The 144,179-nt window shown below is 34.6% G+C and overlaps 1 pseudogene; it reads left to right on the top strand.

Moving 5' to 3' along the window:
• The first annotated feature begins 39,376 nt into the window (after nt 1-39,376).
• Nucleotides 39,377-105,427, top strand: LOC106827596 (cellular retinoic acid-binding protein 1-like; annotated as a pseudogene).
• Nucleotides 105,428-144,179: the final 38,752 nt, after the last annotated feature.

Here is a 144,179-nt window from a genome sequence, read left to right as displayed (position 1 = left end):
TGTGAAGGAAAAATACTAAGGTCAAATATATTTTCTTCTCTTTATTCCCCCTATTAACGAAGGCTAAAGTTAACAGTTTAGTGTCATCATCATTGCAATCTAGTTATTAGTTTCTTACCCTATAGAGTTACTAAAAAGTGTGTCACATGGAAACAAAAATCGACAAAGGGAACCACTTACAATGTTCAAAATCTAAAAGGTGTCATCCTGAGATGTCGCTATTGCAAAAAAATAAGATATTTACAGCATATGGTTCTCGGTCAATTACAAAACCACAAGATTTGTTAAAGGCCTGTCAGTGTGCTGGGCTGGCAGAATAGCTTAGCCTTTTGGGATCATCTGATGCTCTCTCTTCATTAAAATGCTGACCAAGACAGCATTAATGTTTCTTGAAGCTTGACTAAACTTTAGACAGGCTTCTTTCCATCTCTAGGCCCAGGATCTCCCTTTTCTTAGATTGTTTACTTTAGAATACTTGCAGCTATAAATTCTTTCTCTACCCCTTTGAGATGTAAGTCTTCTCCCAGCTTCTCACCAGTTTTACTCAAGAACATCGTTCTGAAGAACACAGAAGCCATCGTCTTGAAATGCGTTAGTGCCCCTATCTCCCAGTTCTGTGGGAGGGCTGCATTGAGTCTATTGTGAAACTACCTCCTGTCATGAAGATATGAGGAAGTTTACTTTTCCCTTGGGTAAGGCCATTTAGCAAACACAGATGGTGGCCTCTGATTGCCCCTCCCCAGCTCTCAAAATTTCTCCTTATACTGAATTCTGGCCTCACTCCCCTATTGCAACAACTTTGAATAAATTCTCCCTTGCTTGTTTAACTTTGTCCTTTGAAATATTTGCTTTGACATTGTTCATTTGGTATAGAAATTAAGGCTCAAAATGTGACTTTTTAATAACTAGAAATACGCTTCTTTTTATAACTGTTATGTGCCTGTTTTTATTGGAACTTAATGATTTAGTTTCATCAATACGTTCTAAAACAGTGTATTCTTTTCCTATCCTTTTGCAACCTCTCTTGACAGAAAACTTAAAGCAGTCTAGAATAACTAGACTTTCAGAGTCATGTTATTAGAACCCATTCTTCTGAACTGTACAGTAAATTCTGAGTCAGTCCTTCTCTGCACAGCAATATCACCAAGTAGTCAAAATTCTAGCAAACACTTACAACCGTTCTTTCTTTTTCTTAAGAGCTTAATTGAGAGATCTTTGACTTACAAAAATTGTATACATTTAAGATATAAAACTTGATGTTTAGATAAATGTATACATTGTGTAAAGATCACCATAATCAAGCTAAAATAGCTTAGCCATCACCTCTACACAGTTGCTATTTTGTGTTTGTCTGTATGTGTATATGTGTGTGTGTCACAGTCATTCTCTTAATATGATATTTAGTTTTAGTTCTGAGTTTTCAAATGTATAAATATGCAAATTGGTTAGACTTTGAAATAAGAAATGAGGGCAATATACAGCAAATATGAAACATTGAAATCACGGAACTCATGTGCAATAAATATGGCTTTCCTTATTCTCCCTTATAAAACTTGGTTTCTGTGTCTAGCCTGAATTTTTTTAAGTGACAAGAATTTACTCTATGTTCTTGTAAATTCTCTTTGTCATATCAGATTTTTTCTCAGCAATTTCAAATTTAACCTCTGACAACTCAGGTTTTTCATCTTTCTCCTTATTTTGTGGCTGATTCTACATGGGGGCAGAATGTGGTGAGAAGTTTGGCGTTCGCAGTGCTATGGCAACATTGACATTATTCTCTTTCCTATGCTGTTCACTTCTCCGTATTGATCCACCTAGTCTTTATGGTCAACAACAGTCAAGTCATATAATCATTCACTTGTTCAATAAATTTTTTTTTCGTATCCATTCAACAAATGTTTATTGAACATTATCTCTTGTTTGGGATCATACAGTGTACAAATAACATATCTCTGACCTCATAGGGCTTACATTCTCACATTGAAAGAAAGGCAATCAACATCATAAAAGCATGTTAGATGTATGTGTAGTGGAGGAAAAGAAAGCAAGAAAAGAGAATTAATGGTGTGAATGACTGCAATTTTAAATAGAGTGGTAAGGGAAGGCCTTGATGAAAAGATACTATTGACTATGGTGAAAGAATGAGTCACGTTCACATTGTGAAGAAGAGCGTTGCAGAAAGGAAAAGCAGTACCTTGAAAGATCCTGAGGAAGGAATAGACTAGTAGGTTCAAGGAAGAGCAAGATCCCTGAGTATGTGAATGGCAGGAGATAAAGTTGGATAAATATAAATAGATAAGGGTGCATCTCATAGCATTGTGATGATTTTGAATTTCACTTTGAGTGAGTTGGGAAGTTTCAGAGGGTGTTGAACAGAGTAGCAACATGACACAACATAATTTGAAAGACACTTTGGAAGCTGAATGGAGAATAGACTCTGGGAGTCAAGTGTGGTAAAAGGAAATCAGTTAGGATTTCACAATAATCAAGGAAAGACACAAAACTGACTCTACTATGGTGGAAAAAGTAGAGCTGGAGAGAAGTGGTCAGATTCTGGATATTCTGTGAGTAAAGAGCCAGCAACTTTTTTGATGAATTGAAATGCAATGTGCAAAACAGTAACACATCATGAGAAAAAGTACACACACCAAGATTTGGGCCTGAGCAATAGGAATGATGGGATTATCACTAAGTGAATTGAGAAAGATCCCTAACAGACACAGATTTCAGCTGTGAGCAGGAGACCAAATTAGCGTTTTGGTCTAGTAGGCATCTGACAGGTGATGTTGAGCAGGCAGTTTGTCCAGGAGTCTGGAGTTCAAAGGAGATATCAAATCTAAAGTCATAACTTTGAGAGTTCTAAGTGTATCGAACAGATTCAAAATAAAAACAAAAAGTAGATAAAATCAGCAAAGTGAGTGCAAATGTGGAAAAGGGAAAAGTCAGAGATTCGAGACTCAGGGGAGGAGGACAATGAGAAGGGACAGACAATGAAGGTAAAAGGGAAATTGAGAGGCAGAAATATGAAAATTGGTGATGGTGACAAGAGCAGTTTTTGTGGAGTAGTGGCAGCAAAGGATGGATGGGAGTGGATTCCATGAGTAGTCAGATGAGAAAAATTAGAGGTACAGTGGAAATCACTTTCTAGATAAGTTTTGCTGTAAAGCAAAACAGAGAAAGAGATTGTGAATATTTTGTTTCTGTAGTAGCTACATAAGCCTATTCTGGGAGAGAGAGCATTAGACAAGACAGGCAAGGAATATATGTGCTTTTTGGAGTGTGTATTATCAGGAAATAAGTCACAAAATAAACAAAGGAATAAACAATAAATAATTAATAAATGAGAACAGATTAATAAATAATTTGATTCAAATTAACCAAGTAATGAATGTCATGAATATTTTTGCGTTTTCTGATGTGCAAATATCCCAAATTTTTGGGATATTTACAGATTATAGATTAATACATATTAATTGATAATATAAGGACAAGAATGTGTGTGTGTAAATTGTAACAAAAATCGACAGAAATACAAAAATTAACAAAGTGGTTACCTGTAGAAGAGAGGCAGGGACGTTTGATCTAGGATGAGCATAAAAAATCTTCAATAATATCAGTAATATTCTGTTTATTAACTTTATGTTGGTGATACTGTTTGCATTATTAATTATTATTTATTGCCTATATGTTGCACTATTTGTATTTATAAAATGTTTTAAAATTAAGAAGTGAAAGGATATTTTAAAAATAAATTAAATGGTGAGACACTTGTCAGAATGTTAGGCACATTTAGCCGTCTTCGTTCCGGCTGCTGTAACAAAGTAACACAGACTAGGTAGGTACGCTATAAACAACAGAAATCTACTTCTCTCAGTTCTGGAGGCTGGAAGTCTGAGATCAGGATCCAGCATGGTTGGAATCTAGTGAAGTCCTCTTCTGCGTTGCAAACTGTCAACTTTTGCTTTTATCCTCACATGTTGGAAAGCTAGCGAGCTAGCTCTCTGGTTTCATGTTCTACCCTCATGATCTAATTACCTCCCAAAGGCTCCACCTCCAAATACCACCACACGGAGATTAGGGTTTCAAGGTATGTATTTTGTGGGGCACATAAAGTTTTAATCCATTGCAATTGTGTAGAAACACTGTCAGAGATATTACCACACAACAATTAGACTGAGAGTAGGGCTGATTCCAGAGGACGCTCATCCATTGCTAACTCTTGTTTACTTCCGCAACTTTACTATCCCTCCCAAACCATAATCTTTTATTCAAATTTAAAAAAGAAAAAGTAGTTCCTCCATCATCATGCGTTCTTTCAAATATAATTTTTCAAGGCATAAGTATTGGTTTCATCAGAATATTTCATTTAATAAAATTTAATATAAATCCTTTATTAAGGAAAATATATATTTTAAAATACTTTCTTTGAACAGTATACAATACACTTAGAGTTGAATTTTGAGAGCCATCTTATTGAATTTCAGGGAAACATAAGGATGTCATTTTCCTTCTAGTATATGCCAAGAAGAAATAAAAGGTTTAACAAATATAAAAGGAGTAAAACACAAAAAAATCCCACATTAGATAGAACAGAAAAAAACAATTACAAATAGAGTTCATGAGGGTGAGTGGTTACAAATAAATATATAGAGCATCAATAAGCTCTCTGTAAATAATCAATAACTAGTTATAAAATATAATTTAAAAATCACAATAATAGCCAGAAGAAGGAATATAGCAAGTATATGTTAGATTTCATGCATGTGAATTCTAAAATATTTCTACAGGAAGAGACGAAGCATTTATATCAATAATAGTATACAATACTACTTAACATGAGATCTTACTATACTAAAATGTAAATTATTTCTAAATGAACTAATGCATAAAACAACTAAAATGGACTTTTCTAAAATCAATGGTATTGGTGAAAAGTTTTCTAGATTTAATATACCAGAGTGCTAATATTAGAAGATAGTATTTTGCAAAAGAGGATGATGAAAATTATTTGAACTTTGTTGAAGGATTTCAAAAGCATAAAGACACTGAAATAGTCAAAACCGTAAGGAATTTTGAAATCTGTGGTCAACTATGACATTAAGATCCATGACAACTATCATATTGATGTGAATATGTTTTGACCACAAACCCAGACATTAGCTCAAAGTAAAGCAAAAATAATTTTCAGAAGTAAAATGTGCTTTAGCCATTGCTTATGCAAATATCTGTACGTAAGGGAGAGCAACTAGTCTCAAATGCTCAGAGTGAGTAAGCTGGAGCAATCTGTGCTCATTTAAAGTTTGCGGTAATATTTATTGGATTGATATTTAGAGCCTACATAAGTATTAGAATTTCTGTGGACCACATCATTCTTCAAAGAACAGTTTAAAGATGAATACCTATGTCTAGTCACTATCACCTGGATATTTCTGCCTTGCTTATGCTAACAATCCTAAGCTTCGAAGAAACATTCTAATGAGGAAGCATGCTGTGACAATCTGCTAGCTAAGCTACTCCATGTAGACCAATTTCATTATTTTTAATGTATGTACCCTGGCCTATAAATACATGATTTCCATTTTACTCCTGTCTCATCAAGCTTAGGTATAGACACATGAAAAAGAAACCCAGATGCCTCAGAATGATCTAAACCTGATTTTAGCTTGGCGTTTATAAACTTCTCCTTGGCTTTGCATTTGTAATTGAATTTGCTGATAAGCACCTGGGACATCTTTTTTATCCTAAGATTAGTAAAGCTTCTTTTAACAATGTGCAACAGTGATAGCTGTTATCTGTTCATTCGCTTTTGTTTTGCTCATGAAATAATTTATGAGAAGCTCATCTTCTTATATCTCTCTACTTTAATACAAACAGATCAGCAAGGGAAAGAAAACATCGCATTTATGCTAACCTAATTTAGCAAATAACTCCTTATGAAATCCCTCAGAAGTTTTTCTTCTTTTAAGCTTTAAAAACCTGGAATTTTAAAATAGTGAACTTTCTGGCCTTTAGGGTCTAGAAAAGAGTCAATGTGTATGTGACACATAAATCATTTTGCCAATATCTAAACCAGTGGTGCTCAAACTTCTTTGACAGACATGCATACTAAGAAATCCAGTTACACTTAAATATACGTACAGCAGCACTTCCCTAAAATATAACACAACTGTTGTGTCTCATTACAACTGCCTCTAAACAGATGAAGCTGATAAAATGCCATGGACATGAGCGACCTGAATGAGCATTCACTTACTACACCAAACTGAGGATACTTTCCTGACTAATGGGCAGTACAGACATATGAACTCTTTCCGTTTTATTCAGTGTGCTAGTTTCAGCACTTAATTAGCACAACCACCATGAATTCCTCTTTTTGTAATCACTTAAAACCCTGATTATCCACCTCAGCTACTTACTCAGCGAATTTCTGAACTGGCATGTGTTCCCTTGCTTGGCAAGATAATAGACTCAGCTTTGAAATTATTATTATTGGTGGCAGTAGTAGTCCTTTAGCTCTGGTCTTTGTTTTATTCGTAGACTTTCTAGGGGTCCTACCAAAATTGTCTTGTTGGCCTCACTTACTGGTGCCGGTGTTGCTGGACTTGTGAAGAGAAACAAAGTGCTGGCGTGTGTCTTTTGGTCCCCAGTTTGGGTCTTCAGTGAGCTTGTGCTGGGGGTGACAGTTGCAGCAGTGACTGAGGTCTAATTCTTTCTTGAGCCCTCCCTAAGTTTATTTCACTCGCAGAGATGGTTTGAGGTACTTGAACTCTGAGTTACCCTAGCTCATGACTTACTCTATCATTATGGCCTTCAGTCCTCTGCCACTGAGCTTTCAGTCCTACTTTGTTTCCTGGTTTTCTATACTTGTTTTGGAACAGAGAATCAATTACTTTCTTTTCCAGGGTATTCTTAAGTTTGTCTTTTGGCTGACAAAGGAATCATTTCTTGGTCTGTTGTGTGTTGAACACGAGCACTGCAATGTTGAAACAGTTATCACTGCCTTTATCCTCTTCATGGGGATTATTTCAATGCTAGAACAGTCTGCCTTTTTTTTTTTTTTTTTTTTGAGGAAGACTAGCCCTGAGCTAACATCTGCTGCCAATCCTCCTCTTTTTGCTGAGGAAGACTGGCCCTGAGCTAACATCCGTGCCCATCTTCCTCTACTTTATATGTGGGACGCCTGACACAGCATGGCTTGCCAAGAGGTGCAATGTCCACACCTGGGATCCGAACTGGCGGACCCTGGGCTGCCGAAGCAGACGGTGCAAACTTACCCGCTGCGACTCCAGGCAGGCCCTAGTCTGCCTTTTTAATTGGTTTTAAAATCTGCCATTAAATGTGAGTGATCTAGAAATATCTAGTTCAGGTCTATATAACATTAAGTAGGAAAAAAATAACTAAGATGTCTTAAATATCATGGTAGCTCTGACGGCAATTTTAAGTTTATAGAAACTTCTAAAAGTTTATAGAAAGTAATAAATACCCATACACTTTTAAAATAGAATGTAAACATTTTGAAAGGATTTTTAAAAATTAATTACTAATTTTAAAGTGTTTGGCTTCTAAAAAGAGCTGCCCGGTTGAGTCTTCAACTATGAAAAACATCTAAAACAAAAATAAAAGTTTAGCTGCAGTTAAGGTAAATACCCTGGTTACTTACCTCTTGGCAAAGAGATAGTAAGAGATGCAACTCATTCAGTGATTGAAAATCATGGTGTTATATAAAACGGTGTAAAATTTCCAGAACGTATCTAATCAAGGTGAATCTTTAAAAACTGATGTTCTGACTTCTCTATGATTTTATCATAGTGTAAAAATGTCAGCTTAATATTCTAGTTTGTAAGATACTTCTCATAGAAAACATAAATAAAGTCAACATCCTAAATTTTTATCCTGAAAAAAAGTGTTGCTTTAATAAATGTTTGGGCTTTAAAAATGTGAACATATATGTTCTACTAAACTGAGTTATAATCATCAATGACAAAATATCAACAATTATATCGTTCTTTAAGGGTATCTTCAATTTATAAAATCTCTATTTCAAAATCTTGAAAGTTCTTAAAAAATTCTTATTTTTTTTAATTTTTATTTTTTTCGGATGTACATCATATTTCAAATTCTGGATACATTACATCATGTTCACCACCCGAACACTAATTATAGTGCATCCCCTCACATGTGACGCTAATCACCCCTTTTGCCCTCCCCCGCCCCTTCCCCAATGGTAACCACCAGTCCAATCTCCAATGCTATGTGCTTTTTTTTTTTGTTTTGTCGTTTTTATCTTCTACTTATGAGTGAGATCATATGGTATTTGACTTTCTCCCTCTGACTCATTTCACTAAGCATAATACCCTTAAGGTCCATCCATGTTGTCACAAATGGCTGGATTTCATCATTTCTTATGGCTGAGTAGTAGTCCATTGTGTATAAATACCACACCTTCTTAAGAATATTGTGAGGACCTTAGAATTTTGAAAGTTTTTTAAAAAAAAAATTGTTTCTAAAGAATGTTGTAAGGACTTAGAAATCCTCAAGGAATGAGAATAAATATACAACCATAATTTTTACTTATTTTTATATTATATATTTATGTATAATATTTTACTTACACTTTTTATTTGTACTCTGATAATATTCTTAAGTATTACGTGGACATATTTGTCGTACACAAAGCTTAAATCAAAATAGTAGAATTCATGTAATTTTTGTATATATTTTCATAAGGTTACTTCCATTTAAGATTGAAATGGACAGCTTTCAACAGTATTTTATTCTGAAATTGTCCAGAATGATGATAGAAATGTTTAAATCTATTCAATATTACAATGGAAATTAGAGGGCTGATAGCTGAAGAGACATTATGAACTTGATGAATACAGTATGTTCTTCAAATGTGCTTCTTCCTGTACTCCTAGATTATTTCAGTGTAACTGAAACGATCTTTCACTGTAGGATGGTCTAATATTCTTAATGATTGCTATGTTTTTTTCTATAATGCTATTTTAATTGCTGTATAGTAACTCTGATTAATGAGTCAACCAAGACAATACAACTATTCCTTATTTTTTGACCACTGTGAACTGATATCTCATTGTGATATTGCTTTTACTAAATTTATACCCCATACTGAAACTGTTAAAATGTCTTTACACCATATTATCATTGATATTTTCTGGACAGTTCCCAGGTAAATCTGAATATTTGCTCTTTCACCTTATCAAAGGAGAGATACTAAACTTATAAGGTTTGTTTAGCATTCTCTATACTTTAATTATTTAAAATCACCGTGAGAAGACTTTTTTCTTTTGGGGGCTAATCTAAGGATAGTAACAAGCCTGACAAATATAAAGGAAAATTTAGTCTTTCTAGCTTAATTATATGGAAGTAACTTGTTAGACATGTAACTGTGATTCAGTGAGTGCATTCTTTTCGTGTTGAGAAAAGCATACTCACATTCGTGTAAAAATACTGATACAATAAATGTCCACAAATTTGTTTTAGGACAGATTTATTTTCTAGGTTTAAATATCCTTGTTGACTGAAATAATAACATGGTATAAATTAAAAACACAAAAGATATGTCAATGCTTTCATTGTCCAGTTACTACACTAAGATGATTATTAAGCAAATCCTGATAAATGATTTTGTATAATAAAGGCGATTCTGCTTTCCTCCGCTCTATACTACTTCTTACCATAACAAGTTCACCAGACTACTTTCAGGTTTAACAACCATAGATAGTTTCTATTTTTTTTTTAATGTTTTGTTCTGTTTGTTTTTCCCTTACTCTTGGCTGATGGTCTCCTACATGCTTCAAGTTATTAAATCTTCTGCAAGCCTCAAAGACTCAGGCAGGATCTTATTGTCTAACAATTACTAAATGATAGGACGTTAGTAATTGTTGCTGTTTGTCAAGTGTATTGTTATCAGGGTCTTTCATGTTGTGGTAGAGTCACTATCATGTAAATTCATACATCAGATGATTGTGCATTAAAAGACAGAAGTTAGGGGCCAGCCCCGTGGCTGAGTGGTGAAGTTCACGCACTCCGCTGCAGGCGGCCCAGGGTCAGTTCCAGTCCTGGGTGTGGACGTGGCACCACTCGTTGAGCCACGCTGAGGCAGTGTCCCACATGCCACAACTGGAAGGACCCACAACTAAGAATGCACAACTATGTACCTGGGGGCTTTGGGGAGAAAAAGGAAAAAAATAAGATCTTTAAAAAAAAAAAGGCAAGTTACTGGATAAGCCCAGGATTATCCATTAAAAATCTAAAACCAAGATAGAAGTGTGGACTAAAAAGTTCTGATTATATATCAGTCATTTGTATCATCATTCTATTGTCTTAGGCCAAGAGAAATTAGGGAAAGGACTGTAGGAAAATTTTGCTTACTTTGAGCAAGAAAAACGCATCTGTATTTGCCTAAGAGGTATCAAAACTGACTGTTACGTTTTATTGTTTCTGGAATTAATCAGCAAGTGCTTATATGGAACCATGCCTATTGAGCAACTGTGAGATAACAAACCCTTAGTTGATATAAAGTGAAGACTCTTTCCTGATCAATGAACAATGGAGCTCGTTTTATTCAACTATGTACAGATCAATGGACTCACTCTATCCTCTCCAGGTATCAATTTTTAGTACTTAATTAGCACAACGTTCATGAGCTCTCACTTTCTAGCAGTTAAAACGCTGACTTTTTGTCCTCTGCAGAAACTCGGTAATTTTTTTAATGGTGTGTGTATTGTTTTCTGCACTTAATAGACTCAACTTTGTAAACATTTTTATCTCTCATAGAGTGCTAAATTCATTGACACAGTATAGCTGAAAATAAATACATGAGGCAATTATATCCTGACTATTGTGATGTGTTCTGATATTTATAATTTATTACCATTTTCCCTAAACAATACTGGTGTTGAATCCTAATTGATTTCATGAACTATTAGTAGATTGTAGCCTGCATTTTTAAAACATATTGATGTAAATTATTTGTTAGCTGTATTTATTATACAAGTTCTTGGGTCAGACTGATACTTGCATCTCTGCTCCCATACTCAATAGCTTTGTAAGTTTAAAAAAGTATACCTAACAACCTTAAGTCTCTGTCATCATAGGCAAAATGTGTTTTTAATAATAGTCACACCATGAGGCTTTTTGAGGATGATATGAGAGAATTTGCAAAGCATGTAGCATGGTGCCTAGAACTTACAATTCTTAATAAACATAAATTATCATGATTATGATCATAGAATCACCATCAGTGTAGTTATATAATTGCTAACATTAGTTATAATAATTGACTTTTGAAATTCTTATATTAAACAGTAACATTAATTGGAAAGGATATTCTTTGTTTGTAGAATCACACACAATTACCAAAGAAAGATTTAAGAAGATTTAAGTGAGTTATATAATGAATTAACTCTTTATTGGTAATTTTTTGAGATTACAATAAATTTACCCAAATCTAAAAGTTTCGCTGAGTATATATTCAAACCGATTATATTCTACCTGGGAATAAACAAAAGTTCTCTTATTTATGTAGAATTATTAGACAATAAAATGTAAATGAAAGAATTTCACTGCCTTTTGACATTCTCTAAGCATTAATAAGCGATTGGCTTGCCATGGTAATAATACAAGACATACTAAATTATTCTCTCATGAATTTCTTTACAGAAAAGAATTTTGTATCTGTTATTGAGAATGAAATGTATGTGATTCTCTATTCAGCTCTTCTGTGCGAAGGTCAGATATTTAATGAAGTTTCTAGTAAAGTTGTACCTTGGGGTATTTTCAATTAAGTAGGTAATGGAAAAAATGGTTAGGTTAGATGACTGAAAAGATACAGCATTACTTGTAAAGTTATTGAAATTAGATAGTACATTAAAATATGGCTAATAATCTGTTTGTAATGTATTCAAGGAGAAGAAGCTAAATGGTTAAGTATAAAACTAATTGTTAATATGCAGAAATTGGTTAAATTAAATCAGCTGATGGAAATCATCTCCATTAACCCATATATCCCAGATGGAAAGCCCCAGTGGATGACCGAGTAAGATAGCTTGGATCCTAAGACAAGAGGGATCAATATCAACTTTATAAGGTATCTATATTTCTACCCACAAATCTTTTTTTTTTTTTTTTTAAAGATTTTATTTTTTCCTTTTTCTCCCCAAAGCCTCCCGGTACATAGTTGTGTATTCTTCGTTGTGGGTCCTTCTAGTTGTGGCATGTGGGATGCTGCCTCAGCGTGGTCTGATGAGCAGTGCCATGTCCGCGCCCAGGATTCGAACTAACGAAACACTGTGCCGCCTGCAGCGGAGCGCGCAACTTAACCGCTCGGCCACGGGGCCAGCCCCCTACCCACAAATCTTTTTAAGAAAACATAATATTGACAAGTTACATGGAGATTTGCCTTATATTTTTCTCCATAACTAATTTGGAAACAAGGTTATCTTTATTCTTATTATATCAGTGAACCAATAGTTTACATCTTTTTATTGAAGTAGAAATAGATAACTTTGAAATCTTATGTAGAGGCAATTTTGAAAATTAAGTCAGGTTTTTAAAATACATTTATATTGTCAATAACGTAATACGTATGCTCTAATATAAATTTTTGACAAAACGGTCTTTTCAGCAATATTTTTAAACAAAATTTTTTTTGTATATAACCGTATTTCCATTTCATTAAAGAATTGGTTATTACAATATTTTGCAAATGTTTGTAACCCTGGAGAAGGAGAAACTACTCTTGACATTTTAATTCCTCTGTCGCAAGCATAACCTAATCCTCAAGGTTCATACTTTTTTTGATATTTTTATCAGATTTGTTGAGCTACATGGGAGCACCATGTTTGCTTTTTTGTTTGTTTGTTTTCCTTTTTAATATCTAAGACGGCATAGGGATTTGAGATCGTTGAGTTATTTTAATTGTCTCAAATCTCCAAAGAATTCATTTTTTTCCCTATTTATTCCATGGTTTAGAAGTTAATGAAATATTTCTGTCATGCCTTCAAAGAATCAAAAGCACTGTCCAGTACACTCTGTATGCTTTTTGGAACACCTGAATGTCTGAAACAACTCTATTGCATCATCATTTTGTCTCAATCTTTTTATTTCTTAAAGACTATGTTTGTTAATTTAATTGCATTGTACGCAAAGTTAGTGTTCTCCCTAAGGGCCTAGATAAAATTTCATTTATTTTAATCTTTAACAATGAAGTGAAGGTAACTTTGCATATGATTATAACCTCAGTGGTAAAGCAATGAAATTTGAAATGTCTGTTAAGGACCACTCAAGAACTGCTAGAAGCCTGGTAAGGACTTTAATTGTAGATATTTCCACTGAGATACAGGGGGTCTTATAAGATAAGTGACAAAGCAGAAGGATTTTATAAGCTTCTGATGTTAATAGAATTAAAAAATTCTATGTTGGGTAGACTTGATTCTATGCAACTGTTCAGTTATTTGTAAAAATTTCAGCATTTGAGTAAAGGGTTCCTGCATCCACATGATGTAAAATCAACATGTTTTTTGTTTTCTTTTTAAAATAAGCAGTTATTAAATATTTAATCCAAGATGTTTCAAGAGAAAAATACTGTTAATCTTTATGTATTTTTTTCTGTATATTGTAGCCCAAAGTCAAAAATAAATTCTCCCACTAGGATTGGAAAGAAGACAAGGGTGTCCACTTTAACCACTTGTGCTCAGCATTATACTAGAAGTTCTAGATAGACCAGTTAGACAAGAGAAATCAAGGCATCCCAACTGGAAAGGAAGAAGTTAAGTTGTATCTACTCACAGATGATGTGATTTTATATATAGAAAATCCTCTGAAAAATCTACAAGAAAGCTGCTAGATCTAAGAAACAAACTCAGCAGGGTTCCAGAGTATAAGGTCAATACAAGAATCAGATGTATTTCTATACATTGGTAAAGAACAATCTGGAAATGAAATTAAGAAAGCAATTCCCGGGGCAGGCCCAGTGGTGCAGCGGTTAAGTGTGCACGTTCCACTTTGGTGGCCCAGGGTAGGCCAGTTTGGATCCTGGGTGCAGACATGGCACCACTTGGCAAGCCATGTTGTGGCAGTCATCATACATATAAAGTAGAGGAAGATGGGCATGGATGTTAACTCAGGGCCAGTCTTCCTCAGCAAAAAGAGGAGGATTGGCAGCAGATGTTAGCTCAGGGCTAGTCTTCCTCAAAATAAATAAAGAAATAAATAAAATAAAATAAAATAGTCTTCACAAAAGGAAAAAAGAGAAAGATTAGCAACAGATGTTAGCTCAGGGTGAATCTTCCTCACCAAAAAACAAAATTAATTAAAAAAAAAAAAGAAAGCAATTCCCTGTACAATGGCATCTAAAAGACTAACATATTTAGGAATGAATTTAACCAAGGAAGTGAAAACCATTGCTGAAAGAAATTAACAACCTAAACACGCAGAAAGACACTTCATGTGAATGGATAGGAAGACAGTATTTTAAGATGGTAATACCACCCAAAGAGATCTAGAAATTTAAGCCAATCTATGTCAAAATTCCAATAGTCTTTTGAAGAAATGGAAAAAGCTGATTATTAAATTATATGGAATTGCAAGGGGACTCAAGTAGCCAAAATAATCCTGCAAAAGAAGAACAAAGCTGTAAGACTCACACTTCCTCATTTCAAAACTTACTACAAAGCTACATTAGTCAAAACCATTAGTACCAGCATAAGGATAGACATATAGATTAATGGAATAGAATTTAGAGTCCAGAAATAAACCCATGTGTCTATGGCCAGTTGATTTTTGAAAAGATGAAAAGTCTATTCAGTGTGGAAAGAGCAGTCCCTTCAACTAATTATGTTGGAGCAACTGTATTTCAACATGCAAAAGAATGAAACTGGACCTCTTCTTCATACCATATGAAAAATAACTCAAAATGAATCAACAACAAAAATACAAGAGCTGGCATAAGAAAACTCTTAGAAGAAAACATAAGCGTAAATACTCATGGTCTTAGATCTGGCAATGGATTCTTAGGTGTGACACCAAAAGCATGAGCAACAAAAGAAAAAAATTAACAAATTAGAGTTGATCAAAATAAAATATCTTGTGTGTCAAAGGATATTGTCGAGAAAGTAAAAAGACAACCTACAGAATGGGATAAAATATTTGCAAATCATATACCTCATAAGGACCTAATATCTACAATATAGGAAGAACTCCTAAAACTAAATGAAATAACACACAGCCCAATTAAAATTGATCAAAAGACTTGAATAGACATTTCTCCAAAGGAGACATACATTGGCCAAAAAACACGTGATAAAATGTTGAACATCATTAGTCATAGTGAAATGCAAATCAAAACCACAATGAGATAGAACAATACCTACTAGGATGACTGCAATTAAAAAATTAAATTAAAAAAAGAAAAGAAATGTAGACAAGGATGTGAGGGAATTGATTGCAAACCTTTGCACTGTTGGTGGGAATGTAAAGTGGTGCAGCCACTGTGGAAAACAGTGTGACAGTTCCTCAAAGAGCTTAAGACAGAATTACCACATGATCTAGCAATTGTCCTCCAGGGGATATACCTCTAAGAATTGAAAACAGGGATTGAACAGATACTTTATGCCACTGCTCATTGTGGAATTATTCGCAAGAGCCGTAAGGTGGAAATAACCCAAGTGTTCATCAACAGGTGAATGGATGAACAAAATGTGGTATATACATACAATAAAATATTATTAATTTGTAAAATAGAAAGAAATTTGATGCATGCTATAAATGGTCAAACCTTGAAAACATTATTTTAAGTGAAATAAGCCAGACAAAATGAACAAATATTATATCATTGTATTTAAATGAAACATCTAGAACAGCTAAATTCATAGAGACAGAAAGTAGATTAGAGTTTCTCAGGGGCTGGGGAGAGGGGAGAATGGCCAGTTATTGCTTGATTGTTACACAGTTTCTGTGATGATTAAAAAGTCTTGGAAATAGATAGTGGTAATAATCTCAAAAAATTGTGAATGTAATTAATGCCTCTGAATTGTACGCTTAAAATGATTAAAATGGAGGATTTTATTTTATACAAATTTAACCACAATAAAAAAGAAAATTCTAGAAAATATTATATCTATGTAAAATTCACAGTAAATGGTGCTTAAAGAGCAACATGAGTCTCTTGAAAGGGGTCATTATTTGACCACTCAGAATAAGCATACAATTAAACACTCCTGATTTATAGCAACATATTATTTTCTTTGAAATAATTTCTAAAGCAATCTACCCCTAAATAAGACAGTGTGTATATACCTATAATTGACAGCTTTATTACATACTGCGGGTGTACAAGGTAAAATAGGAATGTATGTTTCAGGAAGCTTCCAAGGAAGCAACTAAATAGAGGAGAAAGAGAGAGAGAGATTGACATAATAATTTTCCTGAGAAACAAGAAAAATGTAATCCAATATAACATTAGATAGCAGAAGAAACAGCCACTTTGTTGTAACAGGATACCTTGCATCCACGTGATGTAAAAATATGTGCATATGTTTGATTTTTGGAGACAATGAACATGTGTCTAATAGAAAATATGGAAATAGATTTTGAAGTGCATGAACAATCTTTGAGAGAGTTGAAACAGGATAAAGATTAATTGACGAGATCTCTTGCATAGAATTAAAGTGATGAGGGATTATTTCAATTTTATGATGATCATTTCATATGGGGAATAATGTGTCAATATTTTATGTAGACAGAAATCGTACAGCTTAGTTCTCCAGATGAGTGTAAAAAAAGGGAAAAAAGCGTCGGACTTTAGAATAATGGAAGGATCTTATTGAATTATGAGCCACGGAATATTACTGGAAAAAGAGGTACACTCAGAGAGAAGAGAATTTTTGAAAATGGGAGATAGTATAGGGTTTAATGAATTAGGGTTTCTGATAAAATCAGCAAGTAGGAGTAACTGAACAAATGAGCTGTAAGGTGAATGTGGGGTAGTTATGGAATGAAAAATTACCTGATTCATTTTCCAGCGAAAATAGTTATGGCTAATAAAAGGTACACCCATGAACCAGGTGTCTGAAGTCACAGAGAGGAATAGCCATTGGAAATGAGTTCAAGAGCTGAGATATAGTATTGGGTGTATAATACACTAGAAGTTGTCAACAAGAGTGTTGACAGAAATTGAGAAAGTGAGGAGGTCTGTAGACTTGTTACCAAAGTTTTCAACGTTTGAGAGATACTGATTGTGAATTTCAAAAACTATAACATCTAAGAAAGGAAGAAGTTGGTAAAATTGAACTGTACGATCTTAAAATAAATACAATTTTAATTAAGTTAAATTAATTAATTTATTTATTTTGAAGAAGATTATCCCTGAGCTAACATCTGCTGCCAATCCTCCTCTTTTTGCTGAGGAAGACTGGCCCTGAGCTAACATCCATGCCCATCTTCCTCTACTATATACGTGGGATGCCTACCACAGCATGGCTTGCCAAGCGGTGCCATGTCCACACCCGGGATCCCAACCGGCGAACCCCAGGCTGCTGAAGCAGAACGTGTGCACTTAACCACTGTGCCACCAGGCCGGCCCCTAAATACAATTTTTAAAGAATGTTTCCTTTATGAGGACAAAGAAAGGAAATGGAGTGATGTACAATTGCCGAAGTCTTTTGTTCTCTCTCTCACTTTTAACAGTATCCAGGCCACAGAGCCCCTCTTCAATATATATACATGGAATGTGTATACTTGAAGAACAGCAGTGAAGGACTCTCAGTTGTGTTACCCATAATATGCTTTAAAATCTCCTTCCCTGAAAATGTGTATCCTAAATTATTAATTAATCAAGGCAGTTTTTAAATTAATTCTGGAGTATGTCTCTATTAAGTAAATATTTGAGGGAGGGATTTTTACCAAATTATCAGCTGAGAAGATTTTCTCTTTTACAGTATTTGCTAAAATTTTCTTTTCAGCTAGAGAATATTTTGAAGGAGGTTAATATTGTTTAATTAAGGCAAGATGATTCCAACTAACGTATCAATCTGCTGTTTGTCTCTTGAGATCATTGAACATTGAAAAGGAGAAAAGTTTGGGAAGAAGGGGGAAAGTTGAAAGGAAAATCAATAAATATCAGAATATTTGTTTAACAAATGCAAATTTTTGTTCAAAACAGTAAAATATTTGTCAAGTATATTTCAGATTTTCTCTCTAATATTTGTGTGTTTATTATATTAATGGACATTATTTTTGGAACTTTCTTTTAGTAATATAACATCTATTGCATTTTGTAGTTATCAATTTTATGATAGGATTATCCACTTCAGAGGTCTCAGGTATAAGAGCTAACAGGAAAAAAAAATGTGACAAAAGATACCAAATTTGGTTTTGCAGATGTCCATAAATTTTATCCTTTTTTTTAAGGTTTTTTGTTGTTTTCTGAAGCTGGGCAATACAATTACCCTGTAATTGCGCTACATATAACACTAAATGAGAGAATCACAGTCACTCTCCATAGTAAAGATATACTCATGGGCTCATGAATCACAATAATAATTTAATAGAGAGTATTTTATTGCAAACACTTTACATATAGTATCTCATTTAATATTTTTACCAACATCACTGATAGATTTTATTAAACCCATGTTACATTTGAGAAAAAAGACTTAAAACACCTTGGTGATTTGCACATGGTGGATGGTCCACGGAAGTCATAGTTGGGATTAAAACTCAGGTGTGCCCAGATTTGTCTGAACCAAAATCTATGTTTATCTACATTTTATTATTCATCTTAATATGCTTTCTTAGATTCTCATTAATAAAAAAAGGTTCTTTTCTTTTATATTTCCTTAACCAATAATTATGAAACGAAACAGGTTAAGCTGCAATTAATTATAGATTTTGCTTACGCATACTGTCTGCAGCAATTGTATACATACATTACGTTTCTGAGCGTGGATTTAGAGGACACAAAGAGATTTTAGGAAGCACAAAGGAAAGCAATCACAATTACAATGAGAGCTTTGCAATGAGAGTTATGACAACCTCATTGCTTCATTTGGTTTGTTTCTCTTTTACTCTATCACTCCCAGCCTCTTAGAGTTGTATGAGAAAGTAAAAAATACTGTTCCTATAGAATCTTACATTGCCCACAGAAAAACATTCATTGTGCCAGCATGGTATTCATGTTACCTTCTACTGTATCCATTTCACACCAAAATTCCAAAAATATTTCGCTGATCATATTTCATTGGGGGATTTCTTTTGTTCTTCCAGCCACTCCTTCACCCCTAGATACAAAATCATTAGCTCTTTAAGTTCAGAGAATGAGAGTTGTTTAATTTTGAACTCACTCTTTAGCATATAATACTTGAAAGTACATAAAATATCTTTGCCAAAACATGAAATATTTAATCTCACTTTGGTCTTTACATTGAATCAGCTGTATTGTTATTCACCATACACAATCTCTGCAAGGTCATTAGGATAGGTTTAATTAAACTATTGTGTAGAGAAGGAAATGAAGTCTGTGAATTTAGTAATATCTCCAAGGCCAAAAGACGTAGTTAATTATATGTAACTTTGAATTCTGGATGGTAGTTCATCATGTTACACTATGCTCTTGGCTCATTTGAGCTCCAACTTAGAGTAATATTTATAGGTTTACTAAACATAGAAGTACATTATTGACTCATGTCATGATTTCAGTTATGAACTCAGATATTATTATTCTAGGAAATTTTATTTACACCTTTTCTTTTCCTGGTTCAAGTGCACTTATCCACATTGAATTTGATTTTGTCTGTTTATAAACCATTTAAGGAAACCATTTATATTCGGTTCTTCTTATAATGGTTTTACCCACTCTTCTGTATGGTGATATCACAAATAAATAAATATACTCTCTTCCATCATGAAAAGAGTGATAAAAATTCTGAAAAGCACTACAAATAATATCAGGTGATAATTCGTCAAAGGAAACGGTTGTTCTCTTCACCTAGATTTAAGACAATTGCATCAGAATAGCTCTGAAAATTCTAATTAGCATGTGCAATATTTTGTGGTTAGAACCGCTGGAAGTTTTTTGGCATATATGAAAGGAATTCATCCTCAAGTCCAGCTGTTGAGGTAGAAATTGCCAGATCACAAAACAAATCTCCACAATAGGTATGATTGCCTTCTTAGCAGCCTTGGCAGATGAGCCAAAGATAGATTACAGATATAAAATTAACTAGCTATGGTGTTATTCCTGCAGGTTTCTTTTGGAAGTTATTCCAGGAGAGGTAGACAAGTATTCTCTGAGTTAGCTCACGACTTGTATGTATATTAATGTTTCCCAAACTGGGAATCCTTATCTGCTGACGAATGCTTTCTCTAAAATTTCATTTACTCTGGGGTCTCCAGAAGGACTTAATACTGGAAGGACACAAATACTTATGATTAATTTATATATTTATCACTTTTTCATGGTTTTTTTCCCCATTTTTGGTTATAACTCAGATAAAAAGGTTCAAATATGTGTCAATATTTTTTTTTGTATAACGTCTTCAACAAAAAAAGCAGTTCTCTAGTTTGAGCAAGTAGAAGCAGCAGCAGGGGATGAGTTCTGGGACTGGGCTGGACTGGAACTAGGTGGCCACAGGAAATATTATACATTTCCTGAACCTATGGAGACTGTTTTCATATAAAAAATGTCCAGTGGGTAAACAAGGGAAGGTGTTGATAGTGAGTGAGGTCTTTGTCTCATATTCAGCGAAACAAATGTTTACTGATGAGTGGTGACAGCTTAATTCATCATACCATCACCCACTTCTAGATTTTAGCATTGATATTCAGTTCCTAAAGTATTCATTTAGTCAGCACATATTTATCAATTTTCTTTAAAAAATTTAAACAGCTTTATTGAGGTATAATGATTTACGAAAATCTGCACCTATTAAATGTATACAATTTGATGCATTTGTACCTTTGCACCCATGAAACCATCACCACAACTGAGGTAGTAAACATATCCGTCACTTTCAAAATTTTCCTTTATCCTTTTTATTTTGTGGTAAGAACATTTAACATGAGTTCTACTCTCTAAACAAAATTTTAAGTGCACAATGCAGTGTTGTTAACTATAGGCGTTATACTGTACAATAGATCTCTAGAACTAATTCATCTCGCATAACTGAATCGTTATACTTATTAAACAAGTCTGCAATTCACCCTTCTTCAACTCCATAATATGGTAACCATAACACGGTTCTATTCTATTCTATTCTATTCTATCATATGGTTCTATTTTCTGCTTCTAGGAGTTTGGATATTTTAAGTACCAAATATAAGCAGAATCACGTAGCATTTGTCTTTCCATGTCTGGCTTATTTCTCATAATAGATGTCCTCAGTTTCATCCATATTGTAGCAAATGGCAGGATTTCCCATTTTTTAAGGATGAACAATATTTCATTCTATGTGTATACAATATTGTTTTTCCCATTCATCTGTTGATGGACATTTAGATTGCTTCCATATCTTGGTTATTGTGAATAGTGCAGCAATGAGCATGGGAATATACATCTCTCTTTGAGATTCTGATTTCAATTCTTTTGAATGTGTACCCAGAGGTGGGATAGCTTGATCATATGGTAGTTCTATCTTTAACTTTTTGAGCAACCTCCACATTGTTTCCCATAATGGCTGTACCATCATGTTTTACAGTTTCAGGTCTTACTATTAGGTCTTTAATGCATTTTGAGTGTATTTTTGTGCATGGTGTAAGATCGGGATCCAATTTTATTCTGTTGTACGTTGATACTCAGTTTCCCCAACACTATTTGTTGAAGAGGCTACCTTTTCTCCATTCCGTATTCTTGGCACGCTTGTTGAATATCACCCTTGTTCAATACCAATTGACCACATATGTGTGGGTTTAATTCCGAGCTCTCTCTTCTGTTCCTTTGGTCTGTATCTCTGCCTTTATGCCAGTACCATACTGTTTCAATTACTGTAGCTTTATAATATATTATATGAGGATGGAGAAATAATTGTAAACAAAATATAGTCAATTCTTTGCAGCATAAATTAAATATTTAGATTCATTGTCTATTAAAATAATATTTAGATGTATTACTGCAATTTATCTTAAAATGTATTCATTTACTTTCATTCTAAACCCAATACCTTAATGTTTTTCATGCAATAATTTCTAGTTCAGATTTTTTCCCTTGAGATCCAAAAATTATTTTCTAAGCTGTGTGCTAGACACTTGCAATTAAAAGAGTCACAAGAACCATAGATTCCAAGTTACCAAAATTGAAGTCATTAACTTCCCTAAAAAACCTGCTCATTCTCTGGCATTCTGACACACTAAATGACAATGCCATCAGGAGTTAAGACATTAAGGAAGAAGGGACTTCTCTTCTCACATGCCTAACAGAGAATCAGTTACTAAGTTCTGTTAATATAGCACTTAATATTATAAATGAAAAAACAGGCAAATACTTCTGCCTAAATAAAGATTAGATAGATGCATAGATACAAAGATTAGATAGATAGATGACAGATAGACAAATATAGAGAAAATAAACAGCAGATGTAAGAAACAAATATGCAGTATGCTACAGCGAGATGTGTTACAGGAAAATGAAAAAATAAAATGGCTTAGTCAAATCATTTTATGCAATTGGAGAAATACACACATTAGACAAATTCCAATTCATATTATGTGGTTATTTCACTTATAAACTTTCCGACCTTTTCAATCAAAGGATATATCATTTTACGTTTATCAAATGGCTTTGATTTATTTACTCTTAATCTTTAAATTCAAGATAGAATCATAAAAGAAAAATAAGTTAACATACTATTTTTCAAAATGTCCTACTTTCCTTTATTGAGGCTTCATAGCTGTAGTGTTTCAGGTTTCTTGTCCAAGAGATGTGTCTGAAACTGACACACAGCCACAGTCTTTATTTATGTTTCTCTTCAGTTTAATTGGTCTGAACAATACATCTTTATCTTCCTTCCTTGTTTGTTAGGTGTTGGTTCCTGAGAAGAAAATATCCTTTCTTACTAAGAGAGCAAAATGTTGTTTGTTATGTAGACTTTTATCAATCAATCTCCTTTCTGCTGTCTTTGTTGAAAAGTCCTTTGAATAGAAAACCCATTTACCCCTTCTTAGACAGCTGTTGCTTTGCTTTTTGAATGAATAACCTGAGAATTTAGGCAATGTTTATTTTCTCCTTAAACAATGCATTTCGAGTAAGCATGTTCCATTTACAGTGTGATCTACTTATGTGAGCTTTACTAAGCTTTGCTAAACAAGTTTTCAAATAAATTGATCTAAAGAAAAACTTTTCAGAGTTTTAGAAAAAAGTCTCTCAATATTTCTATCTGTGAGTAAATAGACAAATAAATGAGCTCTGTAAAATAGGCTGGCACAAAGATATCTTATGGTCTTATATTTTATACTAGGCAAGTATGACAATGGGGTATAGTTTTGATGATCAAGGAGATGAAACTGCCTCAGTTTGTTCAACTAAAATAAATAACATTATCTTTATAATACAATCTTTACACCAATGGAGAATTGCCATTGTTTCTTATCTCTATCATCTGCCTACCTGTCTATTCACCTATCTGTATATCTGCATACCCACAATCACAAAATATGATGGAAATTAATAACCTTTGATTGCTTTGGGTTCTCGTGTAAGTGTATGTACATAAAACAAAACAAAATAGCTACCTAACTCAGAGAGAACAATTCTTTGCCATTCAAGCATTATTTCCTTTTAATGCAATTCAGAGACAGGCATTTGTAGATTCCAAAAATAGCAATAGAAAGAAAAAAGAAGGGATGGAAGGAAACTCACGTTTATCAAGTGCCTATTTTCGGCTAGTCATGGAGGTCAGGGCGTCCATGTTGTATGTGCCTCGTAAGAACCCTGATGGGTGTTAGCTACAGTCTCCGAATTTTCAAGTTCTAATGATTTTTGTCCCAGTAAACAATTCATAAAAGTTGTCACTGAAAACACAATTGAATACACTCTCACCAACAAATAGTTTACCCTAAACTTACTTGAGCATTGTCAACACTCTAATAGCTGGTAATAGAGACTCATTAACATATCTGAGGAGAGCATTCTGTGGATATTAGTTAATTAAAGTAAAAGTAGTTACCCTTGAAATGATAGATACAGTTTGAGCTTGTGCTGCATAAAGCATGCTCCTCCTTTCCATGCTCACTCACACCCCTATTTAAATATAGATCACTCTCCCAGATACTATGTCAGCCTCCAGGTTGCTCTCAGCCTCCAGTTTGCCTCTTTCTAAACAACTCTGTATTTCTGACAGCTCAATCTTTCCATAGAAAGCTAACCAGTTTACTTATCTGATCCAATTCTTCAGTGTCTTTAAAGTGGAATTTAACTTTCTTCCCTCATTGTATATGACTCTCCGTGATTTGTCTTTTGTTTAACCATGCTGCCATTGTCTTGATAGTCTCTTCCATGGAGCCTACAGTTAAGTCTTACTAAAACCCTTCCACAGTTTTTGGAACTATGGTTCCAAACAAAACTATCAGTTTTGGACTGATTGTACTTTCTCATACCTCACACTTTCATGACACTTTATCTAACTCCCACTAATCATTCAAGATTCCAATACTTCATAAAATTTCCCTCAATGGCTTGAGGTGGAACTCGATATTTCTTCCTCTATACATTCCTGACTCAGTAATAGTGCTTTTCATTTGGTATTACATTGTTTTATTATGGCCTTGCCTCTTAGCCTAAACTGTGGTTTGGCTGTTTGGGATTCTATCTGGCAGACTGGACTATTGATATGTGTAATTAAAGAGCTTCCTGGAAAAGAACACCTCTTTGGGTAATGAGTTTTACAAAATAAGGTAAGAATTCTTAGTTGTTAGAAGAGGATAGTGATATTCTGCTTCTATTTCTTTCTTTGCCTCTGACATACGTGTTCCCCCCTTCTCTGGTGAGCTGCTGGTCTCTGCAGATTGCATCTCTCAGGCATGGTTTCCAGATGAATTCAAGTTCAATTTGACAGAAAGGAGGCAGCAGAAGGAGATACAGGGGAAGGGGAGCATAGCAGAAGACTGGAGTATTTTGTCCCTCTGTTCTTCCACTTGTCCCTTTTAGGGGCAATTAGCTTCGACAGTTATAAGTCTTTATGATGAACTCTTTTTCCTATCAGGATCCTAGCTTTCAATCAGTCAAATGTATCACATGGTTTAGTGATTATTAGAAGATTGTCTGGGAAAATTGAGAGCTGAGGGACAATAAATCAGCATTGTGAGGAATATCTCACCAAAGCACTGTAAAACATTAAGGACACGCAACATTCTTTTGATAGTCCTCTAATGGTATTTAACACAAAGGAGGTAGAAAATTTGCCTCTTTGAAACTAAGGACTTTACTATTGGACCTTGCTCGCCTGAGAGCCTTAGTTAGAAGGCGAACTGTGGGACACACAGGAGTTGGAATTATGATTATGCCTAATGAGATGAGGTGCTCCGTCAACAGTGCCAAGAGCTTGTAGAATATTTGAAATTGCATTGGAAGCCCTGTGAAAGTTCTTCATACCAATACTCAAACAATTTTCTCTTGTTGTAAGTAATTGGACTTTACCAGGATCACATATCTTGCAGTTGAAAAGAAAGCTTTGAAAAAAACTTGTGTCTCACTAACATACTTAATTCTTGCACTAAGCACTAAGCATTATTCACATTGGGTCAAGAAAGTACGTCTTAAAACTAATCACTACTACTAAAGAGTATCTAAAATCTAATGATAGGTTTTATGACTTATTTATAATCATATCACTTATATTTGAAGAAATACAGATAAGGGTCCTATGAGAGTTGTAATTCATCTATGGAAATTGAAAATCAGTGATATCACCCAGATGTTTAGAAATTTTACTTTACATATACAGTCATTGGCCACTTAATAGCAGGGATATATTCTGAGAAATGAGCAATTAGGCAATTTTGTCATTGTGTAGACATTGTAGAGTGTACTTACCCAAACCTAGCTGGTATAGCCTACTACACAACTAGGCTATATGGTTCTAATTTTATGGGACCACCACCGTATATGCAGTGCTTCCTTGACCAAAATGTCATTATGCGACACGTGACTGCATTGTAATGAATTTGTTAAAACAACATCAAAACCATAGGAATCTCATTGTTATTGTTTCCAATGAAGTTGGTCTGCTGATCTAAAATTTTGTTTTGTTTTGCTTTTGTTTATACTAATGCTTATTAATACTATTCTTTACTGTGTCATTTTTTGTTAGATATGTCAGAATTTCTTAAATAGTTTTATTCTCTTTTAAATGATTATAGTGATGCTCTTCATTTGAAGTTACAGCTAGCCAGTAATTCAATCCAAATTTGTAACACTAAAAGTTAATAAGTAGGCTTGTCACGTACTAATAGCTGTATTTCTTATATATTTGTTGGCTATTGCTGACACTGTAAGATAAGGCTGGTCTAGATGTTTATTTAGCTGTCTATAGCTCTAAAATTCTCTCTCTTTTTTCCTTTCCCTCTTTTTTTAAACTCCTTCCTATTCTCCATACATCAAGCTTTTCTATCTGTCTCTCTCCATCTATCTAGGTATCTTGAATCTAAACTGAATTTTAGATATGATCCCTGTATATGAGAATTCGATTAAAACAATTCATATTTGTATAATACAGTAGTTTAAAAGGTGCTTTCAAAGTCATCTCAGTTGATAATCAAAACAGCATTTTGACATAGATTTTATCACTATATTTTAGAAATCAAAATGTCACCTTCAATTTTTCAACATATAACTCCGTATTACTTGAACATTTATTTATTTGTTTGTTTGTTTACTTATTTACTTTTATTGAGGTAACTGATTTATAACATTATATAAATTTCAGGTGTGCATCATTATATTTTGATTTCTGTGTAGGCTACACCCTGTTCGCCACCCAAAGACTAATTACCATCCACCGCAATACATATGTGCCCTATTATCCCCTATGCCTTCCTCCCTCCCCTCTTCCCGTGTGGTAACCATCATTCTAATCTCTGTATCTACGTGTATGTTTCTTGTTGTTGTTCTTTTTATCTTCCACTTATGAGTGAAATCTTATGGTATTTGACTTTCTATATCTGACATTTCACTTAGCGTAATACTTTCAAGGTCCCTCCGTGTTGTCGTAAGATTTTGTTGTTTTTATGACTGAGTAGTAGGCCATTGTGTATATATACCACATCGTCTTTAGCCACTCATCCATTGATGGGCACTTAGGTTGCTTCCAAGTCTTGGCTATTGTGAATAATACTACAATGAAAAGAGGAGTGCAAATATCTTTTAGACTTAAGGTTTTCGTATTCCTTGGATAAATATCCAAAAATGGAATACTGGATCATGTGGTAGTTCTATTCTTAATTTTTTGAGAAATCTCCATACTGTTTTCCATAGTGTCTGCACCAGTCTGCATTCCCACCAGCAGTGTCTGAGGATTCCCTTTTCTTCACATCCTCTCCAACACCTGTAATTTTTTGTCTTGTTAATTATAGCCATTCTGACAGGCATGAGGTTATAGCTCATTATAGTTTCATTTCACATTTCACTAATTAGTGATGTTGAACATCTTTTAATGTGTTTGTTGGCAATCTGTATATCTTCTTTGCAAAAATGTGTGTTCAGATCCTTTGCCCATTTTTTAATTGGCTTGTTCACGTTTTTGTTGTTGAGTTGTGAACATTTTTCAACAGCCATTTATTATTAACATTAAAAAAGGGAACAGTAGAGAAAGTTATAGTGCTCAAGCATATTTGTAGATACATACTTATGCCAATATGTACATTTATGCAACTATATGATTATATGAGTATAACCACATTTATTTATAATCATTTCTATGTATTATATTATATTTATATATTATATATATGTTTTATACAGAGATTAAAAAAGACAACCGACCAGGGGCCAACCTGGTGGTGCAGCGGTTAAGTTCACACATTCTGCTTTGGCAGCCAGGGGTTTGCAAGTTAGGATCTTGGTCATGGACCTATGCACCACTTATCAAGCCATGCTATGGCAGGCATCCCACATATAAAGTAGAGGAAGATGGGTTCAGATGTTAGCTCAGGGCCAAACTTCCTCAGCAAAAAGAGGAGGATTGGCAGTGAATGTTAGCTCAGGGCTAATCTTCCTCAAAATATTAAAGAAAAAAGACAACTGACCATTAAAAATTTTAAATGATTATTCAATATCTTGTAAACAATGAGTGACAGGACTGGGTTTAAAGTTCAAGCCTTCTCTCTTCACTGTATTTTATCCCTAATAAAGTGAAAAATTATACTTAACATTTTCAAAATATTTAAAACTCTATTCTTGAAATAAATCAATATTTTAATCTTTTAATTAGCAGACATATCTATAAATTATGTTCAGAACAATGTGTGGCACAATACTCTGCGTTAATTTCTCTTCTCTTTCGTTTTTCAAAAAAATATAAACAACGAAATTAGTTTAGTAAAAGATTTAAAAGACAAGTCATTATTTAAATATATTTTTCTTTCCTTCATATCACACTATAATTCTATGGGTCTATGGATCTACAAGATACAAGGAAAGAAAAAGCAAGCAAGAATTTGGTAAATTTTGTAATGAAAGATATAAGAATTTTTGAAACTTCCTGCATGTTCATTTCAAAATCTCCATAGTATTCACACTATAATGAGGCTCACGGATTAAAGGAAAGATTATTTTGTAAAATGTTTCATGAGGGATTTCCACTATGTGAATTTAATATCTTTAGAGTAGCCACGGACAAAATAAAACGAATATTTATTTAATAGGCAAAAGGAATTGAACCTAGACAACATGAAAAGTAAGATCTCATTTATGATTATATTAATAGAGTTCTTTGAGAAATATAATTGAAGTAAAATTCATAGTGTTCAAATAATGATACTGAGGATTCATATTTGTTACATTAAAGTAAATGTTATCGTTTGAACTTGAACTATCAGGTATACTTCCCATGTTTTTCTTAGTGACTCAGCAATGCATTTCAGCTGTCAGGAAAGAAAATAAAAGTCACACATATTTCATATATGACAAACTATCAGCTAAAACATTCCAACACAATCAAACACGTTGAGACATAAATGTAATAGTCTGAAATGTTTGGTAAACTTAATCCTAAATTGAGAGACAAACAGTAAGATTTTTTAACTTTTCTTCTTTATGAGTAAATTAACACTTCTAAATTTCACTTTTTCTTAATTAAATGTATTACCTCTTTCTTCAGCTTCACTCTTTTGTCTACTCTCTCAGATATCTCCTTTCTCCCTCTAAAAATAAATGTAAAATAAACCAAAAAGAAAATTGCTGATGATTTCAAATACGTAGAAATTATAATAGTTTGAGTGAAGTCAGCAAAATGGCAGTATAAGAATTTCTAGAGCCCGTCCCTCCCAGAAACGTTAATTTGAATAGCTATCCACACCCAACAACTTTCACAAGAGCTAAGGATTACAGGTAAATGATTACAGCACAGGGTAAAGCAGAAAAATAAGAAAAGTTGCATTGAGGAGGGTAGAAAAGATGGATTCACATTACTTCCATAGCCCTTCCCCCAGACCAGGCAGCCCAGTGATGAGAGATAGCGACATTCACCCCATAGGAAAAAGAAAGTGAAGTGAGCACCAGACTTTGCCATGGACCCCAGTATGCCCCTCGTGGTTCCATGGCCCCAGGGTCCCAGTGAGCGCCAATGTGCGCAGGACCTTGGCTCACTCCAGAGTCTGCGAGTTCCCACAGCCCCAGGCTGTTCTGTGAAACCAGGCTCCTAGCCCATTCGAGGACCAGATCATCCCCATCGACCCAGATGTCAAGCATAATCCAGTGATCCCCAGGGCTTGGTTGTCCCCTATGGATCCAGGATCCAGATCTGCCCCAGTAGCCCCAGGCTTCAGGCTGGTCCCCATTTATTCAAGCACCAGACCTGCCCATTTGCTGAACCAGGCAACAGACTTCAAGGTTTCCAACAACAAGCCTACCCATGGACACTGAGAAATGGCCCACCTAAGATCTCTGGAAGGGCTGACTGGTAAAGAGTTGCCTACCAAAGCTAGTCTGTAGACTGGAAGAGGACATCCTTCCTTAAAGTTGCAGACACCAATGCAAGGCCACAAAGATCATGACTAATCAAGGAAACACGACACCACCAAAGGAAACTAATAAAATTCCAATGACTGACCCTAAAGAAGTGGATATCCATCAAATATATGACAAAGAATTCAAAATAATCCTCAAAGAAATTGTCAACTACAAGAAAATATTTTATGAAGCCAGCATTATCTTGATATCAAAGCCAGCTAAGGGCACTACAAGCAAAGAAAATACACATTAAAATCTCTGATAAATATGGATGCAAAAATACTCAACAAAATATTAGCTAACTAAAATCAACAGTACGTTAAAAGGATCAAACATCATGACCAAGTGGAATTTATCCCTGGGATGCAAAGATGGTTCAATATACACAAATCAACAAATGTGATATACTACATTAATATAATGAAAAGTAAAAATCATTTATCATCTCAATAGATGCAGATAAAGCATTTGGCAAAATTCAGCATCCTCTCACGATTAAAACTCTCAACAAACTGGCTATAGAAAGAACATCCCTCAACATAATAAAGGCCACAGGTGACCAGCACACAACTTTACGATAAACAGTGTTTTGGCAGATTCTCTGTTTCCAATCTGTGATTGATCTGATTAAAACTTGAATTTCTCTCTCTCAGTAGGTGTGTCTGATTATAGTTTGCCTTTGTACTCCAAGAATCACCTAGAAATGTGGGAGGTGACAAGGTAAACACAATTTGGTCAATAAAAGCTCAAATACTCACTCTTCTTCCAAATTAGAAGTTATAATTTGGTACGTATATGATAAATTTAATCTTTACCTCTACATCATACTATGAACAAAGACCTATTCCACACGGATTAAAGATACAAATTGAAAAGAAAAAACATTAAAACTTCTAGACAAAAAAAGGGAGATTATTTCAACACCTTGGAATACGTGATGATATATTTAAAAAGAAAACAATACTAAAAATAGAGGAAAAGTTGTAAGTTAACTACATTAAAAAAACACCTCTTCTAAACAGGTATAATTAAGAAAGTGAAAAAACAGGTGATAGAGCAGTATTCAGATATAATAACACAGCATTCATATAATATCTATGTAATATCATATAGATATGTATCCAACAAAGAACTAATCATGTGTGTACACATACATACACTGTATATATATAATATGTTTAATTTCCACACATTAGGGAATTTTCCAGTTTTCCTTCTGCTATGTATATATATTATACACACATATATAAATGGAGATATCAATAAAATATACAAACAGAAAAGTAGGAAAAAAACTTCATCAAGAACTTCACAAAAGGCATTTCCTCAAAATGGAACACAAAAATTCCAGGGTATACACAGCAGAGTGTCTAAAATTAACAAAAAGACAAAGTTCATTGAACATTCCAACAGACGTATTTCTTCAAAGACATAATAGATCTCTCTCCCAGAGTTCTATAAGCAGTGGATTGTGATAAAACAGATTCAGAACTATATTGGACATCACATTTCTTATGTGTTTACACTTTTTATACATATTCCTCCATGAGTTTCTCTTTCTAATACTTAGGTAAACAACTTGTTCCCTCTATGAGTCTTTCCAGTAAGTACTCCTTCACAGTTGGTATCTTTTCAACACATTAAATGTCCCATTATCTAGTCAGAGTTGTCAGCCTGCTTGGGTATGTTAATCCACTAAAGTTGAGCATCATACAGAGAAAGATTTATGCAACACTGTGAGGGAATTGTCACTTGGTAATCAGATGAATGAAAGAGAAAAGACTTCTCAGTTTGTCTTTGGTTATATCTGATATTTAAACATATAAATACACTCAGTGTTTTCAGTCACTGCAGTCATTTTAGAGAACACAAGAAAGACAATGGTTGGTAAATAATTCATGAGAAACTGATGTATTAAGCAAAATGTTAATCTATTCATTTAAAATGAAAAATATGATTTTCCAAAGGAGCAATAAGATAAGGAGAGACAAGATACTGTTTCTCTAGGATAATTTACATAAAGATCCATATCATAGACAGACTGCTTGATCAGAACACAACAAAGAACAGTTCTGCGATTCAACTGATTATGGAAAGTAGGAAATGGGCTCACAGAGTACCTATCCCTATAATAGGGAAATTCATTTTCACAGCTGTTGATAGCACCTCAAAATAGCTTCTAATTCTAGACTTTTCAGAATCTATGTTTGTATTAACAATACGAGTATAATAATGAGTGTATCTTCTCACGAAAGAGGGCTTTAGGACAAAGCCTCAGGTCTTTTTGAGGTCTGGCCGTCTGATTTTCAGTGTGCCCAGGCTCTCAGCAAATACCTATAAGTGTACAATTTTTCCCCAATTCCTGTATTTTTCCATTTAGATAAGTAGGCATTAGCCAGCGTCTAGAATTATCTTGTGTGGTCAAGAGTTTATATAAGTTACCTGAAATGGGAGCGTGGGAGCTCCTTGAATTACCTCACAGAGGTATCATGCTACTCATAGTATCTCTTTGACATCTGTTTGACCTAGAGACTTGAACGTCAAAGAATACATCCAAAAAGGATATACCACTATGATCCGACACTTTGAAGGACATCAAACATTTTAAAGAAATTTTATCTTTCACCTGGGACTGTGGTTTCTTTTTGTGTAACAATGTCACCCTTGTGCCAACCATGATGGTGTTATCTTTTACTTAGCAATCTAACATAAACATTATGCCAGCAGTGGCAAGTAATATGGTAAAAATTAGTATTTTTAATTAGACTATAGATTTGATAAAAAATAGAAAGAGTTTCAAAGCCTCTCAATTCAGTAAATAATTTTCAGTAATATATATCTATTAATAAAATAGTTTAGCCTCTATGTGAAAATATAATTGAACAATTTAACACAATGGGAGTTTTGCAATTTAAATGAAATTAAATTATCCCCATTGTCTAGATGGTCAAAAAAAAATTAGACCTAGTCCTTAACCAGAAAGAAATAAACCTTTTAAAAATATGTTTATTCTTTGATGAAAATAAAATGATTAACCACTCATTAACAATTTCAACATTAACACATTCTTCATTCCATTGCTAATAGTGTTGAATATGCAAAATTTTATTTCTCTGTCTTTCTACCAGGCCTGAAGTCAATACACAAAGCTGCTTGTGCGAAAAATTTGGCAGCTCCAGCCTCACAGATGTTAAGATATGTGTTCTGTTAGCCCTGGCAGCTGGGTATGTGTATGCTCCACAGTCATATTTCTTGTCTGACCTCCTGATTTGTTCCACTGTTAGCTGTGGTGACAGCTGCTCAGCTGTATTGAGGTTTTGTCTATTATTTATTATTTATTGCAAACTACAGCCCAGCACAGTTAAGTAGCACTATCTACTAGATGTAATTGTGCTGAACAAATCCTTCTCCCAAATCCCCGATCTGGAGTACATGATAGGAAGCCACCAGAGCAGCTGTGGTCAGCAGAACCAGGATGAGCACTCGCTCTTTCATCCTGGGCTTGCTAGAGAGACTCTTTATCTCCTCTGCACAGCACCAATTTAAGATATAAACTGTCAGATTTCATGAAAAATAAGTTTAATAATGAAAAGGCCTGTATTGTGGCACTTTAAAATAAAATACAGATATTTGAAATGGCATTATTTTGTAAGAATTTTAACCAAAAAAGAGCTACTAGAACGAATCACAAAGCATATGTTTAGGGGACATAAAATGTGAGAATTGACTTAATTCAATGGCTAATTGTACTTACACCTATAAATTTATTTCTAAGCACTGAGCACTGTGCTGGCAGCATACCACAATATTTTGTATTGTGATTTTGTAATCATTCATCTTGACACATTTTCTACTTTCCCTTGTGATATCTTTTTTTTTGAGGAAGCTTAGCCCTGAGCTAACATCTGCTGCCAATCCTCCTCTTTTTGCTGAGGAAGACTGGCCCTGAGCTAATATCCATGCTCATCTTCCTCTACTTTATATGTGGGACGCCTACCACAGCATGGCTTGCCAAGTGGTGCCATGTCAGCATCCAGGATCCGAACCGGCGAACCCCAGGCCGTGGAAGCAGAATGTGGGAACTTAACCTCTGTGCCACTGGGCCAGCCCCTCCTGTGATATCTTTGACCAGGTATTATTTACAAGTGCCATTTAGTGTAAAATCAAGTAGGGATTTTCTAAATGTCTTATTGTCATTGATAATCTAATTTAATTATATTATGAATAGAGGACATATGTAAGATTGCAATCTTTTGATATAATGTGAATTACCTTATAACACAGTATGTGCTCTAGCTTAGTGAGGACATCATATAGAGTTGAAGATTTTATTCTTGGATTGTTGTTGGATTTAGTGTCAAATATATCAATTAAATAAAAATATCTGAGTGTCCAGATTATTTATTTATTTCCTGATTCTGTTGTTATTTTAAAAATTAGTTTCTAAAAGAGATTGTTAACATATCTAAATATTACTGTGAATTTGTTTTTGTCTTCTAATTGTACTGTCTGGTATGATTTTTTTTGCATTCCAACTCTGCATAATTTTATATTTAGAGTGAGTCTCTTATACGCAGCATATACTTGGCTCTTGGTATTTTTTTCCCAAGTCTAACGATCTCTAGTTTTTATTTGTAGAGGTTAAGGTATTTGTCTGCAAAAAATTGATACTCTTAAATTTTTTTCTAATATTTTGTTAGTTGTTTTTATTTGACCCATCTGTTTGATCATCTGATCTCCATTTCTGGGCTTCTTTGGGCTCAGTCCAATATTTTAAAAAAATTTATTAGTTGAATTTTGAAGTATGAATTTGCTTTGTTTTAGCAGCAATTCTAGTGATTAAAATCCACATTCTTAGTTTTCACTCTATTAAGATTTAAATCATGTTTGGTACAAATGCCAAACACAATCTTTGAATTTTTGCATTAAATGGTAATATATATTTTAAGAAAGAAAGTAAAAAAATATACAAGCCTTTATGTATATACACATATTTACTACTTATAGTGCTCTTCTTTCTTTCCTGTTGACTCAAGTTTTCATTTGAGTCAATTCTCTTCAGCATGAAGAATTTCCTTTAGTATATCTTTTAATATAAGTTTACTGTCAATCGTCTCAATTTTAATTGATCAAAGTAGCATTATTTCATCTTCATATTTGAAAGATATTTTAGCTTAACTTAGAATTCTAAGTTGTTAATTCGTCTTATTCCTATAGAGAGTTCAAAAAATATTATTTTATTTTCTTCTGGGCTCTATTATTCCTAATTAGAAGTCCTCCATCATTTGTATTTTTTTTTTTTTTTTGAAGAAGAATAGCCCTGAGCTAACTGCTGCTGCCAATCCTCCTTTTTTTGCTGAGGAAGACTGGCCCTGAGCTAACTTCTGTGCCCATCTTCCTCTACTTTATATGTGGGATGTCTGCCACAGTATGGCTTGCCAAGCTGTGCACAGGTCCGCACCTACGTTCGGAACTGGTGAACCCTGGGCCGCCAAGGTGGGACCTGTGAACTAAACTGCTGCACCACCAGGCCGGTCCCTCATTTGTGTTGTTTTTATCCTCTATGTAAAATGTCATTTTGGTAATTTGGCTGCTCTCAAGATACTCTCTTTATACTTTATGATCACTATCTTTCAACAATGTGCATTAGGAAAGCTTTGTGTACTCATTGTCATTCATGCTCACTTTTAGTTTGTATTTTACAACAAATTTTGGAAATTTTTGGCAATTATTTCTTTCAATGTATTTCTGCCCCTCTCCTTTTTCCCTATTTTTGGGGCTTCAATTACATGTATCCTAGATAAGATGTTATAATCTCAGAACTAATGTTAGCCTATTCATCTTTTTACACTACTGCAAATGGAAGTCTAGCATATTTCATTGCAATACTCATTCAACACAAATAGAAAATCTAGGCCAAATATTATTAAATATGTATAAAGACATTGGTAAACTATTAAAACAACAAGGATTTATGAAGCTAAAATCTAAGAAAGAAGGGAAAACTAGAGAAATGAGCACAATTCTTATTGTCTTTCTCCCTCTTTAGATGTATGACAATTTGAAAATGGCAATCAAGGTTTTTGAGAAAGAGAACAGAGCTGTCAGTATCCTAATGAGGCTGGCAGGGAATGCAAACATTGGACTTCAATGCCCGCTTAGAAAGAAAAGACCTAAACAACCACTCAGGTTTTCATGTGGGCCTCTTCAGGAATACAGCTTGTAGAGTGTACAGCTGAAATGCACCAGTATTCACACTGAGCTTATTCACAGATTGTCTTCAGGTAGTCCACATTTACAACAACTGTTTGCCAAAGCAAGAAAAGAACATTGGAGGAAATTAACATTTTCCAGAGCCTCAAATTTTCTCTTCATTTTTCCATATGTAAAGCTTAACATTGATATGAAAATGACAAATGCATTAAAATTGTAGCGGACATTACTGAAAACCAGTAGAAAAAGTAGACCAACAAAAAATTTTTGGACCAGGAGTTTGAAATACTTATGGTTAAGAATTTAAGGTGAATTATGAAGAAAAGAGATAAAATGAAGATAATAAGAAAATAATAGAGCTTACAAACCCAAATGCCTACCCTGTACAAAATTAGAAAGGCATACTAGTATATGCTTTAAAAAATAACTAACTGTCTTTTGTCAGAATTATCACCTCCCAAATTCCCTATAATGTTCCATCTATGCTGTCAAGTACTTACTCAAAAATTATAAAATATGAGAAAAAAATGTCCTAGTGACCAGTGTTAAAGAGAAACAATAATTTAAAAAAATCAATCAGCTCGAGATTTAGAATAGATAAAAATTTTTAGTTACTATTATTAATATGTTCAAGAAAACGGACTAAAATGGAGAAAATCTGAAAAGTTTTAACAAAGATCTGGAATTACTAAAAAATATCAATAGTAGAAATACAATTATTGGACGAGTTTAGCAGACGACTAGACACAGCAAACTGATCTGAAACAATTAGTATAGATACAGAACTAATTTAAAGCTAGATTGGAAAAGCTCTATACTTATCTCTGGGGATTCCTTGATATTTGCTTTTTAGTTTGTTGGATTTGCTATTGGCCAGGATAAGGGCAGTGGCATTTATGATGTCCTTTTCAATATCTGAAACTTACCTGGTGGCACCCAGTATTAGTTTCTTTACTGATGTTTTGCAACACCCCTAGCTGATTTGACAGGCCTGGTTTGACTATAAAGAGTCAGACAGCTTTTTCAGTGAGCTTTCTCAAATCCAACGTTGTTCCTACAGATTTTGAAGGTTCAAGTTACAGACTCATAGTCTAGCATGCAAAGATTGAGCCTAAGGGGAGACTCATGCTGTGGATATCCCTCAGATCTCCCCTGTTTGGCTGCATTCTCTTTTTCTTGCTGCACCATATCTTTCACTTTAAGTAAGAACTTCACTTGAGTGCACCCTCTGGTGCCTGCTGAGTCCTTTCAACTACACGAAATGGAAAAACAATACAATTAGTGACCCGAATGGTAAGTCGATAAGTATATCTCAATCGAGGGAAAAAGAAAGATAAAAGAAAGTGTAAGAAGTATGTAGAACATTGTCCAATGGAAGAAGATCAGCAAATCAGACAGAGGAAGAAAATCAGACAAAACAAATCTCTGAAGACATAATAATAAAACATTTCCAAATAAAATCCTTCAACACTTGAGCAATACCTTCTTCACTACAGAACAAACTGCTTGATATTTGAAAAGAAGCTCCTTGTGTGCTAATGATCTGTATTAGTTTTGTACGCTGCATACCAAATTATCACCAAATTATCAGGTTAAAAAAACACCCAAGCATTATCTCGGTTTCTGTAGAACAGAAATCCAGACATAGTATAATTAGATTCTCTGCTGACGGTGTCACAAAGGTAAAAATCAAGGTGTTAGTTGGGTTGCATTTTCATCTGGAGTTTTCATCTGCAATTTCATCAGGAACCTCTTCTGAGTTTATCAGAATGTTGGCATAATTTAGTTCTTTATGATTGTAGAACTGAGATCTCTATTTTCTTTCTGGATGTTGACTGGAGGGTGCTCAAGAGGCCACCCTCAAGTCCTAGCCATATAACCCTCTCACAACATGGAAACGTACTTCTTCAAAGACAACAGGACAATCATTCTCACTTCAGCAAGGGCCTCAGGTCCTCTTTAAAGGTCTTTCAACTAATTAATTCTAACCCCCCCAGGATAATCTTCCTTCTAATTAACTCAAACTGATTTAGGACTTTAATTACTTATGCAAAAATCTCTTCACATTTTCCATATAGTGTAGTGTAATCACTGAGATGAAATCCCATCGTTTTTGCAATTCATCCCCACAATCAAAGGGAGGTGATTATACAGGTGTACAGGGTTGGCCTCAAGAATCTGAGGGGCCATCTTAGAATTCTTCCTACCACATAATCCTAGCAGAAATCGAGTACATGATTGAGGAAAATAAGTGATGATGTGATTGGAACTATCCATTAGCACTGTCAGATCTGAGAAACTTAAGTCAATTGCAGTATAAATCTATCAAATAATTGATGTGGCAATTTAGTATCAGAGTCAGAGTCAAGTCAGGTACCATCACACACTACCAAGTATCATGATCTGGTGGCATAAAATCCATATACATATTTTTGCACTGACCTTTTCCTCAGTTCATATATATGAATTTATGGGAGGGTTCCTTATAATCATCTCATAGAAGAGGATAGATATTTGTTCTGGTTTATTTATGGGTCAACTTGATAGGTTGGAGTGAGATGAAAATAGACTATAACTGTAATAGTACATTAATCACAACATGTGATTCTGAATTACAGTAATGAAGAACATCGTCTCTGCAGACAATGCTGCAAACATTACTCTTTGTTGTCCACTTGATGCATAGTGAAAAGTGACCAAAAGAGTACATTCATATAGACTGCTGTACAGCATTGAATGGCTTGTATGGTTGAGTAGAATCTTGAAAAGAGCAAGATTAAAAATCAGATATACAGAACTCTGGGGAAAAAGTATGTGGCTGGACACATACAGCAAGCGCAAAGTATTTGAAACTTTGTCTCTCACATGAGGGGGCCACAGAAAGCATCCACAGCAGAAGAGGCACTCAACAACCTGCTAAGAACATATACAGTGGGAGTTAGCTGATCTCTATCTTCAGTCACTCCAAGCTTGTTTACCGGGCTCATGAAGAGAGCAGTAATGCTACTGTTGAGGAGGTGAGACATAGAACTTACAGAGTAGGCTCCTGCTATGGACTGAATGTTTATGTCACCCCTAAATTCATGTGTTGTAGCCTCAATCTCCAATGAGATGGTATTTCAAGGTTGGGCTTTTGGGAGGTAATTAGGTTTGAATGAGGTCATCGAAGTGAGGCTCTCATGATGGTATTGGTAAACTTATAAGGGGAGGAAGAGACCAGAGCTTCTATTGCTCTCCCTCTTTCTCTCTGTGCCATGTGAGGAAACAAGGAAGAAGACTTGCTAGAATCCAATCACTCTGGCACCCTGATCTTGGACTTCACAGTCTCCAGACTGTGAGAAATGAATGTCTGTTGTTTAAGTTACCAAGTCTATAGTATTCTTGGTAAAGTAGCTGGCACTGAGTAAGGCAACTCCTCTCACTAATCAGCGAGAAGCAGAGACCCTACATATGGCACAAATCTCAAGAAGACAAGCCAGTCCCTCAGCACGAAACTGATTACATTCAACCCTCCTACCCTAGAGAGGTTAGTGATCTGTCTTATAGAAACGATGCCTAATCTGGATGTGCATTTCTTTTGTTGCCATTTTCCTTGTCAGCATCACTATCAGAGAGTTTACCATTGTCTGATGTAGTAATCCCCAGCATGAAACCCTGCATATACTGCCTCAGAGTAAATAATTTGTTTCATAGAAAATTACCTGCAAAAATGAGTAAAAGATCACTTGTAGCATCAAATATTCTATTACTGGACAGAGTTGTTTGATAGACTACTGGACTGCTCATCTAAGCCATCAGCTCAGAGGCAGCATTCTACATTGAACTGGTGGCTGCCAAGTGATACAATGTCCCACAGAGCTGAATTACATGGGTATGAAAAGCAAGGAGTGGAAGTAGAATGGGCTTTACTTACAAGCATTCCATTGACCTGTATACGGAATTTATGCTCTGTGTTCCCACAGCTTAGGCTCTGCTGAGTTAGAGGGCCTGATTCTCGGGGGAGTTGGCGGCACTTTCAAAAAGGAGCAGAATGTAGGTGAACCAATGACTGCCACATGGAGTGCACGGCTGCTGTACCAAGAAATAAAAAAAGGAGTTCGTTTATCAATGAAGGGAGTCAACCTTGATCAACATGAGGATCTAGGACTGATGATACACAGTGTAGGTAGGGAGGAGTGTGTTTGAAACCTATGCTATTCCCTGGAGTCTCTCTTGGTTCTTCCATTTAGAGTGTTAAGAGTGACAAGGCCATTGAAGAGACCATTGAAAATACGCATGAAGTTCTGGATCACCCCACCTTGCAAGTGAGTTAGATTAGATGAAGTGCTGGATGAGGGTAGGCAAATGTACAGTGGGTGATACGGGAAGGAGATGATGAGTAAATTACAGCTTAGGGTTCACCTGCAGAAGCGGACACTCTTACTTATTCAGAGTTGAGATAAAAATATCTTAAAAAGTAAACAATAGTGGAATTTAAATCAGAAATTATTCCTTGTTAACTGACAAATTTTTGAAAGAATCTGTCTTACCAACAGAAGGGATGTGAAAAAAATATTAAAAAAGCTAAAAATAAGATGCCATATGATGGAAGTAAGAATAAATATGTAAGGTATGATAAAAAAACAAAATTTTTAAACTCTCCTATTAAAAGGACTTTCAAGTCATAGTTTTACAACTCCATATATTATTTACAAATTAGAAGATAATGAAGCAGAAAAGTTAAAAATAAAGTTATGTGCAAGCAGACAATGTATTTTAAGTCATAGCACCTTAATTGGGGAAAAGGACTGCTAATTTTGATGAAAAATACAGTCTATAATTGATATAATATTCTTTTTATATAAACATATCAACCATTCCAAAAAAACTGCAGCATATACTAAAAATTCCTTAGCCATCATCTAGATTAAATAAATGTTAACATGCAATCCTACTTGTTTTAAATCCTTTTATTTTTTACTTATTTTTGCTTATTATTTTGTTTTTGCTGAGGAAGATTATCTGTAAGCTAATATCTGTGCCAATCTTCCTCAATTTTGTATGTGGGACGACACCACAGTCTGGCTTGATGAGCAGTGTGCAGGTCTGCACCCTGGATCCAAACCAGTGAATCCTGGGCCACCAAAATGGAGCACGAGAACTTAACCACTATACCACTGGGCTGACCTCTAAGTCCTTTATTTTTTAAATGAACATTTACAGACACAAACAACCCTTTATTACCTTTGTGTTCCATTTATTAATATTAATAATTATTAGTATATTATGTTAATATCAATAATTTATTATTATATTAAAGATCTGTGTACATTTTTAATTTTACATATATGTACATATTTATAGATTACATTATATTGCTTTGCATATTTATTGAATTTTGTTTAGAATTTATAATATGATTTTCATCATTATGCATCTGGCTATTTTATACTTAACTATAGCTTTGAGATTTATCAACAAAGTTTATTTACTTCAATAGCTTTAAAGTATTTCACTGTTTGAATGAACCAAAGATAATATAGCCAGTCACATAACAATGCATATTTACACTTTTTTTGTCTGAATTATCAGAAAATTATTACATTCAATGTTATCCACTGTCACCACTATCTATTTCAAAATTGTTTTCATCACCTGAAACAGAAACTCTGTACCCGTTAAGCAATAACTCCACCATCCCCCTCTTTCTCCAACCTCTGGTAACCTCTAATCTACTTGCTGTCTTTATGAATTTGCCTATTCCAGATATTTCATGTAAGTGGAGTCATCATATATTTGTCCTTTTGCATCTGGTTTATTTCACTTAGCGTAATGTTTTCAAGTTCTAAATAGATGAAGTGTGCATGCATTTCAGTCTTTGTCATTGTTGGTTATCTTTCTTATATTATATACACTTGAGTTTTAATTTTTGTATCATTATAACCTGTTGGAAATTCTTTGGTGCTCAGCCCAGTCCCATCAGCGTTCACTTTGCACACCAAAGTCTCTATAATGTGAACACTTGTAATATTATACTGAGATAGGTTTTCTGGTCACAGAACCAGGCCTCTTCCACTTACAAGACAAGTAAGAATTGCCAAAGTGGTATTGACAATGGTAGCAACCCTCACACAATGACAGATGGGGAACTGGTAGATATATACCTCAGCTTCTCATCCTTATGGTATGATAACTAGAAGGCCCATGTTCTGCAATGCCCCCTAATTTCCCAGGAAGATTGAGATCCAGCTGCTCACATGAGTGACCAGCTTGAAAATGTACACTGCCTTGGCATCTCCCCCATCTCGCCTCTTCACTATTCCACTCCTCCTGGTATTTCCTGAGATCTCTTCTAAGATTAACTCACTTGCACTTGAATTCTTGTTTCAGGCTCTGTTCCTGGTGGAATCCAAACAAAAGGTGTTGGTACAGTATCCAAAGCAGCCTGAGGAAGCAGACAAAAATTCTGGAAAATAATCTGGAATTAGACAACTTATCAGCCAAATGGCAACTAATAACCATTGCTGTTAGGTAAGCGGGATATTAGTCCCCCCACATGCTGCATCATCGCAATTTTGAAGACTCTTACCGGTAGTAAACAGGGACACGTTTCAAGTATATTGGATGCTCTGATTTATGAAATATCTCTAACACTTGAGAGATATGAGGGGCAATGAAACATTGTGGAATAAGTTGACTATTGTAAACTATAGAAACTCTAGAAAATAAATACACCAGGTTAGCTAGCCATCAGCTCAGGGCAGAATATAAAAGCTGGAATGACCCCACTGCAACATTTAGAGAACTCATCTTTTCCAATAAGAACAGATATGCTAAAAATTGGACAGAGGATCTGACTGTGAGAGATATGGTGTTACAAATGGATTTAGTCACAGTTTTGGCAAGTGTCTATTCCATAGTCATAACCCAGATGAGAAAGCGACCTGTGAAGGAGACATCTGGGGTGAAGTGCTTAAAACCGTTGGAGTGTTGAGTACACTGAACCATGTGGTCTTGTGTTAGTGACAGAATCCCTGCTTCTGAGAGAAGCTTACGTGTGGTGGCTACGGGGAATGCACCATGCAGATGTCCTTCAAGAGACATGAGCAGATTTGACTGATGAACTCAACTGCTGACTCTTTGGACCCAGCATCACATTCCCACAGAGGTCATTCTTTACCTAGTCTGCTCGGAAGCAATTCTTGAACATGTTGAAGGTGCTAGGGTCAGCCCATTTCTGCCTGACAGGGAACTCCTATTATGAGCAAATTTGTCTCACGAAAGCATTTTTTGTTGTTGTTGTTGTTGCTCTACACTGCACTCTGAAGATCTTTCTAGCCAATCCTTTTTTTTTTTCTTTCTCTCACTTTCACAAGTTTCAGATGTGTATCACGATGCAAAGCCTCTCTCTGCCTACTCCTCTGCCTCTCCTTCCATTTTGAGAATTCTCCTAGTAAATCTCATCAATTTCTAATCCGGTATTGATATCTGCCTTTTTGGAAGACCTAAAATGACACATTTTATAAAGGAGAGGGGACGGGGGAGAAATTAGTTGAAATACAGGAATTATTAACACAAGCATCCATTTCTAGTGAGTAACTGCATATTTGGCAGAATTATCTATAATGCAGGCTCACATGTGTCCTTTCTCAATCAGTGGTCATCAGAAATTCTAATGAATTTCTGAGTGTAGATGGCGGGGAAGTTGGGAATGCAGCCAGAGAATCCATGCTGAGAAATCCACTTTCTTATGTAAATTGCTACTCTTTGAGAATCTTCTCAAGCCACGTCTCCTATGTGACACCTCCATTTGGTGATGAGATGAAGGCTCCGTTCCTGGGAATGGCAAATATTACAACAAAATTGATTAAGTATCCCAGAGTACATGATGTGCATGGCAAAGATTTATTCCAAAATTCTAGAGAAGTCCATAATTATTTTCCTCTTGTGGTTTGGCACAGGCTGCATACAACATTCTGAAAGTCCACAGACACGTTCAGAACAACTGAATCCTCTGAATCATAAGTTCCAAGTGACAGAAATGCTTGGACTGTAGCCTGGACAAGTTGGAAGACTTTCATCTGTTCTGTGTCACCTGGTAAATGAATCTGAGTTATTTACCTGAATTAGACTCATGCTTCTAAAAATTTCAATGACATCCACAAATGCCTACCCTTCTTTTTTAGTGGTAGCATGCAAAAGGTAAGCATTATAAATTTAATTTTGAAAGGAAGAGTCCTCAGGCCATAGGCCACCAGAACTTCAGAAAATTTATTAAATAAAGAGCTTCTTATTTTTCTCTGAGATTTATTTCCTACATTGTTTGCGCACGCGTCTTAGAGTCATCTATAGTACCTGTTCTTTTCTGCTCTTAAGTGTCAACCAATAAGATGCTCTGTAGGATGAGAAAATGGTTAATAATGCTACCAAATAAATCAGTACAGAGTCAGATGGTTCAAAATACTCTGATGAAAAAAAAAAGATGATAGTGTCCTGCTGCCTTGGTCAGGTAGTCAGGTGAAAATAATTCTGATATTCTCTGATTATTGAGTTAAAGGAAAAAAAATATTCAATCAATAACCTACTAACAGGTCCTAAGTCCTGGATTCCCCCACCCCCGGATAAAGAATCTCTGCCTAATAATTGGAATCATGACCAGATTAAAATTCTTAAATCCACTGTCACTTTCAAAGATAAATCTTCTGAGCCAGCAGATATGTGAAGTTTTCTTATTTATCATTACTCTAATCTCTTTAACACTCCTAATGATGTGGCATTTTTTTTCCACTATTTTGCTATCAAGTTCAAGCTTCAGAAGCTTCCATATAATCCTCTGTACAAAAACCAAAGTTCCTCTTTGAGTTAAGAAGCAAATGCATGTATTAGGCTGGGTAGTGGGTGAGTAGGTGAATGGGTGGGTGGGTGTGTCTTATCAATTTCCCTAGTGTCTATTCCAAATAAACTCTCAGAAACTGGGAAATAATATCAGATGCATTGTGTTTGCCATGACGTGAATTTAAGTCATATTTGAGTTAGTACATTACCCACATAAGCTGCCCTGTATAGCCAGTGGCCATTGTGGAGTCCTGAATTTCTAAGAACTTGGCTGAGCCCAAAGCAATCTTATAATCTTTGGAATTTCAGGTATTTCTTCTTATGTCTTGCATAGTTAACATAATCACTAAAGATCCCCTTTGGAAAGATTAGGATAAAGATTTATAGTGGTTTTTTTTGTTGTTGTTGTTGCTTTATTTTTTTTATGTGGATACATGGCTTTTTTGACGTATATTCAGCCTCTGGATTTTCCTTAAGTTTAATGTAGCAAATCATGGCAAACATCTCTTCCTGACATGAAATGTATTCTTTGATGTAAAATTGATTGTAATCTTAAGGTCATTTAATAATCAAAGATTCCAAAGAGTCAGAATATTATGTTGACCGTATAGCCCCTGGTATTCTTTATAAAATAGACATATATTACATAAAATCTATATATATGTATTATACTAAATATATATACAGCCTTTCCTCTAGGGTTTAAGCATGGTTATTTAGGTTTCAGCTTTCCAAATATACTGAAAAATCCATGAAAATCTACTTACACCCAGGCTCTTATATCTCAGGCATACCAAGTAACTATTTCAGCACTTTTCAAAGATGATGGTGCTAACTTCATGAGTTCTGGTCTGCCACTTACCAAACCTCATGAGATGGAGAAATTCTAATTACCACATGTGCATGGAATATATTACACAAAATACATATTCACATAAAGACAATTAGAGTAGAGAATGACTAACAGTTATCAAATATAATTTCTCACATCTTTCTGTAACATATATTAGAATATCATAATATACAGCAAACCAGTCTTTGTATTTATAACTAATATACACCCCTTAAAGAATGTTAATTTTTTTATTTATTGTTAATATATTTTAAGAGAAATTTCCTCTACATTTTGCTCATATGCTTATGAGTTTAATTTAAACTCAAAATTTAAAAACAAAAATATATTCTGGATAAACGCTAATATCAAAAAGACAAACATATATTTGTAGCTAGGTCGATATTCTCAAAGTTAACAAGAATACAACAAAATTCTTTATGACTCAGCGACTGCCCCAGTAGTAGAGGAGACTCATGAATAGATATCTGATGTACCTGATTCTAGTATTCCACTCAGTTTTTCTCTATGTTTGCTTCTTTTATTTTAACCCTCCAACTAAATGACATTCCATATCTTGAGTTCAAATGCCCTAAAGAAGAATCTGCTCTCACAACTAGACTCCTAGTGTGCAATAATCCTAAGGGACTAAAAGGTCTTTGGGTCAATTCTTCGGCACTTGGACAAAAAAGACCATTTTCTTTGAGTCAGGCATTCGTTCTGTGTCCAAGAAGTTGTGATAGAGGTTGCAGGAAGTCTGGATACAGTGCTTGTAATACCATATAAAAAGAAGGTTTATTGAAGGTTTATTTAAATTGTAGTCGTCTCATTGATGGGCAAAGTAACTCAAAAGTTACTTTCATTTTCTTTCCACAATCTTCAATAACACATGCCATTTATCTGTCATTTTGAATGTATGAGATGAGTACGTTGTTTATTTCAGAAAATGAGAAATGTCTTTTAATATAAATAGATGCCTTAAGTTACAACGTTAACACTTTTGTCTAATTGTGTCATAATAGGGGATGAATAAAATAAACCAAGAGATAATAAATAATAGAACCAATGTTTTCAGTGTAGAATCATTTAAATTTAATGGTTATATTACTCAATGTAGTTGGCATACTGATATGATCAAATATCTTTAATATTCAACATAATTCAATATTTAGCCTATCTTCATAATCTAAAAACGTGTATTTTCTTCCTTTCCACCTATCTCCAAGCTCCAATGTATAAGAACTAGGGTGATAGGTAGTCTTTCCAAAGGGATCCATTAGGACTAATGCTCTTTTGCAGAAAAAGAATCAGAAAGAGTTCACAACTGCTGGTGCTTTTGCTATTGAACACGCAGTGGAAGCGGTAAGGCTGTTCCTCTTTTGTAAATGAATAATCAATTCTCAATATTCCACAATAATATTGCAGCTTTATAGCAAAATGCCTCTTATTTTTAACATTCATAAATCTATCACACATGTATACTCAGATACAAACATGCACCATACACAGACTCAGGTGACATTATAAGATTGTATATATATATATATATATATATATATATATATATATATAAAGTTCATTTGTGTCAGTTTTTGGTTAAGGTATCATAAAATGGCTTTCACTGGACTCTGACAAAGTCAATGTCCAATTAAATAGCAAGAAGTTATATTTTTAATTATCAGGGAAGTTTACATCCTGATTTCTTCAGACATTTTTCCTGCTGCATTCTGTGTCTGCTCTCCTTCTGTTATTGTGGTTCCATGTATGCCACATAGTTGACAGTGTCCCACAATCTTTGGAGGTTCTGCTCATTATTTTACAAATATTTTTCCTTCTGTGCTTCAGTTTGTATCACTTTTATTGATCTGCATTCAAATTCACTAATGATTGTTTTTGTGTTATTCAATAAATTCTTAATCCCATTTGATGATATTTTAATTTGATATAATAAAATTTTCAGATTTAGTGTTTTATTTGGTTCTTCAATAGATTTTTTTTATCTCTAGTCTGAAAATACACATCTTTACACCCATTTCTATCTGTAGATACTTTAAAGTGATGATCAATTACTTTCAAGTCCTTGTTCTGCTTAATTCCAACAATTAGTTCTGGATGTTTATTTCTATTAATTGCCATTTTTTTTTATTGTAGGCCACATTTTCCTGTTTCTGCACATGACTAGTAATTTTATAACGTACACTTGACATTGTGATTTATATGTTGTACAGTCTCTAAATCTCTAGATTATATTATCATGTAAGTGCGTTGGCTTCTGCTGTGCAGACTGTTAACTTATGGGGGAATATCTTGATTGTGTGCAACTTTAGTTTTACGCTTTTTTACAAAACGTTTATTATGGCTTTTCCTTTGGTACTAAAGTGAACTCCTTAGCGTGGGCCTAGAAGTGGCAAACCTACAGTTTAAATGAAAGCCAATGGTGTTTACCTAGCCCCCTTTATAGCACAATGCAGTTGTTGATGTCTTTCAGCCTTCAGATAATGCTATCTGTTGTGTATCTTGAGTTCTTAGCTTAGTATAGTTGAGTAGTTCTTAAATGTACATTTATGGCAAAGGCCAAGTGTTGAAGAGAGTTTACACACAGATTTTTGAGTACTCTCTTTTGTGGCTCCCTTCATTCTGTGATTGGTAGCTTCCATTTGCAGCTGCTCTGGCATCACCGAAGTTCGATCTCAGATTCCTCAACCCAACAACAGTGTTATTTTCTGTTTGAGCTCTATTTCTTGTGAGCAAGAGATTGACTTCAGGGAAAAGTCATAAAAAAAATGGATTTCATCCAACATGGTTCACTTCTTAAGGACTAAATCCTACCTATGTTCTGTCTGTTTTATGAAAAACACTATTCATAGAAGTCAAAAGTTCATAATAAAGGAGGAAACAATGAATTTCCTCAAAAATATTTTTAAGCTATTTTACATGAAGGAATTAGATATTGAAGATATAAAGAAACAAAGAAAAAAAATCTCAGTAGCTGTTCTCAGTGGCTGTCAGAGTTTAGCTCAGCGCCCCTTGAACGCAGTGTGCACATACTCCCCGGAATGTTTGTTTACATGCGGACAGCCAGGCCTCTGCAGAGACTTGGATTCAGTGAGATCATGGTAGGGTTCATTAATGGGCATTTTAAATAAGCACCCAAGTTATTCTGGTGCAGATTTTGTGGGGACAATTTTCCGAGGAAAAAAAAAAGATTTGGTTAGATCAAATAAGGTGACTGAGAATTCACGAGTGGCTATAGTTCCAACTTTACTCAGGACAAATTGGATTTTTCAATGTGTGTAGGGCTTTCATTAAGTTTCCAGCTGAAACCACATTGTCAAAAAGACTTGTGGAATGTCTTGCCCAGTGTGACTGCTATGAATCTCAGCTTGTTTTGATTTGGTGGCACTGCAATCATTCAGGGTGACCTAAATGTGTGCATTTTGGCTTCAGGACTGACTGAAAGACTTTACGTTGTGCTGAAACCAAGAGCTGTCTGACCAAACTTGACATTTACTGGCATAACTCAATCTTGCACTGATGTTTGAATGTTCACAGAATCCTTTGCCCTGCTTCCCAACACTATTGATGTCTTAAACTATTTCATTTATCAAAGGCTCTATCTCCAAGAGAGCAAAATCAAGCCTAGGTCATTTTAATACAAGCACTCAATCAATTTTTCAATTTGAACCTTGACAGAATCAAATGATTTGAGTGTTTTTACTCACTCAGAACATTCTATTTCAGCCCTGTCAAAAGAATTGAACTGATTTTCTGCTTACCTAAATGCCTATCAAAAAATTAACCTATTTACCTAACCACCACCTCACTGTATGTATATATACATTTGAGCACATGCGTATTTTTCCATCTTCACTGTGGTGCTTGCTATATCACAGATTCTATGTGTGTGCGTATCTTATAAATTGATAGAATTTATGTGTACACAGATGAAATAGCTCGATGACAGATTAGATAAATAGATCTCATTATTCTACCTCTCATACATATTATGTGTATCCTATTTCAACTCTGATTATAGTCATACTATGCCTCTCTTTATCTGAAGAAAGCACTTTTAGTCTAGATAAGATTATTCCTGATTTCAGGATGATCTGAAAGGTCTGTCATGAGTGAAGCATAATTGAAATTAAAAAGAACTAGAAAGCATAAACTAGGTACTTTGGGCAGAATCTTGACTCAGATCATTTCTGCTTTTATGAAAAATCTTGTAATTTGTATACAACTAGTACGAATACTAAACTCTGGTACTATTAAATCAATGAACTCTTTAAAGTTTCAAATATTGTGTAAAGAGTGAAAATAGTCCCATTTAGAAGGGTATGCCTGGCCAAAATACAGAAGTATATTGAATTATCCAATATAAATACATAAATTATTATATGCTGAGGGAAGAGTATGAGACTAGCATATATATGTAAGCTGTTTTACCATTTTGATTGATCCCTTAAATTAGTCGTTTTACAGAAGTGCTTGTGTATGCAGACTAGAAAATTGCCTAGAGATACTATTTATGTCCATTCATTTTCAATGGACGACAGATGTTTATTGAGAACATGCTATGTTCTAGATACTTGGCATTGATCACAGAACAAAACAAAGATCACGGCCCATAGGAAACTTCCATTCTTGTGTGTTGGGGGCATAATAAACAATTAGAAAAATAAACTAGCAAGATGTTTATCGTATGAAACAGGGAGAAATGTGGTATGGAAGAAAGAAGAGCAGGATTGTGTGTGCGTTTGTGTGTGTGAAGTACTCAGGTGAGCCTGATTAGAAAGTGGTTTTTGAGCAAAGGTGTAAAAGTACGGAGGGATTTGTTCGTGAATATATCAAGGGAAGAATGATTTATAGAGACAGTACAGGCAATCTGAGGCTCTAAGACATGCGAGTGCATGCCCTGTTTGAGGCACAGTGAGGAAACTGCTGTATCTTAGGTAGAGTGAGTGAGGAAGAGTGAGGAAGACAGTTTGTTGTTGTTAGAGCCAAGGACTGGTTCTGGCCTAGTGACCATGTGTACAGCAAAGTGGAACCCTCCCCAGTCTTTTTGCACCATCCTGTCACCTTCCGGCACTATCTCAGACAATGCTCCCTTTGCTCCCTTGTTATTCACAGGGTTTTCATGGCCATTTCTTTTCTTTTTTTTTCCAGAAGTGGGTGGCTAGGTCCTTCTTGCTAGACTGTCTTAGTCTGGAAGCTCCGCTCAAATCTGTCCACCATGGGTGACACTGCTGGTATTTGAAATACTAGTGGCATAGCTTTCAGCATCACAGCAACATACAGCTGCCACAGTATGACAACCAACACACCAGTGTTGTGGTTCCCTGACTGGAACTGACTCAGGCAGCTGCAGTGAGAGTGCTGAATCTTAATCAATAGACCACCAGGGCTGGCAAGTAAGAAGGAGATAAATCAGAGAGGGAACTTCTGCACAGGTCAAACAGGATTTGATCATAAGGACTTCAGGCAATCATAAGGACTGCACATTTTCTGTGTGGAATTGGAGGAATGGGAGAGAAAAAAATGAACGTGTAGCAACCTATATCCATCCTAGAGTATAAACTTTCATGTATTTACAACATTTATCTTACACAATGCCTAGTATTTGATAGAATTAAATGTTAATTTACTATTAAAAGTATATTTCAAATAACCTGAAATTTCAAATATTTTGTAGCATTGCCCTAGATATGGAATCTCATTAAACCAAAACCTAAAAATATCTTTAAATAGAAGTAAAAAAAACAATAACTGATTTTTTAAAATATTTTTAAGAGAATGGAATTTGTAAGAGGTAATTACGTTAAGCAGAAAGTTAGAGATGGATGTAAAAACCTTTAAAATACTTTATAATATGACAAGCAAATATATTTTGTACATCATGTATATTATTTTTCCTAAAATCTCTATTACAATATTCTTTTCTGGTAACTATTTTGAGGAATTGTAAGTTGTTCTTTACTTCTTCGGTCAGATGATCTTATTCTTTCTTACTTTCATGAATTTGTGATCAGCAGGAGTATATACTATATAAAAATTTTCTAACAATTTGAATGTAAAATCCAAGGAGTTTTACGAAGTTTTGATGTTAGTGAGTTACTTGCCTTTCAATAGTGATATTTGTGTATCAAACTTCACAGATGTATTTTTTATTTTATTCTCTTCATAATAAGCAAATACAGTTACATATATTATTTATACTCAAACTCATGATTTTTGTGTGTGTGTGTGGAAGATGGAGCACTGAGCTAACTACTGCCAATCTTCCTCTTTTCGCTGAGGAAGACTGTCCCTGAGCTAACATCCGTGCCCATCTTCCTCTACTTTATATGTGGGATACCTACCACCGCACGGCTTTTGCCAAGCAGTGCCATGTCTGCAACCAGGATCCGAACCGGCAAACCCCGGGCTGCAGAGAAGCAGAAAGTGTGAACTTAACCACTGCGCCACCGGGCCGGCCCTCAAACTCATGACTGATATGATTTTACATTTTCAAGATAAACATAAATCTGCCGAAATTCCTGTCACTTACATAACTCCATGTAAGAATGAAATTGCATACAGAAATCCTGTGCATCAGTAAAAACCAAACTCTCTAGTAATGGACAAAACGTTTAACTTTCTAACATATCATAAACATATTGAAAAATTTGCAACTAATACATGTGTGCAGGATTCTATTACTATATTTATTATGAAATTTATATGGTTAGATGAAAAGAGATAGGAGAATCACATAAAATAAACAAGAACATATTTACAAGTATGTTCCATATGTTACAGGTAATGTAGATGGAAAAACAAGATTTAAAATGATAAACATGGAAAACAAATACAAGGGATACCATCTGATGTCGTAGTTAGGAGCTGACACCATGAGGTGCCCCAAATAGAATGGTGACGTGATGCTTTAAGAGCCTTTTCTCGTGAAGAAAAGCTAGAGACTCTTGTAAATGACTCTACGTGCCATTGATGGGAAGAAAGTGCCTGCAATCATCAAAAGTATTATGTTAGAAAAGATTTGTGATATACACCAGGAATTTAAGGCTTTGAATTGTGATAAAAATATTTTTAATAAATAAAAGAAGTTAAAGTATTAACATTCTGTAAATGTTTTATATTTCTATAAGAAAGATGATAGAGTATTTTCTGTCTGAAAATAATTAGTTCTATCTATCTACCTTTCATTTGGTACAGCTAGAAATATAACTACATCTAGAAAGAAAATTCGAGCATTTTTTATTTTGCAAATCACCAATTAACTATTTTTTTGTTTGTTTGTTAGGGAGGCACATAACATTTTATTCTTATTGTTCTCTAAATTGATTTTTTGGGGGGAGGTGTATTTATTTATTTATTTATTTATTTTGGTGAGGAGGGTTGTCGCTGAGCTAACATCTGTGCCAATATTCCCCTATTTTGTATGTGGGATGAGGCCACAGCACGGCTTGACAAGCGGTGTGTAGGTCCATGCCCAGGATGTGAACCCGCAAACCCCAGGTCATGGAAATGGAGCACGCGAACTTAACCACTATGCCACCTGTCCGGCGCCTAAATTGCCTTTCTTTTAAGGCTAAAGATAAATCTTTAAATGGCAAGCACCTGTTTTAAAAATAAGTGTTTTAAGAAAAAAGCCTGGCAGTGTATCATTCCGTGATAAATAAAGATTGGTAATTTACACTAGTGGTTGATAGTTTTGTGTGTTTAACAAATTCCTCAAAAATGGGAGTCAATGTATAGACGACAAGTTTATAGTGAAAACAAACATAAAAGCAAAATGACAACATAGATAATTCTGGGTACTTTAAAATCCTAATTAAGTTATAAGACTGTGAGAGATGACAACATTGATTTGGTGAATACTCAATTATACTCAACTATCCACAATTATCCATTTCTTCGACTCCGTACATAGAGGGCAATGACAGACCAAAAAAAGAGGCAGACTATTCCAGATCGGTTGGTGTCAGGTTTAATAAGCAAAGGAACTTACATACAAAGCTTGTCTTGGGCGGCTGCAAGACAAGTAGGTCTCTGGCCCCTCCTGCCAGAATGTTAAAAGTTTAGACAGAGGCTTTAACTGGGTTGTCATGCATGCCTTCCAGATGGCCTCAACACACCTTACTATCTCAACTCTGTGTCGTTGGGGCAGCTTCTAGAGTGGGCAAGGCAAGTGGAACACACATTCCAAAGCCAGAGGCGGGGGTAAGGAGCCTCCTAGGTCCAGCTCTCAGGTTAAGTGGCACTCACATCCTCTGGAGGACCTCCTCCAGCAAATGGCTATAGGATTATTCAGGTAATCTTTCACCCTGGCTAAGTTTAGTAGCATGTGATTTTTGAGGAATTGTTCCATTTTTCTCAGATGTTGAATTGATGAGCAAAATGCTGTTCACAGCATTCCCTGATTTGTCTTTTAAAGGTTGCAAGCACTGCTATGGTATCTCCTATTTGGTTCCTGGTATTGCCTACTTATGTCTTCTATCTTTTTATGTTTGTCAGTCTTGCTAGAATTCCAATTTGAATCACTTACGCTTTCAACATACCACATTGCATAGATTTCTTAGCGCTTGTTCTGCCTTTTACAATTTATATATTTATCATAGCCTATTGATATCAATATATTAACACTTAAAATGATGTGTTGAAACCTTGCTTTAATTTATGTCCATGTAGCATCCTATTTTCTTACATTTGTGATTCTGTTAAACATTTTTTTATATACATTGAGTACCACATCAATTGGTGTTACAATTTTTGCTTCAGTCATTAAATGTTTTAAGAAGCTCATGAGATGAAGGATAGTCTATTATGTTTCCTCACATTTTTACCCATTCTCTTCTTATTTTCTTTCTGAAGGTCCTACTCTTCTTCTGTTATCATTTTTTTTTCTTTTATTTAGAAAGTTCCTATAGCCATTCACTAAGGATAGATTTGATGGTGGCAAAATTTCTTAGTTTTCTTTTGTCTGAGAATGTCATTATTTCTCCTTCATTTCTAAAGTGTACTTTTGCCAGATAGAGGATGTACTGTTAACAATTCTTTCAACTCAGCACTTAAAAAAATGTTATACTGCTTACTTCTGGCCTCCCTGGTTCAGATAAGAAATCTACTGTCCTTTGAAAATACATTCTGTATAGATAATGTGTCATTTCTCTCTGGCTCTTAAGACTTATTTTTTCCTTGACGTGTTTCCACAAGTATAATTATTATGTATCTAGGTACAGTTTTTTAAAATTCTTTTGGAGGTTTGCTCAGCTTCCTAAATCTGTGGCTTTATGTCTTTTGACTAATGTGGGCGTTTTCAGCCGTCATTTCTTCAAATACTTTTTCCGCCCCTACTTCTTCCTCTCCTTCTGGAACTCCAATGATATGCATACTACATCTTTTGTTATTGTCCCACATGTCTTTAGGATCTGTGTATTTTTTATGCCTATTTTCTCTTTGCTGTTCAGATTAAATAAACTCTATTGACTTGTCCTCTAGTTCACTGATTCTATTTTCTGTCATTTCCACTCTACTGTTGAGCACCTCTAGCAAGGTCTTTATTTCAGTTATTGTAATTTTTGTTTCTATCATTTCCATGTGGTTCTTTTTTATAATTTCTATTACTTTAAAGAGATTTTCTACTTTTTGATTTATTTCAAGAAGTTTGTAATTGACTGATGAAGAATTTTTATGAATGGCTACTTAAATTCCTTGTCAGGTAATTCCAACATCTGATTCATTTTGGTATTAATGTCAATTTATTACCCTTGTGAATCCAAATTGTAGTTTCCTTAATTCTTGGTGTGATGAGTGTTTATCTAATGTTTGCTTGACCTTTTTGATATTGTGCCAGGCTATTTTTAACCTACTCAAACCTATTTGATCAGGCAGTCACTCCATTTAGCTTTAGTATGTAGGTCCCGCCTGCTTTTGTGAGCCCTAGTTTCAGTGGCACTTTAATTTTCAGAGCCTATGCAGTATTACTCTAGTTAGCTTTGTTCCTTTGGCATCAATAAGGTTTCCTGCTGAATTCTTGTAGGTGCTGCCTGGGCTGTCCAGTGACATTGGTGAAACATATGCCTGAGCCATTTTCTGCCACTAGATGGAGTGTCCAGAGACTTTGGTTCTGGTTAGCCTTCTGTTATTGAACAGAAGGCCAGGGCAACTAGGCTTTCTGAATCTGTGGTCACCAACTAATTGTGTACCCACTGCAGGTGAGTGTGGAATGAGAGTTCTCATCTGTCAGGCCCCACGGGCACTGCTGTTTCAGCATTTGGGGCCAGACACTGCCAGTGAGTGCTGGGATGTCAGCTATAGGGCACCACTGATGCTTCCATCTGGGTAATGTAGGCTGCTGTTGAGTGTGGGATGGGGCTGAGTTAGCCACAACGCCCCTGCCATTGCTGCTTCAGAAGATAAGGCTGCATGGTGGGGGTGGGTTGGGAAAGGAGTCATCTCCCTATGTTTCTGCTGAGCTCTCCTTTTCCCAGGCCTATGCCCAGAGAGCAGGCTTTCCTTGTTTTGTTTGTTTGTCTTCACCTATTGGCAGTTCTGAGTTGCAAGCCTTTCTCTGGCACCCAGCTCAGGATATACTGCAGATAAAAGAAAATCCAGGCAATATTGCTGTGTCCTTCCTCATATCAGAGATCTCTAGCCAGTCTGCCTTCTTTACACCTTCAGAGTCCTTTTATGATTGCATTTGTTGAATTATTTCCAGGCTATTTAGGTGCACTTAGAGAGGAGGAGCAGGAAAATTTGAGTCTACATCAATTTCTCCCCAAACTGGAAGTCTATTTTTGACTTTTTAAACTTTTTGTAAAATTACCTGCATAGAGAACTATTCTGCTAAAAATATAACGCATTTAACTGTAGAAATTAGAAACAATTATTACTGCAAACTGTGTACTTTCCCTCTGCTTTATTTCTAAACATCCAGATGATCAAAATAATGTGGAAATATACACGTGGGTATAAACTTGACAATCTTTTATACCTATGATACATATGGAACTTATTTGGAGTATTATGGTTACAGCACTTGCAGCTAATAGAAGGTGAATGTTAGAGTTTCCAGAAAAGAAAATGAAATCAGTTCTCCTAAATCAAATATATATATTTGCTTCTCAAAACCTATGGCATGGATATTCAGTTCATTCATATGATGGCATAACAAGGCCTCTGAGGATATAACTTTTTTGATCCTGTTTTATTAAATGTCAAAAACTGTAAAGTTAAAGGCTCATGTAATGCATTTTACCATTTTCATTTAATTTCTCTGTCTCACACACACACACAACACACACACACGGACACATTTTCCAAAGACCTTCTATAAAAGATTTATGCTATCATGCAAGTTTTATATTAGCAAATTCACTAATGGCTTTTACCACTGAATCCCTCAGGAGTTCTTCTGCTTTTTAAATGTCGAAATATAGCTTTTAAACTTCAAAAGAGCAGAAATTTAGTGTGAAAGGTTTAAGAGCAAAAGGTGAAACGATATGTTAAAAAAGATCTCAGCCCTAACAGTTCAAGAACTTTATTCTTCTGTGGTAAGTCAAACATGGCACGGCATTATAACCCAAAGTGTCTATACAGCAGCTTACCACATGTCAAGAAGTACACTAGCACTTATGTCTGATAGTCTCAAAAAACTTTTATACAGCTATATTAGAACTCTGGCTCTTCAGCTTCCTTACTTCCTTATTTACATTTTTTTAAAGTCAGCTCTTAATTTTTGCATATTCAGAGTCACATTATAATACTAAAACACAAAACCAGAGATATTTCCTCAGGATAGCCTATTTGTGGTATTCCAGTTAGTTTGTCATTAGAAATAAGGAAAAATGAAGATTATTTAAGTCTCTGTGCCTCAGCACTGGTGTTTGAGTACATGTTGTGATATATATACACTTTTTTTCAGGGTTTAATATTTGGCATGTGTTGTCCTAAGTGTGGAACTCATTTAATCCTATAAGAAATCTAAAAGGTATATGCTATTAACATCCCCATTTTAAGTATAAAGAAATTGATGCAAAACAATTCTAAATTTTGTCTTTGGTCACATGGCTGCTCCATGGCAAAGCTGGGACTGAACCCCCCAATCCAACCATCACACGTAGGGAGTCTATTTGCCTTATCTTGATCTTGTTGTTCCAAACCATTACCATGCTATAGATTCTATGTTTGTAATGGGAAATCACAGTCTCTTTTGCATAAAATTCAATTGCATTACCTGCAACTACTTTTGATTACAAAATTCTCAAATAGCTTAATTTATTTTTACTTCTATAGATGCAGTTGCATGGGAACTGCCTCATTGTGGTATCTTAATAATGCTCCTAAGGAAAGGCAGAAAGGCTTGGCCTCAAAATTTGAGTATAATCTCTGTAATTATTAGGTTGAGAGACAAATTAAAGAGAAATAGTGGAGAGAGACCTCCAGGAGGCCAGGTTTAAGGATTGCACCCAGGAAGCACCCACATTGAGCAGACATAGCAGCCGTTGCCTAACGTAGGAAAGATAAAGCGTACGTTTTCAGTCCAGGCAAGGTTACTGTTTACCAGAAAAGAACAATAATTCTGAGATTCTACATTCACTACAATGTGTTATTAACAATTTTAAATTTTCAACACAAGTTTCCATGCTTGCAAAGAAATGGGAGTGACATCTTACAATGAAAAAAAAAATACGTTGAATAAAAATGAACTCAAAATGATACCAAACTTTGGATTTAGCAAAAAGGACTTCACAGAAGCTGTTAAACTTTATTCAAAGAATTAAAGGAAATGAGGCCCAAAGACTAAAGAAAAAAATGATCTTACAGTCTTAATGAGTGAACAGAGAAGGGATCCCAAGAAAAATAGAAAGGACAAAAATGGAATTTTAGAGCTAAAGTGTCCAATAAATTGAAAAAAAACTATATGGGCTCAATGGGAGATTGAAGATTGGAGAAGAATCAGTCAACATGAAAACAGATCAATCTAAATATCACACTTTTTGCAGATAAAGCAGACATCAAAGAATGAGGTATCACTAAAGAAAAAGAACACTTAATAAAGAGTAAATATATTAGCAAGAGAAGACAACAACAATTACAAATGCCCACTGGCTGATAACCGTGCTTCAAAATAACATGAAGCAGAAACTGAAAGAAATAAAGAGAGAAACCAATAAATCCACAATCATAGTTGGATGTATATTATTTATTGCTCTTTGTGGTTGAAGAAAGACAACAAAATTTCAGAAGATAATTTAGAAATGTGAATAACATTATGAATAACACTGACCTAACTGATATATATATATAGGAAACTACACCCCAAAACTGCAAAATATACATTTGTAAGTTTACCTGCAATATTCACCATATGCTAAGCTATAAAAAAGGCCACAATATGATCAAAAGGTAGAAATTTAATGGACTATCATATTTCATTAAAATTTTCTGATCAGCTGATAGAAAATTTAGATGAAATGACTATTTAGTAGAAGAGTATATTTTAACTGAAAGAAACTGTGAAAAATGTAAAATTGAATAGTCTTATAACCATTTTAAAACTTGGATCATAACCAAATTTTTCCTATGTATAGAGTTCTAGGAAATGAGAATTCAATTCTGAACTCTGAACAAACCTTCAAATAACAAAGTCTCCAAAACAGATTCACATATAATGGTTATTTGATTATAAGAGACATTCTCCTGTGGAATCATACGGCTATAATATTCTTTTACGTAACTGATGCCAGGACAACTGGGTATTCTTATAGGAAAACATGATTTTCCCTCTTATTCAATCCATATAAAAAATCAATTCCAGGAGGATTAAACTTTAAATGTGATAGGCAAAGCAATATGCATTTTATTAATTTTTTAAAATTTTTCTATTGTTAGATTTTTTTTGGTGAGAAAGATTAACCCTGAGCTAACATCCACAACAAATCCTCCTCTTTTTGCTGAGGAATATTGACCCTGAGCTAACATCCACGCCCATCTTTCTCCTTCCTCTCCTCTTTCTCCTCCTTTCCCTTCTCCTCTTTTCTTTCTGCATCCTTCTTTACCTTTCCTTGAGCAAGGCACTGTTCTAGACATTTGGGCTGTAGCAACAGAACAGGTTTGCATCATAATGAAATATCCTTGTTATTCTGGTCCTTATTGAGCCTACCCAACATTACAAGCCACAAAAAGTACCCAAAATATTTCTAGTTAATAAAATGCAAACCACTCATATTGAAACGGATTTAGCTATATTATTACACAAATATTTTAAATGAATATTTATATAATTTTGAGAGTAATTAACTATTAAATAAATATACGTCACATTTATTTTTCTGAAAGAAAAATATCCATGAACTATTCTTCAAAAATAATTTTTCTCATTTACAATCTGCAGTCCATTACTGGTCACAAGTGGGTTACTGAATCCTTCTATCCAATTGATTTGCGTCAGTAGATTTTTTTTTTTTCTCACTTGCTCTCACAACACCTCATGGCATATAGTAATATAGTACCAGATTTCATAATTTAGTATTATGAAAGAGAAAGTTTAAATCACATATTTGCCTATGCATATAAAGCTTGGTTAACATCCAGTTCATTGATTCTGACTCCCTTTTGAATAGTTTTTTTCTACTATTGTCCATTTGCCTTCTAATCAAATACAATATTCCCCTTTTTTTGTTTTGGAGACTTGTGCGTATTAAAAAGAAGTAAATAATTTTAACACCTTGGGGCTTATTAAAAAAAAGTTTTGAACTACAGAAAGAAATTGCTCAGTTGCCTTAGATTAGCTAAATTGAATTAACAGTATGCAGAAAGCTCCTATTGATAGAACAAAAAGGTCACTTTTAGAAAATGATGACAAAATATCTCCTGAGCACTATGGGGATAAATATGGAAGTATATTACCCTACCTGACAAAAGGACTTTGCAGATGTAATTAAGTTAAGGACCTGGGATGGGAGGATTTTCCTGAATTATCGAGATGTGCCCAATTTAATCACATACTTCCTTAAAATCAGAGGGAAATGTGACTACGGAGGAAAGGTACAGAGAGGTGCCAAGTTGCTGGCTTTGAAAATGGAGGAAGGGAACCAGGGGCCAAAGAATGTGGGCAACTTCTAACAGTTGAAAAATACAAGGAAAGGGACTCTTCACTAGAGGCCCCAGAAAATAACCCAGCCTTACCAATACCTGAAATTTAGCCCAGTGCCATCCATGTCAAACATCTAATCTACAGAACAGTAGAATAATACATGTCTGGAGTTTTTGTTTAACCACTAGGTTTATGGTAATTTGCTACAACAGCAATAGAAAATTTTTAATGATAAGTGACTGTTTAAATCAAAACAAAACTAGCAAATAAAAACAGGAGGATGTTAATGGAAGTATATTGCTCCAAAGTATTTGTGTTTTTATAAAGTGGTAAAATATTAACTTTTTTATTAAGAGGTAAAATATGAACTTATCAGGAACACAAAACAATTCTAAATGCATACTCATCTAATAATGGAAATAAATATGTGGAGCAAGATATGATAGAACTTAAGTAAAAAACAAGCTAACCCATAGCGTTAAATGGAGATATTGACACACTTTATCAGGAAGTGATAAAAACATCTATACAAAAAATAAGTCACATATAGAAATCTGAACACTAACGATATAATTTATACCTAGAGAACAGTATTCAAATTTGAAGAATGAATTTCTTTCAAGTGCATATGGAACATTCACTATGATAGGCTACATGTTATGCACAAAATACATTTTATTAAATTGTCTAGAGTTTATATCTTACAGAGTTATTCTCCAAAAAACATTTAAACGAGAAATAAATAATATATCTTAAAAGTTTACAAATATTTGAGAATTAGGTACACATTTTAAATGAATTCATGGATCACAGAGGAAATAAATACTAAAGTTGAGACTAGATTGAAATGTAGGGTAGTAAAAATACAACATAACAAAATATGTGAAATGCAGTTAAACCAGGGCTTAAATTGATATTTACAGCTCTAAATGCTTACTTTAGAATAGAAGAAAGGTTTAAAATAGCTATCTATTTTGTACCTTAAGGACGTAACAATTATGAGCAAATTATTAGTAAAGCAAGCAGAAGGAAGGAAATAGTAAATGTAAGAGTAGAAAGCACTGACATAAAAAATAGACAAGCCATAGGGAAAAAAAGTATCAAAAACACCAATGCTATTGCTTTTGTGAGTTTAATGAATATAAGGAAATCCTAGAAAGAATTATAAAGAAAAAAAGGAAATGAAATACTATTATGAATATCAGAAATGTAGGAGGTTCGTCATAACAACCCTATAGACTTTAAAATGATAGTCTTTGAGTTTCTGTATGAATTTCTTGCTTTCTGGAACATTCTAGACCTTCTGAGTAAAGGCTGTGTCTGAATATCAAAGAGCCTGGTAAATCAGAGAGTGTATCCCTCCAAAGGTATTTTGAGATGTGCCTCCTTGAAGACGTGCTGGAGGAGTAAAGAGAAAGCCCTCTCCTGCCTGGAGACATTGGCCCACATTCCTGGATAACGCACAATCTCTCTCTCGCTGGAGAGAAGAGCAAGCAGATGTGCTGGAAGCGTCACAAAAATTCAGAGACTCCAAATCTTGGGATTTCTATCCTCTGCTGTACCCACTACATGTGCAGGCAGCATCTGGTGCTATTTCATCACCCTCTGGAGATTGGGGCATGGGAAACTGACACCAGATATTTCTCGGGGTGCTGTTTTTTTCCTGTGAGTGATAAAGGTTTTGCCTCTTATCCTGGAGCCTTACGTCTCTGTCAACCTCACTCCTTAGCTTGCAAAGTAGGTAAAAATCTCAGACCATTCACAGTAGCTAACATAACAATAACAAAGGATTATTGTAAACAGCTTTATACCAGTTAGTTCAACAACTTAACCAAAATGGCTCCGGTTGTCAAATCCGGAACAATTTGAGCATGAAAATAATTAGTGACAGCAATTAATTATAGTCCATTGAATAAGAAATAAAAAGTCTGTGTGAATACAAAGAAAGACATGGATACATAAATCAGTCAAAAGTCAAAAAGCAAAAGCTCTCACTGTAAAATGACAATAAGTTTAGAAAAATCATGGAATTATTTTTTAAAAACTACCGATTCTAAAATTAATGGGTAAAAATTTGATAAGATGCACAATATTTATATAGTCTCAAAGTGGCTCCTATCAACTTGCTTTTCTTATTCATAAATGGAAAAATAACTGCCTTAGAGTGGAGGAACCTCATGGACACATCCTTAACCAAGTGATCAAAGCTGACATCATCAATAGTGTACAAACCAGTATAATGTGCCTCCTCATACGATACACTGAAAAATATGCAAACATCATTTTGTGGTATTTTTGTCAAAATTACATAAATTAAATCTAACCGTTTACGACTTTATACAATTTCTAAAGTAATTACCATTTTCATGATGCTTTAAAATGAGAAAACTATGTTGAATCGATCCAGGTCAAAAGGTAATAATTGGCAGAGAGAGTTTTCCAAACCAGATGGGCTGGTGCCACATTGGGCCTGTTGACTTGTTATAAATAAAGTTTAATTGAGTGATAGCCACACAGATTTGCTTATGGCAAATTGAGTAGGTACTTGTGACAGAGACCCTTGGCTCCCAAGGCTAACATATTTAATATTTATTAAAAATTTTTAGAGAGCTTAAGATATTTGGTCCTTTACAAAAACAGTTTGCTAATACTTGCCCTTGAAGATGGAATATTTTGTTTTCTCTGGCATATTAGTTTACAAGATAAAAACAATTCATGTTGCAGTTCACAGGTTAAAATTATTATATTAGCTCGTATACCATTCATAAGTTATAAATCATATTCAAATTTGTGAGAATAATTTATTTCATTAATGAAATTTATTATATGGGACAATATATTACTCTGTTCTACATCCTGATTTATTTTTTAAATAATTTATAATTTTGGACTTTTTTGGTTGGTGTTGTATCTTGGCCTTTATTGCACTTTCTGCTTTTCATTCCTCCTTTTAAGGAAAAAAATTTGAAAACTTTCTTAATTGATCATTGGATTTTTTCATTTTGTTTTATTATAAAGGACTGTGTCATTTTTAAGAATCTTTTCTGCAAGTCTTTTGTTTGTTTGTTTGTTTTGATGAGGAAGATTGGCCCTGAGCCAACAGCTCTGCCAATCTTCCTCTATTTTGTATCTGGGACAGCACCACAGCATGGCTTGATGAGCAGTGTATAGGTCTGCACCCAGGATCCAAACCTGTGAGCCCCAGACAGCCAAAGTGGAGCGCATGCACTTAACCACTAAACCACCAGCTCAGCCCTTGCAAGTCTTTCTCTGTAGCTGCTCTTCTCCAATAAATGAAGTACATGAGTCAAGTTCAAAGTAACTGTTTGAAACTAGAAAAAGAACCACATGTCAGGGCCTTTTTCTCCCTTTTAATCTTTCTTTTATATACTTTTATGGTGAGAGAGCTAATTATCTGAAATATTTGCTATGTTTGCCTGTCTCTTTTCCTTTTCTTGGTGATTTGTCATACAGATTTTGCTTATATTCTTTCTTCCTTTCTATACTTTTAAATTAAAATTATCCTACTTGAGTTAGGATTTTAAAACTATAGATTTATTTATTGAGAAATCCTCAAAATTTGAAAGTAAATTCATAATGGAAAGTTTTCTATAGCCTGAATATTTTCTTCATGAATTCCTAATTGAATTATAACTATATTTTTCTCATTATGCATAAGGATAATTTTATTTAAATATTTTGTTTTCCCTTTAGAGTTTTCTCTATTTCTTATACCCATGGGTACATATTAGACATAAACATAGATCCACATATAGATGTTTATCGATATAGATATTTCCATATGAAGTATATATATAGCATGTTAGAAAAATGTTAATAGGCTGTTGCAGTGATCCAGAAAAATGATGAGGTTTGGTTGGAACAGGTGATGGAGAGGTTCACAGATATGGATGTCATTTGAAAGAAAATTATTAATATGAGTTGATATTAATGTTTTGATAATTCATCATACTTCAAGCAAAAAATAAAGCTGCAATGGAAAGGACTAGTTTAAAAGGTGCAGGAGAATTATCAAATTTCTACATCGACTTTCTCATTGAAATATTTTATCACTTCGTTGTGGGACAGTGAAGTCTTGCAGAATCACCCCTGTATGGGTTATGGCAGTGATTCAAACCCTCAACTATTGCATAGTTTCAGTCATAGGTCCTGAATGGATCAAGCCGATTAAGATAGTCCTATCTTTTTTGCTATAATATTTGTACAGTAATGATAAGTAGCCAAGCTTTCATCTAATCAGCATGTGCCATACCACTACAAAGATTAATGCATGTTGGATCCAACCAGAGTAAAGATAAAATCTTTACTCCATATTTGGAGAAAATACATCTGTAAGCATGAAATAAGCCAGAATATAAATAAAGCTGATTTATATAAAAGGAAGAAGCTGAGAGAATTACATAAAATTGGAATAAGACCTCAGAACAAAACATATCTGCAGACCACATTAATTCTACATGTTTCTACTTTGACATCGAATAATTTGTCTTTATTGTTTAAGCAATTTTGAGTTTATATATATTTTTTTACTTGCTACTGAAATCATTCTTATTGATGTCAACTTTAAAATGATGCAAACTGCCAAATCTATCTCTCTTTGAATAAATTACCTCTTGGAATTTCTGTCTGATTCAGATTTCCCTGGGTGTGAATTTTAAGTGGAAAAGAAAGCAAGTTATTGCCTTGATTTAAAAGGGGAAAACTTTAAACCTCATTCCTTTTCATATTACACAGAAATATCAAAATAATAATATTATTAAGCCAAATAGGAACCCTAGCATATATTTAGTTCCTTTAAGCTCACGAATTTCTCACATTTCTTATTTCTTTCAATTTATTAATGCTTTAAAATGCTGAATTCTCAATAAAGGTAGAATCAGCTAGAAAGTGGCAAAGGTAGGATCTGATTCCAGTCTCCCATCTTTAAATTCTGTGTTATGCTGCTGTTTTGAGCTACCTCTGTAAAACTTAAGCCAACATATAAAGTGACAACATCATGAAAAATATAAGCTGATATTTATGGTCTTATTTTCAAATCAATGTAGAAAATTGTCTTCTTTGATCCAGTGTTGTCAACTTCATTCTGGGAATCAATTGGCATTCATCCCTCCTTTTTTCACCTTCTCCAAAATATATACAAAATTAGAATAAATTTAGTAGACTACATTCTAACACTGTCAAAATAAAAAAGTAACAAAAAATGGACACAACAAACAGAAGTTAGAATTTAGACTATTAGTGGTTTATAAACTATTTAAAAAAACAAACCTACCCATTATCCTTAGGTACGAGATGGTGAAATGTAGAGCAAAGCAAGAAAAAGAAGGAAACATGTTTTAGGGATCAGAAAAAACCATCTTCATCTTGAATTTAGAAGAAAACTATGAAGAAATTGTTCAATTAAAATTGGTAACGGACTTATTGCTCTGCAAAAGTGAACAAAAATTGACTATATAGAACATTTGTCTCCTTTCTCCATGGCTGACAGGTGGCTCAGAGAGAAACAAAGAATATTGTTGAGGGGCATTATGGACACAACTTTTCCCTGACTTCACTTACTCCTAGTGTTTCAGGATTCTCCAGGATTAGGATAAGGGAGCAGGAAAGAGAATTAAAGAGGATTTTTCCCGTTAGTCAGGACTACTTATTATTCTTTCTGAAAGGTTTAATGGTCTCTGTTATGGCTAGTATCCAAATACCAGATATTTTGTGAGCTGTATTAGGGAATGGAATAAATGAATAATTGATTAAATGGTTGAATGTCCTTGATAAGGTCAACTAAACAGAATGTAAAGTTTAACGAACAATTATTTATGTTACTATATATTCTTTAAACTGTTTATAAATCATGCATCATAATCGCCTTGACAAAAAAATAAATTCAAGAGAAGGATGTTGCATATTGAAAAATATCTGAACTGAGCAATAAATTAATATATGATTCTGGTTTCAATATTTAAAATGCATCACCGTGCATAAAAATTAAATAGACATCTTGGTTTAATTTCTTTGTCTACGTTCTTCTATAGGAAAAAGTAAAGGGATTCTAAAGCAGTAATAAGTCCTAAAATTTTTGGCAGTTCGAAATTATGAGCACGGGGAAAGGCTCTAGCCCATGATGATACAGGAAGTCTTTAGGTTTTGTTTTGGGAAGAAAGGGTGATGATTTTTCTTTTTAACAAACCTACTTTTTAAGTAATGGAAACATCTTCATATTAGAAATATGAAGCGATGAGCCCACTAGTATAAATATGAATTTTAGCTCAGAAGACTTATACATCCAATATTACGTGTATATAAGCTCTTACGGTGTCTGTGTTCTGGAAATATAAAGAGTAAGCACTGAACATACTTATATATCATAATAATGTGCTTCATAAAGAATCAGTTATTGAATGATGGATTTTTATGGCCAGTGGCAGAAAATCGGTTTTTTAAACATATGTGAAATTTTAAACTTTTGTTTAATAAAAGCATGCATATTTTTGTCAACGCTTTACACAACTTATTAATTGCCCCAAAGTAGTTAGTCATAAAATTTTCCGATCTGAGAAGTTTCAATGTTTCCCCAACTTGAGTAGCTATGGGAATGGTAGATTTATAATATAACAGAAAATCAGTAGCCTTACACATTTGTTTATAACAAAGGAGGAGATTCCTTGAGAAATTTCCTTAGCATTTATTTTATTTTATTTTTTTATTTTTTTATATGAAAATATTAAATATTTTATTTTTCCCTTTTCTTCCCAAAGCCCCCTGGTACATAGTTGTGGATCCTTCTAGTTGTGGCATGTGGGATGCCCCCTCGGCGTGGCCTAATGAGTGGCATCGTGTCCGTGCCCAGGATTCGAACCAATGAAACCCTGGGCCACCAAAGCTGAGTGTGCGAACTTAACCACTTGGCCACGGGCCGGCCCCAGTTGTTTTGTTAAATCTATCACTACTCCCACACTGGCCCCTCCAAATTTTAGGCAATACGATCATTCTGCTATAATCTTGTGAAATTTCAATTGTACATTAATGTTTGTCAGTCATGTTGTAGGTGCACCACTTCACCCTTTGTGCCCACCCCCCACCCCACCTTTCCCCTGGTATCCACTAAACTGTTCTTGGTCCATAGTTTTAAATTCCTCATATGAGTGGAGTCATACACAGATAATCTTTCTCTTGCTGGCTTATTTCACTTAACATAATTCTCTCAAGGTCCATCCATGTTATTGCAAATGGAATGATTTTGTTCTGTTTTGCAGCTGAGTAGTATTCCATTGTATATATGTACCACATCTTCTTTATCCATTCATCTGTTGATGGGCACTTAGGTTGCTTCCACGTCTTGGCTATTGTAAACAGTGCTGCAATAAACATTGGGGTGCACAGGACTTTTGGGATTGCTGACTTCAGGCTCTTTGGATAAATACCCAGTAGTGGGATGGCTGGATCATATGCTAGTTAGTGGATGGATTGATCCTGTAGGGAATGGAAGTCCAATAGAAGATAGTAAACAAGAGGGTGGTGTCATAAAATATGTAGCTTAGTTTTTGAGAAAACGAAAGTTTGAAGGAGAGCAAGACTGGAGGGAGATAACAATTAAGATAAACAAGAATGCACAAAATTGTATTATAGTGTAATAACATTTTCTACTCCAAGGACCTTAACAGCTTTTTAAAAATCATATGAGATATAAACCCAGAATATTCTGTATGATTAGATTACAGAATCAAATAGCAACTCAAAGATCGCAAATTCCAAAATGTAATCTAAATAATTTATTCTTTTCTTCTACTAGTAACTGGAAAAATATATTCCAATCATATCTGATCAACTAGCTTCATTAGAGAGAGCATATAGTGTTTCCAACTGAATATTAAATGTGAATCTGTCAGGTTTCGTTATCATTATTAAAGTAGTATTACCAGTTTCACTCCTTCAAAGTCAAAACAGCCTATTCACTAGATAAGATCAGCTCATTTTTTGTTTCTAACTTACACTTAAAACAATTCTTTTTCCTCAGTTGTTTGATGGTAATGTTTGAAAGGACTTTTATAATACAGACAAAAATCAGCTATAAAACACACTTTATAGTACATGCTTAAAAAACAATAGAACGTGAATGTGGAATTGAGGAAAAATTGATCAACATATAAATGGAATCTGAGAAGAAATATTACTCTTGGAAATAATGGTTACATAGTTTCTAATATTTAGCTATTTATCTTATTTTTTGCTTAATCAACCTGATATAAATGTTGGACTATATGATATTCAGATAGGCAAGTCACTCTATCTGGTACAACTCTGGCATATGTAACATTATCTGAATTAGAAGTAACCAGTGACTAGTGTTGGTTTATTATGTGGACTACCAGAGACATCAATGATCACAATGATCTTCATTCAAACTTGTTTCTCTTTGTAAAAGAAATGTTATTTGTACTTTGAACGTGCTCAGTTTTGTTTTTCTGTGTTGTTTTGAGACAATTCTCCAAGTTGTGTATTTTTTATACAAATATTTTAAATTGTCTAAATGCATAAGCAAGGGTAGTTGAAAATTATAACATATTTATGCACTATTTGGGATATTTATTCTAACCAAATAGAAACCCTGTCCCTCTAATGATGGGATTTCTAAACAAACATGATTTTTTTATTCTTTTATAAAAATAAAGCTCATTTTGGGAGAAACTCTTTGCAGTCTTATTCTCATAAAATAAAGTATTATTTCATTGAAATGATAATGCGATTTCCAAATCAATTAGCAACTAATAAAATGACTCATGCTCTATTCAAATCTAACAGTTAACCTTATGGCATGCTAGCCATGTACTCTGAAAGAATAATGACATCAGGGACTTGGAGGGGACAAATAAAATCCCTGCATTACCTTTGGGGAGTAGAAAGACTAAATATAGACAACCAGTAAATGGTCTAAACTCAGTTTTCTGGAATTTTTCTTGGTCATGTTACTTGGAACGGGTAACTCTCTTCACCTTATTCTATTATGACAGAGACACATCTCCGAAAAGGGAGCAGAGTTAGTGATGAAAAAGACAAAACTTGAAATGACACAATTAATTACAAGCCATTTCTTCTATGGCTATATATTACACCTAAGAGAGCCTGAGCTTAAAGGTTATACTACTAATTCTCTCTTCAAATGGTACTTTTATTACCCATTAAATATCACTCAGTGTGTGATTATTTTTACCCTTGACTTAGAAATTGTGAACCTGAGACATTAAATTGGGTTAGTGCCTCTAAATCAGACAATACATAAAAACTCCCTACTAATTGGTTTTTATAAATTGTTTGGCATCCAGATGCAAAAAAAAAAAACCATGAGTACATAGCTTCAGGGAGAAACAAGCTGAATAAACTTGTGCTCTGCAACAGGGAAGTTATAAAATGTCCGTTCTTATACTTGTCTTCTGTTTAACATCTCTGTCTTGACAACGGGTCAGCTATTCCTGTGGTGAGGAAAACTCTCAACATGTTAATTTCTTGGTAGTCCTCCATATGTACCAGCAAACATCTTAAATTTTATAGAAATGAGTGCATTTTGTTTATATTATGCAATAAAAGGGAAAAAGGATACCCATTGGTCTACAAAAATGTAGAGTAATATCCCAACAAAGAATACTACAGTGAAAGCCCCTTGTTGGCAGAGGCGTCTTTCCCACTTTTATGTATTTGAAGTGTGAAAATAATATTGGTCAATATATGGATGATATGTATATGGCAATGAAAAAAGAATATGGGGCCTATTGTCAGGCAACATTGAAGTCTGTTAGGAGTACATACAATCCAGGTGCTGGCATAAAATATGTATGGAGTTAAGACGTGCAGTGGGGTCTGAGGACAGACAGCACTAAAAGACGTATCACAAAATTTTTATTTTCTGGTTTGGGTCCAATATATCTTTATTCCATGTTCTTTAAATAGTTTATCCATGCATCATCTATCTATATATACATATATACACACACCAGCGTCTTGGATTGACTGCATAGAAGTTACTAAATAAATAATGAATTTGAGAAATGAAAGGTTATTTTTTTTCACATTATCTTATGGTATAGTACCTATTAGTATGTGAGATCACTGAAGTTTGAAGTATGGGTATTCAATAGAAGTTCACAAGTACACCTTTCCGCTCACATTGTAAGAGAAGTTGTATGTAAGCAGATACTGTTGTGGCAGGTCTTTTCTAGAACTACATATACTATTAAAGTCTATAGGGTGCATTTCCAAATTACTCTAAACAACCATCAGAGGGATCATTGGTAATTTTTAATTTGGATGTGATTTTCTCCTCTAGAAAAAGTTTTGGTTTTCAGCATCCTGTCAGTCCACAACAAAATATAAATATAAAGCTTTGTTTTGTTTTATTCTGTTGATTGTTCATTATGTCGCTCTTTCTTGTTCAGTGTGAATAAACCGTTCTTTTCTTTTTTAATTTCTAGGAAAATGAGTGCAACACTTTACTAGCAGAATATATTGTTTGGCAATTATTTTCCCAGTTCTAAGAAATAAACTATGTTAAATAATCTTAACTTTATCAATAGAAATTGTTTATGAAAAAGGTTTTTCTGTTTTACAAAGTATATATCTTACTCAGAAAAAAGAATTCTGCATGAGCTGAAGGGTAATCTCTGTGGTGGCCTTGGTTCAAAAGTGACCTGGATGCTAGTTGAGGCAACATGGATTTGATGATTTTTGTATAGACTTCTTTGGAAATATGCTTTTTTTTTTTCTTTGAGGAACATTAGCCCTGAGCTACCATCTGTGGCAAATCCTCCTCTTTTTGCTGAGGAAGAGTGGCCCTGAGCTAACTTCCATGCCCATCTTCCTCTACTTTATATGTGGGACTCCTACCACAGCATGGCTTGCTAAGTGGTGCCGTGTCCGCACCCGGGATCCGAACCAGCGAACCCTGGGCCTCCAAAGCAGAACGTTTTAACTTAACCCCTGTGCCACCAGGCTGGCCCCTGGAAACGTGCTTTTAACACAAGCACACAAAAGACCTCACTCGAGGTGATATAATTTGGCATTAGTAGCAGTAGGAATTCAGGCGTTGTGGTACTACAACTTGGGAAATAACTGTCTGGGTATTGATCTGATCACTTGGTTTCTTGTTAAATGTTTATAAAGCGAATAGAATTTTGCAAATGACAGCTGCATATTATATATGTAATAATATTTTTCCTTCAAGAATGAGGATAGTGAATGATTTCCCAATAGTAAATATTTAAATATTTCCATAGTTATAATATTTAAAAATATATGCACTATAAATTTATTAGTAAAATAAATAACTATTGAACGTATTTTGTTCGGTCTTTAAATATATTCAGTTACCTGAGCTCTACAATTCAAACAATCTTCTCTTTATTCATAATAAAATCAAAAGTTTTTAGTCTCTGCAAATATCATCGTGTGTTTTTGATTTTCTGTGAGGGTATATACTTACCAGAAAATATTTTAGATCATCAAGAAGAGTAAAGAAATAATAAAATTATCAACCTATAAAGTAGCTGTAACTAGTATAGTATGTGCTGTTTGAATAAAACTGTCTATAATTTTTTTTAGGCATGGAAACTTCTCTCTTTTATATTAGATTATTGTTTATGGAAATTCTCAATACATAAAGTGGGTGATAAACAATAAAATTTCCCTATGTTCCAAATTCTGGCGATGTCTTTATGTCTGGGATGCCTTCTTTTCAGTGGTGGTTAACATCACCAAGGCACATATAAGGGAGGACAATGTCTGCTACATGATTTCTCCCTTTTAGGTCACCTATTTTTCATAATCACTTTAATGTATGTTAAATTTAAACATGAGTCTCCTTTAAAGAATAAAGTAATCTATAAAGTTTATTTGTCATGAAGAGCAGCCAACCCTACACGCATTTTAATGACTGAAAAAGAACAGCCAAGAGAAATAAGACTATAAGCATGCTATTTAGAAAGATAGAGACTAAATGCAGAGTACACAGCTGTCCCAAGGTGGAGTGAGTGAGCTCTGCCTTTATACTTCCACTTCAACCAGTCACTGCAACACAGAGCTCCTGGCAGAGGGAGTGGTCTTGGCAGGCTATTCTCTTCAGCTAAGGCACTCCCAGAAGGAGGCCGGCAGCTCAGAGCTGTTTGCAGGAGTCAAGGCCAGCAGTTGGGGTAATAAGTACTTCATTCTTGAAGGGGATGATAGCTCAGCACAGCATCCACCCATTCTCATGCTGAGTGTTCTCTTCCCCTTTGTGATGTTGGATCACCTTTTTCCAGATTTGTAAATCCTTTCCTTTCTTGGTAACTCCTTTGTTTTTCAGGATTGCCTCCACTGTAGTTTCCTAAAGAAAATTACTTGGAGTTAAGATTTTTGAGACCTTACATATGTGGAATATACATTTAAGTGTTTATTGTAAATATACAGGTAATTCTTCAAGTAAGTGTTTGAGCAGGATATAATTTGAGGTTGGAAATCAATTTCCCTCAGAATTAAAAGTCATTGCTACATTTTCTCTTAGTTTCCAGTGCTGCTATTGAGAAATTTAGTGCCAATCTCATTCTTGATCATTACTATCTAAACTTTTACTCTTTGAATTCACTTAGGATATTCTGTTTTTCTCCAGCACTCCTAAATTTCAGGCTTAGATTTCCTAAAATGAATCTACTTACATCCATTTTCCTTGTCTCTCAATAAGGTCTTTCAGTTTGGAAATTTGAATCATATTATCAATTCTTATCTATTCTCTATTAAATCTGTTTTCTTTAAGTATTACATATATTGGATCTACCGAAGGTATCTGGTCTTTCTGCTCTTTAAAGCTCTTATTCTTATTCTTAGAGTTGTTCAACATTATCCTCCAAGCCTTCTATTGAAGTTTCATTTCTGTGCCGATATATTTAATTTTCAAGATTTTTTTGTTCTCTGAATTATTTGTTTAGATAGTACCCTGCTCTTGTTTAACAGATGAGGTGTCACCTCTTTTATCTGTGAGGATGGTAATGGAAGCTTTTGCTTTGCTTTGTTTCTACTTTGTATTTCAGTTATGTCACTTTATAATCTCTGTTTCCTCAAAGTTGTCTTTTTTTTTTCTCATGCTTTAATGTTGGAGCATTCCTTTGATATCTGTGACCCTGAATAATGTTTAAGAGTAAGTCACTAAAACCTTATTTGAAGATTTGTAGACATGTGTATTGAATGCGGACTGAACTCTGGGGTGACCTGTCTGGGCAATCTCACTGGAGAAAACCCAGTGTCAGTATTCAGGTGTTTTTTTGAGAGGAATGTTCAGCCTTCTCAGAATATACTGCATTTATTCTCTGGCTGTCACCATTTTGAGGGCAGAATAGAGTTAGCTGGTGGGTAAAGTTAGCATTGTCTTAATGACCAAGTTTTGGTGTGACAACCTTCCTCTCAGCTGTGGACAAATTGTGGCCAGGATCCTGCTGGTCCAGATGCTCTCAATTTTTAACCCCAATAGAGAATAAACTTCCAATTTTCTAAGATGATGGAAAGAGAACCTCTCCTGACGGTGTCGTGTAGAAAATCCATCTTTTAAGCAATCTTCCAATGTTCATTCTTTCATCTGGACCTATCTTGTGCTGCTCAGTACTGAACGCTTCAAATATTCCACTGTGCAAATAAGATTGCTGCTCAGCTTTCCATTCTGCTGTGTAGGATTTAATTGAAAAGGGTCAACTGCCAATTAACAATTGGCTTTGTTTCTGACCTCCAATATGCTGTTGCTATTGTCTTCTCTTCTAACTCCTGAAAGAAGTGGTGGTAAATGTTTATGTTTTTAAAACAATACCTTTAAACTGGAAATTCACACTTACACTATAATTAACTGATTTAACTCTTCTAAAGAAATAGAATAATTTAGTTCTTTACTACCTGTTACATATTTCCTCTAACATTTTAACCTTCATAGTAACGTGCAAGGTTGAATTCAAACATTCCCAACATTTATTCAGATGGCAGACAATAAAAGATACATTTTTCAGTTCTTGAATGTGGTATTGGTGTGTGCTTAAATTATAAGCACTTCTCCAGATGTGCTCTATCATTCAGCAAGCTCATTAACAAATATTTGTTGAATACCTACCATTTCTTAGATTAATGCTAGGTTATTGAGATATAATCAACTATAAAGGTTTTTGCTAGTTTTTAAGCACTTTTTAAATTTTTTTTTCTATCCTGTGAATGGAGATGACTATTACTTCTCTTCCCATGGACTGTCATTTTCCTGTAGTTGTCCTTGCCTTTGTCAACCTGAACCATCCTGTCTTAGTTGAACCCCTACAATGTGTTCCTGCCCTAGTATGACTTCCATTATGTAGATTGTAGCTGCTTAAGAATTCAGTGCTCATAAACCTTTGCATGTATTCCTTCCGGTGCACCCAGTTTCAATGCTGGAAAACTGAATGAACTTTAGATCCTGGATTTATGATATTGCTGAGCCATTTGATAAATGTGATTTGAAGGAATTATACTTATGGTCAAAACAAACAACATAGTTGCTGTAACACAGAGTATATACAATCATTTTTTAGGATAGATTAAAAAACATCCTATTTTTCCTTAGTTAGATTCCAACTGAGATCCACCAGGTTGTCCTTCTAGAATTTGATCAGGGTGATAAATTTTACCTCTTGTCCAGCACCCATATTTGCTTACTCTTGTCCCATATTAGCTGGTATTTTAGGAGAGTATATACTTGTCCAAAGGAAGAAAAAATATTATTTAATCATTCTATACTAATAGAAATTAATATATTTTGAATTATACTTTAATTTTATTATCTACCAATCATAAAAATATACAGTTAACAAGTGCTCACTCTAAAGGTCAAAATTCTAGATTATGAAATAATGTACTAAATCGTCATAGTATTTCTATCATTCTACATAGCTCAATGCTAAAATGTTTAAACAGAAGTTTATTTTTAACCTCCAATTCTTTCCAAGGTAAAAACAAACTTATTTGTTAAATATGGGAGTAAAAAACAAAAAGTTTATAAAATTTAAGAAGTATCACAAATTAAATTGACATAAAATGTTTCTCACATCAATAAGGGCATCACATGGCTAGCCATTAATATTTCTACCAGACTCTACATGGAAATGCTTTTGTGTATTTTAGCTACATATATTTCAAATAAGTTTGAATAAAACATGATTTATAGCATAAAACATTGGAAATGCGCTTGAAGTAAAAAAGCATATAATACTATTTAGAGCTATATTACAAATTCAAGGATGTGGGGAATAAGTATGCATTCTCTGTTTGTATAAACATCACCCTCATGAGGTAGCAATAAGCCAGGTACTTCAGAATAATTGGAGATCCTTGCACTTGGAATGTACTATAGAGAACAAGCCAATAATTTTTGAAAGATGTTTCTAACTGGAAAGAGCATAAATTACCCTTCTGCTATTTCTTATCTTGGAAAATTGTGGTATATATAACTTAAGCAAGAGTTCATTTATTGCTAGCCTACTGCAAAATAATTTTTAAAAATCAAAGTAATTCAGAAAATGTAGTACTTTTATCAATAAAAGATATACGTGTTAATCTCCTTTAAGGAAAGCTTCCGTATTAAACTGGTAAAATACACTATATATAAAAGATAGAAATTATAAATTCCTCTTATGTAAAAGTTATGTTTATTTAAAAGAATATTTGCTCCTGTAATTTCTTGTTTAATGAGCCAAAATGCTGCTAATAGAAAATATATTCACATTTAAGATGAAAATATTTCCTGGAAACACATTTACTTTTTAAGCTCAGGTTTATTTAGATACCATCTGTGTACAATAAAATTCAACTATTTTTATGTACAGTACTAGGTGTTTTGCATATGGCTGTGTATTTGCTACTATGCAATTCCATTACCCTCCTAAGAAAACTTAAACATCCTTTTTCAGTTAACATCTCTTCCCAACTCTTTTTGTCCCTATACTTGTGCTATCTCTGGGATGACGTATAAATTAACTCATATAGTATGTAGTCTTTGGAGTTTGGTTTCTTTCATTTTTAAAAATTTATTTGAGATTAACCCATGCCTTGCATAATTTGGTAACTAGTTCCTTTGTATTCCTATGTAATATTCTACTGTGTGGATAAATATACTAACTATACTTTGTTTATTCATTCACTCAGTGAAAGACATCTGGGTTGTTTCCAGTTTACAGAGATTATTAATAAAGTTTCAGCATACGTGTGTTGAGGTTTTTCTGTCAACATAATTTTCATTAATTTTAGGTGAATAGCAAGGATTAGAATGTTGGATCATATGGTAAGTGCATATATAAAATAAATTGCCAAATATTTGTCCAAGTGATGGTACCATTTTTCATTCCCATGATGTTGAGTGAGAATTCCAGTTATTCCAACACATGAATAGACTATGATAACAGTGTGTTTTTAATTTGCATTCCACTAATGACTAATAATAGTGAGCACCTGTTTTATGTGATTGTTGACCATTCATGTAGTTTCTTTGGTGAATTGTCTGTGCAAACTTTTAGCTAATTTTTCAAATTAGATGGTTTTCTTATTACTATGTTTTAAGCATTTACTATCTATTCTGGGTATAAGTCCTTTAGGAAATGTAAAATTTGCAAATATTCTTTCTGAGGCTGTGGCTTTTCTTCACATTATTTTACCATTGGCTTTCAAAAAAACAAAAATTTTTTTAACTTAAAAATCTTTTGATTTTTGATGAATTCCAATTTATCTTTTTTTCTTTTTAGGGATTGAGCTTGTTATGATATTTAAGAACTCTTTGACTACCTTAAAATTACAGAGACATTTTCCTGTATTTTCTGCTGGAAGTTTTATCGTTTTGAGCATTTCTTTTAGGTTTACAATTTATTCTGAATTAACTCTACAGCTCTGAAGAATGGTTAATGCTCATTTGATTTTTACATATAGATGTCCAATTTACCAGCATCTTTTGTTGAAAAGAATATCCCTTCTCCACTAATTGCTCTCTCTCCCTTGTGAAAAATCAATTAACTGTTCATCTTTAAGACTGTGTCTATACTCTATTCTCTTCTGTGGATACAAATGTCTAAATTAACTCTTTATTATTGCTTCATAAAATCCAAAAATCAAATAGTATGACTCCTCCAACTTTGTTCATCTGTTTCAAAATTATTTTGACTACTGTATTTTGCATTTCCATATAAATTTAAAACTAGATTATTTATTACTGCAAAAAATATTTCCGGTACTTTGATCATGACACCGAATCTATGGGTTAAATTTGAGGAGTCTTCCAATCCATGAAGATGATACATTTCTTCTTTCTTTAGGTCTTATTTGAATGTCTTCATCAGTATTTTCAAGGTTTCAACATATAGAACTTCACGGAGCATTTAATTTTTAAAAATAATTTGGTACTATTATAAATGCTAGTTTTTCAATTAAATTAACAATTGTTCATTGCTAGTATATAAAAGAAAGGCTGATATTTGTATATGGACCTTGAATTCTGTCACCTTGCTAAATTCACTTATTAGTCTTATTAACATTTTAGTATATTCTTTCATTATTTTTCTTTCTTTCTTTCTTTCTTTTTCTTTCTTTCTTTTTTTTTGAGGAAGATTGGCCCTGAGGTAGCACATATTGTCAATCTTCCTCTTTTTGCTTTAGGAGGATTGTTGCTGAGCTATCATCTGTGCCAATCTTCCTTTGTTTTATGTGGGATGCCACCACAGCATGGCTTGACAATCAGTGCTATCCTCACAGGAGATCCGAACCTGTGAACCCTGGGCAGCTGAAGTGGAGCATGTGAATTTAACCACTACATCACGGGCCAGCCCCATTCTTCTTCCATATTTTTAATGAAGACAGTTGTGTTGTCTGTGGATATAGTTTTCATTTCCTCCTTTTCAATTTAGATGCCCCCCATCTGTTATTTTTCTAGCCTTACTGCAATGACTAAGGCATCTAACGTGATATTGAAGAAGATTCGTAAGACAGAGCATGCTTTCCTCTTTCCCAGTCTTAGGGGAAAATGATCAGTATTTCATTGTTAAATATGGTGTGGGACCTCTTTCCCAGATTGAAGAAAGTCTCTTCCATTCCTAGTTTTCCAAATCAATGTATATGGAATTGTAACAAATTCCTTCTGTTAATTTCTTGAGATGATTATATAATTTTTCACTTTTCGTCTTTATATATAGTGAGATACACTAGTTTTTAACAGCTCTGTTGAAATAAATATGTCTACAATAAAATTCACCCATTTTAAAAGTACAATTCAAAGATTTTTTAGTAAAGTTAAAGGCTTGTACACTGCATACTACAATCCAATTTTAAAACCTTTCCAATATGCCTCAAAAATCCAGTGCACTCATTTGCAGTCACTCTCAATCCTACCTTTATTAACTGGTACCTGTTAATCCACATTATGTCTCTATATACTTGTCTTCTTTAAATATTTCATATAAATTTGCATTTAAGAGAATATGTGGTTTTTTGAGCCTAGCTAGTTTCACTTAGCCCAATTTTTTCAAGTTTCATCCATATTGTAGGATGTATCAGTGACATGGGCTCCACAAAAGGTTAACATGACAGAAGCCATATTGTAGAAAAGAAACCATATTGTAACTTGAAGTGACGTCTGATTAACTAGCACAGACATGCTCTGTAGATTATGGCCCCTCATTGCTGCAATAAGATGACATCTTTGGTCTTTTGAGTTCCTTAGGAATGTGATAACTCCTGGGGCAGAGAGTCTATGCTGATAGCCATCATCAGTGACAACTGAAAGATCAGGGCATAAGGTGTTGTTCCAGTCTCTGATGCATATCCAGCAAAACAAAGGACTATCAGGAACTGGGAACTGATGTCGGCCCCCACCTGGGGACCAGCTGCCTGCCCCCCCAAGAGACCAGCCTCCTATATAACAGGACTGTAATCATTGTTTTGGGAGATGGTTCTTTTGGACGTGAGTTGGCCATCTTCCCTCTTGGTAGTAAGCTGTAATAAAAAACCGTTTCTCTACCACCTTGCCTCTTGACTATTGGCATGTCTTGTGGAGGGCAGGTGACCCAGCTTGGGAGGTAACATGAAAAATTTATTTTTATTGCCAACTAATACTTGATTATATAATTTGTCTGATTAAAACTACATTTTAGAAATATAACATCATAAATAGAAATAAGTTTAATAAACAGAAGCTCTGAATTCAGCAAGGAATCATTTTTTTAAAAATTGAGGGTTTTTTGTGATTATGTACTGTGAGAAATTTAGCTTGGTTTTTAATCCACTTTTAACTTTTACATTTTGCATCAGTAAAATTAGAAATCAGCTAAACAATCTATCTTGATTTGTCAGAGAATCAATAGCAAGTTGCATTTATATTCTTCAGGTTAATAAATATTCTCCTATTGATGGCATGCAATTATTAAAAATTAATTACTATGAATTAAACATGTGCTTTTCAAAGCAAGTCTGAATATGAAAATGGTGTTTTATGTCTTCTGATTCAGATATGATTGACTTGTTTATGGATCATTTCTTACATTTATTAATACAATTAAGCAAATTTACACACAAATGAAGCCCATTTTGCTAATGCATAACAAGTTAGACCATCTATTTTGTTTTTTTCCCTTTTTCTGCCATTCGCTGGATCTTAACTGAACTGCTCAATAGCATCTGCACTCAGATTTATCATGATATAAATCTCCCCTGGCAGAGAAAGGTTATTTACACCATTCCAAATCTTCATCTATTAAAACACGCTCATTCTTAAACTCACAATATTAGAAACTCCAACCAGTTATGGGACTCTGTTTTGATAAAGAATATTAAATTTTTACGGGATTGTTTAAAAAATTCCATTTTCTCTGTTCAACTCTTTCATTTCATTTTGGGGATTTTTAAAGAGCTATAGAATCATCTTCAGAAACAATAGCTGAAATACTGGTTTACTTTTCCTACAGTTATAAATATTTTAGTATGGAATAATTATGAGGACAGGGTGACAATTCCAAAACTTAAAGCCATTCTTGGATACATAAAGATTTATTACATGAGCATAATTGTTAATATATATAAGAAAGAACAAGTCACATGAATAGAAATGAATATTTGGAGAGTAAACTTTTAAAAATAGAATTATAAAATACAGAAATCAGATTGCTGTGAAAAACAACAGACAACAACCACAGCAACCTTGCTTAAAAATTAGACATCAGAGGTTAAAAATATAATTTATAGAGTAGATGAGAAATATAACAAGAAACTAAGAACAAATAAAAATCAATCAATTAATGTAGTAGACCTTCATAAATATCAGCAAAAATAGACTTTCAGGCCAAAAATCATTTTTGGAGACAGAAAAGGTAAATGCATAGTGATTGAAGCTTCAGTTCATGAGGAAGCTGTATTCATTTTAAACTTCTATGGAGAGATTCAATTATGTTGCATGGATTTAAGTAGATAGATAGTAGATATTTAATTGATATTTGGACACTTTTTCTAGAGTAATTGGTAAATCAAGAAGATAACATAATAGTTTAATTATAATATTTGAAATGAATTATCACAATTGGTTTCAAGAGTGTATACAGAATTTTGCACTCCCAAATTGGAGAATATACAGTCTTCTAAGTAACATTAAAAAATTAAATATAACCTAATGCTCAGCCCTAAAGCAAGTCTCAAACAATGTTCTCAACCAGGTATCATAATGGTCATATTATCTGAATTAAATTAAAAATAAATAGAAATTATTACAAACAGAAAACTAAATAAAGCTCATATATTTGAAAACAAAAAAATCTATAAAACTACTGGGTCAAAAAAGAAACTTTAATAATTTTTAAAAATATTTAGCACTATATGAAAACAAACTACTACATTTCTAATTTTGTAGCATCTAGCCAACACAATCTTTACAAAGAAATACACAGCTCAAATGCAGGGTTGTGCTGAAAATGACTCATTCTGGCTTGTGTGTGCCAAGTATTAAATTTTCATAAATTTTGTAAGCTGTTGGACGTCAGTAATTTAAATTTAACGATGATGGGATATTTGAACCACAGTAATAGTTACAAGCTATAATTCAGCATTTTATTTATTTTCTTAAATGTCAGTATACCACGGCTTCCATGTTAATATTTGGAAAGAAGAAATGCTGAAAAATAAGTTGGATTACAGAAAGAGCTGAATAAAGCCAAAGAAAGGAGAAGAAATATAATAATAGAGATAATAGGAAAGAAATAATGAAATGGAAAGCAAGTATTCTATAGTCACTCTCAAATATTGAAATTAATGTTCTTGCCAAGACTAGTAAGATAGAAATAACCAAAAATATTAACAGATTGGTTAAGGAAAAATACATAGAAGGAATAACAATATTAGGAACTAAATAGAGGTCATCAAATATAGGTGCAACAAAAAGTCTAAAATATAGTTGTATGATATCATTAATAGATGTATTTCAACAAAACTAAAGCAAATCTAAAAACTTAACAAAACTGACTCAAGAGGAATAGAAAACCTCTGTAGTCTCAGAACCATTTCATAAATTGAATTCATATTTTAATATCTTCCCAAAATAAAAAAAAAACTAATATTACATGTGTGGGTTATTTTATAAGAAGGATCTATAAATGTTTATTCAAGAGAAAATATGTAAATCTTACCTTATACAACTTTTCCACCAATTAAAAAATGTAATACTCGGCCACAATTAAAGGGCAAAAACTATGCAAATATGCAGTACTGAGTGACAATTTAACAGAATGAGTTTTATAGTATAATATTTTTGGAATAAATTAAAAAATGAAAAATACCATATAATAAGAGTATATACAGGTAAAAATCTAAGCATCAGTCATTCGAATGGTTTTCTCTGTGAGGTGGGAATGAGAGTGGAGATTAAATTATTAGTTAAATGTCAATAATTAAATAATTGGATTTAATTAACAATTACAACAATTAAATTATTGAAATTAAATTAAGCAAAATAAATAAAGCAGCTCAAACAAAACCAAAGTTAAAGATCTTTCACAAAACAAAGAGAATTGTTTTATTTTAGGAGGTCTTAGTTACAATATTTCAAGTTTGACATACTCAGTGCAGATGAATACTAGTTTATTATGTGTATTTTATATTACTTATCTATGATGATAAATCAATACCTTGTCTAAAAATGATCCCCAACATTTCCTGTAATGGGTCCATAGTTCTAGTTTTATGACAAAATCAAAAGTGATGCAGAACTGTACTGGGCGATTTCAATCACATGTAAGTAAAAAATAGGGAAAAAAACCCCACTAATATACGGTGTGTGGCAGAGACTGGAAGGGAGCATGCTGGGAACTCTGACACAGAGACTGAGTCAAAATAAAGCTAACCATTCCCATGCAGTGAGGTAACACATGATTTAAAAGGAGAACAAGGCTAAATAGAAATACTGGCATCATAATTTAAAAATCTCCAAGATATAAATCACTAATCATTTGGATATGCAATCCAAAAAATATATACTTATTCCTACTTTGACATCATTTCCTTTCACTTATCCCCATATTAGTTAATTTAACTATGTTTAACAGATTCAGATTATTATATTAAAATTTTCTCATTATTTACGTTATGCATATATTTTCAGATAGACTTGTTACCACGAGCAACATTTTGCAAGACGACTTTCAACACATTCATATTTTACTCAATATGCACATTGATTTTAACTTCATCACAGGATGTTTTAATCACGTGGCTTTCTGATGATAAGTTCTGTGGGTTGATTTTATTTATAAATACATTTGCATTTATAAATACATTTACATTATCTCCTAACAACACTGGTTGCCTCATGTCCTCTAGGGCACAAAAAGACCTTAGTACATCCTATATGGTAGCGTTTGGCAAATTATGGCCCATTGGCCATATCCACCCTACAACCTTTGTTTTCAAAGAAAGTTGCCTTTGAATATAGCCACACTCATCTGTTTTTATATCATCTGTGACTGCTTTCGTGCTTCAATGGCAAGAGACCTTATCATGTACAAAGTCTAAATTATTTCTTATCTGGCCTATACAGAGTTTATGACTCCTTATCTATTGTACCTGCTGTGCATGGTAGAGGGTGAAGTGGATCCAGTCAGTTTAAGTTCAGTCTGAATGCATCCATGGAAGCTCTGCTTTCACAGCAGCTGCCCCTGAGGGTTGGTTAACAGAATCCAAAAGTCTGAAGAAGTTGATGCCTTATGGGGCAAACATTGCCTAAGGGGAAGCTGAGAGGGGAAGTAGGCTTCCACATTTATCATCTGGCCTCCAGTCAATAACCGATTCTGAGCACATGTTTCCCTACGGTTCATTTGAAGAATAAAGCTCTCAGCTGTGATTGCTTATGAGGCTGTGGCCAGTCCTTTAATCACCCTGCTTTTCTGCCTCACCTACATATTTCTTCATTTTTGCTTCCCTGAAATAGCACCCCTCCAATAAAACCTTAACATGTAAACTTTGCTTCAGGCTCTCTACTTTCAAGCGATTCAGGCTAAGACATTGCCTATTTCTTTTATATCACGAAATTTCCCCCCAAATCCTAAGATGAATTGTGTTTTTGATGTTACTATTTTTCTGTTTCATTTTCCTGAACTAAGATGAACTGCTGTCAATGCTCAGCACTCTATCTCAGGTATGTGTATAGAGCATTCTTAGCCCCACACATCATCCATCCGTGTGCTAAAGATATATTTTCTAAAATCAGGATTCGTTGTGGGGCCTAGACGCTAAACCAGTCTCTAATGTCTAGCCCTTGCTCATTTCAGTTCACTGTGATCTGTGAAACCATTGAATACAGCTTATGTTTGTGGTTCTTTTTGTAAATTGAATTGGATAAAAGATTAAATCACCATTATATATTTGTCTTGGTCTCAAATAATCCCTGTTTCTGCCTCAAGTGACATTTTTTGAAGCCACCACACCCCTCAGGACGTGAGACTATACTACTGCCTTTCATTTTTCACTTGGCACTTGTTGAGCCCCAGAATTACAGGTTCTGAAATTGTCTACAAGGAATGGGGTTTAATATAGAAAATAGAAAAGAAGAAACACTTCCTGACATTTCAAGCATTCTCCCTGAGATAGTGTGAAGGCAGTCTATTTCTCAAGCCCAAGAAGCCCTTGTGTCCTGGATAGATACAAATAATTGACACAAATACAGCAAAATTTCCTACTTCCACTCCAGTCCTTCTATGTTCTATTCAGTCACAAAAAAAGAATGTATGATTTAAGTCTTTCAGTTGTAAAAAGCCTCCCCAGCAACAGTCATATAGTTTTCTTCATCTCTTTAGGAGCTATTGCCATTGCAATTGACTAGCTGTTTGGTGTCTTTATAAATTAGTAATGAGAAGCTAGGAGAGGGTATGCATGTACTGCCAGCATGTCCTCAGTTTTGAACATATGACAGTCTTTGCAATAGAATTTGTTAGCAGAGTCAGAACAACTGCTGAGTTACTGTCCTTCAGGTTTCGGGAAGAATTCGCTGCTTGCGCCATAGTGTGTGAAGTGCTCTACTGTAATGAGATCTTTCGTTTGAGCTGTATCGAATATGCTCTCATCCTAGCATCTCCCAAAGAACTTGGAAAGTTAGTATTTTGAAATAAACGAACAGATAATCAACAGAAAAATATATTTCTAGTATGGGAATTTGCATCAGGTTTAACCAGCTTCTCTGAATCAAGCAAAATAGTTTAGCAATCAATGAAATGAAAAACAACTTAATAGCTGAAAACATTAATTTGAACACTTTAGGGAATGTCTCAAAGGTAAATATCTATGGCCACGTACTGTTGATGAGTTACCAAATTTAGAAGAGAATTTACAAATATCCAATCAGGAAAGAAAATTAAAAAGGTATCTCTAAGGGAAAAATTATGACTCTTTGAAGCCTGACTTCACTTCTCCCAGGCAGGACTTAATAATGCCAGGAGACCTTCCTCAGACCACCTGAGGGGGAAAGACATGATCTGGAAATATTCAGTCACAATATTATTCAAGAATAAAGGTCTTCATTGTTAAGAAGGCAAAGCTCTCAGAGAATATAGATTCCCGTAAACCCTTCTGGAAAGTTAAGGAAAACTGTTTAATGAAGAAAATGTGTTTTAAAAGCCTTAATGTGGAAGTTTTGGTAGAGAGTGTTGGATTAATGTAATCTTAAAAACAGGCATTTAATTCCAGAACTTAGAAAACAACAACATTATAAACTTGAGGACAGATGAAAGGAAAACAACAGTCAATAAGAAAATATGAAAAAGTTGAATTGAAAAATCCAGATATTTATTATTTGAAGATAATAATACCCATGACATTACTACTTATAAAACTGTATGAATTAGATCCTATAATTATTCTCATTTTCAAATGAGGAAACCAAGACCATAAAATTTACAAAAGAAAGAGTTACTAGTATTTATTTCTGAGAAGGAAGGACTAAAAGGATGAGAGATACAGGTAAAACATTTTTATTCTCGTTTAATATTTTTCTTTATTTTGAAGTATTTTAAAATGTGTATGGATTATATTATAATAAATAAAAAGTTTAATTTTACAATAAATATATTAATGTACAAATATTGAAATATAAACTGATATCTTTAATAGTGTTTGCAGTATCTTAGGAAATTTTACTGACTCATGATTCAATAACAGGGGTAGATAATTTGGCGTGTCCCAGCTCAGTTTAGAGGAGGAAATAGTAAAACTTTCTGTAGGTTAAGTCATTTTTACACAATCATAGTTTTCCCAAATTTTCCGAATTCAAATACCTTGTGTAATAGACAACTGGTACTATAACTAGGAAAGGACCCAAAGGAGCCATAAAGACAAAAGCCAATTTCATTCTTTCAATAAATATTTCTTTCATGAATGTTGAGTGGTGGAGAACCAGCAGTGAACAAAATAGACACGTGCTTTCCCTACATGAAAGTACATTCTATTTGAGAAGACAAAGGATAAACAGAAATACAACTTTATAACATAATGCTAGAAGGAGTGACATGAGGACTATGCATTTGTCTTCTGAGGTCCTATGGGCACTAATAACCACTTACCAACCAATACCTGAAGGCCAAACGTGGATCAAAAGCTACTGGATATTCCTATTGCCTCCATATTGATTCAAGCTATAAGTGTTATTTTCCTATAACAAGTGATGTATTTGGGGGAAAGACAACAACAGAAAGACAATGAATTCACGTGTCTTTATTATTGGTAAGAAGTTTACAAACTTAACACCATCATGATATTTACATAGTCCTGGTGTGCTTTCACTTAGAGGTATGTTTCCTTTTCCTACAAAACTCCTAGCAGCTGCTAAATGCTAATTAGGCCAAAAGATTGCAATAAAAACTTGACTAAATTATTTAGGAAATATCCCTTTACCATCTTCAAAGTATTCTTTGTTTTAAATCATATAGACTCTTCCTAATGAGGATTGGTTTTACGCTATTCAGTTCAGCAGGTCCAAATATCTGATACAAACCTAAACAATTAATGGTGTGTTTCATAATTGCAGTGTACGCCTATTTTCCTGGTATCAGTCTGTTATAGCTTTGCCTAAACATTTTGTTTTTAATAAAGGCTAATAATGAACAGCTACAAAAAATAAACCAGAGGATTTGGTAGATGGTCATATTGTACTTCCAGTTTCTCCAACATCTTGTCTGATAATGTATGACATGTGTATGTTGTGAACAGACTTCTCACTTTTATAAATGATTTATCTGAAAGATAATCAGCAATGACTTCTCTTTCTTTTTCTGATCCTGTTCCAGGAAAGCATAACTAAGACTTTTTCTTTCTTTGAGGAAGATTAGCACTGAGCTAACATCTGCTGTAAATCCTCCTCTTTTTGCTGAGGAAGACCATCTTTGAGCTAACATCTGTGCCCGTCTTCCTCCACTTTATATGTGGGATACCTGCCACAGCATGGCTTGATAGGGGGTGCATAGGCCCATGCCCAAGACCCAAATAGGCGAACTCTGGGCCGACTTAGTGGAGCACGCAAACCTAACCACTATGCCATGGGCTGGCCCAAGACTTTTGCTTTATGGACAGCAAATAGGCACTCAATAATTCAAATCATATTTGGATAGAAACATTTAGGGGCCGCTATTTCTTCTATTTTTAGGTGGTGGTGGGAGAAATACAGCTACTTCCCCGCTGGGATATTATTACATCACACAATTAGCATACCACTAGTGCTGCAGCGTCTAAGATGCATGAAGTCTCCAGAGCGCCAATAGGCAGGTTCAATGCGAAATGGGGAGAAATTATAGGCAAGGTAGCGGCCTGCAAGAAGGGTGGGAATGGCTGAGCAGTTCTGCTATAGAACTTGAAGAAAGTACTCTCATCACTCTTGCTGTGATGTTTTTGTCCTTCACTCCATCGTAGAAATCTAAAACTGTTTATTATATTTTATGGTCATTGCTTTTGTATTATGTGATAATGCTTTTCAATCACAATGAGCTAAAATGCATGTTTATAAAAATATTAAGTACTGAATTCTGTTTCTCAGGAAATATGAAGATGAATGTGTAACTTGCACACTATGTTTATCAAAATTTACCTTCTAACCTGGGGACCAGATAACATCATTATTGCCCATAGCAGCATCTATTTCCAAAGCAGCACATGTTAATTTTTAAGACCTGAAGTTGGCACTCTAACTTGCTTAGCTCCAGAAAATGTATTTATATACCACTCTTTAAAGTCTGACTTTTCATTTAGATCAAATGACTGTTCTAATTTCATTTAACTCATTTTTGTTTTCAAATTTTATTTTGCATGTATGAAAAATGAAGTAATGATTACTAATATGTCAGTTCCATTAGTAGAAGAGAAACTTCAAATTCACTTGAATGATGTCATTTTTGTTTCAGCTTAATTAAATATTTCAAGACAATATCAGATAAAAGAATTAAATTTCACAATGATTTGCTTTTCCCATAAAATTTTGGTAATCTAAATGAAGCTTAGGAAGTTCATTCTGTAGAAGCTGAAACATCTGACATCATTTTGAAAGCCATTATAAATTCAGCTAAAAAGTCTATGTTGAATTCAATCATTTGTTTTTGTGTTAGTATTTTGATGGAGTACAATATTATCATAACAACACTATTTTGTTACCAAATTAAGAAGAATGTGGAACAGAAACATACTTGTAATTGGTTGTGGTACACATTATAATTTGTTACAAACAAATTGTGAGTTTTTTCCAGTTGAAACAGAAGTTGATTATAGAAATGTCTCCAATGTTCAATTGACATCTGAAACATCTCCAGGGGGGTTGCTTGTCTTAGAGAGGCAGAATTTTCTTTTCTGTAAAAGGAAGGCAGAATTTTCACTTCTTAGGGAAGTAAATTTCTAAATTATGAGAATATAAATTAATTAAACAGATTAGACAGAAAGCACACGTATGTATCAGTAGTTATAAGGAAAAAACATACATAGCATTTTCTTAGAAATTAGAAATGGATGGTTAAGTCAGTATTTTAACAATTAATTTTAAAGAGGATATCATAAATGAGTAGGTGCTCCATAAGTGGAAGCTGTTATTATCGTATATCATAGTTATTGCCTCATTAATAACCAAAATAATTTTATCTACTCTAATAATTTACAACTGTTCATTTGACTATTCAGAGTAACTGAAGACTGAGAAAAAAGAGTATCGGCAGTGTGACAAGACTAGCAACTGGTTAAGAAATTAATCCAAATGGCAGATATGAAAAATATGTGCATTTGTGGTGACAGATTTGCTTGTTGTTAGGATGAGAAAAGGAGAATCAGGGATTGCTCTTACAGTCTCTAGACTAGAATTAAAGAGATGCAAATAGAATAAAAATGGCATTGAAAAAATGATAACCTAACCATTTAAAAGAACCCAAAAACATTTTCTTTTCTAGGTGACTGTACCTGTATTTGCTGTTTCTTTCCTATGACTGACTAAAACTAGTGTGCATCCTATAGGCTCTTTACAAGAGAGACAATATGGAGCTTAATCCTGAAAGCCCATAGTATTTCCATGTATCATAAAATTCTTTAAAAAAATCTTTCTCAGGAAAATATGGAACCAATATAAATTCTAGATTACTTCCAGATTTGACTTTTTCACTACATTGTTTCAATTTCCTCCAATGAAATTCATTTCAATAGGGATTACAAGGCATAGTACAGATAGACATCTGTTTTTAACGAAAATATTTACTTTAAGTTAGAAAGCTAGTTGCTAGAATCCCAAGAGAGTTTTAGGCTATTTGTCAGTCCTGGAGAGAATTGGAAATTAAATGTCAAGAAAGGTTTTATAGTGGTCAACCTAGTGACGTAGTGGTTAAGTTTGCATGCTCCACTTCTGTGGCCCAGGGTTTGAAGGTTTGGATCCTGGGCATGGACCTACACACCTCTCATCAAGCCATGCTGTGGCAACATCCCACATACAAGATGGAGGAAGATTGGCACAGATGTTAGCCCAGGGCCAATCTTCCTCACCAAAAAAGGAAAAAGAATGGTTTTATGCAATTGATTTTTGCAAACTTCTATCAATAATTCTGTACTTAATTAAAAATTTTACTGGCTTTCACCTGTTCTTACTTTAACAGGCCCCCAGGCAAATCTAGCATGTTTTAAAAGTTCACAGAAATTACTTTTAAGGGTATTTTATCTAGGTTTTCTTCTGTAAGATAACATTCTTCATAATAATGTTGTGTACCTTTTGAATCTGTTTACGCCCACAATTATAAAGAATACATTATAACAAACATTCTATTGGAATTCAACTTTTTTATCAGAAAAATATTTTTTTAAACAGTATCTTAAAATTTCTAGATGATAGCCTGATAGAAAAAAACATGACTCTGGATGTCCAAAGATACCCAGACTTTATAATATCACTCATTCGTTATTTACACTTGATAAAGTCACTTAAACATGAATGTCTTTGATTTCTCAGTTCTAAAATGATAATGCATAAATAGATGATAATCTTATGAAGATTTAATCCAAATATAAGATACTCTTATTGTATATTCAATACAATATTAAGTGCATTTTTATCAACTGCTGGTTTCCTAATTTCCAAAGTTATAGCAGGTCTTTCTAATCTACTGTTGTTAATCTATTGTTGATTTTCATTTCAATCTCCGACGTAGATATACTAAATCATTTTGTTCTTTATTTTTCCTAACACAATGTATGATCTTTTATTTCATTGTCTTAGCTTATATTTCCCTCCTTCTAGAAGGGTTCTGTATAGCCCTGTATTTCTAAAATAATTGGACCCATGAAAGATATTTTCCTATACTTGCGGGAAATGTTTTCTAACAATTTTTTAAGTGTTCTCTTAAATGTTCTATTTAAGGATTTAATCTTGATTACCAGTAACTTTCTTACATTCACTCATTTGAATAACCACATATACCTCTGTCACTTAACTCAGATCCCTGAGTGAAAATTACAGAAGCGGTCTCCTCTGTCAGCCATTTCTAGAATAGTACCCATGGCTACATCATTCTCTATACCATTACTTTGCTTTATTTGTCTCCACAACTTGTATTACAGCCTAATATTCTATACATTTACTTGTTTATTACTTCATTTTGTCTCCTCTTCACTAAAATATAAACTACCTGAAAAAACAAACTTTACTTATCTTGATTCCCACTCTACCAAGCACCAGCTGTTTCCAACCACAGATACTAAATATTTCCTAAATAAATGAGCAAATTGAAAAATTAATAATTTAGTAAATGAACGAATTAGTGTATAAGTGATTAAATAAATTAGTAAACAAAGAAAAGGATAATCTATATATTTGTAAATAAAATATTGAATATTTTCTACACACCAAAAAACATTTCTGCTTTCAAAAGGCTAAAATGAATTAGGCTCTTCAACAGACTTAAAGCAAGAATTTCACAGTGAAAAGTGGATAGGGCAAGAAATTTTAAGTAGTGTAGGGTGTAGATCATTCAGATTCATGGAAACCATAACCATGTGTGTTTCTACCTCCAATGACCACTTCCAGACATGTAAATCTTTTCCTCTACCTTCTGTGTGTGACCCACTAAGATCTGTTCTTCACCTTACAACCAGGTAACAGCCCTAATAATCAGCAGCCAGAGACCTAGTACATTGAGTAGAGTGCTGGACTCCCCTTGGCACTATTGCCAAGCATCACAATTTATGTACCGTAAAGCTATAAATTTCTAATTTGACCGTAGTGGAGCGTCATGCCAAAGAGGAAGTCATGGCTTTGCACAGACTTTGAAGCCTAGATAATCTTTTCCAAAACCACTATTCATCCAAAGTATAAATGAAAGCCAACAAAAGTTCTTGATAATCGCTCAGAAAAACTTGCATTCTACCACTTCAGACCATCCTGAAATTTGCTCATCTGTTCATTTGTTTTAATTTGAATTCTTGCTTTGGGATTTGAGAACTGTAATCCAGTTTCTATATAAACGTTTGGCCATATTAATCTGACAGACACACATTTCCTTTTCTTGATTTCTTAGATTTTAATTTTCCTCTCGTTTTTCATCTTCATTTTCTTCTTCGTGTTGGCATTTTGGGAGAGAGAGTCTTATTTGGTAATGATCTTAAGAGAAATACATCCCCAGCAAGACCAGCCCCAGACATCACCAGTCCTGTGATCTTATGCAAGTTACTCAAGTTATCTGAGGTTCAGTTTCATCATGAACTGGTAAGTATTACCAGTCTTTTTATAGTCATTTACATTTTACCAGTCATTTACAGTTGTAAATGAGGCAATGATATTAAAATAAATAATATTCATAATTTTGGTAATACAGTCCAACATATTTATCTTACAAATATTAAATAGCAATCAAATACATAACAGGACCAAAAAAGGCCTCACAGATAAAAGAAAGAAAGTAAATCTATTTTATTTATGAAATAACAAAAATTAATAACAAAGAATATTTAAGTAACACATTTTATATTCTAAAATATCAGTGGCAAAGTCATTCGATTCTTTTAAAAAATCAACAAAAATTTAAAATTTCCATTTGCCTGTGCTATCTCTTCCTTCTGTTAATACAGGGCATCTTTAATTCCATTTACAACAACCTAACGGTAAAGGAACGCACATTCTTTTTCCAAAATTAAAATGATTACTTCAAACTTAGATAACTAAAAGTCAATCCCACAACAAGATTTTCTTTAAGATGATGATGAATATAAAAACACAGGCCTTTAAATTTGTTTGACTAGATTAAAAAGTAATGACGTTTCCTTTTTAACATGCCCTATTCATGCCTACAGAGCAATACATTGCCAGATGTAGATTATGGATAATATGTATTAGATACATTTGAGAATTATTTAAAGGGTATAGGCTTTTGAAATTCAAAGATAAAAATATAATCTTTTTAAAAATAAAGCAATTTAAAGTATTTAATGGGAATGTCATTTTAGGCTCCGTCCAAAATAAAACATATGGTAATTATTAATCTGCAAATCATTAGTCATAGTATCTAAAATAATACTTGTAAAATTTTCCAAAATTAGGCCGAGCTCATTTGTCATTATATGCTAATATAATTGTCACATTATATTGGTTCTTCAACAATGAAATGTTCAGTTGACAGTCAACCATAAGGATGTAGCCATCAATCAAGGAAGAACCAGAAGATCTCTTGAGGATTTTCCTTAATGTTGAAGCAATCTGCATCATAGAAAATGTCACCTTCTCTTTCTCTGTGATGTTTTTGCTCATCCCTAGAGTGATAATTTTCCACATCTGCCTCTGTTTCTCCAGTAGCACATTGGTTCTCTCTCAAAGTCCCAACTAGAAATGGGTTTTAAATGGGTATCTACAAATCTATACCATAACTGCTACCTTGGATATTTCTTAAACAATAGGGTTGTACTTTTTACAATCTGTATATTTGTTAAGTGACCAAGAGGGTCTTACCATTCTCCTCAGCTTGACTAAAGTTGACAGGTTTCTTCCTGTTTCTAGGCCCCTGATGTCCCTTTCCTCATTTACTTCAGAAAACTTGAAATTGCAAAGTCTGTCTCTGCCCTTTGAGATATAAATCTTCTCCCAGCCACTTGCCAATTTTACAATCCAGGAATGCCATTCTCAAGGATCAAGGTGACATCTCTTTGAATTTAATCATCAAAAAATATAGTGCCTTTATCTCCCAGTCTCCGTGGGAAGGTAGGAATCTAATTTCCATAAGTGTCAACTAGCAAACACAGATGACCCAATCACATTCACCAATCTCCACCTAATGTCCTCCAGTACTTTCCACTAGCTCACCCCAGCACTTGAAAACTCTCCTGCCTCTTGTGGCAGTGGATTTGGGTTCAGTCTCTCTCCCTTCCTGCAGTAGTCTTGCATAAAGTTTTCCTGGCCTGTGTAATTCTATCCAGTGCAATTTTCTTTGACACGGGCCTAAATATGGTATTATCCAAAAGACAAAATTTACTTATATTGCCTCGGAAAAATATTTCCTATTTCTTTTCCTGCTTTTCTTTTTATGGAAGACTAAGATATGATTGCCTCTCAGTCCTGGGGTATTAGTAAAGAGTGAAAGGACCAGGGATATTAAAAGAAGGCGCAGCTACCTATTGATCCATGGACTTCAGGAGTGGTGAAAACTCAAGCCAAGCTACTCCATATACTCTCTTCTAATGTAATTACAAGTTAAAATTCATTATGAACGTTTAAAGCTCATGTAAGTCAAGCAGTGTTAAGTAAAAGTATTCTTAAAATGGGGTTTGTTCTCTTCCATGATTTCATGGTGAAGAAACTTGTCATTTTAAGATTCCACATATACCTATGTTGCAATATCTTGATTTCAAAATCTTACTATTATACACACATCAGAGGATCTCATCTCCGGTGCAGATAGTTTTAGGGAATTTAAGGATGAACACTCTGACCTCTTTGATCTTGTGAAATTTTATCCAACATCCATTAGCATGGGTGCATGTGTATTGTTTATAAAGATATTGGATAGTTTTCCTCATATTTTCAAAGAAATTGAGGAATATTGCCAATGGGAGTTGGAAAGGGCATCAAAGATTCCTCCTTATGTGTAAGGTTGAAGATGAAGACTAGTTTTTATGGATTAAATGGTGAGGCTTTGTCTACTTCAATTCCTTTGTTTTTGTGAAAGTAGTAGATCAAGTTATTTTTTAGTTCTTTACCAAATGGGCTAAGTTATGTCCAATCTTATCTAATATAAAGTAAAAAAATATACATATATATGTATTTATGTATATACGTAAAATGTCTGACCCTATTTTTCATGTGCTGAGAACTCCTCGCTCCCTCTTCTTCCCCTTGTAACACACACATCTGGGAAAGGTAGTAAGAAATCTGGGTGCTCTTTCCTTTGGCACCAGCAGGAGATTGAATCCATGAAAGCATCTGCCAGTGCAGGGACCCTCATTCCAACTCCATCCCCTCATCATAATGAATACACCAAAACCAGTCTACTTTTCCTTGATTTTTTAAGCCATTTTGGTCTTGCTTGAGATGTCTGCCTTGCTCTCCCCAGAGACGTTAGTTACCTAAGTAATAAACATTATCCTACCTTCTTGGTGTGTGTGGTATCATCAGTCTCACCATTCAAACCAAATTTTCGATGTGGGTCTCTCCTGATCTGTTTTTGCAAGATATATCTATGTATATCCATATAATATCTATCTATATAAAATGAAGAAAGAAAGAGTGATCTTTCTCAGAAATCTCAATTTTTTTTTCTTAATGTAAGTCTTTGGTGGGTTTAATGGAGAAAAAGTTTGCAAAGGGTGTAAACATTCCATATATTTGTAGCTCCAAAGAGAACCCTATATTCTGACTAGCTATAAGTCTTTCCCAATTGTTAGTTAGTCTGGATGAAGTTTTCATCTAGCTGCATTTATCTCAGGTAAGCAATTGCCCTCTGTCCCAGGTAAAGAAGTTCTCGCATCCCATCTCTCCTTGCAGCCATATGTTCCTTCGCAGATGTAAGATTAGCTGGTTGTCCTGTGCCATTTTCTCCTTGATTGATTAAAGAAAAATTATGATTATGCAATTTGTCTGACTTTAAAAAAAATATTTTCCCAGGGTAGGATCAACAATCTTTTCAGTTCTCCACATCCTCAAGTGAAAACTGTAAATCAGTTGTTTATAAGCGCACTTTTGAACATCTGGATTACAGCTGGAATCTAAATTTGAGAGTATCCTACTAAACTAACTGTTGTCCCAATGGCATTCCTCTCTATTTAGAAACAAAATTAAGAAGATCATAATAAAAATGGTTAATTGTTCCTTTATTTTTTACTTTATTGCTCTTTTTTAGATAATTTGTATTTTTAAATCTAATTCTATTGTTATTGGTCCTTAAATGGAGATAATAACTCCTTTTAAGGAGTGCTCTAAAATTAATCGAGTAAACAGAGAGCATTTAAGATTAAGACAATGTGTTACAAAAATATTATATAATGTCATTGATTTGTTGTGACTCCAGCCCATCTATACTTATGTTATCTTAAAGTTCTATCATAAGGGTTTTTGATATTTTGGCACTGGTACTGTTGTAAATAAGCTCTAGCCAGCCCTGGTGGTCTAGTGGTTACAACTTCACGCTCTCATCACTGCCGACTGAGTTCACTTCCCTGGCAGGGAACCACACCACTCTCTGTCAGTTTGTCATACTGTGGTGGCTTCATGTTGCTGTGATGCTGAAATCTATGCCACCAGTATTTCAAATATCAGCGGGGTCACCCATGGTGGACAGGTATCAGCAGAGCTTCCAGACTAAAACAGACGAGGAAGCAGGACCTGGTCACCCACTTCCAAAAAAAATGTCATGAAAACCATATGAATAAAAGCCTCAGAGCATGGTCTGATATAGCACCAGAAGGTGAGAAGATGGCGCAAACAGAACGGGCAGGGTTCTGTTCCACTGTACACAGGGTTGTTAGGAGTCAGAATTAACTGGATGGTGCTACAAAGAATAAGCTTGAGAGTCTGTCTAATTGTTTCTAAATAAATAGATCTATTTCTTTCTATATTACTCTTTAAGCAACAATTTAAAGGAATCAATGTTAAAGGCGGAAAAAGACTATTCTCACTTTGATCTCAAGTACTTGAAGCAGTATATTTTATAATAGATTTTTAATTTACTCAAATCGTTTTATGACTAATGGAATCACTGATTAACTTTGTCAAAGAAATATACGTAATTTCACTGTTCTACTCAGAAACAGAAATTTAATTTGTGGCAAATATGAAAAATTAGAGTATTCAAACAAATTTATGTTTCACCCAAATTAGAGTTTGAGTTTAATCTAAGTATCAAGCTCCATGAAGCCTATAAGAATTTTTTTTAATTTCACTCCAACCACTTAGCATAGAGTGATACAATGAGAATTACTTCACTGTGTATTTATACACCTTTGTTTTAAAGTGAATTAAATGGCACTTTGCTTTTGTCGTTTTTCTCCCAAAAAACCCATAACCCCTGTCTAATCATGAGAAAAACATCAGATAAATTACAATTGAGGGACATTCTACAAAATACCTTACCAACACTCCTCAAAACTCTCGAAGGCATCAAAAACAAAGTCTGAGGATTGTCATAGCCAAGAGGACCCTAAGGAGATATGACAATTAAATATAATGTGGTATCCTGAATAAGATCCTGGAACAGAAAAAACATACTAAGTAAAAATTAGGAAAATCTGAATGAGGTATAGATTTTAGGTAATGAAAACAGACCAATATTGATTCTGTAATTGTAACAAATACATCACACTAAAGTAAGCTCTTAATAATAGACGGAATTGAATGTTGAGTATATGGAAACGCTATTCTTTATATTTTTAATGTATATCAGAAACTGTTCTAAATAAAATGTTTTAAAAAATTGGAAAACAATAGTATGCTCTTAACAATAGAGCTTAAAAATACATGAAGTAAAAACAGATTTGAAAGGAGAAATGACAATGGCAATATTTTCCTGAGAAACTTTTATCCCACAAATTGTGATATGCTCTTTAGTTATTATTATTCAAATATTTTTACTTAACTTCTTTGACTGAGTTATTTATATGTTTGCTGCTTAATTTCCAAATATTTTCAGATTTTTCTATATATCTCATTGTTATTGATTTCTAATTTAGACCCATCCTGCCAGAGAATATATACTGTAAAATTCTCTCCTTTGAAATGTATTAACAGCTTTTTATGGATCATCACATGGCTTATCTTAATGACTAGACCTTGTGCCCTTTAGAAGAATGTGTATTCTGATGTCATATTTTTAAAACAAATTTCTGTAGGATTAAGATGTCTTATTTCTCTAAAACTGTATCTATGTTGCCTTCATTTTCTATGCTACCAAGTTTTAGATTGGTGGTTTGATAGGTGTGATTATTGTTGTTATTTTTTTTCTTTTTCAGAATTTTAAAGAGCGTCCACTGCCTTCTGGATTCTGTGGGTCTCCTGAAGAGTCAGCCACCAGTCTGTGATGCCCTTCTGTGTGTTTGCGCATGTCTGTCTGTGTGTGTGTGTTTGTGTGTATCTGTGCTTTTCTGTTTTGGGTTAACTGAACTCTTGTATCAGATGGTTGAAGTTTTGCACTAGTTTTGGAAAAGCTAAGCTATTAAAAGTCTTAAAACATTGCTTTTGCCCCCTTTCTTTCATCTCTTCTCCCAAGATTACAAATATATATGTTATAACTTTAAACTGTGTTTCATATCTCCCTTTTGGGGGGTATCTTCTGTTCATTCTTTTGTTCTCTCTGTGTAGACATTTTGCACTGATTTTTCTTCAAGCTCCCTAATCATTTCTTCTCCTGTATTCAGTCTCTAGTTAAACTTAATCTGTTCTTAATTTCAGATATTGTGCTTTTTAGTATAATGTGATTTGATTTTAATATATTGCTGTTTTTTGCTTAGATTCTCCAACATTTCTTTGAATTTCTCAATGTATTCATACTAATTATTTTATAATTCTAGTTCCTACCCATGTATCATTTGGGATTTTGCTTCTACTATATCTTCACTTTCTTGATCCTTTCACATTTTCATGCTTCCTTTATCATCATATTTTCTCTTATATGTGGAAATTTGTTTATAAAAGCAATGCAGATCAGAGTTTGATTTAGTTTTCATCAAGGGATGATTCACCTTTGTTCACTGAGGAAGCTAGTATGGACAGCTAGTCTCCTGAATCCAGCTTAACTTGCTGTTTTAGTTAGATACAGTCTGCCTCTGAGTTCAAATGCCCTGATCACAAAATCTGTCCTGTGTATGCTGCAGGACTCTCCCTCTAGTGACATTTTTATTGCCTAAAAACCCTGTGAGCGTGGACGATTTCACTACTTCTTCCCATCCCTCAACAAATATCCAATGGAAAAATTGGCCATGCATTTGGGGATGATCTAGATTCCAATCTCTTGGGCAAGATTACACAACTGTCAAAAGGTCTGCTGGTCTCCTCTCACCAAGTGCCCCTGCAGACCGCAAGCCCTCACCTTAGCCTTTGCCTATACTCAACAATCACCCCTGGAGACAGGAATACAGGAATGGCCAACAATCTCATCTTAAAACCAGGTAGGATTCTTGCTTCTCTGAAGTTTTAATTCAACTAATCTTATTTCCTTCCACAGTTATCTGCTGTACTTCAAAATATGATATTTCCAGATTATTCTAGCTGTTTCGATCGCTATCTGACATACTGTAACTAGACTTGGAGATCCTATACCTGCTTTCAAAATTCTTCAATGATTCACCATAGTTTAGGAATAATTTTTTTTAAATAAAACATTCTTTTGATTAGTATATAAACTCATTCATCTACTACCCTTTGAAACAATGTTTCATATTAATTTTCTTTCATTCACTTTCTACCAATAAAATGTACAGAGACTTGCATTTCCTGATATATCAGACTGTCTCACAATTCTTTCCTCTCAGAATTGCCTGATATTCAGGGCTGGCCTGGTGGTGCAGAGGTTAAGTTCACACGTTCCACTTCAGTGGCCCAGGATTTGCTGGTTCAGATCCCAGGTGCAGAGCTACACACCACTTGTCAAGCCATGCTGTGGCAGGTATCCCACATAGAATAGGGGAAGATGGGCATGGATGTTAATTCAGGGCCAGTCTTCATCAGCAAAACAAGGAGGATTGGTGGCAAATATTAGCTCAGGGCTAATCTTCCTCAGGGGGAAAAAAAAAAGAATTGCCTGATATTTTCTGTGCTCAGTTCACTCTTACTTATTTTTTCTTCCCGTTGAACTATTACAATTTCTTCAAGGGTCAGTTCACATTACACATTCTCAGGAGATGCATATTTCTAAATTTAATTAGATTTCTCTCCTTTGTGCTATTATAGTATTCAAAGCATGAACGTTTTTTAAGTTCATCATGTTGGAAAATGTAAAATGACAATTTATATAGGATCTTTTTTTCTTCCAGTTCTGTTGAAATATAATTGACATGCAGCACTGTATAAGTTTAAGGTGTACAGAATAACTTGATGCATGTATAATATTGTGAAATGACTACCACAAGTTTGGCTAACATCCATCACTTCACATAGTTACAAATTTTTTTCCTTGTGATGAGGACTTTCAGGATTTACTTGTAGCAAATTTCCAATGCACTGTTGACAATAGTCATCATACTGTATGTTATATCTCCAGTAACCATTCATCTTATTACTGGAGGTTTATACATTTTGACCACTTTGGGACCTATTTCTCCCTACTCATCTATCAGCCTTAATAGAAAAGTACTTTGTACATCTCAATTTCTAAAACCAGGCAATGCAAATAATTAAATGAGGTATATTCACAGAAATCTAATTGGAAAATTTATATATAACATTATATATAATTGTCACCTTTAATATAAATAGATAGTATGTTAACAACCACCAGACCATGGAAAAGCAAAGAGAATATCTGTGGGATTTCATGCCAGTATGGTACAATTTTCAAGGCTCATGCACTTGCAATCAATTGTTTTTTAATCCAGGAGAAACAGTTGAAACAAGAAAAATAAAGATTTCTAGATTTCTTAAGGAATTTGCACCATCTCTTAAATTTTATGATATATTAGACCAGCCCTGGAGAGATTTTTGCAGAAAGTGATTCCAGATAAGAAATATTAAAATTAGAATTGCTTTATATTTCTAAAAGAGCAATAATATAAAAAATATAATATCACTAAAAGCTTAAATTTTGATCAAATTTGGCTTCTTCCTATGTAAATTTCATGTTTCAAAAGTTGGATGAATATCCAAAATATTAAGTGAAACTAAACAAGTAAAATGTTTTTTTAATATTAAATATAAATGTAAAAATATGATTATTATATACAAATTTTGTATTAGTGATAAATGTGTTTAAAATGGGTGCTATTCATCTATGTATTTATTTTTAAAAAGAAATTTTATTTTATTATTATTATTTTTTTTTGTGAGGAACATTGGCCCCGAGCTAACATCTGTGCCATTCTCCTCCATTTTATGTGGGATGCCACCACAGCGTGGCTTGATGAGGGCTGCTAGGTCCGTACCTGGGATCTGAACCCGTGAACCCTGGGCCACCGAAGTGGAGCATGCAATCTTAACCACCTTGCCACTGGGCTGGCCCCTTAAAAAATGAAATTTTAAATGGTTTCACTAGACAACTTGAAAATAATTTAAATTGGGCTTTAAAGGAAATTTATAAATATTTTAATATTTCACTTATTTTTATTATTTACAGATATTATATATTCTGATGACATAAACCCAAGCACAGATCCAAATCAATATGACTTTTTCTTTAAAAGCTTATATATGTATTATTCACAAGGACAAAAAGGCATGTATTTTCCTGTCTTATTTTATATTGATGTGCAACAAAATGATAATTAATATTGATTATAACATAAATATTTACTAATTTTTATATCTAAAAGTTTTTATATTCTGAAAGTTTTCTGTTCTAAAAGCTCCCAGCAGCCAAACAGTAATTACAACACATTAAGGGGGCTGGCCCAGTGGCATAGTGGTTAAGTTCACACACTCTGCTTCCGTGGCCTGGGATCCACAGGTTTGGATCCCAGGCACAGACCTAGCACTGCTCATCAAGCCACACTGTGGCAGCATCCCACATAAAATAGAAGAAGATTGGCACAGATGTTAACAATCTTCCTTAGGCAAAAAGAGGAAGATTGGCAACAGATGTTAGCTCAGGGCCAATCTTCCTCACAACAACAACAAAAAGAAAGAAAGAAAGAAAAGAACACATTAATATAGCTGAATTTTTCTTCTGTGAGGACAAAGCAAACAATTACATCAGGTTTTTTTTTCTCCCACAGAATCGGATGCAAGTGTGAATCATTTCACCACAAATTTCGTGCAGAGTGGTTCCTTCTGAGTCCGAGTCTGTATTAGTTTTCTAGGGCTGCCATAAAAAAGTACCACAGAGTAGGTGGCTTAAACCACAAAAATTGATTTTCTCAACAGTTCTAGAGGCTAGAAGTTGGAGATCAAAGTGTTGGCTAGTTTGATGTCTTCTGAGGCTCCCTCCTTGGCTTTAGATGACTGTCTCCTCCCTGTGTGTTCACATGGTCTTCCCTCTGTGTGTCTGTGTCCTAACACCCTCTCCCTGTAACGACACTACTCATATTGGATTAGGGGCCCCCTAACGACCTGATTTTAGCCTAACTACCTCTTGAAGGACCCGAACTCTAAAGGCTGTCACACTCTGAGGTACTGGGCGCTATCAGCTCAACATATGAATTTTGGAAGAACACATTTCAACCTGTAACAAGGTCCTAAAGTAAATGCCATTGTTTCATTCCCACATTGTTATATGAATGATGTGAAAAGAAAGTCTTAATCATAGAACAAATTTAATGAAGAAATGTGACTGAAAATTACTTGAAAAGTAGATGAGTCATGATGGTGAAATTAACAGGCTCACTATATTTTGTTACACTTGGAATGAGAAGTATAATCTTTCATCGTTTCTATTTTTTTTGTTAATTTCTGTTTTGTATACATGTTTGTTTATTAGTCACAGCTTACAGAGGCGGACGCTTGCTGCTCCCATGACTTTGTGGCCTATGTACTAACCATGGTACCTGCACAGGATGTATCACAGTGCTGGGGCCTGAGTAATCAACCCACTTAATTAAAAACAGGAAATAATTTTACTCTCAAACGCCTATGAAATATGTATCAGTATATGTGATGTTTAAGCGATGTCTTTTAATAATCACAATTTTATAAATATGACTTTTTTTCAAGGCTTGGTAACAAAGTTAGGATGTGTGTATCAGGAAGACTCTCACTTCCTGATGCCAAGTTCCAGAAGCTTGGGTTAAAGGACATAAACTTACTTTAATTCTTGCATCAGTTAGTGCATGTAGAGATGCCATAAAATATATTGAATTATTTGCCTTTGTACTATGCTCAATGATTTTTTCATTAACTCCACCTCTTTTCTAGCATGCTATTGGCTTCCAGGTGAGAATACCTTCTAGAGCCATACTTCAAATAAAAAACTCATCACACTGACAACCTGATACTAGATGAAGGCCTCCAGGTGAAGCCTCCTCTTCACTGGCATCAAACATGAGAACGCCAGCTTCTAACACTGCAGTGGTTTTATAAGATGAAGTCGTCTCTAAGTTTATATTCAAGTTTTATAGACAGCCCAAGTATTCCCTTTCCAATTTTCAACATTTCTTTTCTTGCTATTGATTTATCATGATACAATGCAGTTTTGTAACATATCCATTTGAAATAACTTACATTATACCATTTTATGACTGTAACAATTAGTGTATTAAGCAATTTCTCATATCCTTCTTATTTGTTTAGTTTCTTTAATTGTTATGGTTATTTTCATATCATCTCCTGAGTCGGTACTTGAGCTATTTCCCTGATGCAATCCTGATTAGCCTTCCCCTAACGAGGGCTGTTGCAGACTCCCAATGAATGCCTATAAAACTTATTGCAGCATTCAGCTTCAAACAATTGCTAATTTCTTCCTTAATTCCAGGCATTACCTAGGGATCATTTAAAATATACTTATTAAATTTCTAGGATTAGAATAATGATCTCAATTATATAAATATGTGAATACAAAAACGGAATTGTATTCTAATCTTTATGTCTCAAAAACGTGCAAATAAGAAACTATCAACATCTTGACATATGTATTTTTTAAACATTTACATTCGGTAACCTACAGCCACTTCTAAAAGTTAAATATAAAGAAGAGAGCTTAATTTTAGGTTGAAACTTAGCAAGGCTTTAAAACAGCGAGGTCAGGCATCTGCAGAATCTCATCAAGTAAAATACTTTTTACATTAATTTTAAGGGAAAAGCATAAAAGTCATTTTCGGCATGAGAGATTGGTAGAACTAGACACATCAAGTCAGAATAGGCAAAATCCTTTGACAAAAGCCACAGTCATAAACAGCTCTCTAGCCCTATAAACCTGTGAAAGTATAGATTAACTCTAGTTCTTCATAAAATGAAACCTTATTTACCCCATGCCTGAAACTTGAGAAAGCAGGGGAAACACCATGTATTTGCAAATATTTGTGTTAAGCATATTTTCATAGAAGATATTTTTTTTAAAAAAGAAGGGAGGAAACTTTTAGGAAAGTTAGCAGTCATGTGTCAGGCTTTGGGCTAAGGATTAAGGACTCAGTAGATAAAATACCACGCTTTACACTTTTATAGTGAAGTAGAGAATGATCCAGTAATTGCGTTAGAAATCTACTGCTAATCTCCACCTTGCAGCTTCGAGTGTGCCTGCCGCCGCCTCCCTGTCACCACCACCACTGCCACCACGCCCAACTTCGCGGACACCTGGAAGCTGATCAGCAGTGAGAATTTTGACGAGCTACTCAAGGCACCGGGCGTGAACGCCATGCTGAGGAAAGTGGCCGTGGTGGCTGAGTCCAAGCCGCACGTGGAGATCCGCCAGGATGATCAGTTCTGTATCAAGACATCCACCACGGTGTGCACCACCAAGATCAACTTCAAGGTCGGAGAAGGCTTTGATGAGGAGACAGTGGATGGACGCAAGTGCAGGAGTTTAGCCACTCGAGAGAATGAAAACAAGATCCACTGCACACAAACTCTCATTGAGGGGGAGGCCCCAAAACCTACTGGACCTGCGAGCTGGCCAGTGACGAGCTCATCATGAAGTTCGGCGCCCACGACTTGGTCTGCACGAGAATTTATGTTCGGAAGTGAAGATGGCTGGCTTGCTCCTGCTTTGGGGGTGGGATGCACGTTCCCCTAGGAATCTCCTAGGTCTGAGCTGCCAGTGGACCTCCCCTTCCCCTGTATCAACAGTACGCGATCCTGTTTTCCCCACAACAGTGTTGTAGTGTTTTCTCCCAAGGCCTTCGTGCCTCTGTGTCCCTGGTGCTCTGTAGTTTAGTACCTGCGCGGTTTCATTGGTCATTACACTGGTTGGACACAGCTCAAGAAAAAAAATAAGAAAGGAAAAGAAATCTATGCCAAAAAAAAAAAAAGCGAAAAATCACATCTTTGGCGTTGTTTTTCTTGATGGGTTGATTGGTGTACCCATAAAAATAAAACATAAAAATGTATTTCCGAAATAAAGATAGGGATTATATCAAACTGCAAATATATACTGAACTGCACCATCATGTGAACTGGTATGGTAGAAATGATGTAAAATATTTATGACATTTAAATTATATGACATAAATTGACAAAATAAATTAATGATGTTAGATTAATTCCAACTAATGTTCATTTAAAATATGAGTTGTAAATGAATAAAGATGACAAATATAATATTAACCTTGAATGTTGTTGAAAATATACTCTCCCTTTAGCCTCGACCAAGAGGTTTATTGAACCAGAGTATTTCTGTCTGCATACAGTTGAAGTGGTTATAGAATGTTTCCAGACCTAAAGATTATCCAAGTCTGGCCCTCATTCATTTTGAGGAAATCTTTTCCTCAAAATATTTCTCTCAAATGTTTTGTTTCATGCAAGCAAATACCAGATGCATGTGCATGTTCTGGGAGGTCAAGCAATAGTTCATTGAGATAATTTTATAATAATTTATATTTTGAAAGAAAATGAATGTATTTACTTGCAAAATAAACAAGGACATCGCAGCACATGTAGAAGGCTAAGAAAGGTCAAATAAAGTCACACATATTGACACTAAGGCAAGCACTGTTTAATTATAGAAATATCCAATTATATAAGAGAGCTCAAAGTCAAAATACAAGTCGCTTTTTCGAACTTACCCAAATATCAGTCCCAGTGTTAAAGACAACTATTTCTGTTGCATGTTTTAAGAAATGTGATGGCTGAATTTAAGAATATCATTATCTATATATGTCTATATATCCATGTTTATATTTCTATTTCAATATTTTATAATAAGCAGAGTTACATTATTAGATCTGTTCTGGAACTTGTTTTGCTTTTCTTTTTAGCTCTAACGATATGTAACATAAATACTTTATACCTGTATATATATGGGTTTAACTTACTCTTTATAAGTTCTGATTATTATTATAAGATGTGAGTGTGCCATTATTAAGATACTTAGTTTTAGATATCTGGGCAAATAATTTATTTCCTTATTTTTATCTTGTAAACAATTTTGTAATGATGATGAGAGAGAGAGTGAGACGGAAGAGTGATAGTTATTGCCCTCCGTTGACCTGGGGAAAAGTGAATGCAACCCAAGTTTAGAGATCATTCTTTACTCATTTAAGCCAATCCATAGGGACCCTTTGTCCTTGTCAGTGATTGATTTAAGCAAAAGCCTTTGACCTATTCTAGCCAATGGAATATAAAAAATGTGTCAGCTTAGAGTCATCTGTAAAAAGGTTTTTTGGTTCCCAAAAAGGTGACATTGGAAGAGATCTCCGACTGCCCAGCAGAGGAGACAGGAATAGTTTCTGAGAGGGCAACTGTTTCTGTGTAGGGTAGATTTTCATAGATTTCATGTAAATCTATGTGACTACTACTTTGAGCCAGGGAATACCTGTGCCCTTCATGCCTCTCCAGATGTGGTTTTCCTTGAGAACTGCAAAGTCAATCCCCAAATACTATATTATTGCCTATTCTTTTACTCCACTCTTTGTACCCTCTGTGCCATTTTGGCTCCTCCAAGATGACACCAAGGCTGGATTAAATATGCAGAGCTTTTTCAGGAGAAACAGCTGTGCCAGGTAAACGGAAAGCGAGAGGAGAACACAGGCCCTCCTTGTGGTAACCCCCATTCTACTCTCTACTTCTGAGTTTAACTATTTTAGGTTGATCATGTAAGTGGTATCATTCGGTATTTTTCCTTCTGTGTCTTCCTTATTTGACATAGCATAATGTCCTCTAGTTTCACCCATATTGTCATAATGCTGGATTTCCTCCTTTTTTAAGGCTGGATAATATTCTAGTATATGTAAATACCACATTTTCTATATCCATTTACCTGTTGATGGACATTTAGGTTGCTTCTATGTCTTGGCTACTGTGAGTAGTGCTACAGTCATTTCTTGCATAGACACCAAAAATACAGACAACTGAAGCAAAAACAGACAAATGAGATTACATCAAACTAAAAAACTTCTGCATAGCAAAGGAAACAATTAAGAAAATGAAAAGCCAATCTATGGAATGGGAGAAAATATTTGCAAACCATGTATCTGATAAGGAGTTAATATATAAAATATAAAGGGAACTCCTATAGCAATAGCAAAAAATAATAGACAAATTAAAATATGGGCAAAGAACCTGAATACACATTTCTCCAAAGAAGACATACAAGTGGCCAGCAGGTGTATGAAAAAATGCTCACCATCTCTAATCATCAGGAAAATGCAAATCAAAACCACAGTGAGATATCACCTCACACCTGTTAGGATGCTTATTATCAAAAACACCAAAAGATAACAAGTGTTGGTGAGTATGTGAGGAAAAGGACACTCTTGTCCACTGTTGGTGGGAAAGTAAACTGATACAGTCACTTGGAAAACAGTATGGAGGTTCCTCAAAGAAATTAAAATTAGTCACTTATCTTAAAGAAATTTTGTGCTGTCTTATATCTAATATGTGAAAACCCTTTTGTTATATGTTTTATCTTTACTTTGTTGTTATTGTTGGCTTTTTTTTTTGGTAGAAGGGTAATTCTCTTCTCTTTTAATTCACCTTTTCTGGCAGTAGACATTTTCCTGGCCATGATTTGATTGTTTATTTCTATAATATAATATTTGGCACAACTTACAGATTCTCCTGTTAATTCCATGCTACAACGAGCCAAGGAGACTGTGAAAATGAGTAAGCTTCCTAGCATTGAGGGGAGTAATATAGCTTTTATTTGAGGTTTTTTTTTTTTTAACAATATGGGTGTCACGATATGTGGGAAGAACACTGGCTTAGGAGACAAAACAAATAGGTTTAGTTATTGTGTCTTCAACTTTTACCCTGAATAATCCTAGATATAATTTTCCACATTTTTCTGGTACTTCCATTTTTGCCTTTGTAAAACAAGAATAGTGACAGTACTTATCCAGCAGTACATTAATAAAAATTACAGCAAACAACAAGCAGAAACAACATTCTCCTTACCAAAAATCAAGTTTCTTTCAATATGTATCTTTCTGAGAATGCTGTGTTATGTACGTTAATATTTTGTTGAGCTTTCAAAATATTAATTGCATGCTTATGATAGATACTTACCTAATATGTGTATGCTTGTCCTTGTCTGATATGAGAGTATATATATATATATCTCTCTCTCTGATATCGTCTATCTATTCATATGTATTTAGAGACATATTCTCAGCATCCATGGTCAGTTGACATTAAACATACTAATCAATAGTGTAAAGCTCAGTGCTTTATTTGGTTTAAAATAAACGACTAATTTTTCTTAACTGAGTTTTTCATTAATTACATAATTGTATATTGTTTTTATTAGGATTGGGAATTTTTAAATTTGAAAAATATGATATATTGTTTATTCTGGGATTTCATTTTTAAAAACACTGCAGAGAATAAATCATTACTAAGATAATGCTCAGGTAAAAAATTTATTCTTACCTAAATATATAAGAAATATATTCCTCTAGTCTTTATCAGTATGTTGTGTAAGATGCTCAGATGCTATATCTACTCCTAGATTCCTTTCATACTCTATGGCGTAGTTTAATTTTCAGTTTGCATGCATCACAAATATGATGCACAAAATTACTTTATCTCTAAAATCAAGACCTCTCTATACTATAATAAGAGCAAGCCAGCACTATATGTATATTTGTCCATGCACATGAAATATTCACTTTTTATTTAAATAAAATTAAACTATTTTCAAAATAGCAATAGCAAATGAAAGTGATACTATATTCAACTATGCTGATTTTCTGCTTTCCTGTTTAGTACCTAATTTAAGAAACAGGATTGTGTGCCTTTGCAGAGAGCAGAAAAAGAAGTAAAATTTTTATACATGAATGTTAGATTCTCTTTTTGAAAATATCACAATCTAGATTTCTTTTCAAAACTCTGTCATATATTACAGAATTGGATTTCACTTTTTCAAAAATCAGTAGTAATATAATAAAAGTCAAGGATATGGACTAGAAAACAAGATTACTGAAATATATTGCAAAAGCAATTTAATTTACAATGCCATGTTTTGAGGAAATATACCTAAAGTTCATGTTCATGAAACCAACATAAGAAAAATTCGAATTTAATTATATACTCATAACTGAAGTAAAGTTCTTATCAAAGACGAAAAGTGTAATCATTCAGCGAGCATATCACAAACTGATATATTTTCTTCAGCAAAGATATTGTTGGCAAACTTTACAAATAAAGAAAACTTATTGATTGTAATAACAGTCACAAGGAGGAAAATATGCAATTTTTGAGAAAAAATAACTATAAAATTGCACAAAATAAAGGACTCTTGAACATTCTCTGTCTTTCAGTAAATTTATAGATCAATTACTCATCACATTCCTAGGCTTTCATAAATAAATCGGTAAAAGAAAATAGCTTGAGTTCTTCCAGGTCCTGCTTATTATTACTTCTTTTAATATTAGCAACCATCGAGTTTAATATATATTAGATTGGATATATATAACATACATTATATGTACACATTTATGTAAATGTATATAAGTAGTTGATGGTCAGGCTGTAAGCTCACTGGATCATAACTCTATCACTAATGGATTCTAGCTAATAAATTAATTTAAATGTCTGTACCTTTAATTCCTAAATTGCAAAACAAGAATAGCAAACAGATATGTTTTGTTCCTTTGCTTATCCTCCTTCTGTCTTCTAAGGTAGGTATCTGTCCATAGATTTCTCCATATATAATTGAATAAGATAATTTATTGGAAGCAGTCACAGTTTTACAAATGTCATGATATTTAGAAGTAGTACTCTGAAACTTAATTCAGAACAACAGAACAATATAACATAGAAATCCCTCAAAGCTCACTGTATGCACTTAACTTATTCCCTCGAACCACTTCACTCATAGTCCCCAAACAGCTGTGACAGTCTATGACTTCCCTCTGTTGATTGACATTCGCTTATTTCTTTTTAGGTATTTAAGTAGTGATGCTTTCATTTAAGTGTTTTGGATTCCTAAGAGTGAGATTGATAGACTAAAGTGTGTGCCTTTTATTTGCCAAATTTTATTTAAATACTTTTTGCCAGAATGATTCATGCTCAAGAAATACATATTTCTACTAAGAAATGGATCATTTTCCCCTTTATATTCACCATCAATATGCAATAGTACTATTTTTTAATTTTTGCCAATCCATTAGAATGAAATTATGTATTTTTGTCCCTTAATTTAGCATCCTTTACTTCTCAGTTAATTTGGGTTTGCTGTTTTGTGAACTGCCTGTTCATACATTTTTGTATATAGCTGTTTGCCCTTTTTCCTCAGTTTCAAATTTCTGTTTTCATGTTTCAGATTTTAATATTTTAGGTTAATAGTCATTGAGAGTATGCCTCAATTTATTGATATGGCTCAGCTATATTTTTCTTTACAATATAATTTTAATTTTGAAAGATATGACTGCATTTCTTTTCTAAAGATTTAATTTATTCTCCTTTTTAAAAAAATTATGAATCTCTAGATTGTGTAGAGTCTTCTAAATTATTTTTTTCTCACCATATCTCTTTTCAGGTTTTAATTAATTTAGAATTTATTTTTATCTGTGTTTATTCCTGTAATTTTGTATTTATTGATTCCATGTGACCATCACATGAGCCACAACTGTTTTGAAATCCTTTTACAACTAAAATGAAACACTAACGTTGTCATATAATAAATCTCCATCTATATGAGGTCATCTTTCTGAATTTTATTTTACTGATATATTTGTTTATCCTTGAGATAATATATTAAAGTAGATTCTTAATATTAACATTAGGTTAAAAATGCCTACGATAACTATTTAAACAATATTCTTGTGTATTTTGTAAAATTTGTTCAGTCTTTAAAAATTGTGACTCTATTCACATTCCAAATAGGAAGATAGATAGATGATAGAGAGAGAGGAAGAGAGAGTGAGAGATGATAGATGGATAAACACATAGGCGTAGGGAATTAGTGCTGTTGCAATATTAGGTGTTCTCCAAAATGAGACTATGGAATATGGGTGTTTGAACTTTCTTTTTAGATTTTGTTTTATGGATTTATTAAAGATGTTAGATTTTTCTCCTTATAACTCCTATACATTCTATTCGTTAAATTTTAGTTTTCTGAACATTTCATAGCTTTGCATGTGCCTTCGCTAGCTTTCATGACTCTAAAGAAAATCAGCATTGCTTCTATGTTGAGTGCTTAGTCACTTGCCATACCCTCATTTTATTTCTTTTATTTTCTGTGTTTTCTGGATTCTGTCATCTGAAATCACAGTATCAGGAAATGAGAAAATTAAACACATAATTTATTATTTCCTTCCATTCTTATTAGATTTATAAGAACTTCCAAACTCCTATAAATATCAGGATCACAAAAGGTTACACTAGGAATAGAACTCAAGACACAAAGACACTTGCTTCTCTCCACTTTAATTTGGTAAAGAGAGAATGAAATCATTCTTGAGAATTCATAACCACTAACAAGGCATCATATATTTTTGCAGTCCAAATCCATGCTGTGTGATCAACAAAGTTTCAAAAAGATTCAAGCAGAAAATTTAATTTAATTTACTGTACTCTCATATTGGTCATGCTCAAGGCAAATGGCTGAAGCAAAAGTGAATGTTCTCATGAGGAAAGGAATTTCAATTAGAAGTCTCAAAGCGATAGAAAGTTTGATGGAACGTAGAGAATGCACAGCCAAGAATCGCTTAACACAAAAAGAACACATCACATTATGTATAAACAAGAACGACTAAAAAGAACATACCTAAAAATTGAGCCGTAAAGAAATGATCAGATTCAAATGTAAAATATATATATTTTTATATATTTAAATAAATAATACTGAAAAACAAAAATATGAGCAGGACAGTGGAAATGATGCTAAAGAATCAAGGAGATGGGGGGAAGAATCAAATACAACACCAACAAATTCTAAGTTTTTCTTTTGTCCTGAAGGAAGAAAAAAGATCCCATAATGCAGTTCAGGGTTATGAAGGAATTGTGAAAAAAGGTACCGGTAAACATATGAACAAATTTAAATGAACACTGACTGGAAAAAACTAGAAGTATTTATAATTCAAGAGAAAAAAATGAAAAATTTCAAATACCTCTTCACAACAAGAATAGGTTACAAGGTTCATGATTAAGGTTTTTGAAAATTTTGAAGTTCTAGGTTTTGTTCAGAAAGAGTAAATTTACTATTAAGTTATTATCTGAGTTTATATGCATTTAAATTACCTGTAGGTACTTAATAAATGTTCCTGTTCATAAAAGTAAAACGAAATAATGGAGAAAACAAAATAATTTTTAAAAATAGCTTTATTACAAAAAAAAGCAAAAAGGAATAATGCTAAGTTTAAAAATGGAAGAAAACTTGTGAATAAATATTAATATCATATTATGATAGTCTGAATCCTAAGGAGATAAAAACATACAGTAGGTTAAGCAGGGGTGGATTAATATAAAGGATAATTAATTGCAGCAAGTTGCATTGTTGAAAAATGAAATGAACCTAAAATTTATATGAAAAAACAATTAGTAAGTATGACAAATTAATAACTGTAAAATATAAAGAAATTCTATACCCCAAGGCTGAGGCGGAGAACCAAAGGAAGATGAATTCAGAAGTGGTCTAGCCCTGGCTAGAGGTATGTTCAATCACCGCATAACAGAGAATTTTGCTCGTTGAACTAGGCCAGAGTTGGGCTGGAGTGGATATTGACAGCTCCTTGATACTCTGGATTCTTTACTGGTGGGACAACCAAACCCTCATTCCTGAAGGGTCTGAGTCTCAGTTATTGCTTGCTGTAGTTTTTCAGTTACCTTTAATATTGAGGCTGAGAGTACTAAGGGGCATCCAGATAATTCCCCGAGTTTCAGCCATAGTCTTCCTTGACAGTATTGTGTAGTGGCTCCTGAGTTCACCTTAATAATCAAGATCAATCACTCCAGGAATTAAACTTATTTTGTCTGTTAGTTCATTGGCAAAATAGCCAGGTGGAAATCTCATCTTCTGAGTCAATGGAACCATGTGTGTCCCCTTGTGGAAACATTCCTCGCTTTGGAGAGTGAGATCTCTAAGCTAGCAAAACTCAAAGTTTACTGGGACAAAAGTGAAATTCCGTGTGTGGGTGTACTAGTGTACTAGTGAGAAGAGCCATTTCCACTTCCACCCCTTGACACCGAGATCCACGCTTTCTGGCTGTGGGGGAACCAGCACCATACAACAGTATCTGATTGAAAGCATATGCTGCATCTTGTAAAACTAAAGTACATACTTTTAGGATGCTGTTTCTCAATTGGTACTGTAATTGTGTCTTTCATAGTCATTCCATGTTATTATTACTTCAGCTTCCTTAGGATGATGGAGTAATTGGAAGACTGGTTGATTTCATGGGCATGAGCCCATTGCTGTACTACTATTGCTGTGAAATCACTTCCATGATCCAACACAACGCTGTACAGAGTGCCATGATACGGGATCAGGCATTTTGCTTCTTCATTTGCTTTGTTTTGTTTTTCTTTCAGTTTTACTGAGATATAATTGACACACAGCATTGCATAAGTTTAAGGTGTACAGCACAATGACTTGTCTTACACTTATTGCAAAATGATTAGCATGATAAGGTTAGTTAGCGTTCATCACCTTATATAGTTACACCCAAACAAAAAAAAAGAAAAATGTTTTTTCCCTTGTGATAAGAACTTTTAGGATCTACTCACTTAGTAACTTTAAATATACCATACAGCAGTGTTAACTACAGTCATCATGTTGTACTTTACATCCCCATTACTTATTTATCTTGTAACTAGAAATATGTACCTTGTGACTACCTTCTAGATCAGGCATTTTGTGAGAAAACAAATGATGCTACCAGCAGAAGCATTATGGGTAAAGAAGGGAAATCCATATCCAGAAAGTGTGTCTACTTCAGAGAAGACAAATGTTTGCCTCCTTCATGATGGAAAGGTCTAGTATAATCACAGAGTATGGCAACATGTCTAGGACTCAGTTTTGGTATCTTTGGTTGGCCAATTAGGCATCTGTCAGTAGGCGTAGCCAGATTAGCCTTGTTAAGGGGCATTCCATGTAATAGTGTTCTGCCCACTGAGAAGAATTTCCTTCACCACTCTCCTTCATACTCATCACTGAATGGGCTCTGGCACTGCAGCTGTCCACTTGCAGGTCTCACCTGCACGTTGTACAAACCCATCTGTGAAGCATGCTCAATTTTGTTCTTCCTCAGTTAGTTGGTCATAAGGAACACTCCAGGAATCCATAGGTCTGAATTCAGACGGAGAAGGCAATACAACATAAGCTGGCGTTTAATGAATCTAGGCCATCTGTGCATACAACTTACTTATACCTTCTGGACCTGTCCACAAGTGGTCTCTCATATACCATTTCCCTTCTTGAGAGAATGCTGATGTGCACACCATGCCTTATGACTCGTTAGATCAGTTAATACCCAGTTCGTGATGGGAATCTCAGGCCACATGGTTAGCTGACCTTGTGGCTTATGGCTAAGTGTTCAATTTCAACCAAGGCCCAATAGTAGCAAAACAGAGACTTTTTCTCAAAAGGAAAATAGTTTTGTTCAGAGGAAGGTATAGATCTGCTCCAAAATCCTAGAGATTTGTTTTATGATTCTCCAAATGTTGTTTGCAAAAGGTTTTCCAGAGCATCCTTATTTGCCACAGGCATTTCAAGTAACATTGAGTCTGTTGGATGATAAGAACCGAGTGATAGAGCAGCTGTTCTGTAGCCTGAACTTGCTGTAGCATCTTTTCTTGCTCTGGTCTCTACTCAAGCAGATAGCTTTATGGGTGACCTTGGGGATGGGTTGAAGTAGCAAATTCAAATAAGGTATATGTTCCTTCCAAAATTCAAAAATTCCTATAGGGTGGTGCACCTCTTTCTTCGTAGTAAGTGGTGTGAGGTGCAGCAACTTGTTTCTGACCCTAGGGGAAATGTCTCAACATGTTCTAGACCACTAAACCTTCAAAAAACCCACTGAGGTGGTGATAGGGGGAATTTTTGTGGAGTTTGTTTTCCATTCTTTCATTCACATATGCCATACAAAACCATTTAAATAAAGCACTTATAGTCTGCTCATCAGGACCTATATGTCATCAGTTTAATGGACCAGTGTGATGATTTGTGAAATGTCGGACAATCAAGGTCTCAGTTGAAAATATTATGGCAAAAAAGAGAATTGACATAGTCCTGAGGCAATACTGTGAAGATATACTGTTGGTCCCGGCAGGTGAAAGAAAACAGTATCTGGTGGTCCTTACACATTGATGCAGAGAAAGAAGCATGAGCCAGATCAACAGCTGCATAGCAAGTCCCAGGGCTCTGAAGATGTTCTCCACTCAAAGTATCCTATCTAAGGCAGCAGGTGTAACTGGAGTCATCACCCCCTTACTTCACAGTAGTCCAGTTCTTCTCCAAGATCCCTCTGCCTTCTGCACAGGCCAAACTGGTCATTTAAATGGGAATGTGATCATTAAAAGCATCCCTACTTTTTTCAATTATTTGATGGTGCCATTAATCTATGAAATTTTCCCTGGGATGCAGTATCTCTCCAGTTTATCATCTAGGAAGAAAGAGAAATTGCCTCGGGCTTCCATTCAGCCTTAGTGGCCTCACCCCGCAGATCAAACAGCCAGTGTGAAGACTGAAGTTTCAAAGTGTATTTATTCCAATTATACATTCAGGAACTCAGAAAATAACCGCAAGTAGATCCACGGAACAACTGAGCTCATTGCAATCAGACACAATTCCATCAATCATATGACCACCATAAAGCCCCTACTCTGACTCATGGGCCCCAGTGTTGCTTTGTGTCACCAGACGTTACTGTTAATTTGGAGCCAGTGTCTGGTTATTCTTGAAAGGTCTGGATATGCCGTTTTGCTTAGTCTAGTGTACATCCACTTTGTTAAATGGCCACAGACTCTCTGGGGAAGCCTTGCAAGAAGCTTTACAGTGTGTATTTGTGACAACAGTACACGGTCTTCCCTCAAGGGGGCTCAGTATCCCTTTCACTCACGGAGTCTAGGTCTGTTATCTGAGTTATATCTGGAACTAATGTTTGTTTTTTTTTTTTTTTATTGAGGTCGTAATAGCTTATAACACTGTGAAAATTTAGTTGTACATTATTATTTGTCAGTCACCATATAAATGTCCCCCTTTACCCCTTATGCCTGCCCCCCAATCCCCTTCCCCTCTGGTAACCACTAATCTGTTCTCTTTGTCCATGTGATAGTTCATCTTCACTTACGAGTGAAATCATACGGTGTTTGTATTTCTCTGTCTGGCTGATTTCACTTAACATGATACCCTCAAGGTCCACCTCTGTTGTTGCAGAGGGGACAATTTTGTCTACTTTTTTTTTTTGAGGAAGATTAACACTGGGCTAACATCTGCCACCAATGCTCCTCTTTTTGCTGAGGAAGACTGGCCCTCAGCTAACATCCATGCCCATCTTCCTCTATTTTATGTGGGACGCCTCCCACAGCGTGGCTTGACAAGCTGTGTGTAAGTCCGCACCCAGGATTCAAACTGGGGAACCCCAGCCCGTGAAGAGGAATGTGCGAGCTTAACCACTGCATCTGGCAGGCAGGTCCCTGGTCTCTTTTTTTAATGGTTGAATAGTATTGCATTGCATAGATATGCCACAACAGTTGATGGGCACTCAGGTTGCTTCCACGTCTTGGCTATAGTGAATAATGCTGCAACGAACATAGGGGTGCATAAGCCTCTTTAAATTGTTTATTTCAAGTTCCTTGGATAAATACCCGGTAGTGTGATAGCTGGGTCATATGATATTTCTATTTTTAATTTTTTGAGGAATCTCGATACTTTTTTCCATAGTGGCTGAACCAGTTTACTTTCCCAGTAGCAGTGAGTAGCAGTTCCCTTTTCTCCACATCCTCTCCAACATTTCTTATTTTTTGTCATGGTGATTACAGCCATTCTAACTAGAGTAAGGTGATATCTCAGTTTAGTTTTGGTTTGCATTTCCCTGATGATTAGTGATGTTGAGCATCTTTTCATGTGTCTATTGGCCATCCATATATCTTCTTTGAAAAAATGTCTGTTCATGTCTTCTGCCTATTTTTTGAGTGGGTTGTTTAATTTTTCTTCTAGGATTTTTGTGGCTTCCCGTCTTACCTTCAAGTCTTTAATTCATTTTGAGTTAATTTTTGTGGATGACAAAAGATAGTGGTCTACTTTCATTGTTTCGCCTGTGGCCATCCAGTTTTGCCAACACCATTTATTAAATAGACTGTCTTTTCTCAATTATATGTTCTTAGCTCCTTTGTCGAAGATTGCCTGTCCGTAGATGTGTGGTTAGCTCCTTTGTCGAAGATTGCCTGTCCATAGATGTGTGGTTTTATTTCTCGGCTTTCAATTCTGTTCCATTGATCTGTGTGTCTGTTTTTGTGCCACTACCATGATGTTTTGATTACTATGTCTTTGGAACATATTTTGAAGTCATGGATTATGCTGCCTCCAGCTTCATTCTTTTTTTTTTTATCAGTATTGCATTAGCTATTCAGTATCTTTTGTTATCCCATATGAATTTTAGGATTCTTTGTTCCATTTCTATGAAGAACATCATTGAGATTCTGATTAGGATTGCATAGAATCTGCAGATTGCATTAGGTAGTATGGACATTTTAACAGTGTTTATTCTTCTAATCCATGTGCATGGAATACCTTTCCATTTCTTATATCATCATCGATTTCTTTCAATAATGTCTTATAGGCTTCATTATATAGGTCTTTCACCTCCTTGGTTAAATTTATTACTAGATATTTTATTCTTTTCATTGTGATTGTAAATGGGATTGTATTCTTGACTTCTATTTCTGTTAGCTCATTATTGAAGAAAAGTTACTGATATTTACGTTGATTTTTTATACTTTAACTTTGCTGTGGTTGTTGATTCTTTCTTGTTTTTAAGATTGGTACCTGAGCTAACATCTGTTGCCAATCTTTTCTTCTTCTTCTTCTCCTTCTCCTTCTTTTTCCTCTTCTCTTCCCCAAAGCCACCCCGTACATAGTTTTACGTTCTAGATATAGGTCCTTCTAGTTGAGCTATGTGGGATGCCACCTCACCATGGTCTGATGAGTGGTGCCATGTCTGCATCCAGGATCCAAACTGGCAAAACCCTGGGCAGCCGAAGTGCAGCACTGAACTTAACTACTCAGCCACAGGGCCAGCTCCTGTAGTTGCTGGGTATTAATAATACTTTTCTGATGGATTCTTTAGGGTTTTCTATAGATAACATCATGTCATCTGCAAAGAGTGAGAGTTCCACTTCTTCATTGCCAATTTGGATACTCTTTATTTATTTGTCTTGCCTAATTACTATGGCCTAAACCTCCAATACTATGTGAATAAGAGTGGTGAGAGTGGGCACCCTTGTCTTCTTCCTGTTCTCAGAGGGATGGCTTTCAGTTTTTCACCATTGAGTATAATGTTGGCCGTGAGTCTGTCATATATGGCCTTTTATTATGTTGAGATATTTTCCTTCTATAACCATTTTATTGAGTTTTTATCCTGGATGCTGGATCTTTTCAAATGCTTTCTCTTCATTTATTGAGATGATCAGGTGGTTTTTATTCCTCGTTTTGTTAATGTGGTGTATCTCATTGATTTGCAGATGTTGAACCATCCCTGCTTCCCTGGTATAAATCCCTCTTGATCATGATGTATAATCCTTTTAATGTATTGCTGTATTCAGTTTGCCAATATTTTGTCAAGGATTTTTGCATCTATGTTCACCAGCAATATTGGCCTATAATTTTCCTTCTTTGTGTTTCCTTGTCTGGCTTTGGGATCAGAGTGATGTTGGCCTCATAAAATGTGTTAGGAAGTGTTCTGTCTTCTTCAATTTTTTGAATACTGTGAGAAAGATAGGCATGAAATCTTCTTTGAATGTTTGGTAGAATTCTCCAGAGAAGCCACCTGGTCCTGGTCTTTTACTTTTGGGGAGGTTTTAGATCACTGTTTCAATGTCTTTACATGTGACTCTTCTATTCAGATTCTCTATTTCTTCTTGATTCAGTTTTGGGATGTTGTATGAGTCTAAGAATTTATCCATTTCTTCTAGATTGTCCTATTTGTTGGCATATAGTTTTTCATAGTATTCTTTTATAATCCTTTGTATTTCTGTGGTATCCATTGTAATTTGTCCTCTTTCATTTCTAATTTTATTTATTCGAGGCTTCCCTCTTTTTTTCTTAGTGAGTCTGGCTAAGGATTTGTCAATTTTGTTTATCTTCTCAAAGAATTATCTCTTAGTTACATTGACCCTCCTTCTGCTTTTTTTGGTTTTGGTTTCAATTTCATTTATTTATGCTCTAATTTTTATTATTTCCCTCCTTCTACTGATGCTGGGCTTTGATCTTGTTTTTCTGGTTCTGTTAAGTGTAGTTTAAGATTTCTTATTTGAGATATTTCTTGTTTGTTAAGGTGGGCCTGTATTGCTATGAAGTTCCATCTTAGGACCACTTTTGCTGCATCCCATATGAGTTGGTATGGTATATTTTCATTTTCATTTGTCTCTAGATATTTTTGACTTCTTCTTTAATTTCTTACATGATCCATTGGTTCTTCAGTAGCATGTTGTTTGGTCTCCACATCTTTGTCCCTTTCTCAGCTTTTATGTTGTAATTAATTTCTAGCTTTATAGCATTATGATCAGAGAAGATGCTTGTTATTATTTCATTTTTTTTTAAATTTATAGAGGCTTGCTTTGTTTCCCAACACATGGTGTATCCTGGAGAATGTTCTGTGTGTACTTAAGAAGAATGTGTATTCTGTTGTTTTTGGATGGAGTGTTCTATATGTCTATTAAATCTATCCAGCCACTCTGTGTGTTCTGGTTGGAGAATTCAATCCATTTACATTTAGAATGATTACTGATATATGAAGGCTTAATACTGACATTTTATCACTTGTTTTCCAGTTGTTCTGTATTTCCCTTATTTCTTGTCCCATGTATTTTGGACTGGCAATTCAGTTTAGTAGTTCTCTGCATTGGTTTTCTCAGTTTTCTCTTTTTTATTATTTATGTTTCTTTTCTGATTATTTGTTTAGTAGTTACCATTAGGTTTGTATAGAAAATCTTGTAGGAGATAGAGCCCATTTTCTGAGAGCCTCTTATTTCTTTAGTCTAAGCAGGTTCCATCCCTTTCCTCTTCCTCTTGTAAGTCATTGTTGTCAAGACTCATTCCATTTTGTGTTGTGAGTTTGTGGTTAAAGTGATGAGATTATAGTTAATTTTTATGTTTTTCTCCCTTTATTTTTAATGTTAAAAGTAAGTTTTTGCTAACCTGTTCTGATAGAGAACTGCAATTTTCTGATTTTGTCTACCATTTTATCTCCTTTCTCAGGTCTTTCTTTTTCTTTTTCAGAGGGCCTTCTTGGTCATTTCTTGAAGGGAGGTCTTGTGGCCATGTACTTCCTCAGCTTTGGTTTATCTGGGAAAGTTTTTATTTCTCCATCACATCTGAAGGGTATTTTCTCTGGATAGAGGATTCTTGGCTGAAGGTTTTTGTCTATCAGAATTTTGAATATATCATTCCATTCTCTCCCATCTTGTAACGTTTCTGCTGAGAAATCCTCTGAAATTCTGACAGGGATTCCTTTGTAAGTTATTTTCTTCTGCTTCACTGTCCTTAATATTTTTTCTTTGTCATTAACTTTTGCCAGTTTTACTAATATATGCCTTGGAGAAAGTCTTTTCACATTGATGCAATTAGGAGTTCTACTAGTTTATTTTACTTGTAATTCCAGTTCTTTCCCAGGGTTTGGGAAGTTCTCAGCTATTATTTCTTTGAACAAGCTTTCTGCCCCTTTCTCCTTCCCTTCTCCCTCTGAAATACTTGTAATCCTTATGGTGCATTTCCTAATTGAGTGAGATATTTCTCAAAGAATTTCTTCATTTCTTTTTAGTCTTAGTTCTCTCTCCTCCATCTGAAGCATTTCTATGTTTCTGTCCTCCAAACTGCTAATTCTGTCCTCCATTATATCAGCTCTGTTATTCAAGAAGTCCAGATTTATCTTTATCTCATTCATTGTGTTTTTCGTCTCCAACACTTCTGATTGGTTTTTCTTTATATTTTCAATGTCTTTTGTGAAGAATTGCCTCTTTTCATTCATTTTATTCCTGATTTCATTGAACTGTCTTTCTAAATTATCTTGAATCTCATTGAGGTTTTTTTGTGATAACTATTTTGAATTCTCTCATTTAGATTGTAAATTTCTGTGACTTCAGGATTGATTTTTGGCTGCTTGTCATTTTCCTCTGGTCTTGAGTCTTAATATATTTCTTCATACTATTCAATGCGTTGGATTTCTACCTTCATATAGTGATAGTATCTGGTGGCAGATTCCACCTGCTGCCACTTGTGGGGGGGTTGGTTAGGAGCTATGTATTCTGAGCCCACCATGATCCCTGGCATCTTTGCCTGTCCTTTGGAATCTATGCTGACAGGTTCTATCTGCAATTGCCTGCTTGCTACTGCTGCTTTGCAAATGCATGTGCATGCACTCTGGATGTCCCTTGCTCTGGCAGACTAGCTGAGCTGGTGGGCCAGGCAGGGAGAGGGCTGCTTTCTTTTACATGTGTGATTCCAGGGGCTTTCTCATTCTGTCCTTGCCATATGCCCTCCTGGGGTTCAGGCTTGATGAAGATGCCCCTGCAATTGCTTAGCCTTCTCTGTGTGGAGCTTTCCCATGGCTGGTAGGCAACTCATAGAGTGAAGGCATTCCCACAAAAGCTGCCCCTCCTGCTCTTCTCTCAGGGCTGCATGGGGTCCCACACCCTGGGTTGCTTCAGGGAAAGGAGAGGAGATCCCCCTACCTCCTTCCACTTCCTCCTGGGAAGTCCAGCACCTCCACCTTCAAGCATATGGCTGCCTGAGTCTCTCAGAGGTCTATTGTGTTGTGTTTATGTCCTCTGTTGGTTTATGAATGTTCTTTACATTGTGTCTTAGGGAGGAGTGTGTAATGGAAGAGCTCACTCTGCCATGATGCTGACATCACTCTCTAATCTGGAACTAATTTTTTTGATGGCTTGAGTTAGTTTCTTGCTGCCAGACTTAGAGATTTTTCTATTCTAAAGATAAAAATATACTAATAGGCTGCCTATCTATTTCATTCCCAGAGATATTGTGATAAATCAGTCACCACCAAAGACTGGCAAACCAAAACATTCCAATTAACATTATATCCATTTTGTCCTTTCTGACTGACTTACACATCTTGTGTTTGATAATTAAGTGCCACCACTTGGTATCTGCTGTTCTGAGGTCCCATCATCCCCTAGAATTAGACTACCATCTCAATGGCAGTATTCAGTATAGTCATACTTGGCCTCCAAAGAAGAACACCACAGAGCCTTTCAATGGTGCAGGTGTTCCCCTCACTAATGTATTTCTCAGTGCCTTAATGAAGGGAGCATCTTATGGGCCTTCTTATGGAACATAACTGGAAAGGGGGAGGATATGCAGGTGACACATGTTAGATCCAGTCCAACTTTCCTAACTCTGTAATTTCTGGATCCTAATCTTTTGGATTTCTGGTGATGTCACGTAAGCTCTGGCATTTCAATCTCATTAAATATAGGCCACCTATAGACAGAAGTTTCAGTCAACAAAACAAGTAATCTGTTAGAGTAACCTTCAGCTACATGAGCTAATATATTAAATTGTAGTCTCTAAGAAGTGCACATATATCAATCAATTTATTCAATCCAGTGTTATATTTCGCCTTCCTTGGTCTAAGTTTTTAAATTCTATTATCACATATGTTCCCCAGGTTTTTGGTGATATATATTGCCAAGGTTTTGCAATTCTTTTGTGAGTAAGTTATTTTCTTCTCAAAGTGTATATCTGACCCTTGAAATATGCTGATATTTGATCTTACTTATATTCTGGTGGCAATGGGAAGTCACTGCAGTGGGTCCCGAGGAAAATGAGCATTCATTTTCATGACACATTCTCTAATTGAGAGTATCATAGTGTTTTCAATATGAGGAAAGCTAGTTGTTTTGGACACTGAAAGGTAAGTTACTTTTACTGGTAAAGAAGATTGAGAAGTACTTGAGAACTCAATATTCTCAGTTTCTTCTGGATCCAGACAGATGTCCTCATTTTATGTTTTATAATATCTTTATTTCCCAACTAATGCCCTAACTTTCACGTGAAAAACTCAGGGAGACTGTGAATTCAATTATCGTTGTAATTTAGCATGCACACAATTAAATATTGCTTTTATTTTCGGCCATATCAGCCCTGCAGATATAAGAAATAAGAGACTGGTAGGGCTATTAAAGAAGCTGTCTGATTCTCAGAATATCACTTGCGGTGAGGGTTTAACAGATCTGAGCTTGTCATTTTTTCTCTGTAAGCACTCAAGTGCACTCAAGCAACACAAGCCACATTGTGGTTTCTATAGTACATAATTACTGCCATAATGGTCAATTTCAGCAGCCATTTGACCTCCAAAGGCTTGTGCTTGAATTGTCACTTTATCAAAATTAACCACAGGTGATAGTCTAATTAATTCTGATTCCACTGCATACCATGCTTTACTAGGGTCACTTTTCTAATTGGCATGGGACTCAACATACAATCAAGACAAAAGGCAAGACCAAACCCATCCCCAAATCCTACCTTTAGGGTTCTTCTCCTGCAACCACTCCTGATACAAATTCTGTAGTAGTCCAAGTTTGATCAGGAGATTGAAACCACACAGTAAGTTAAACAGGGTAATATTTAATATAAACAATTATTAACTATAGTAAACACAAAAACCCTCTAAAATCCAAGGAAACTCTATATGTTATCCCAGGGCTGCAGGAGAGAACCCACAGAAGGACAAGTTGGGAAGGGTTTCTTCCCTCACTCGGGAAGTTGTGGTCTGACTGCTGGATAATAGAGAACTTTACCAGTTAAGTGAGGCTACAGCTGGTTTGAAGCTCCTAGGCAAACAGTAGGCCACCTTCTCGAGTTTAAGCCATGTAGGGGCTCGTCGAGGGAGGCTGGAGAGCCCACTGCTTACCGTTGCCATGTTCAGGAGGGCAGAGGTAAGCTAATTGCTGGCTGCATGGTTGCAGAGACCACATTCTGGGTCTGTGGTAGGATCGGGATTCAGTGAATGTCCTCACACCCACATCATTGACTCCTATCCCACACCAGAAAATGCAGAAAGTGCTTTACCTTTAAAATATCCCTAAAGAGCCCTGTGGCAAGAAGTTTAACATTTTACTCACTTTAAATAAAAAAAATGTTTAAAGGAATTTTGTTGTTTTATTATAGAGCATATACTGCAGGGTGCATTCAGAGTTGCAAGGCAGTAAATTGATAACTGACACACATGTAAAATATGATTTATGGCAAAAAGCTAATGAGAATTAAAAAGATGATTGTTAGCATTTAATTGTTTTTTTCAGTGTGCTATATCTATTTTTATATTCATCAAAAACCATAGATTCAAAATCATATAGGTCAAAGAGCAATAATACTACAAAGAGCAATTGACAAATATACAACCTAAGTAACTCACTTTAATAATATCCTTCAGAAATTACAAAGTACAAGAGACAAAATTTTTAGTCATTAAATATCTAACCAATTTAATCTGAGACATACAACCATGATCTGAGAACATATTCTTTTTAAATGAACGTGGATATTCGCAAACACTGCTAATCTCCTTTGTCAGTTCTCAACTCTATTCAGAGACTCTATTCTTAAGGTTTTCTATTCACAAACCAAGTCTTTTTGAGATGTTGGTGAGAGTATCCTGATTTTTCAAAACACTTGATAAGCTTCCTTGATATTCAAAAGAATATATCTGACACATAGAGAGTTATAGAAGTCCTTATAGCGGCTTCCCAGGCAGTCTGCGGAAAATGAGGAGTGGCCTCCACAACAGAGAGACTACAAGCAGCTATAAAACAGGCCTTACCTTTCTGTCTCTGTCTCCTTTATGTCTTTTGGAACTACAAGTGTCTGTGACTGATCTTAGGTCTGAATGGAGTCTCTAGCAATGTAACTCTCTTGGAATCCTCTGGACTTTTGGTTTCTGAACCAAAAGTGTTTCTCCAGCCATTGAAAAATATACAGTATATTTTGAAAGGGAAATTATTAGCTCGTTGCACCCCTAGTGAAAATGAATTCCTCGGCCAGACATCTATATCTTTTAAGGAGTTCTTTCTTAACTAAAATGTCACATGGAAGATCTACTGCAAAATGGAATCATACATCCAGTCTCAACTTTAGCCTGGCCTCCAAAGTCTCAGCTGGCGACAAGAGCAAAATCATTCCTTGGATGCCTAAATTCCTCTCTGTATTGCTGTATCCTAGTGATGTCACTTTTTTGTTCTGTGGAGAGTCTGGTAATATTTTAGGCTTTTCAGGCTGTATGACGTCTGTTCACAACAATTCAACTCGATTATTGGAGCATGAAAGCAGCAATAGTAAATTAAAAAGTGAATGGGCATAGCTATATTCCAGTAAAACATTATTTAAAAAAAGCAAACATGTAATGAGCTGTGTTAGGTCTGTGGACCACAATTTGCCAAACTCTTGCTTATATAATTTAGCATCTGATAGAGAAACCTGGTTTACTGGTGAGACTGTATGGTAGAGAAGAGGACAATTCCAATGGAGATCTGACATAATGATGGAAAATTACTAATTGCTCCTAGAACTAGACAGACCGTGCAATGGACTGGACTTAGAGAACAATGTTTACTGTAGAATACACTACCTGAATATTAACTGAACTATAACTTTACAAAGACTAATGGACTGTAGCCAAGGATGTTGATGTATGGTCAGTTCATTATTCTACCCAAGATTGGACAAACCCAGACACAGACACAGAGGAACAAATAATACATGATACCAGATATGTGAAGAATCTAAAATAGTCACGCTCATAGAAACAGAGAGTAGAATGGTAGTTGACAGGGGGTGGGGTATGGGGAAATGGGGAGGCATTATTCAAAGGGTACCAAGTTTCAGTTATGCAAGATCAAGTCCGAGAGATCTACTGTACAGCATGTGCCTATAGTTAAAAATACTGTATTGTATATTTAAAAGTTTGCTAAAAGAGTAGGTCTTATATTAAGTGTTCTTATTAAAAAAATAATAATAACTAAACAGGATGGGAGGAAATTTTTGGAAGTGAAGGAAATGTTTGTGGCATCAATTTTGGTGTTGGTTGTATGAATGTATATTTCTCTCCAAATTTATCAAATTGTATACATTAAATATGCAGAGCTTTTTGTGTTTCAAACATACCTCAATCATGTGGTTTAAAAATAATAACTGGGAAAGAAAAGATTGGACTACTTAAAGTACACTAATAGAGGTCACCCCCTTGTACAAGTGAGTAGAGGTTTCCATCCACAGCCTGCATAAAGTGGTACTACATGAAAATGCTCCTACAGTGGAAAGAAAAAGTCTGGAATGATAAAACTGGCCAAGTGCAGGCAGCTGGCTCCATATTGTTACCCAACATGACAATGAACTATTATGAAGAATGTGAAATTCTAAAATGGATTCATCTGACAAATGAGGACTAATAGTACATTATTTCTAGGTTTACTATAATTATAGAGTAATTAAGACTGCTGTAAAGGTAAAACAATTGACATTTAGATGTATGAAACAGGATTAAGTGCCCGGAAATAGAACTGGACATTTACAATGAAGTGATTTTTGACAAAGGGGCCAAAGCTATATAACAGGGAAAGGAAAACCTTTTAACAAATAGTGCCAGAAAAACTGGATGACTTTATGAGAAAAAAAAGGAAATATAGATATTTACCTACATCATAAACAAAATTAAATTGAAATTGATCATACACCCAAATATTACAGTTAAAAACATAAATCTTTCAGAAGAAATTATAAAAGAAAATATTTGTGAAACTTAATGTAAGAAAATATTTTTTAGATCAGAACAAAATTATGTCCTTATAAAAATGAAAAGCTCTCGTTCTTAAAATGATACTATTAAAAGAGAAAAATGGCAATAGGAGACATATTAACAATACATATATCTGACCATGGGCACAATGTATAATATATGATGAATTTTTACAACCCAATAATAAGAATACAAATAATACAATAAAGAATTGCTAAACATTTTGAAAAAAACAGTAAGCAAAAAAATAAATTGTCAGCGTAACTAGATATCAGGAAAATGCAAATTAAAAAAGCCATGAAATATCACAACACATTCATTAGATGGATTAAAATTAAAAAGACTGACATTATTGAGAGTAGGTGAAGATATGAAGTAACTGGAACTCTCATAGAGTGCTAATAGGAATACAAAGGTATAACTTTGTAGAACTGTTTATCAGTTCTGACATTTCACTCTTTGGTATTTATAAGGGAAAGGAAAGCAAATATCTACACAAAGATTTGTACTCAAATATTCATAGCAGTTTTATTCCCCAAAGCCAAAATCTGAAAATGACTCGAAGGTCCATCAACAGGTGGATGGATAATATATGGCAAGTCCATATAATGGAATGCTATTTAGCAAGAGATAGAAATGAACTGTTGATACACATAATAACAAGAATGAATCTCAGAATCATTACGATTAATGAAAAAAGCCAAGCACGTTATAGTACACAAGATATGATTCAATTTATTTCACGAAATGCAAACTGACCTATAGTTTAGTGGTTGCCTAGAACTAGAGGCAAAAGGAGAGATGGACTGCAAAGGATGTGAGGAATATTTTGAGATATGGAAACGTTTTGCATCTTAATGGTGGTGGTGATTTCCTCAGTGTACATAACATCGAAACGTAATAAATTGTACACATTTGGAGGATGCAGTTTGCTTGTGCAAATGCTTCCTCAATAAAACTGATAAGAAAAAATACAGCGAGAGAAAACTTGTAACTTCTTCGTGTTATCAACCTACCTCCACATATTTGTTCTGCGTGGATGTTTTAAAACTTTTGCTATGATAATATTGTACATAAATATAATATTTTGATAAGTGATATTGTTATATGACACTAAGGAGGGTTGTCATTTGTCTTGGGCTGTGTGTGTGCTTCTCTGTTTTAATCTCCTTATATGAAAATTTTATAGAGCTCCTTCCAACCTAACACGAATTTATTCACTTTATTTTCATAATAGAAAGGAAACAAAGGAGGAGAGTGACACTGTGTGAATGGGGTGTCATGTTTATAGGATGAACTGGAAAGCTTCTCTGAAAGGACTTTGGTAAAATGAGAAAAAGAATCATGGCACATTTTGGGGAGATGAATCCGCCAGAGAGCACAATGAGTACAAAGGCGAAGGCTCTGAGGCAAATATGGAGCCGGCATTTTCTGAGTTCAGCAAGAGACTCAGTATATCTGAAGAAGAGTGTGTGAAAGGGACAGTTTGACTAGCAACTGGATTCAATCACATAAGAATTTATAGGTCATGAGAAAGATTTCAAATTTTATTTTGAAAAAGCTTGATGATGTTGTGCAAGGAAGGATTTGTGATTGCGTGGGCTGTGGGTGAACAGGGTGCACAGAACAGAGAGTAATCAGGAAAAGTGCAAATGACATATGACGATGAGTTTGGAGTATGGTGTTAATAATGGAGCTGTTGAAAAGGGGTCGTTTTTGAAATTTTTTGAAAGTACAGCTAACAAAACTTGGTGAAATTTGGACATGGATTGTAAAAGGCAAAGAAGAATCAAGAATAATTCCTAGGGTGGAATAAATGGGTGGGTTTTTATTGCTGTTTATCAAGATGTAAAGGCATAGGTTATGAAGGGGATTCGAGAGAGAAATGAGAGTTTTATTTTGAACACATTAAGTTGAGATCCTTGTAGATATGTAAGCAGTGATGGTATGTGCAGTGTTGGATAAATGGGCAGAACCTGTATATTTAGGAGTCATTCAATTGTAAATTTTTATAAATCCACGAAATGGATGAGATGAACAAGTAGAGAGGCAAGAAATAAACAGATTCTTAAGGATTTCTTTTATTTATCATTTTGGAACATGAGCAACATATGGAAAACCTAGATGCAGAAAAAACAGAAGATTCTATGCTAGAAGCCAGCATTTTTATAATGAAATTTCTTTATTAATATTATATATAATATATATTTATATAATATATATAATATATTATGAATTTTTTGATAATTGAGATTTCTACATTAAGCAAATATTAAATTCTTTCAGTATATTCATAAAGAGAATGAGTATTTAGTCATATTTGTAATAGTAATAAATAGTAAGTAGAACATAGTGTTAAGAATCTGAAGGGAGAAATTATATATACAAATTGTGTAGCTCATTATAATTTTCTAAAAGTCTTTTAATATCCATTGAATCATTAGATTTCTCAACAACCTTAGGGTAAAGCAATTAATACCTTAATTTTACCCATGAGAAATTTAATGTTCATAAAGATGAAGTGCCTTGTCTGGATGAGAAAAATAAATCAACAGAGTTCTCCCTTAGAAAATAGATTAATTGAATCCCTTATACAAGTTTAAAACAATATTTTTAAGTCATACAACTTTTTAAATGCTGTTTCTTTAAGACAAGTATACCACAAAAGAAGAAACATTTTATATCCGTACAACAGAAAGGGAAGTGGAAAAAATTTTTGAAGTTGTTTACTTAATTTGGGCAGTGTCACTCATTATTTTCCGAAACATGTCTTTTTTAAAAAAATAAACAGCTTTTTAGAATAATTTTAGATTTACAGAAAGATTACCAAGATAGTGCAGAAAGTTTCCATGTCCCTGTATCCAGTTTCCTCTGTTATCAACATTTCACAATTGTATGATGTATTTTGCACAATTACTGAGCCAGTGTTGATACATTATGGTAAATTAAAGTCTATGCTTTATTTAGATTTTCCTAGTTTTTACCTAATGTCCACTTTAGGATCTGGGTTTAGGGTGTCTAACTGGTGTGTGATGTCCACTCAGAATCTTATCCAGGATATCACCACACATTTAATTGCCATGTTTCCTCAGGCTCCTCTTGTCTGTCACAGTTTGTCATACTTTCCTTATTTTTGATGACCTTGACAGATTTGAGGAGTACTAGTGAGGTACGAAGTCCCTTGGGGCTTTTCTGATACATTGTTCTGGTGATTGGACTGGGTTATGAGTTTATGGGAAGAAGACCGAGGAGGTGAAGCACTATTTTCATGATATCATGTGTACATCAAGTGTACAGCCTATCAACATGTCTTATCACTGATGATATTGACTTTGATCACCTAACTGAGGTAGAGTTGGTCAGGTTTCTTCATTACAAAGTTACTCTTTTTTCCCACTTTTCCATATTCTACTGTTTGGTAGGAAATCACTATGTTCAATCCACAGTTTAAGAAGTGAGGAGTTATGTTCCACTTCCTTGAGAGCACAGTATCTCCATAAATTGTTTGGGATTCTTCTGCACAAGAGATTTTCCCCTCCTCCTTTATTTGTTCATTTGTTTATATCAGTATGGACTCATAGATATTTATTTTATTCTTGGGTTACAGTCCAAAACTACTGTATTTTGTTTCTCAAATGGTCCCAGCTTTGAATATAGGGTGCTCTTTCAGCTCGATCCTGTATTGCTTTGACATCCTCGCACCAAGAATCTGTGAGTGTGTGTTTTGGGGAGTACTTTCTCATTTTTTGTCATTATGACATGTTACAGGTACATCTTGTCTATTTCCAGCACCAGACCTAGAATTAGCTATTTCTACAAGGAGCTCAGGTTACTTTTATGCAATAATTACCATGAGGATCATTTTAGCTTCTTCCCCTCACTTATGTGTAAACTTCCACTCCAACAGGGAGAAATCTCTATCCCACGGTCCACCATCAATTTATGCCACCATTTTATTCTTATTTCACATTTAGATCAATTTTATTTAAAGATTTGAAACAAACAAAAAAAAATCTACTGACATAGGTCTTGGAAATTATAATTCTTTGAAACAAAATATCATGAAAGGGTAGAATCATTTTAAGCATGAGATGGATGAATCAGATTATTTATGATATTAAGAAGTTGGTAGGCTACAATTTCAAATAAGAAAATGAATATTCATAGATTAGAATTCAATTCCTATTTATATCTATAAGTATACAAACTTTTATCATAAACCATTTTTAAGAGCAAATAATGATATATTCTCTTTTATACATAATGGACTATAGCTTTCAAAAACACCTTTTTTAAAATTTTTAAAAAGTTTTTAAAAATTTTTTTTTTTGAGAAAGATTAGCCCTGAGCTAACTACTGCCGATCCTCCTCCTTTTGCTGAGGAAGACTGGCCCTGAGCTAACATCCATGCTCATCTTCCTCTACTTTATATGTGGGACGCCTACCACAGCATGGCTTTTGCCAAACGGTACCATGTCTGCACCTGGGATCCGAACCGGTGAACCCTAGGCTGAGAGACGAGGAACATGCACACTTAACCGCTGCACCACAGGGCCAGCCCCCCATCTTTTTTTTAGAATGGATATAATTTTTTGTTATATGGAAAGTATTTACAAGTGTTAATAACAACCAAAAAAAAGAAACTTCAAACCAAGTCCATTTTATTGAAAATTGAATTTTGAATTCACAAATATCTAGGTCAAAATGATAAATATTCTCTATGCAACAAGATCAAAATCATATTTGATTCTCTCAGTAATTCAAAATTGGTACAGAAATTTGAAAGTATATAAGACAATTTTCCCATATCTTCATGTGTTGTTTTCAAGTAAAGTGTTTCCTTGAAAAATATATAAGGGACTGAATACATTCAAAACCGATATATATGTGCTACTTGATATGATAATAATTTGCTTCTTATTAAATTATAAAAATAATTGACAAAATGGTTTGACATGAAAATACATGAACAAATCGACTAACCAGACAGGAAGCACTTGCTTCCTCTTACATTTTGATAAGTTGTTTAGGATTTGACAGATCTGACAGTCATGAAAAATGCATGCAAATTTCTAAGAAATAGCTTCAGAAAGTATTTTCCACACATTCTTTCAAATGAATAGTGTTTATCTTGTCGTTTGCTTGTCCTACCCTGGTTTCTATAATATCTTTTCACTTTTACTGTCACTTGTTTTTGTATCTAATTCTTTTCCTGTGTTATACATCTATCACAGTTATGAACATTCAGGCTTGCAGTGATGTTTATCTATACAATACAAATTATGTCACGGTGCTGGAAAAAAGACCCCATGTTAATTTTATTTGTGTCTACTTTCTGAAAAAATAATTATGTGGAAAACACACAATTTCTCATTTTGTGGTAATATGGTTATACCACACAATTTGTGTGTAAAATTGTAGGTAGACAATTGAGTCAGGGTTCTGTCTTAGTTGGGGTTGCTGTACCAAATTACCACGGACTGGGTGGCTTAAAATCACAGAAATTTCCACAGTTCTGGAAGCTAGAAGTCTGAGATCAGGATGCAGCATGGCCAGATTCTGGTCAAGGGTCTCTTCCATTTTGCAGATGGCTAGCTTCTCGTTATCTCCTCATGTGGCAGAAAGAGCAGCTACCACTCTAGCCTCTTCTTATAAGGGCGCTAACCCCATTCATGAGATCCCACCTTCATGACTTAATTACATCTCAAAGTCCTCGTGTCCAAATACCATCACATTAGGGAGTAGATTTCAACACATAATTTGCGGAGGAAAAAGACATTATCTCCATAACAGATTTGTAATTCAACTGGGACAAACTGATGTATGGATAATAGAAAAAAGTCATTGAAGGAAATACATTTTCCACCCAAGTAAGTCTAGAATTAATGATTTTTCAACAATATTCAGAAGAGTACAGAAGTGAAATTTCCATACATACACAAAAATTAGTGTATATTCTCCATCTAAATGTTAATTACACTAAAATGTTAATTACACTCCAGAGCTTTTTGATCTCTAATTATTTTAAATTCCTTAAGAGAAAATAGTAGCTGACACAAGTTTTCTGATAAGATTGATAACTTTGAAGAGATCCATTTGTGGACATTAATATTTTTAAAGTAAAGAATCATCATATTTCTTTCCAAAATCATTTAATCATGTATCTTTCTTTGCTTACACGGTTTGTAAAATTTTCTCCAAAGTTTTTCTTTCAATTAAAGGAGTGATTGTTTGAAAGCAATCTAGAAAAAAATAATAAAGCATGTCAATTGCTTAAAAGTCTAAAATTATCAACTGGTAAAAATCATGCCTCTAGGACAAGTGTTTACCAATACTGCAATAAGGAAAAAGAAAAGCAATTTTTATAAGAAACAATTCAGAAAGATTTTAAGTTGATATTTGAGAGTGAATTCCACCCTAAATTATGATCCATTCAGGAGACAGAAACCACAAAATTATTAATAGGGAGAAGTTAATATCAGAGATTGTTAGCTAGGTATTGAATATATTTTAAAAACAAAAGGAGAGCACTAAGGTTTCATAGAGATATCAACTGAAGGAAGCTGCTACTACGCCTAGGACTAGGGGAACCGAGTGACTCTATGTGAAATTATTAAAAGTTATAAGATTGAAGGAAGACCCCTGCAGAGCTGACACTCATACATCTGACTAGGGGGTGCTTCTCAGCTGGTGCTTTTGTCTTTGTTAAAATTTATTATTATTCTGTTGAGGTCACATTGGTTTATATCATTGTGTAAGTTTCAGGTGTACATTGTTATATATGAGTTTCTGTAGAGACTGCATCATGTTTACCACCAATAGCTTAGTTTTTATCCATCACCACACACACATGCCCCTTTAACCTTGTCTCTGAATGCAAAGGACAAGACAAGAGAATCCAGACCTCTGAGAGAAGCACTGGCCAGCTGGGGCTAGTTTTGCCAAGAGAGCAAAATGAGTTGCTTTCCCATACGTTGAAAAACAATAAAAACTAGATTCAAGTCATGTTACTAAAACATACTGCCCCTGTCAGAAGGAAGAATTGCCAGGGTAATGATCATAGGAACAGGAAACAAAAAGCTAAACAGGAACAAGAAACAAAAGGAAGCAGTAAATCCCCCCCCTAGTCTTCCAGTTTTCCTCGACCTCCCGCTATTGGCTGAATTTTAACAGGCAGCTACTCAGCAGATGTGTGGACTGCAGTGTCTCGGCACCAGCTGCACAAACTAGTGTTGAGAAGGGTGGGTTTGGTGATGAGAGACAATAGCATACAAAGCCCCCATGCACTCATTTCTACATGTATATTAACGTCCTTACTACAACAAAAACAACTTTCTGCTTTCACTAACATGTGCAAGTACCCTTTATATTAATGGTCAACAAGTTTTTTCTTTAAAGGGCCAGGTAGTAAATATTTTAGGCTCTGTGGGCCATATATGGTCTGTTGCATATTCTACTTTTGTTGTTATTACTGTTCTTTGTTTGTTTTTTACACCCTTTTAAAATGTATAAAAACGTTCTTAGGCTGCATGTGTTACAAAACAGGCTGAAGGGTGGATTTGGCCCCTGGGCTGTTTTTTCTTAATATCTACTTTATGCGATTAAAGACGTTCTCAATCTCTCACCAAATTGATAAGACAAAGTTCCAATAGTCATTCCATTCCATTTATAGGAAGCACTTGCCATAAATTCCCCGATCCATTTCTGAGCTGCCTTGTTTACTTCTCATTCTGGTCACAGCCCCATCTGAACACTCTCTGAAGATTAAATTGTAAAGTTAACCTCCAATAAAATGCCTGTCAAGTAATAAGGGATGTGGGGAGAGAGAAAAATTATTAGTTGAGTTAGAAATCTATTTACCTATACACATAATAAGAAACGGAAGATTTATGTGCAGCTACTATGTTCCTCATTTTTGTAACTGATTATAAGGTTATATAGTTGACATCTATAACTTTTTACTTCCACTACACATTCCATGCTTTCTTTGCCCTGGGCCGAGTTCTGAGGTAGTTGTGGATCATGCGATTCAGAATCCAAACTTTCATTCCTAAAAGGTCAGTATCTACATGTTCATGAATTTTTTTGGTTGCTATAATATTCAATTATCATTTTCTTTTCGATAGGAAAGTACTAAAAAGTGCCCCATAATGCTCTCTGGGTTCCAGATTAATCCACTCTGACACCATTGTGTGGCAGCAGACTAATATCCACTTGGTAATCTGTATCAGTCATCCAAATTTTTTTGTTTTTTAAAAAACAACTTTCTTTGTCTTTTGGTTCAGGAACAGGAGGAACACAAAATGGCCAGGTGGCAGTTTCACCTCCAACTAACTGGAAGTATTGTAAGTTTCATCAGTGTAAGCATCATCCTTTGGGAACTAAGACCTTCAAATTAGCACTACACAAGGTGGCAGGAATATGAAGCAAGCATTCCCTTAGTGGGTTATTACTTGTAATATTAAGAGAAGCCACTTTCTCTTCTGCTCTGGTCCCACGTATTCTGGCTAAGAGAGACACAATATTACGTATTAATCTCTAGTTCAGGGCATACACTAAGTCCTTTAAGATGGGGCTTAATGCATTCAGATTGTGGCCTCCAAGTTAGCATCATAACTGAATCTTCAGTGGACCATTCCACCATTCTATTAGAACTGCAGCTTTTTAGTGATGGAGTATGTCGTAAGACAGTGAATACCTTAGGCAAGATCCTAATATTGTACCATTTGCTTTGGAATTAATTCCTTAATCTGAAGCAACATTGTACAGAATGCCATGGCAATGAATAAAGCATTCTAAAGTTCATGCATGGTAGTCCTGGCAGAAGCATTACTAGCAGAGAGAGTCAACTCATCTCCAGCATACGATTATTTCAATGAGGACAAGAAATCTCTGCTCCATTCGTGACAGAAGGGGTCCAAAATGATAAATATGCCACTAGTTTCCTGTTAATGACCCTGGAGAATGGTTTCATTTAAAGGGATAAGCATTGCTCTTTGCTGTTGACAGATTTGGCACTCATAAGAAACAAAAGTCGTGGCAAATGAAAGTCCAAGTTAACTCAATACATACCACTAGTTTTTACACTATGGTCCACTAAGTCAACTTTGAAATCTGACATCACATAGAACATGTCACTTTGCCTATCTGGTCTTAAGAGACTCCTCTTCCATGGGTGCCCCTGTTAGGCATTCTCATGAGACTCAAGGATCTTCATATCCTGTATCTGAGAGGTGCACCTGCATAGATCTTTGCAAACTTAATTGTCATCAATCTCCCCACATAACTCACTCCAAATCCTTGACAACCCAAGTAAGACCACTGTCTATGCATTATTTTTGTCTCATGATAGATTTTTGCTGTACATGCCCAATCTTATGGCTTGGTGAGTCAAATATTATCCACTCCTGATGGAAAGCTCAGGCATCATGATCAAATAATAGGCCGTTTTTAGTTTTTAATCTCTACTACAATTCAGTAGCAAGCCAGGAGATGTTTCTGAAAAAGAAAATAGTTATTTGCAAAGATGACATGAGTTTTCCACAAAACCTTAGAGAATTGTGCTGCAATTATCTTACTGTAGTTGACCAGGGGCTCAGTTTGCCACAGACACTTCACATATCATTGGAGTGGAAGACACAAGAGGAAGAGCAGCTTACACTGTAGACTTCACTTGTAAGTGCTCGATTCTGCCATTAGAGTAGAAAGTAGCTATTGACAATACATAAATGAGTGGGTGTAGCTGTATTCTTATAAAATTTTATTTACGCAATAGGTGACTGACCATATTTGGCCCATTGGACTATAGTTTTCTGACTTCTCTCTTAGATCGTCTAGTGGATAGTCATGAGTTGGACTTTCATAGCTCCAAAGAGCTCTGAATTTCTAAATTATGTGTTGGCCCAATGTGTCTTTGACAAATAATATGTAAGCATTAAAAATCAAAAGAATAAATATTTAATATGTGAAGTTACATATTCTTTGGTGATGGAATAAGTTATTATCAAAGAAATTAAGTATCCACTTAATATGCATCATCACTTTTGATCATCTCTGGTTTCTCCAGGAGATTTTTAACAAGATTTACATTCACTATGCTTTCATCACCAAAACACTGAAAGTAGTTTCAGGTAACTATTTTTTCTATGGCACAATGAATAATGGTCAAAAGCATGAGATTTGAAGGCTCTAAGTCATGAGTTCAAGTTGTTGATCTCTTCATATGGGCTGTGTGACTTTACGCAAGATATTTATATGTTCTCAACTCTAATTTTCTTCCAGCTTAATTGGGATGTAATTGACATATAACATTGTGTGAGTTTAAGGTGTGCAACATGTTTATTTGATTCATATATATTACAAAATGATTACCACCATAGTATTAGCTAATACTTCCATCACATAATTACCATTTCTTTTTTTGTGGTGAGAACATTTAAGATCTACTCTCCTACCAACTTTCAAGCATACAACACAGTATTATTACCTATAGTCATCATGTTCTGTATGAGATCCCCAGAACTTATTCGTTTCTAAGTGAAAGTTTGTACACTTTGATCAATATCTCTCCATTTCTTAGTGGTGTTAGGTGGTGATGAGAGGAGAATGCTGTAAATTAAGATGTTTTTGAGGTGGTGTAATGATTGGTCAGATCTGTAAAAACAGGAGATTATTAAGGAATTGGCACAAAGAAGAATGTTTTTTTTTTGTTTTTTTGGGCTTTTTTTGGTGAGAATGATTGTCCCTGAGCTAACATCTGTTGCCAATCTTCCTCTTTGTGCTTGAGGAAGATTGTCGCTGAGCTAACATCTCTTCCAATCTTTCTCTATTTTGTTTATGGGATGCCACTACAGCATGGCTTGACGAGCAGTGTGCAGGTCCGTGCCCATGATCTGAACCCACTATCCCTGGGCCGCTGAAGCAGAGCATGTGAGCTTACCCACTGTGCCACCAGGCCAGCCTGAGTTCAGCTTTTTAAGATTCCACACATAAGTGATATCAGGCAGTATTTGTCTTCTCTGTCTGACTTATTTCACTTAGCATAACTCCACCAAGTTCCATCTATGTTGTAAACAGCAGAGTATCCTTCTTTCTCGTGGCTGAATAATATTCCATTGTGTACATATAACACATCTTCTTTATTCGTTCATCCACTGACAGACACTTAGGCTCTTTCCATATCTTAGCTATTGTAGAAAATGCTGCAGTAAACATGAGAGTGCAGCTGTCTCTAATTTTTTAAACAAGGATTGTAGCAGGACCTACCTTATGGACTGCATAAGAGCTCACTGAAATACACCATGTGTAAAATGAGGAAGCACTGGATGAGGCCCATGTCAAATGCTCAGTACATTATAACTACTGAGTAATTATGAGTAAGTCTGTCAAAGGAAGCTTGAGAAAAATATTTTTGAAGGAGTAAGTTTCTGTTTTAGTTTTCACACTGAGATTTTTTTGGAAAAATATCTGGGGGATAGAAATGTTACTTTCTTTTTAACCTTTTTCTCTCTCAATTGACGGTAGTTTTAAAGAATGTGCCATCTACTTTATAGTTTATTCTCAAGTATCTGTACTGTGAGAAAGGTAGTCCTACATATAATTTGCACATAAATTTTATATCTTTCAGCTTTAAAACAATCCCCTTAAACTTATACCAAAGAAGCCTTATTTCCAACCTCTTATTTAATTCAATAATTATTATGGTCTTAGTAAATTATTCCCATTAAAAATAGAATGCATCATACACTTTAACACATTAAGATATACAGCTCCTTCCCAAGGGCTTATGAGTGTATATATATACATATGCAAAACATAAGTTCCTGCAAACCATACTTCACAACTTTACATGTACTGATTGCCATATCCTGTAATATTAAGTATTGTGTGAGTTCCATTTCATATTTTTTCCTCCTCCACCTTGGCTATTATGCTGTAGTTAAGCAAACTTTGATTTTCTTCCCTTTTAAAAAAGATTATCTGAGTCAGATATGCTAGAAAATTCATTTCTATTTTATTACTATTTTTTACTCTCCTTTGTGTATTTTGTCACTGACAAATCCACTGATAAATTCTTCACTATTTTCCCTTTGGGCCAATATTCTATGTAACAGTATCATCCCATATAATGTTATATGTCTGCAATTTATGTTTTTTTCATTTTGGAAAGCAAGATTTTATGTTGATTAGAAATCTTATGTTGCAGGGATCCCAAACCAAACCAAGGCTGGGAACACACTGCGAATTCAGACATCTCTGACTGTGTTGAGAACTGGAAGGTCATCCAAAGCTAAGGTTGTGAGAAACTGTCTGGGAAGGATAAAGTCCCCTGTCCCCTTCATCCAGAGTTAATAACCTTAAACTTCTGGAAACAAAAGTCTAAACCCTTACAACTGGAGATGTGATAGAACTTACTCTGAGTAAAAAGTTAAATCTAAAATCTTTGGTCTGATATCAAAAACTGAGGATAAGAAGAGAATAATTTTTCATATAACTTGGTGTTCACTAGTCAGATTTTCCCCTATCCTATACCAAATTGTTGTCAGGAGTCTAAAGAAGGAGTTAATTATATTTAAAAAGTATATATATATATATATATGAATCTTCACTAAAATCATGTCAAAAAATGCATAATTAGAAACCATTATTCAGATTATTCAGTAAGAATTCAACTCAGATTGGGAAAAATACTTTTGATTTTCAAATTTAAGAAAAGGGAGACGGACTTAAGGAACAGCTATATAGATGGGTGTATCTGTAAACTACTGTAAAAACAATGCTACCTAACGCAATCTTAGTGGCATGTAACAATAAGCAAATGTTATTACTTGTGTGTCTGCACGTTGAGTAGGATTTGTATGATTGGTATCAGGTTTGTCTGGGCAAATCTACTCCGGGCTATGATGAGTGGACTGGCTTGGCCTTTCACTGCAGGTCTGTGGTTTGGCTGAGGTGGGTCTGTTCCACATGTCTCTTCTCTTGAAGGACTGGAAAACTAGCTGAGTCATGTTATTTTCATAGCAATGGCAGAAATTAGAAATCTTATGCACAAGCAGACAATTAGAAATATATAAAGCCTCTCAAAGCACAGGTTTGGAAAAGTCATTGTCACATCTGTCTTCATGTCGATAGAGAAAACAAGTCACATGGGACAGGTCAAGGGTGTGGATTCTGGGAGGTATGAAGAATGGGGCCAATAGTTCTGTTAATGGTATGTCAAAATTGATAGAAAACACCAATAAAATGATGTCATTAGGAAGAACTGAAGTGAGATTTTGTAGCTAGTATCACCTGAGATAAAGCTAGACCTTTGAACCCACAGAGATTTGGGCCATTGTCAAAACATTTAAAATGAAAGTAACTAGACACTCATTAATTTCAAAATTATTTATTAATTTCACTGTAACTTTACAGTAGAGAAACCAGGCAGACACCATCTTAGCAGAGTTAACATTACCAGCAATAAGTATAAGTGGGTAGTAAGGTATATCAACATCATGTACGCCAACACAAGATGCACAGAGAAGAATATATCACTATTGTGGTCTTACCAAAAATCCATAACCTCAATCTAATCCTGAGAAAGCATCAGAAACACTCAAATTGAGAGACAGTGTAGGAAATAATTGACCAGTACTCTTCCAAACTGTCAAAGTCATGAAAGACAAAGAAAGACTAGGAACCGTCACAGATTGGAGGAGACTAAGGAGATGTGACAATTAAATGCAATGTGGGATCTGGATTGGATCCTGAAGCAGAAAAAGGATGTTAGTAGAAAAATGGATACAAGATTAATAAGGTCTCTAGTTTAATTAAAAATTATGTGCCAACATTGATTTCCTAGTTTTGATCCTTGTACTCTGGTTATGTAAGTTGTTAACATTAGTGGGAATCTGGGTGAAGGGTATACAGGAACTCTATACTGTTTTCACAATTTTTCTGTGTCTATAACTATTTAAAAATAAAAAGAAGGGGCTGGCCCCATGGCCTAGTGTTTAACTTTGTGCACTCCGCTTTGCTGGCCCAGGGTTCCGTGGGTTCGGATCCCAGGTACGGATATGGCACCCCTCATCAGGCCATGCTGAGGCGGTGTCCCACATAGCACAACCAAAGGCTCTCACAACTAGAATATATAACTATGTACTGGGGGGCTTGGGGAGAAGAAGGAAAAAAAATGAAGAAGTTTGGCAACAGTTGTAAGCTCAGGTGCCAATCTTTAAGAAAAAAATAAAAATAAAAAGCAAAAAATAATACAGTGAAAAAATATCAATGTAGATTAGCCTCTCAGATTAAATAATTTATCTTTTGACTTTTGGGTGAGAACGATGGAATATAAAGTAAGATAAACATACAAGTGATGGAGAGATTAAAAAAAATGCAACCATAACTCTTTGGAGTTACTGTCTTAACAACTTTCCTATATATCATGCAGCAGTGTTAGCTATAGTCATCATCTTGTACATTACATCCCTAGTACTCATTAATCTTATAACTGGAAATTTGTACCTTTTGACCAGTTGCCAGAGAATAAATCCTAACAGTTCATAGAAAATGTTTTTCCTTTTTTTCGTGCTTTTTACTGTATCTACATAAGAACATGGATGTTAGCTGAACCTATTCTGGTAATCATTTCAGAATATATGAAAATCAAACCATCATGCTGTACACCTTAAATTTATACAGTGATGTATGTCAATTATATCTCGATAAAACTGGGGGAAAATTCACACACACACAAATTCCCCCAGGACTAATGGAAGGCTGAAGATGCTATTGAGTTTTTCCACCAGATAATTTTCTTTAGAAAAAAGACCATTTGCCTTTGTCTTTATATATCCTCTGGAAGAAAAGTGGTTATACAGAGAACTATGAAGTATTTCTGGAATAAATGAAAGGAGAAAATTTTAAAAAGAAAGAAACATAAAGCGATGTTTCTCTGAACACCAAGACTTGTGCTTTGCAAGCAGTCAAAGCTTGATATATTTTCTTTTCCATGATGTTAGGGCTAACTTTAAATTCAACCTGTTCAATTAAGCCTCTCCTTCCTTAGCAAACAGGAATCTTTTCTTTTCATACCTGTGGTGGTCGTTTGATACATTCCATTTTGTATTTTTTTGTTATTTAAAAAAAGAATGTATCTTTCATATACGTTTTTTGTTTGATTTTATTTATGCCATTTAAATTTTATATTACCCATGAGGGCTATATTAATCTGCCTAATTTCCAAGAAGAAAACTAATGCAAGAGATTAGAGAACATCACTGGCATCAAATAATTAACTAGCATACATGAGAATCCACCTTAGTCTGGTGTCAGATTTTGTTTCCATTCCAATCCAGTTACCTCATTTTCTTTAGTAGATGCACCCTCTCATGCAAGTCAGGTAGGAATTAATAACTAATTCTCAGCATATTCTCATTATCTATGTGTACTTGCATCTATCTATCTATCTATCTATCTATCTATCTATCTTCTATCCTTTTCCCCCTCCCAAATTTACAATTCCCAGTATAATTGTTTACAACAACAAATATGCCATTTGCTGATGTTTTACTTTCTCATAGGTGTTCTTTATTAAATTAGGTTAACTCTTTGTCATATCATCTTGACTATATTTTTTAAGATTTTATTTTTTTTCCTTTTTCTCCCCAAATCCCCCCGGTACATGGTTGTATATTCTCCATTGTGGGTCCTTCTAGGTGTGGCATGTGGGACGCTGCCTCAGCGTGGTTTGATGAGCAGTGCCATGTCCGCGCCCTGGATTTGAACCAACGAAACACTGGGCCGCCTGCAGCGGAACGCACAAACTTAACCACTTGGCCACGGGGCCAGCCCCTCATCTTGACTATTTTTTTAATTGAAATAACTTTACAATAGGAAAAGTACTGTAACAATCGTATATTATAATTGTTTTACATACTGCTTCTGGTAGAGCCACTGCTATACAGTTGGCAGCCTCAAAACATCTGCTATTGAAAGAATGCAGCGTATCTTTTTTAATCTTAATTTGTTTGTACCCAGAGGACAGTTGAAATTAGTCCAATAATAACAGTTAAAACATGGTAATTGATCTTCAGTGCTTCAGGGCTCATAACAACATTTGTCCATTACAGTGTTGGGTTTAAAACAATGTATAAAATAATAGGAGGATAAAAAGTGAGAAACAGGGAGTGTAGATAATTAAAGAGGTAAATAAAAGTCCTTGAGAAATAAGAGATCAGTTATGAGATCCAAAAATGCCTAAACTGATGATGATATTGTAATTTCTGGTCCATAGAAGAAAAATTTTAAACACTTTTAGAGATCGTCAAATACAAATAGTCAGCTTACTTACCAAGACTGATGAACATCATGAGTACAAGGAAATTTTC

Source organism: Equus asinus, chromosome 11, assembly GCF_041296235.1.
Source record: "Equus asinus isolate D_3611 breed Donkey chromosome 11, EquAss-T2T_v2, whole genome shotgun sequence".
Classification (NCBI taxonomy): Eukaryota; Metazoa; Chordata; class Mammalia; order Perissodactyla; family Equidae; genus Equus; species Equus asinus.
This window is presented reverse-complemented; position numbering and strand designations above follow the sequence as displayed.